The sequence below is a fragment of the Talpa europaea genome (assembly GCF_964194135.1).
Source record: "Talpa europaea genome assembly, chromosome: 9".
Classification (NCBI taxonomy): domain Eukaryota; kingdom Metazoa; phylum Chordata; class Mammalia; order Eulipotyphla; family Talpidae; genus Talpa; species Talpa europaea.
The window spans coordinates 66,674,049-66,818,227 of NC_140076.1; the positions used below are offsets into that span (position 1 = coordinate 66,674,049).

Below are 144,179 nucleotides of genomic sequence, written 5' to 3' on the forward strand. Positions count from 1 at the left end.
GACTGCAAGACTCCCATGATTGTTTCTGTGAATCCTCAGAGTATCCCAGAGAAGCAAAGAAGCAAATTTGCTGGGGGTGGGGGGAGGGATAGAAAGCAGAGGTCTTGTCCAAGGTCCCAGTGCCTCTGAGCAGATTAAAAGGAATTCAAACCTAGGTTGCATTCTCTCTGTGTGGTGTATGTCTTCCACCTCACCATGTGTCAAACACGTCAGCTCTAATCTTAAGGTCGGCTCATAAGAACCCCCATGGGAACTTTATCACCATAGTGGAAAAAAGCAGAAATTCACTGACAACATAGAAACGATATAGGGACCTGAATTGACACTCCAGTTCTGCCTCTGCTCTGGAGGTCAGTAATACCACATTTCAATGACTGTGACTCACGCTTACTTTTTGTTCACATTGTTAACATCTCAGAAATAAGAGTGATTTATAGTGGATAGCATATGATAGTTGGACAGTGGTTATTCTCTCTCAGTGGTTCATAAAATCATAGGGTGTCTTGTAATTATTGGTGCCTTGTATTTATGAACTACATTATGATCATTGCTTCTCATGGACGAGTACCTCAGCCTGCTCCCAAGTGAATCAGGGGTCTCCCACCCATTTCCCTGAACTCGCCTCCTTGACACTGTTTTTGCTACCTTTGCCTTCTCTTCCCATCTTTAACCACTAACTTGTTCCTGTTTATACTGAATGCTGCAGGTTGACTTGTTAACAGCCTTTCTCCTCTCCTCCTGGCTAATAGAATTGGATTTGATAGATGTGTCTAGTCTCCAAAGGTGGGGGGACTATCCCTCCCCATCTGAATTAGATGGCCCAGCTAATCATGGATAATGCCATTTCTCTCATTTGGGACTGGTTTGGGGCTGGGCTCGTTGGGGTTGACCAGTTCTGATATGAGGAAATCTGTGCTGGGGATGGGAAGGTGGGAATTCTAGAAGAAGCTTATTCAAGAGATATTTTTCCCTTTCCTAAATACAATGAGGTCTGGATGGGCCTGGAACTATAGGCAGCCTCCTAGGACCATGAGAGGAGCCAGCCATGGGAATGCTGGGACTGGCAGGGTAGTGACCCATGAAAGAATGATAACAGGATTGAGTAGTGTGCTGTGCTCCCCCCACTTTCCACCTTTCTACTGCAGAACCCCCCATTCAGTGAGATCAGAAATGCCCTTATCATTTAAGTCAAATTTGGTTTGGAGTTTCTGTTGATTTCAGCTGAAATCTACCTAATTTACACACAGCTCTTCCCTTGCCTGAACTTCCCCCCTGGGTTGGCTGCCTGCCATCCCTCAGGTCCAGCACCGAGGTCACTCCATGTCACCTCCCTATTTGAAATGCCTCCTTCCTGCCACTCACTCCATCCCATCCAGTTCTGTTTACTGAAGAACACTTGGGACTCATTAACTTCTCTTGTTTCGAGCCAGTACCTTTCTCCCCTCCACTGGAATATGGGACTTGTCTGACATATTTGTCTCTTGTCCAGGACCTAACTCAATGCCTGGTACTCAATAAATCATATTTACTTTGGCTTTATTAGAATGGCAGATGGGTGAATGAGAGGTAGAGATCTGGCATTCTAAACTGAAATACCTGCTTCTTGCTAGACACCACCATTCAGAACCCTCCCCTTTGGGGATCCAGGTTCCTGGTTTCCTTGGGACCCTTAGCTCAGACACAACTTCCAGGGGATAAGCCTCCCTGGCATTTCCCCCTAGCCTCAGTAGTCTCTCCTGAACTTGAACTCTTAAAAAAACAGACACCAATATACAAGTAACTTCCTGCTCTGCAGTTTTGTCTCTGCCCAAGATATGTCTCTAAGCTGAGATCCCAGGCACAGGATTGGAGTGGCTTTATCATCCCTCTTGTCCACTCCCTGCCTTTTCTCAGCAGCCCCCACCTGACCTACTGCTGGGGAGGGAGGGGGTCATATTGGTGATGGCAGTGTGGAGCCCCTGAACTCCTCAGATATTGGAAATTGCAGCTCAGGCAGAGAAAGTGATCTGTCATAGGCAGTAAGTGGAAGACAGGGGAAGAGAACTTAGTTTTCCTCTCCTGGTTCCAAGATCTTTCAATAACCTGTTATTTCTTTTAGATGGAGAGAGGGATACCTGAGATCATATATCATAGTTGCCATTGTCTCCAGGCTAACCTAGAGCATGTCATTTAAATTCTGTGACCCTTATCTGCAAATCAGGATGCTCAACAGCCTCTTCAGTGCGCACGCGCATGTGTGTGTGTGTGTGTGAGTGTGTGTGTGTGTCTTAGAAGAGCAAGCAATGGCTGACATAAGGGTTGTAAAAACATGGAAGCAACTTCTCCTCCAAGTCCAGGTTCAAGGACCCACCTAAATTGGACTTAAGAAATCGACCTCTTATAAACACACAGCTATGTCCTAAGCAAGATGCTTAACTTGAAGCATCATCGTTTGCTTGCCTTGTTGGACAGGCCATCTATCCCAGCCCCTGGACATCTGGAGCCTGCAGTTGATGCATTAGCTGCCCCGCCTGCCCCCAGAGCGGAGTGATCTGTCCTCGCCTCCATCCAGGCCACCATGAAATATTTAAACAGCCCTGACAGCAGATAACTTACTTTGACTGGCTTTGCTGCTAGGATGGCCGGTTGGGTTACAGATGAGAAGTCTGACCAGCTAAGATTGTGAAGTCAGAGACCTGGTGCAGGGCTGTCTGCAAAACAGGGAATGGACACTAAGAATAAATGGCCACTAAGGATGACACATTTTAAACAAACTTTGAAATCTCAAACATGCTGCTGACTCTTACAGAAGTTGCTGAGTCCTGAGAATCAATTCCAGACAGTGGAGAATTGCAGCTGAGAGAGTAAAGAATATCTAGGTTCAAATCCAATATATGGATTCGACCTCTGATGAGTTTCTGAATTGCACCAAGTTGCAGTTTCTCTATCTGGAAATTGGGGGAAACCAGCCTTACCTCCCATGGTTACCATGAGGCTTCAATGCAATCAATTATTTGGAGAGAACTGGTAGGTGCTTACTTATGTGAGTTCCCTCCTTCCATCCAATAGTGTCTTCCTATCTAGGTGAGCCTTAGGGGTGAGAGACAGCCAGATATCTTCTGATGGGTATAGGGTGGTTGTATTAAGGGTCACCTAACACTGAATCCAAGTTTACTCCACCCAGGCAATTCGAAGATAGCCCAGACTCCCAGAATTATTTTACCATTCACTCAATACTGTTCACTAGCCTGTGCTTTTATGTACAATAGTGTTAATAGATAGGAGTAGGAATCATAACATCAAATGATTACAAAGTGCTTACTATACACCAGGTAGTGTGTTAAATGCCTTATTGACATTAATATTGTTTTCTAAGATTTAAGAAAAATGCATCATCCTGACAAGCAGGTGGAAGCACATCTGCGAAGCAGCCAAGGCTCTTTCTGACTTTCATGGTCACATAACCTGAGTTCTGGGTCATAGTTATAAAATAATTGTTTCAGTGGGACTTAAAAGGGGGAAGGGATATTTGATTAAAGAGCTGTAGAGTTACACAAAGAAACAACCTAATCTCGAAGCTCAAAGATCTAGAAAAAGAACAACAACAAAAAAACCCAAAACCAGTAGAAGAAAAGAAATAATAAAAACCAAAGCAGAAATAAATGAAATTGAAACTAAAAAAAAAACCAAAAGATCAATGAAACCAAGAGCTGGTTCTTCAAAAAAATCAATAAAATAGACAAACCCCTAGCCAGGCTCACAAAGTTAAAAATGGAGAAAGCACCAATAAACAGGATCATAAACGAAAGAGGAGAAATCACAACGGACACAGCAGAAATCAAAAGAATAATCAGTAACTACTATGAACAGTTATATGGAAACAAGTTCAACAATCTAGAGGAGATGGACAAATTCCTACAACTCTACAATCACCCAAAGCTAGATAAAGAAGAAATAGAACACCTAAACAGACCAATTACAAGCAGCGAAATTGAAATGGTAATCAAAAACCTCCCCAAAAACAAAAGCCCAGGACCTGATGGATTTACAAATGAATTCTACCAAACATTCAGAGACGAGTTAGTGCCTATCCTTCACAAACTCTTCAAAAAAATTGAGAAGGAAGGGACAATACCAAACATGTTCTATGAAGCCAACATTACACTGATACCAAAACCGACAAGGACAACACAAAAAAGGAGAACTACAGGCCAATCTCCCTAATGAACACTGATGCAAAAATCCTCAATAAAATTTTAGCTATCAGAATCCAACAATGTATCCATAAGATAATTCACCATGAACAAGTAGGATTCATGCCAGGGACACAAGGATGGTTAAACATCTGAAAATCAGTCAATGTTATCCAACACATCAACAAAAAGAAATATAAAAACCATATAATAATATCAATCGATGCTGAGAAAGCTTTCAACAAAGTGCAACACCCATTCATGATAAAAGCCCTTGAAATTCTTGGGATACAAGGAACATACCTCAACATCATAAAGGCTATATATGACAAGCCAACAGCCAGTATCATTCTCAATGGTGAAAAGCTGAAAGCATTTCCATTAAGATCTGGAACAAGACAAGGATGTCCACTCTCACCACTGCTTTTCAATATACTACTGGAAGTCCTAGCCAGAGCAATAAGACAAGAGAAAGACATACAAGGAGTCCAAATAGGAAAAGAAGAAGTCAAACTATCACTATTTGCAGATGATATGATAATATACATAGAGAACCCCAAAAACTCCACAGAAAAACTAATTCAACTCATCAATCAGTTCAGTAAAGTGGCAGGACACAAAATCAACACACAAAAGTCAGTAGCCTTCCTCTACACAAACAATAAATCTGAAGAAGAAGAAATAAAAAAAACCATTCCTTTTATTATCAAAACAAAAAATCAAATACTTGGGAATAAATCTAACAAAAGAGGTAAAGGACCTATACAAAGAAAACTATAAAACACTGTTAAAAGAAATAGAAGAAGACACAAAGAAATGGAAAGACATCCCCTGCTCATGGATTGGAAGAATAAACATTATTAAAATGGCCATCCTACCAAAAGCAATATACAGATTCAATGCTATTCCAATAAAAATTTCAATGTCATTCTTCAAAGAAATAGAACAATTATTGATGAAATTCATATGGAATCACCAAAAACCCCGAATAGCCAAAGCTCTCCTGAAAAAAAAAGAAGGGAATGGAGGCATCACACTCCCAGAATTCAAACTATACTACAAAGCCATAATCATCAAAACTGCATGGTATTGGCACAAGAACAGACACACAGACCAATGGAATCGAATAGAAAATCCAGAAATAAACCCACAGATTTACAGTCAACTAATCTTTGACAAGGGAGCAAAGACTATGTATTGGAGGAAAGAAAGTTTGTTCAATAAATGGTGCTGGGAAAACTGGGTCGCTACATGCAAAAGAATGAAGCTTGACGACTACCTCACACCATACACAAAAATCAACTCAAAATGGATTAAAGAACTAGACATAAGACCTGAAACCACAAAATACATAGAAGGAAATATAGGCGAAACACTACGTGATATGCACATCAAAGACATCTTTACAGACGCATCACCCAAAGCAGTGATAGTGAAGGCAAAGATAAATAGCTGGGACTACATCAAATTAAAGAGCTTCTGCACAGCAAAAGAGACAATAACAAAAACAAAGAGAAACCCCACCAACTGGGAGAACATTTTTGCACACAACACTAATGATAAAGGACTGATCACAAAAATCTACAAAGAGCTGATGAGACTCAACAACAACAAAGAAAATAATCCAGTCAAAAAATGGGCAGAAGAGCTAAAAAGAAACTTCTCTGAAAAGGAAATGCAAATGGCCAATAGGCATATGAAAAAATGCTTAACATCACTTGTAATCAGGGAAATGTAAATCACAACTACCATGAGATACCATCTTAACCAGTGAGAATGGCACATATTGAAAAAACTAACAACAACAAATGTTGGCGAGGATGTGGAGAAAAAGGAACTCTCTGCACTGCTGGTGGGAGTGCAAACGGTCCAACCACTATGGAGAGCTGTGTGGAGATTTCTGGACCTACTAAACATAGAGCTTCCATATGATCCAGCAATTCCACTCCTAGGTATTTACCCAAAGGACAAAGAAACATCAATTCCAAAGAGCACCTGCACCCCTATGTTTATAGCAGCACTGTTTACAATAGCTAAGCTTTGGAAACAACCCAAATGCCCAAAAATAGATGACTGGATCAAGAAGATGTGGTACATATACACCATGGAATATTACTCAGCATTCAAAAAAGATAAACACATGCAATTTGCAGCAACATGGATGGTGCTGGAAGGGATCATGCTCAGCGAAAAAAGCCAGAAAGAAAAAGAAAAATACTGGATGGTCTTACTCATAGCAGGAATCTAGAAAACTTAAATAAGGGACCAGGAAAATGAATAACTATAAGAAAGTGAAAATCAAAATCAACAAAAATTATGAACCAGAGACTCTATGGGGGGATGGGGGGCTGGGAGGAAAGGGATTGGGGTCAAAATAAGGGGGTTGCAATTGTATGGGGAATATAAAAATAAAATTTATTATAAAAAATATGAAAAGACAAAAAAAAAGAGCTGTAGAGTTACAGGAACAAAAATAAGTTTCTTGCAGGACTTCCAGCAGTAAGTGTTTCTGTAGCTTCATTATCACAAAACCTAAATGTCAGCAGTCCCCCTGTATCATGCCACCCCTCCCCACTTTATGGCCACCAGCCTAACACAGGTGCAAAGAATTTTTTATCCTCTTTTCCAGCAAGTGTTATGATAGTCACTCAAAGCAAATGTTACAACTCCAAAGTCTTTTCACCTGTTGCCCTACGGTTCCTTCTGGGGACCCTGTGAGGCCATCATAATTACCATAAATAATTCATTGGGTTACATCCAGTTTCCATGGTGGTCTTCCAATATAGGAGAGGAGGCAATAGTTTAAAGTCCAAGGTCTCTCTGAGCTCCCTGGCAGCCCCTTCCCAAAGGCAACCCTGTGAAGTCCAGAAGAAGGGAGGAAGCATAGACCCTGAGGTTTGGTGTTTAGGCTTGGTTGCTTGAAAGTGGGGTGCCATCTAACAGGGCTTGAGCTGGATGGTTGCTTTCTACTCCCCTGGCTGTGTCTCCCATGGGTAAGTGTGGGTCTGTCTGTCCCACTCAGTGCAGAATGCTGGTAAAATGCTATTTACCCAAAAATGTGCAAGACTCTTGACGTACACAGATTCCAGCTCATTGAATCTTGACAACCTTTCTGTGAGGTAGGAGGTCGGCGGTACAATCTCTATTTGACAAATGAAGAAAAAGCAGCTGAGAAGTGTAAGGTGAGCTACCCAAGGCCACACAGCCAGCAAGTGTCAGAGCCAAGCAAGACCCCAGGTTTCCTGACTCCAACTATGACTTCAGAGAGTTACAAGCATATGCACACAGAGAGCTGGTGACAGAACAGGAAACAAAACCCAGGGTTCTGAGTCCCAGCTCTCCCCTGTTCTACCTCATTACCTCCCAGCGTCCATCCATCTATTTAATGAGTACTTCCTACCTACCTGCCAGGCACTGGGAGCTATTGGAGGTCTTGAGGATACAGTTGTGAGCAAGACAGATCGGATCTGTGTCCCCAGGAGATCATCTTCTTGTCTGGGAGACAGACTATAAATAAAGAGTGGATAGGTTGATGCAATCAGTCTGGTTGGGATGGGTCTCATGGTGGAAATATCCAGGGGTTATGGAGGGGAGAAGTGCTAAGGGTGTTGGGTCATTACTTTAGACAAGAGGGTCAGGGAAGGCTTCTGTGGGGAGATGATGTTATCTGAGAACTGCATGATAAGAAGGAGCCAGACATAGAAGAGAAGACAAGAAGGCAGAGGACTTGGAGTCGTGAGAAGGTGACAGGAATTGACCCAAGGGTGGTGTGGCCAGAGGGTCATGAATAAAGACAAGAAGGGCTCGGGGAAAGCTGGACAGAGGAGAGCTATGGGCCTGGAGGAGCCAGTTGGATGCCATTGACCAACATGGGTTTGAACTGTAGGGGTCCATTTATATGTGGAATTTCTTGTAAATAAATGGAGTGAACTTATGGCATAAGTGCATGCAGCACAGCACTGTCAGTGTGTTTGCCTTATGATTTTCTTTTTTTCTTTTTTTTTTTAAAGATTTATTTATTTATTTATTCATACAAACACTGGGTACAGTCAGAATAGCGGGAGGGTGAGAGAATTCACCAGAGCCAGAGCGGGGAGCAGAGCAGGCAGAAGGACCGAAGTACACTGCTGAGGGGAGCAGCGGGTGGCAGGAGAGGTCTGCACGCCAGGCAGGACCCTCCTCTGGTGGCCGGGGAGCAGCTGGGGATCGAACCGGCGCCGCAGAGGCTGCGGGCAGCTGCGCAAACCAGCGCTCAACCGCTGCGCCACTGGGGAGGCCCTGCCTTATGATTTTCTTAATAACATTTTATTTTCTCTGGCTCATTATAAGAATATAGTGTATGATGCAGATCACATATAAAATGTTTTCATTGACTACTGTGTTATTAGTAAGGATCCCAGTTAACAGCATGCATTTATAGTTAAGTTTTAGGGGAGTCAAATTTAGATATGGATTTAGATTGTGCCCCCAACCCCCAAGTTGCTCAAAGGTCAACTCTATTTTCCTGAGAGCAGTACAGAGGCACTAAAGGATTTAGGCACATGATCAGATTTGCATTTTAGGAACATGACTCAGCTACTGCTGCTGCTGCTAGTGTGTGTGTGTGTGTGTGTGTGGGTGGGTGGGTGGGTGGGTGGGTGCACGTGTGTGTGTGTGTGTATGCGTGTTTATGTGTGTTGGGGTTGCAGGTGGGGATCATGGAAGCCAGTGAGATGCTACCACGGAGTCCAGCACACCTGCACTAGGTGATAATAAGAATAGAAGAAGGAGGCAGATGAGGGTCGTATTTTTTTTTTTTTTTGATGAGGGTCATATATATATTTTTTTTTGATGAGGGTCATATTTAAAAACAAAATCATCAGGATATCCAGATGGTTTGAAAGTGAGCAGTGGGAGCAGGGGAGCCATTCAGAATGACTTCCAGGCTCCGGGCTCAAGCACACCAAGGAAAGAACAGGTCATATATTTGGGGACTGTCAAAACAGGACAGTAGGGATGGGACCTGGGGGCAAATGAAGAGCCCTGCGAGAGGCTTGAGTCTGGGCACGCTCCAGTAACAGCTCTTCCCCAGCAGCCAGATCCCTCTGTTCACTGAGCAGTCACAAAACAACTCTATTGTGTCTAGATGTTTCCAGGACCCCCCACCAGCCAAGCCCTGCTACAGCCAGGGCACTGTGCTCTGTAGATTGGGTTCCTGGAAAAACTGTTCAATTATTGATAAGGAACCCTCCTGACATCACTGAAAGATGACAAGGCTCTCTGCTCACTTTAATGTAATGCCTTGCTACCCTGCAGAACTGGGTTCTCCGGCTCTGTAGTTGGAACATGGAAAGGGGGAGGAGCAAGTGGGGGAGGTGACAGTGTAACAATTGAAAAGCAGCCCTTCATAATAATAACCATCCTGTACTAACTAAAATGTTTCTGAATATTTATTATGTGTCAGGCAGGGTTCCAAGGGCTCATACTTTTCCTTAAGAACTCAAAGAGGGAAGTTCTATAATTATTCCCATTTTACAGGTGAGCAAACTGAGGCTGAAGGAAGTTCAGTAAGATGTCCCTAGTTACCCAGCAAAGCTAGGTTTAATCTCTAACACTGTGACTCCAGAATCCATTGAAATCCCCCACTCCCTTCTCTTACCTGTCTCCAGGTGCTAAGCCAGGTGGAGTTACTCTGCTAGGAGCAGAAGGGGCTATTTTATCTTTCTTTATTTGAGATTAATTAATTTGGTAGAAAGACGTGGGGAACATTTAACCAAACCCTCTGTCCTGGGCTCACCACTTAATTGACTGATGCCTTGGGAAATGGAGAATTTTGGCATGCCTGCTTTACAGATGAGAAAACTAAGGTTAATAGAGAAAAGAGGTTTTTCCTAAGGCAGGGCAGCTAAGAAAGGACAGACCTGAAATTTGAACCTTAACCATTTAACCCCAAGGGGAGCAATGTCCCTAATTTCACTGCACATACGCTTATGCATGTATTATATATATATATATATATATATATATATATATATGCATGTATGTGTATGCATGTATGTGTTTTATATATATATATATATATATATATATATAAATTGATCAAGTTCATTGAAAAGAATCTTACTGTTTCAACCCAGAGTCCACACACTGTGCAATGAATCCTGATGTTGTAATGACCTGAGCATTTCCATCCCCCACAGTGAGCCCAGTGAGCCATCTGCTCTGCAGCTAACAGCCCAGCTGTGTCATGCTTCTCTTTTTCTGATGCTGAGAGGGTGCCTCTCTTTTCATGACCTTGGAAGAAGGGAAGTTAGGCCCTAAACCCATTTCTCTCCTCCCCTCTCAATGCATTGCTTTGAAATATTCTATTGTTGCTCTTTATTGTTGTCTTTGAACTTTTTCCAACACTTTTCTTCCTTTGTCATTCAACCATCCCACACATTTTCTGGAGCTCTTGGTTTAGCAGCTACAGAAAGAGCATGTAATGAGGAAACAGCCGTGCTCAGATCCCAGCTCTGCCCTCTACAAGCTCTGTGACCTTGGGAATGTTCTCACCCCTCTTCCAGCCTTAGTAATTTCATCTGTAAAGTGGGCTCATCCTACAACGTACTTCACACAGGTTGCCAAAATGAGGAAACAAAATCCCAGTTGTTGATGAGTCTGGTGTGGGATTTAGCAAACAATTGGTGCCCAGCAAATGTTGACGGACATTGAGTCTTTGGGTGTGAGTGGAGACTAGAGAATCAGATGCAGACCCTGCCCTTACAGACCTCTCTGTGTAGGAGGGGAGATAGGGCAATAATAAGCAAGGCAGACTGTGACAAGGGTCATTGGAAGGGACAGATAAAATGTCCTGACTTGTCATGAAAGTGACTTAGGTTCTAAAGAACAGCCTAGAAACACACTCTTGTCTCCCTGTCTTTCTGTCTCTCTCTGAGGGGTCAGGAAGATGTTTTTCTAGGCCAGATCTGAATCTGCCCTGAATCCTCAGGAAAATAGGGCAGAAGGTAATGAGAAGGAATCAAGGTGATACTATCTGTGATTGAGGCCAACAGGCTTGAAAGCAGTAGAAAGCTCCCTAGGGCTCGTTCCATCCTTGGACAAGAGCCAGCAGTCGAGGTCTGCCCTGAGTCCCAGCACTGCCACTTCCTAGCTGTGTGACTTTGGACTAGTGTCCCACTTCTAGTCACCTATAAAATATAGCTCACAGCAGTTCCTATCTTTAGGGTTATTACAAAGATCAAGAAAAATAAATACAAGTTTGAGGTATATGGACTATGTATAATAAGGACCGTATTTTTAATTTTGTCTTCTTTTTGATAAATGGGTTTTTTGGGGGGTTCTTTCTGAGACTGGAGGATTATATTGGCCCATTAGAATTCTGGCAGAACAATGGAAGGATAGGTATGTGACAATTTTATGTTTTTACTATTCACTGGAAGAAATTGTCAGAAATGTGTGTTTTGAACCAGAAGGAGCAAACCAAGGAGAAAAACCCAGGCTCCTGTATCCGATTGAGAGCCAAGTTCTGACCCCATCTTGTGCTCAGATTGTGGGGTGGTTTAAGGCAGGTAGAATTGATGGAGTTGGGATCCATGAGCACTTCAGTTGTTAGCAACCATAAAACTGGGAGGAGCACTGTGAGCTAGCTAGCACCATAAATGATGTTCAGAGAGCCTCATGAAGCACACACATGCGCACACACTCACACACACACACAGTCTCCACTGGATGCATTTTCACAGTCAGCTCATGCATATGCATGAAGTAATTGTTCAGTGACCAATCAAGAGACACCTTCTGGGCAGGAAAGGAAAGAGCATTATACTGGGGGAGTGGAATTTTTTTCAAAGCCAAGTTCTGCCTCTTTCATGTCCCTGAGCCTCAGTTTCCTTATTTGAAAAAGGGGAATAATAAACAGGCTGTTGTGAATATTAAATTAGAGAACCAATCTGAGACTGACCCCACACAGATTGTGGGGTGGGTTTAAGGCAGGTAAATTTGACAGGGAGGGGATCCATGAGCACTTGGAAAGTGCGAGGGCCTTAATACGTGCCAGTTAGATTGGAGTTGGCTGAGGACTATAGGGACATAAAACTCTGGGGAATATTTATTGGGGTCCTACAGTATGTTGGCCTCATATTGGGTTCTGGGCATAAGGAGATGATATATATTTTAGACAGTGGGACAAACACAAACATCAGGAAAGACATGATGACAAGACAACGTGAAACGGAAGTCAGGCTTACAGGTCAGGTGTGAGCTGGCGGTCAACGATACTGCTGAGCTTGCAAAGTCCTCTCTGGCTATTTCTGGCTTTGGAGAGTGTGGCCAGAGAGAAAAATTAGATTCAACTGGAATTGCTTACAAGACCCCACTCAAAGCATAGAAAGACAGAATGTGATGTCAGGGGCCTGCTTGGCCAGCACCAGTCTAGCCCTGCTAGCACCAGTGGACACCCTGCTCCACACTCCCAGAAACATGCCACCATCAATGGAATCCAAACTTCTCTTTTCCTTCCAATCTCCAGTCCTGGGATGAGACATGATGGGGAATGAGGGAAGATGAGGTGGGGAGTCAACAATAGCCTTCCCATGTTTCTAGCTAAAAGCCAGTGTTCCAAAACTTTCCCTTTGCCCATCACTTTCTTCCCTTTTTTACCCCACTCTGCCTTCCTGAGAAGCTGAGTATGGTTGGTTGACTGAATGGAGCCCCCTCGTCCTCTTGTTCCTGGTCAGGCTCAAGCTGGGGAGCTTGAGCTGGGCTGAGAGAGAAGGAGTAGATTAAGGCTGGGGTATTCATTTCCTTGTCTCTGCCACGCTGGACCTTGCAGGGTGACTGGGCTTCTCTACCAAGGGCCTCAGCTCCTGCCACGTGGACCAACCCACATAGACTCTCTCAGGCTTTAAGTCACCATTCTGTCCCCTGTCCCTTCAGGTCTAGAGGAGGTGACAGCACTTGGCTATTTCTAGCCCCTTGGAAATGCCCTATTTCTGTGGTTCCCCCACACCTTTGTAAATAGCTCCTTTATTAGCCTCTCCTCAAATCACCTAATTTGAGTGTGCCATCTGTTTCCTGACAGCCCCTGACTGACACCTCCAGGTTCTCAGCCTGGAGACTGCTTCACTCTGTGCATATATTTTTCCAGACCCATGGAAATTTGGCCTTGACAAGGTTGTCCTTCCACATCTTTGTGCATCCCATTTGCTGTGAGGCTTGAGCCAATTACAAAAGTCACTTCCCTCCCAGTTCTAAGGAAAATTGAGATCAGGGACCTCAGACATAAGTGTGGACAGGATTTGCATGAAGCTTATTCGTTGGCCACATGTGCTGGTCCTCAGGCTTCCTCTGCATTTATACGTGTCAAGCTCCCAGGAGGATACCTGGCCTGCAGCAAGGACTCTTAACCTCATTTGGTCATACCAGTGACTTGACCTTATTCCATAGATTCACAGGGATGTTGTCCCAAACATCTATTCTGTTCTGTAGCTTGTCGTATATATATATATATATATATATATATATATATATATATCTGCAATATGTAGAAATGTCATTCATTTTTTTTTTGGAACTCCTACTAAGTGTCTGGCACTTCCACTCATGTGGCAGAGAATGGAATAAAGACAGCAACTAGACATGCTAACTCTACCCACATCCTTCCTCATCCATTCACTAGCCTCTGTCCTTGAATCAGTTACTTAAGGCCACTGTTAAGGCCAAGTTCCCTATGTGTAAAAGTCATATGATAATTGTAACTACCTCTCAGAGTTGCTGTGAGGATTGAGTGCACTTCAGTCTTATTATCACAATTAGGCATATTATCTCATTTAATTCTCAGAACTACCCTAGAGATGTATGTGATTGTCATAATTTTGCAGGTCTGCCCGAGTGCAAAGCACAAGATGCTTCCTGTGTGCCAGAAACCTAGCCAAGCACCTTATATAAATACATTATCACCATTTCAACTTATGATGATGTCATGAAGACACCATTATCAATCTCATTTTACACAAGGAAACTGGGGCACCATGGGTTAAATTTCATGCAGAAGGTCACACATACTAAGTGATTCTGCAGGATTAAATCCTGTTCTCCCTGACTGGGACACTCATGTCCTTTAACCGCCAGGAAAATACAGTCAACCACCACGCGTCTTAACTGACACAACTCGGGCATCTGACAGAAACCGGTGTGTACGGAGGGAGAGGGATTCTGCCCTGTGAACTCCATCCCAGTGTAAACCAGGTTGGCATTCTCTAACTGCAGCAGTGAGAAGCTTAGCTCAGTGCTGAGGCTGGCAAATGCAGCATCTGATGTAATCTATTCCATTACTGAATGCGCAGTAGCTTGTGTTAAAAAAAAAATGAAAAAGAAAAGAAGGAAGAAAAAAAAGCTGTAAAAAAAAATGGTAGGAAGGCGGGAGGCCCTGAGCCCGGCCAATTGAGAAGCAGCAGCTGGCATTACCAAAGCTGATCACAGTGGCTGTCAAACAGGAAGCGGGGGAGGGGGGACCCTAACTGTCCAGGTCATCACCATCCTCGCCTGCAGGACAATGAAGGATGAGGGCACTTTGACAAGGCCCCGTTCAGCTGGGCTCCCACAGACAGGCCCAGCTGTACAAAGCAGTGTCACTGCCTCAGAGGAGACCATCTGGGGGGACAAGAGCCCCACTATAGTCCATCCACTCTGTGTGCTCTCATTGCCTCCACTTGCTGCCTGCACCAGGGTAGGGGGAGATCACCCCATTTCTCCCTGAAAGGCGTTTACTCAGGGAGGAGAGGAGGACAAAAAACAGCAGAGAAATATGATTTGACTTCATCCAACACAAAAGGGGGTGGGACAAAGGACGAAGTGTGTCAAAGCCAGCAGGTGACACTAGAGACTGGGGACAAGGCCCTCCTGGGAGAGAGCCAACAGGACCTAGCAGCTAGCAGCTGCCACTAAGAAAGCTGAAGGCTTGCTAGCCCCAGCTCAACTCTAGACTGCAATCTTCTGGCCCAGAGGGCTTCAGGAACAGGGATTGGATTCTCCCAAGCGCAGTTCCAGGGACCCCCTCAAGCCACCCTGAACACAGTTCTTGATGACCCCGCCTCCTGCACATTTGATTGGACCAGGAGAGAGGTCACTGACCCAAGAGGAACCAATCAGAATCTCACTGGAAGAGACGCCCCTCAAGGGCAGGGCTTGTTTTGCCTTTTTCTTTTCTATACTGTGCTCTGCAAGTTGTAGGTACGCAATATGTGTTTACCAGACTCGTTCTCTGCACTTTGAATCCAGATTCTGCCAACTGGTCCCAGATTCTGCCAACAAGGCTGACACTGAGTTGCCCTAGCCTCAAAACTAAGAAAGACAAGTTCTGCAAAAAGGATTGAGTCGTGGGCCTCCCCGGTGGCACGGCAGTTGAGCGCTGGGTTGAGAAGCTGCAGCGCCGGTTCGATCCCCGGCTGCTCCCCGGCCACTGGAGGAGGGTCCCACATGGCGTGCAGACCTCTCCTGCCGCCCGCTGCTCCCCTCAGCAGTGTCCTTCGGTCCTTCTGCCTGCTCTGCTCCCCGCTCTGGCTCTGGTGAATTCTCTCACCCTCCCGCGCTTCTGACTGTACCCAGTGCATGTATAAATAAATAAATAAATCTTTAAAAAAAAAAAAAAAAGGATTGAGTCGTGTGTAGAGGGGAGAGGAGGAGGCGAAGCTGGAGTAGGAGGCAGGAACGGGAGGGGTGGAAGCAGGAAGAGTTGGGACAGGCTTCCAAAAGACATCCCTGTGCCCTTAAGATAATGTTCCCCTCCTTTCTCCTTAAACTGGATTGAATGGGTCTTGGTATTTAAAACCAAGTCATTCCAACCCAAACAGCTTGTCTCCCTGAAGACCTTCGCCAAAGGGCTTGGTGAAAATTCCTGTGAACTCTTGAAGTATTTTTAGCTGTGTGCAATTGGAGGCATGAGGGACAGCTTTAGTCCTGCCCTACATTCCTTGTCTGGTCTGTGTACTCAGACAACGAGGTAAAAAGGTGGTATGAGAACTGCCTGGCTCTCAATCCTGGCTCCTTCTCACCCACCCTGCAGCCTCTGGCAGGTTATCCAAGTTTCTGAACCTCCATGACTTCCCTTGCAAAAATGGACATTATAAAGCACCTTCCTCTGTGGGTTATTTTAAAAATATAAAGTGCTTTGTCCAGTGCAGAGCTCGTGCCTGGTACTGGATAAATAATAATAATGCATCCAGATACACTGAGCAAACAGGATTCCAATAAAGCAATCCCCCCACCCCTTTCCCTTTAAACATATTCACTGCATGCAGTCTATGCTCCAGAATGAGGCTAGGGACAGACCCATGCGTTTCTTGATCATTGTTAGGAAATAAAAGGAACTGCAGTGGCTTTAAGTCAGGAACACTGCTGCCATTCATCACTTACATCTTCTCCCCTTTTCCCCATAGTGCCTACTACCAGTAGGAACCTGTGGGCTTGGCATTTCTGCTCCTTCCCTAACTTAGTAACCTATTTTCTAGTCCATCCAGGGATCACCTGGAGATAGACAAGAAGGATAGGGGAATAGGAAAGTTCTTAATTGTTTGGTACTATCCAAAGCTGGCTTTGTACTTTGTGAGCCTGACAGATGTTTAAGATGGCAGTTTCATGCCTGAGTTTTCTGGAGTTGCCCTGCAGGACCACCTTCAACTCCTTTATGCAGGCAAGATTTTTATTTGGTTAGTGACTCCCCATTTTCTCTCTTGGACTCCCCCTTTAGTGTACTTCCTTAGACAGAGGATCCCTTTCACAATGACCTCAGGCTGACATTTCTACTGCTGTTCAGAATGTGACAGCCCCCACCTTCACTTCACATAATTCTGACCTGCATTGTAGGGTACTACTTCCCCTCCTCTGCTGCCACCAGCCTCTGCAGCTTCCCTGAGCATGAATGAGACTGAGGCCCACACCCCCCAGATACAGGGCACACAAGACAAACTGTCAGAGTGCCAACAAACTAGGGCTGAGTGTGAAGGCACAAACACTTTTTTCAGAAGTTTTCAGGAAATCGTCCCTAAATTTCAACAACCCAGCCCTCCTCTACCTTACCAGTGGGGAGAAGAACTTTGAGAAGTGTGTGTGATTGGTATGGAGATTTTTCTTTTGTAGATTCTGCCCTTGGCTGGCCTTGCCCCTATGGAATGAAAGCAGAACCTGTGGCTCCTCAGTGCCTCTGCTAATACTCCCACATTAACCTCCCATTACATTAATCACCAATCCACAGACACAATTCCCCATTCTGTTCACAAAATGTGATCAGGGACCTCCCTGGTGGCACAAGGGGTTAAGCATCAGTACTATGAAGCAATCTGCAGCTACTGCAGCACGAGTTCGATCCCCAGCCAGGCAGATACCCACATGGCGCAGCAGACTTCTCCTGCCATGCCCTCTGCTCCCCTCAGCAGTGTATTTCAGTCAATCCACCTGTTCTGCTTCCCATTCTGTCTCTGGTGAATCCTCTCACCCCCTGCACCTCTGGCCTACACCCTAGCTCTTGTACGCATAAGCAAATAAATCTTTAAAAAATAATGTGATCAGGTGCATTCCCTTACCTGTTCCTCACAGCAGCTCTACCAAGGTGGCCCATTCTGCTCTCCCCATTTTTCTGATGAGGTAACTGAGGCACAGAGAAGTCAGAAAGGTAGAGCTGGAAACTTCAGAAGCAGATTTGCACCATCTGCCCATCCCCCTTCCACAGCAGCACAGTTTCCCCAGGAGGGAGGCAGGTCAGCAGGACTCTTTGCCTTTGCTCTGTGCTGTCTGGCACTTGGGCTGTGGGACTTCCATGCATGGCCCCAGGGCACGCCTGATTCAAGGGATGTCCCAGAGGCCTGCCTGGAAAGGCAGCAGCTTTCTCAATATTAAAGCATGGACATGGGACTTCCTTGAAGCGGTGGAGGCAGCCAGCCCTGTGACTAGCAGCTGGGTTCGGAGAACCAGCCAAAGAAAAACCTTGCTTCCTTTGCACATAAAGCGTCCATTCTCAGCCACACACACTAGCACAGACACTCACAGGCCTGAACCTCAAAGGGCAGGACAATGAAACAGACACAGCCAAGAGCAAGAGGTTTTTTTTCTTTCCAAATGCAAAAATCAGATAATACTCGACACATATACAATTTGCATATGAGCCGAAATTTTTTATAGGAAAGGCAGAGATTGCTTGTGCCAGAGTTTTAGGGGCAGATGGTTGGGGGAGGTGTCTATAAAGACAGCTTTATAGCCTATGACCACTTCCTCATGGCATCAGCACATGGGCCAAAAATATACCAGCCTCCCTTCCCCCTCATTTTTTATCTTTTATCCATCTTCCTCTCATCTCCCTCTCTCTTCATTATTGACACCTTATATTGACCAGCTCTGAGCTAGCTAGAAATGAGAGACATTCAGATCTACCCGCCAGGGCCTCATTGTCAGGTAGGTGAGACAGGTAAGGAAAACCCAACAATGAAAATACAGGTTAAGGGCCTCCCTGGTGGTGCAGGGGCTTAAACACAGGACTATGAAGCTATCCACAGCCTCTGCAGCATGAGTTCGATCCCGGCCAGCCAGGGAGCTACCCACATGGTGCAGCGGACCTCTCGTGACTCGCCTGCTGCTCCCCTCAGCAGTGTATTTCAGTCAGTCTGCCTGTTTTGTTCCCCACTCTGTCTCTGGTGAATCCTCTCACCCACCCACACCTCTGGCCTGTACCCCAGTTCCTGTGTGCATAAATAATCTTTAAAAAAAAGAAAATATAGGTTAAGAATGCAGAGATAGAGATAGATGCAGAGTGGGGGAAATGCCAGAGTGGTGAGGGGAACAGGACGGTCAGAGGGGATTTTTCAAGATATTTTATAACTGGTGGACCAGGGAGAATAGTTGTATAACTATTGATGCACCAGGGAGAATAGTTGTGTAAACTAGCAGAACAGACCCCGACCAATTTTCACGGAGTTTGGTGAATATGGTGGACCAAGGTATGTGGTGGACCAAGGTAACTGGAGGAAGGCACGAATGAACTGAATCATAAGGGCGTGTTCATTTGGCTGACAAGCTTTGAGAGATGGAGACTCCAGCAGAAGGAGCAGTAAAAGCATTAGAAGCCTAGAGTGATCAGTTGTTTGTTGAGTGAATGAAAGAATGTTGAGTGAAGGAATGAAGTAGAGGCACATGACAGGAAATCATGGAGGATGAGACTGGATAGCAGCACTCTGGCATTAAGAGAGCTACCATTTACTAGAGTCTACTATGTGCTAGGCCTTTCCACAGAATTAGTCCATCCTTCCTGTCACAGGCAGACAAATTGCCAAGATTAGAGGAGTGAAGATATATTTAAAACATCTAGAACAGTCCCTGGCACATAGTGTTATGTAATTGTCAGTTATTATTATCCCCAAATGGCAATAACATACGTTAAAACTCAGAGAAATAAAAGTTTGGACAGTGGGGTCTGTCTGACACAAACCTCATTCTCTTAGCCCATAGGAGGTGGGAGTTTATCTCACTTCCATGAATTCCACTAAATCCACTTGGTGGGGTGAAATTTTAGTATGGGGCCTTCCCACTCCTGGCACCTGGAGTAACTGTGGGGGTAGAAGTCTGAGTCTCCAGTTTCCCCCCAACTCATCTCTATTCCCATGGGCTGGTCATGGCCAAAGCATCTCTGTGTGTTATGAATGATTCCCACACTATAAGTTTCCTAAATGCAAGCCTGCCCTTCACTGTAGGCTCCATCACAGAGGAAAACAAACAATCTTCCAGTCCCACACACATCCCTCAGGCAAGATAAGGCGTTTTCAAGGGTGATGGTTAACTTGCCCAATACAGTACAAGGTGTCGAATGTGAAATGCAAGGCAGGGCACAGCCTCGCAGCTTAGGAATGCCCAGCCGGTCTGGTGAAGCACCCTTGACTTGGTCACCATCCTGGTGTCCCTTTGTCTGTAGCATGCTTGGACCTTCTGGTCAAAGCACCCACATCTTCTCTGAAACCCAAGATTCATTTTTCCAACCGTGGGAACACAATAAAAATTTCGTGGCTCCCACTCTTGTCTCCTGGAGACCTCTGGCTCTCCATTGCCCTGGTCTTTCTGTAATCAACCAGAAAGGAAGACTCCATTACAGAGTTGGAAGCTCCATCCAACACAAGAAGGAGCCTCAGAGCAGAGATCTTATCTCTTGACCATCTGACCATCCAGACTCAATAGACAACAATAGTCTGTACTTTGATCCATATTTCCAAAATGACCCAGCCCGAGAGGCGTGGAATAACAGCCAAATTTTATTCCATCCAGTGAGAAAAAAAAATAAAATAAAGCCAGGCGACTTCGGCTCTTCTGTCCTGAATGCCTCTGACGAATATTTTCCTTTAAAGACGAATGTGCTGAGGACTTGAGAAATTGTATTTGTGTGCATTCATTAAGTCTCCGACTCAGAAACACATTCTGGGACTAATTATTTTTTAACTCACTAATCAGCATGTTTCATTCATAATTTGGGATTTATCAGTATAGCACATGAAAGGAGAGAACATATTATTATTTTAATTTGGTTAATATGCAAAAACGCGCTGTGTTGGTAATGACCTGCTTTTACTGCAGAGAAGCAGGCTAGAAATAGTAGCAGCTTCCTCTAATGAGGGTGCTGGCTCCAGCCCCAGCTGTTCGCCACCAGACACTCTGTGTGCTCCCTGACCTATCCATGCCTGTGTTCCTCTGTGAGAAGCCAGGAGCCATTTCCTCACAAGAGGAAAAACTGAAGGCCTTGTGTTTGTTCTGCTTATAGAACCAGTTATACCCGCTTTGTAAGTGGGAAGAAAAGCCTGGGGCGTGGGGGTGGTGGGTGGTGGGAAGGAGTGTTCACTTTTGTTGATTATAAAGTACACACACACATACACACACACACACACATCCTGAACCTGTCAAAAGTAGAGTCCAAATCCATTAATAAGAGATTCCACCGTAATCTAGTGATTTCTTGTCTATTCTCCCCTATTGTGGCCACCATCCCCTATGCAGCTGCTCTGCCATGCAAATAAATCCTGTTCTGAAGTCCCCTGATAAAGGGATTTATTTATCAGCCCGACCTTGGTATCCCATTTGCTTCAGCAAATGAACGGCTCCCCCTTGCTCTCAAACATTGTGACTTGAGGTGCCCCATGTCTATCAGGATCCCTGATGATCTCCCCACCCCCTGTAAACAGCAAGTCCAGTTTTGAACCAGAAATATCTTGCCTTTCTGGCTGCCGAACTGCTTGGCTCACCTAGAAGCAGAACATGGGGAGGGGAGGGGGCAGACGTCACTGCTGGCCTCTTGGTGACACACTGGAGCCGGGTCCAGCTGCATTCTTTCTGTCCAGCCCTGGTGCCAGCCTGCCGAGGTCTCCGCCCCAGGGACATCCTGATGTGGCACATTCTGGAGCCCAGCGCTGCTTTTGTGTTTCAAAGGAGGACATTTCCTCTTTTGTTTTTTAATTTTTACTCTAGAAGCTATTTTTAAAGGATCACAGAAATACACAGGCTTATTGTAGAAAATGTAGAAAAAGCAGAAAACTACCCACTGTGACAGATCTATAACCCTTACTATCTAGAGATGACCAGCACTCACACCCCCACTTGGGATAGTTCCTCCTGCCCCTTTGTGCCAGTGAAAGAACAGGTCCTCTGGGTGTCCTCTAATGGTGAAGTAACACTAAAGCAGCATGGGGGTGGTGGGGGTGAGAAGGGAGGGATAGTGCTGTAATGTTTACATGCAACAATCAGAGTCACAAGATAAAGGGCAAAAATATATCAGTGACTCTGTATCCCTGTGTTTATTTATAACTGCATCTAGAGATCATGTCAAAACTCTACATTTGAGACCTTGACCAAGTGGTTCTCCTGGGCCCCTACCCCACCGCATGGGCCTTAAGCACATCTATTTGTGTTCATATCTATTTGAGACCGTCACACTTTTATATTCTGAATGCTTATTTTGTGAACAGTTTTATGAACCAATGAATTCTTCTGCACCAAGGCTTTGATGGCTGCTAGCATTCTACTATGATGACTTGTCTTTTAAGCTTTTTGCCCATAGTGAACATTGCAGCTGATTTCTTCTTTTTTCACTATGATAAACAACACTGCATTGAACATCTTTATATGAAAATCTTTGTGACTCTCCAGGGTTATTTTTTTTTTGGATGGATTCCTAAAAGGAAAATTACTGGGTCACAGGATAGGAAAATTTTAGTTTCTTGTTTCATGTTGCCCAATTTGCTTTTAAATAGGTGGTACTGATTTACCCTGAAAGTTAGAACATGATCACTGTTTTAATTAATTTTTAGTTGCAGAAGTATTTCACAGAATATACTTTCCCTGTAAGAGGTTTTAAAAGGCAAAACACTATTAACCATCTCTTTTCACTGAAGCCTGCAGAGATACCCATGGTTTTCCATTCAGCAAAACTTCTCTAACAATGCATTTAATTAGTTGTGTTTGTACTGTATAAAATTGCCTATTTTTGCACTAATAAAAACTTGCATATATCTGTAGCTATAGAAAATGTGATTTTTATATGTGAAAATTTACTTTACAAAAATGAGATCACACATATTATATATGTACTGTTTGATTTGTTTTTCTCCTTCAATTGTTGTGGAATTTTTTCTGTGAATATATAAATCTACCTCTTTATAACTTTCCATGCATTTCTATGGGACCGATGTAGCCTAATTTTGATAGCCAGTTTTTATGCATATTTAGATTGATCTCAATTTTTTCATTTTTACAAATAGTACTGCAATGTCTATCCTTTTCCATAAGCAAATGATTTGAACAAGCTTCTTCTCTACTGTAGAAATCAAGAAGTGGAATTTCTGGGTCATGAGATTTGCACATTTTTAAAATTGTAATAGATACTGCCAAATTGCGATGGCCTTTTTAAGTTACTTTTACTAGGGATATTCTAGAATGCCTAGGACTTAGGCTTACTTATCAGGATGTAGTTCTGAAGTATTGTACTAGGTAGGATGGGACCCAAAGATCTGTTATGTATTCATTCACTAGCCCATCCGCCTCTAGCTTCTGAGAACCCAGCATGACCGCTGACATAGTCCACAGTCAATGAATGTGAGTTCGGTGCCCTCTTCTTCACAAGCCACACCCTCCAGGGGCCCCAAGCTGACACCTGATCTGGTTCCACACCTGCCAAACCCCAGCTCAGCTTTCCAGAAGGCGCTCAAATATCCCCTCTCCTTGGAAGCCCTCCCTGGAGCCCTGGCTGAGTAAGGCAACCTCTCTGACCCGTCCCCATGGCACCCATATTTATTAGCTTGTCTTGCTTATTACAATTTGGAAATCAGTCATCCCTCCCCAGTTACAATGATGCAAGGAATTTGGGCCTCTCCTGACCCATATTTGTGAACTGTTGGCCGAATGACAGCTTGCAGACAAGGCAATCTGCCTTCTAAAAGGCAGGGGCCAAGTGTGTGCAGCCTTCTTCATGCAGAGCTTAACAGGAAAAGGTTACAAACAGCTAGATAACTGACAATTGACCCTTGATGATGATCATGATGTTGATAGAAATGATGAACAATTGGTAAGTAAACTATACACTTTCTCACACACAAATTTAGAACCACATCATTCACCTCTCCTGGAAAGTGATTCTAACACTCCTTACTTCAATATTTCTCCATGAAATTTAGATGCTTCTCATGCAATTTATCTTTTAAAATGCATCATGGGGAATGACAAATAGCAGCGAGAAAGCTGCTGAAAGAGCTGAAAGCTGGCAGCTTATTGTTATAAATCCCTGGGTAAGATCTCAACTATGAAGGAAACATATAAAAAAAAAAAAGACCCAAAATAAATATATCAAAATGTTAATAGTGGTTGTGCCAGTGGAATTAGAGTAATGTGTGATATTCTTTTCTCTTATTTTTACTTTTTCTCTTATTTTCACCTTTCATAGTCCTTTACTACCAATATAAATTCATCTTAAATTAGAAAAATAGAAATAACCCCCTACCCAAAATCTTCAGGTTGTTAATAAAATTGTTAAGGACAAAACTTTTTAAAATCTGTGATGTATATGCATACATGACAAGAAAGTCACTAATTCAATAATAATTTTGGAGCCTGTGAGGTATCAAGGACTATCTAAAGGTTATTCAGGACCAGCAGGACATTTCATTTAGTGTCTTTTTGTTATAACCTTGATGAGAATAAGAAATCCCAACTGATGTTGAACGAAAGGATGTTATTCAAGGAGCAGGCTGTGTGTCCTTTGCTTAAAGTTGCAGTTTCTAAGAACCTGTCAATGACATCCAGCGAAGACTCACTACAGTGATAAACAAGCCAGGTAGTTTCCACCCTCACAAAGCTCACTGTGGGACTCATGTACTAATGGGGGTACAGGCAGCAAGGAGATGGGGATGAAACCCATCAGCAGGCCACTCCTAGTATTTGCTAACATTTGAAGGCCCAGGGAAAGAGTTTACATGGAAATCCATCTACCATATGTCTAAATATTGACAAGTTATAAATCGAGTTAACAAATTAAGTAACTTCTAGTCTCCTACCTGACATATACCTTTATAATGACCTGGAAGGCCAAGTTCAAAGCTAGAAATCTCAGACGTCTCAGATTTCCTTACCTGAAATTGATTCGAGGGGGAGAACTGGTTCCCAGCTAACCGCTCCCCACCCCCACACTATCCCTTGACACACCATCTGTTCCCATGCCTGACTCTATCTCACCCAGGACAATCAGAGCCTGCACAGCCAAACTTTATTCCCTTCCCTCCCCTCGAAACTATCCACCTTTCTCTTGGCCTCCCCTAGGACACAGGCTATGTCCCCTAGCTGTGCTATTCCCCCATAAGAGAACTAAGGAGAAAAGGACCTCTGCAGGCTAGCAGAGCAGCTCAGACATGTGGTCCCTTGGCACAAGCAATGCAGGCACCCCAAGGCTCCACAGATTCCTGGCTGCATGGGGAAGGGCATACGTGGAAGGGGGTGAGAGTGGGGCCTCTAACACAAGCCAAGGGCAGTGGTCCCAAGTGCCTGGTCTTGAGCAATTCTTTCAGCTGGGTTGCTAGGGACTATGGTGAACCAGACATCAAAAACTCCATTTAAGAGCAGCAGTGGCCACTTAGCTCCAGGCCGGTGCCCTGTGTGAGGACATGGATCTAGATATGGATCCATGGATATTTGACTTTTTAAAGAGAAGACCCAAATCTGGGGTTTTTTTTTTTTTGAAATTGCATATTTTTTCATGTTAGAAAGTCAAAATAAACAAACAAATGTAACATCACTCTATAAGTCAAACTAAAAATACCTGCTTGTGGGCCTCCCCGGTGGCGCAGCGGTTGAGCGCTGGGTTGCGAAGCTGCGCGCGGCCTCTGCGGCGCCGGTTCGATCCCCGGCTGCTCCCCGGCCACCAGAGGAGGGTCCCACATGGCGCGCAGACCTCTCCTGCCGCCCGCTGCTCCCCTCAGCAGTGTACTTCGGTCCTTCTGCCTGCTCTGCTCCCCGCTCTGGCTCTGGTGAATTCTCTCACCCTCCCGCGCTTCTGACTGTACCCAGTGCATGTATAAACAAAACAAACAAACAAACCAGCAAACAAATAAATAAAGCATGCCTCTATAAAAAAAAAAAAAAAAAAAAAAAAAAAAAAAATACCTGCTTGTTATCTCTATGGATGCGATACAAATACAAATTCCTTTGACATGTTGCTTGACTACTATTTGGTTTGAAAATTATATTTGCCAATTCGTTCATATCACTTAAGTCCATAAACAAATGACGATGTGGATCCATTGCAGTATAGTTGTTTGAATTTCACACATCTTATGTTCCTCAGCAGAAATCCAATTTACTTGGTACCTTCCAATACTGATGTAGGTCTCCATAAACCAGCAGCAAAAGCCTGGTGTGTGATCTGCACATTTTTCTTCCCTGATGCTGACTTTCATTGTGTCTTCTCTGGTCTGTCGTAACAACCTGGGCAGACATATCTCCCTGCACTTCGCATATACTCTTCACATCTGTCACTCCAAGAATTATCCCCATGTCCCCCATACTTACCACAGGTCTTATCATATGGTAAATGCCAAGTACATTTTATTTATTCTGAGCTGAATTTTTGGGTGGTTGGTTCTCTGTGATGACTTATATCTTCCTAGTCATGAATGAATAATCATAGCTGACATTTCTTGGGGAATGGCTACCAGCTAGGTGCTGTGCTAAGAGCTTTATAGGAAATAGCTCAGATAATCCTCTCAACTAAGCATGCAACAACAATTTTTATTCCCATTTTCCAGATGCAGAAACTGTGGCTCAGGAGTCATTCATCCAGTAAGTAGCAGAGGTAGGACTTGAAACAATCTTGCTTGATTTGAAAAGTCAGGGTTCTGAACCAGTTAACCAGTGCTTCTCTAAAAGTGCCCCATAGGAGTCCTTGAGATGTTTTTAGGTGACACACAGAGGAAGGCACTCTTGTTTCAGTTATTAGGTAATTATTTGACTTAATATGTCTCTATTTCAGAGTGCATTAGGAAAAAAATTAGCGACAATATCTTTTTAAGGCATTACATATTGATTTTTCTATTTATATTAGTGATACAAAATTTTCCTTTGAAACTTTGAAACTTGACTTTGGTGAAGGTCTACAAAAGTTGAACCCATTAACAAATATGTTGGGGGAATTATAAATAAAATAGGTAGTACAACCCATCAAAAGGAAATATGAAAAGGAATAGAATTGGAAAAACACTGCACCAGAAGCCACCATGTATGGATTAAAAAGAAACACACACACAATAAAACCAATTTTTAAATTCTCACCATGCAATTACACATTCTAGAATGTTGTTTAAAACACACATCCGGGACCCTGCCTAACAAGGACTCTAACCAGCCTCTAAACTTCTAAATTTGAAGCGTGTTTATTTCTTTTTCCTCTTTCTATTTTTGGAACTTAAATGGCCAAATGGATTTAAAAAAATGCCTCTAAATAAAAAATGAGCTAGGGGCCTGGAGCTCTCCTCTGCCTCATTTCAACTCTGAGCAAATGGTGAATTACAACACCCCTGGACATAGTGGTTTCTAACTACCAAGCTGCCAGGCTTTTAAATAACAGTGGCACAGAAGTATGGCCATAATGCTACCTATTTCCCTTGCTAAATTATTTAGGCACTTATTATATTTTACATGGGCTGTTGAATCGGAAGATACTTTGGTGGGGACCAGGTCATTTCAAGAAGCCCATTACTGCGAATCAACTCAGCTACATTAGAAACTGGCATATTCAAATTCTATGTGATATTGCTCACTAATATTACATAATTACGGCTTCTGCAGTTGTTTTTGGGTGATGATAACTTTATATGTATGTGTGTGTGTTCGTGTGTGCACCATCCAATGGCTTCGAGGCAATCCACTTCATTAAGAAACTGTTTAACATTAAGGATATATCAATAAAGACTAGCTTAATGCAATCGTGGGACTATACCTAAGATGATGGGACCAGATGAAGCTAATACCCTGTGTAATGTGTTTTACACATGACAGAAATGGTTTACTAAGTTCATAAAACCACTCTCCAGGATTCACAGTGACGGATTTGCTGTAAGATCAGCAATGTGATAGAAGTTTTATGTCAGAAGTAACTTGATGTATGCTATTAGGAGATTGCTCTATTTTCCCCCAATAGCACAAAATGACAATAAAATCTAGAGTTCAGTTTGTAAAATTTTCCAAAGTATGTTTGTTGCTAAATTCAACCTAACATTGATTGGTTTGCACTTGTGACATATAAAAGAACAAATAATCATGAATTCAACCTTAATTCAGCCAACACTTATTAAAGACCTACTATGTGCTTGGCATAATGCCCAGGGGGGTACAAGAGATGAGTCTCTGATCCAGAGAAGCAACTCTTTTGGGTGGGACCAAAATAGTCTATTATGTAGGAGTAAGTTATAGGCCAAAAGCTGTGCCATCCTAGGAGAAGACACCCACATGTGCCAGGGGGTCAGGGAAGACTGGGGAGCGTGCCTCAGTGGAGCTCCCCTGGCAATCAAAGTAGATGTTCTGGACAAACAGACACACCTAGAAAAGCCTAAAGAAACTGTGTGGTGAGCATAGGAAACACTTGTTGACTCCTTCAAAGATGTTCCTTTCTCCTTTGCTAGCAGAATCCTGATTTTATTTATGCTTTACGTTGGGGTCCTTTGGTTTCAGGGAAGATGGACTCTATCAAGGCATGTGGCCCAAAGGATATAGCAGGAAACAGGCCAGAGGCCCTTTGGGAAAGACTTTTCCTCCTTGATCAGAGGCAAACTCAGAAACTTTTCACTCTTTGAAGTCCTCTGTTCTTAGCTTCTGTCTGGTAGATACCTTAAGATGCTGAAAGGAAGTTCAAGAGCATCCAGACATCCCAATCCAGACCCCTGACGTGGTGGACCAGGCAGTATCAGCAACCACTCAGCTCTAGATGTTTTGATGTGTAAGGAAATCACCTCATATTGTTTAAGTCACTCTTACTCATCATTCTGTTGCTTGCAACAAATGGCATTCACGATGAGTGGAGAGCTGGTGGAAACTCAAGTTTTTCAGGATGCTTGAAACAATGCTATTGTAGAGTTGCAAGAGATGGTGCTGCAATGTCTTGCAGGTGCCAGGACATCAAATGCAAGGGATGCCACATTAAGGAGGCTGGCAGTGCCTTTCAGACAATGAATCCTTCCCCAGTGGGGGGACATGAGATGCACAGACAGGACATTAGTACATACTCTGGAATCATACAATGAGAAAATTTGTGCCTTTTCCATTATTTTTCAGTCTTTCTAATTATGTAAAGAAAATATTTTCAGAAGGGCCAAGTCTTCAGTACTTTTCTCAATTTAGGACTCTTTTTTAAAAAAAAGATTTTTAATTTATTTATACAAGAACTGGGGTACAGATCAGAGAAGTGGGAAGGTGAAAGAATTCACCAGAGACAGAGCGGGGAGCAGAACAGGTAGACGGACAAAAGACACTACTGAGGGGAGCAGTGGGTGAGACAGGAGAGATCTGCTGCACCATGTGGGTTTCTCCCTGGCCGGATGGGAATCAAACCCGCACTGCAGAGGCTATGGGCAGCTTCACAGCGTGGTGCTCAACCCGCTGCACCACTGGGGAGGCCCTTTTTTTTTTTTTTTAACAAGAAAAAAGGAAGACCTGAGGATTGGGACCTTTGATATACATAAAAGATCTTGGAGGAATTCAATACCATTCTTTTTTCATTCTTCTTATTGTAACAATTGCCTTTTGGTTATAGCCAGTGGTGATAGCTTTTCATTTGGGGTGGTAAATCAGGTTGCCCTAAACAAGTTTTCAAGTGTTTTTAAAAGGTAAGCTAACTTATAGAAAAATATGAAGAAGGAATAGCTCTTTTAAAAAAGAAAGTTGAATACATCAGGATGTCACTGAAAGTACATAATCATATTGTAATGTAATTAGATTTCCTATGTAGGAAGGTTCAGGGAAGCCAGGTTAAGTCTGAAGACTGGCATTTATATACAAAAACAACCTTGGTGAGAAATGATCAGGCATGAACCAAAACAGAAGATGGAAACAAAGAGAAGATGCTGAGGAGAGAATATGAAGAAAGCCTGGTATCCAACTGGAAGAGCATAGGGGAGCAGAGGGAGGAGTTTTCAGCACTCCTAAGTTCCCCCAGAGAATGCATCAGGGCACCACTCAGTGACACAGCAAGAGGCAGACTAAGGGTGGCCACACCAAAATGAGGCCCTTGTCAAAACCAGGTGGGGATGGACTGTGGCCCACTGGTTCTAGAAGTGTGTTCATTAGCAACATCATTATCACCTGAAAATGTGTTAGAAATGAAAATTCTTGACTCGACCCCATACTTGTTCAATTAGAAGTTCTGGTTTGTTTTATCTAGTTCTCCAGGTGATTCTAGTGCATGCTAAATATGAAGATCGTTGAGTAGAAGAAAGTGTTCTGAGTCAAGATACCTGGGGAAAATAACTGAGCTGTTTTAGACAAGACCCTTCTCTTGAACTCAGTTCCCACAGCTGCAAAATGAGGGCATTGACTTGGTGTAGAGCCAGCAAGGCACAGGGCAGGTTTTCTATTGATTCAGGCAGATAGGTAAAGGAGAGTCCTAGAGCCCTCAATGGCTTTTTCATGCTTTTAATGATCCTTCTAAACCATTTGCAGGGCTGTGAGGCAACTAGGCACAGGGCAGGCAGGGCAGCCTAGGGGCAGGGAGGCTGGCAGGCTTCCTAGACTAAGGCGAATCATCACTCTATTTGGGCTCTCTGGCGTTGTCTTGTGGTCTCTGCTGGTCTCTACTCCTCTCTGGCGCATGGTTCTCCGATGCCCAGTCCTCTGCTGTCCCTCAGTCTCTTGCCTCAAGTGTGCCCACTCATGTACGCCCACAACACACTCCAGGTGCCACCATAAGGCACGTGTATAAGACCAAAAGTGTCAATCATAGATGCTAATGGTGGGATGGTGGAAAAAACCTGACAACTTCCATTTAACTCTACACTTGGCTATGTAAGACTTCAGGTAGGTAACAAAATCTCTAGTCTCAGCACCCCACCCCCAAGTATCTGCCTTCTTTATCTTCTTTGGAAACAGAATGTTAATTTTTAACTAAGTACATGAGTGTGAAAATAAAGACCCATACTTCCCAATCTCTTTTGCCAGTAAATATGGCCATCTGGCCAAGTTCTAGAGCAATGGCAGGAGAACGGAAGTGACGTGTATGTCTTCTACAAAGTTTGTTCATAGAAAAGGGCTATTCCCTTTTTCATCTTTTCCTCCTCCTTTGAAATATGATCTGAAATACAGACATCATGGCTGGAACTTGATCAGCTAACTTGGGTCCTAAGACACGGTTACATTTTCAGGCGGAACAACAATGAGACAGAAGGAATCTGGTTTCTGATAACTTCTTGCAACCAACGCGCCAGCCCTTTCTTGACTCTCCCAAACGCCTTTCATATGAGAAAGTAACTTTGTTTTTGCCATTCTTATTTGGGTTTTTCTGTGCTCTTACATTATTATTAGAAAAACCCTAATGCCTAATAACTTAGTGAAAAAATACTATAGAAAAACTTATTCAGCATATCTTGGGGGCAGGGGCTGAGAATGTGCATTTGATAGGCTCCCAGGGAAATTGATGTAAACTAAAGTTGGAGGTTGGATGCTTATGAATCAACCCCTATTATTGTTGTTCTTTAGTAACACGCATTCTCCAAAAATAGGGGAGCAAGAGATGTGGACATAAAAGGGAAGGACCATCTTTAGTGTGCTTTTATATAGGTGACCTTCTTTGATCCTTTATTGCTTAAGGGTTCCAATGTGAAACTAATTTGGTAGTAAAAATTCCTGCTGAAAGGAAATCATCAGATGAACTGGACCAGTGCCTGTGAGTTTATGGCTATGTGGGGACTAGAATTTTGGTTTCTGACTCCCATCTCTCTGACCTCCGGTTTCTGCTGCTTCCCTGCAATCTTCTGAAAAGCTATTTTCCCCCCACAGGATCACAGGTGAAAATCCCCCAGCCTAGCCACAGGGTGTGAGATGGCAGCTGTTAGGCAGTATGACCATGGTTTTGATACAGGGAAGTAAAATGTGTCCAATCAAAACAGCAAGGGGTAATCTAGGTCAGCAGCCTGTCCACATAGGTGGTTGGAGCCACAAAGGAGTCCAAGTCATCCCACGTGATGTATGTCACAGTTTGGAAGGTCAACTCCCTCTTCCACCTCACCTAAATCATTGCCAGGATATGGTGATTTCAAGTGGAGCATGTCTGTGTCCTAGACCTTTCCAAGCTATTTATTCAGCAACAATGCATTGGAGGAACTGGCTTCACCACTCTCCACCAAAATGGTTTGTTAACTATGGACGCTATGTTAATGATAATACTGTAAATGGGGAGGCAGAAGGTAAACAGTGTTTAAAATGTTGCACAGATTATAAACAACAAACAAAAGGAGAAAATACAACCCAACAATTAACTGTAAAAAAAAAACCACAATGGCACTTGGTAAGTAAACATGTACACTTTCGAATATTGGAACAGGGTGAAGACCAGAGGTGGGGGTTAATAAAACCTACTTTGGGGGGCTTGGTTTTCTTTCTACCATCTTGCTTTCTGGCAGTGAGCTTCCAGTTACTCTTGGAAAAGAATCTATTCCAAAAGTAACTTCCTTATTCTCTCTTCCCCTAGCATCACAGGACCTGCCTTTCAATATTGTCATTATTAATTTCAGTAAAATATATATGCCACGACTGCTTTAGAATACTTATCAATACTGCCAGTCAAAGCTACTGCTAGGGGGCCTGGACCATATACCTGTCCAGACTTGTCTTTTTCCCAGAGCTCACTATCCAAAACATCCCCAAGGACACTGTGTCCTTCAATTCCATTACAGAAAGTTCTGGGGCCACTAACTCTACAAGGATCGATTGCTTTACATATTTCTGCTTGCAAAATAAGCTTAGGTGCATTTAATTTATGGTGGAATTTGGTGGCCTTTTTTTTTGTATGGGTGTTGTATGTCCATCATGTGCCTCTGACTGATGGAAAGACGTGGAAGCAGGGTTGCTGCATTGTACAATTTCAGAGGGTGACATTCACATAATGGTCTGTGTTGTTTTAATGAGTTGTGCAGTGCACAACCTGGGCAGCCTTGGGTAGTGGCCCTGATTGCTGAAGTCATCAGACCAGCCCCAGGGGGAGCTTGGGTGTGTGCTGTTGGAAGAAGGCTGACAATATAGACTTCAAGAGCAGTGGTAGAGGACATCAGGCTGGAGTGGGGCAGAGTTCACTCTGATTATAGGGCAAGATTTCTATCACTTGCCAAGCTTTAAAAGAGGCTGGTGAAGGAGATATTAGGGCCCTGCTTCCTGGGAGGTTCCATGTTTGGGGTGTGGTTGACTTCAAACCCCAGAGTGGGATGGGCAGTAACCAGCAAAGGTACATACATTTACCAACCTACAACTTCTTGGAAGGTGTGTCAGCCCTCACTAGACAGGGAGGGAGGGAGTAGATGTCGTAGTTTTAATCTAGTAGCCTCTTAATATTTGGGCAGAACTGGCTTTTTCTGCAACCCAAAAGCTTTACAGTATACATGCTTCGTGGGAGGAGTTCTTTTCTGCCAGCAGAGTGTTCAAGATAGCACTCACCTGCAACCAACTGGAAATCCCTTTGAAGATCCTAAGCAGGGCTACTGAGTTAATATCATGGTTATCTGGGCCAGTTTCTTGGTCCAGAATGTTTCCCAGGAGTGAAGCCCTGAGCTGGGTGCCCTGGGTTTCTGAGTAGTCAACTGATCCAAGAGAATTGTTTTTCCCCTTTTTTTCCCATGCTCCTAGTTCTAACTGCCTGACTGAGGTCTACAGTAATCATCCTACCTTCAGCCCAGCCCAAACCTATCACCCACGCTTGATTTAGCTTTAAAAGATAAGTCTGACCTAGCAGCACCCTGACGGGGGCTCAGGCATACCTCCTCCCTCTCGAAATCAGCACAGGTTCCTCGAGTCTTTCATGCACACACCTACTTCAAGGCTAAAGACACTTGTAAAGAAGTGCTTTGCCTGGAATTTGTTAATAAGGAACTGACATTTTTGAAAATCTCATAGGAGCCCGCACTTTACATGTATCTTAGATCATTTAACAACCTAGAAAAGGAGGAGTTGGAGGCTTTAGGGGTGATACCCACAGTTACACAACTAGGAAGTAGTAGAGCTGTGATTCAAATTCCAACTGTTTGATTGTAAAGATGGTCCTCTTTTTTCCAAGTCATGGATGCTCTTTTAGTCACTAAGAATTGGTAGTTCCAAAAGACTCTCAGCCATCTTCTGGGCACTCAACATTTATTTGTTAATTCAATAAATATGTCCTGAGTCTGGTCTATGCTAGGCCTTTGGCTGGCTACCGGGGACACAAAGATAAATCAGACACAACCTCTGCCCTCAAGAAACAAAGCCACTGACAACCAGCAGTAATTAAAAAAGAGGAATTTACAAGAGAGAGGGGCAGTCAGGGAAAACCATCTTGGAGGAAATGATATCTAAGTGAACCAGCTAAGTCTCAAGGTATGTTCAGTTGTGGGGCATGAACAATAAAGTAAGACTCACACCCTACACTCAAAGAACTTGCAGTATAAGAGCAGAGACAACACTCATCCTCATGCACAATAAAAGACAATAAAATCATGGAGTAAGACCCCAAACAGGTGTTCTACACCTAAGTGTTGGAGAATTGAGAATCTGAGATAGCAGAAATTAGGGCCATTGAGGGAAGACTGTAGGAATGAAGTGGAAGCTTCCTCTGCTCATAAGATTAGCCTTAAAAATCTTTAATTTCTCTTTTTTCCTTAATCTTGCTATGTCAGTTCTGGCTCTATTCCCCCCCACTCCGCCCCCACCCCACCCCCATTTTTCATTCCCTACTAAAGGAACATTCACTATACCACATCTTTAGAGCTTGTGCTGAGACCAAGGCATTACCCTAGTCCTTGGTAGTGATCATAGTAGTAGGGGATGTACAAAGATCAACAAGACCTGGGACCCTTGAACAGACAGTGAGTAACCTAAATGACACAAATCTGAGAGATGTGAGCGTCAAACACAAACCAGATAGAATGAAATAATTCAAATAAAGGGGACTATGATTCAGGAAAGATTTCATTGTAGCTGGTTTGTTCATTTATTTCTTCAGCATTAAATCACTAATGTTTCCTATCCCCAAAATTCCTCTAAGGGCCCACAGATGAGCACAGGTCTGGGAGATATACCACCATTACAATATAATATGACATCCAACAAAGAGCTGCACATCGGGTCTTGGATGCTCATAAAAAAGAATTCAGAAGACAGTTGGTAGCTTTCCAACTAATTCCTAAAACGAATTAGGAATTCACCAAATGGAGAAGAGAGGGAAAAGGGCATGTAAAAAGGCACAGAATATTTGGAACTGCCTGACGTGGGGCGGAGGAAGATGGGGTGTTAAGAAATATTGCCTACACAGTGGAATGAATTTGGCTTTTTTCATCGAGGCAGTGGGGAGCCATTGACAAGATATAAGTAGGACAGGGCCATACAATTTTCGTTGTACATGTCTCCCAGGTACACCGGGCAGGGTGCACTGGAACAGGATGGAGATGGGTGCTCAGCCACAGACGCCTGACGCAGCTGGATCTTTGTGCCTGAGAAACTGCACCAGACCAGACGCCAAGACGAGCTAAAGAAGTAGGGGGTGGAGATGGGAGCGGGGGCGGGGGGGGGGGAGCGCTGGATAAAAGGTGAAGAGAGAGTTCCGCGTGAGGTCTGCATTCAGGACAAGGACGTACGCAGTTCTAAGCACCGGCACAGCTGCTGGGAAGACCCGCCTCTCCTTCCAGATCCCTCTGGGGCGGAGCTGGGGCTCCAGCACGTGACGCCTGGGGAACCACTTTTACTGCGGGCAGTCCTCCCGTTCACAGGCGGTTTCACGGGTCGCCACTCTAATCCCCAAGATGTTGCTTTTCTATAGTGTTCGGACAATCCATCCTCTTGCGCGCTTCCCTCTCTGCTCCTCCTAGAAAGCGTAGTTATGGAAGATAAACGGCGAAGGAGTCCTTTGCCCACACTAAAGATGGCGACCCGCTGCGCTCCTCCTGCTCGGGAGGAGCGGGTTCCAAACGCCAGGCCTCACTGGGCGAGGCGCAGACGGAAGGGGCGTCTGTCGAGGTAACTTTTCGACCTTCCTGGGTGGGGACCTGCCTCTGGGGGCGTGGCCTGGTCTAGATTCTAACAACCGATTGGTCCAGAGGCAGGTAGGAGGGGTGTCCACCGCACCCCACCCCTCCCTCTTCGAACCGGAAGTGTCTCTCGGTCTTTCCAGCTGGTTGTCATTTCACTCGGCTCGGTCCTGAGGAGAAGGACTCAGCCGCGGCTGCGGGACCCGGGCACCGGGAGGCGGTGGCGGCGGCGGCGGCGGCAGCGGCGACAGCAGAGGAGGAAGAGGAGGACGACGGGGAGAAGAAGTCGAGCCGGGCGGAGTCCGCGACAGCGACGGCGGGGGCTGCGGGACCGGGGCACAGCGACGGAGCGGCGGCGACGGCGGCCCAGCAACCGTGAGGAGAAACAAAAGCCTTCTAAATTAGAGTTTCGTTAAAAATCGGGGGGAACGAGCGAGCGCAAAGGGGAGAGGCCCTTCTCGTTCAGAGTCACTAGCCTAGGGGGTTTTTCCTTTTTATTTTTTCCTCTTTTTTTTGCCCCCCCTGCGGAGAATCGAACTGAGGGAACTGAACAAACCGCCCCCGGGTCCCATGAGGGAGAAAAACCCCGGAGCCGCAGAGAGGGGACGAGGCCGAAGCCGCAGGACCGTCCAGCGCGCCCCCCTGGCCCCCGCACCCCGGGGCCGCCAGCTCGCCCCGAACGGGTCTCGCTAACCCCTCCTGGCCGTCCCCCCCGCCAGAGGGAGAAACGGGTGTTTCCAACCCATTTCATGGGGGAGAGGAGGCCAGGGGCAGCCCAGGAGCAGCGACCGCGGCGAGATCTGCACCCGGAGCCTCGGGAAGCAACTGAGAGGCCAGAGCTGCACCCCGTGAGAGAGCAGAAACAGGACCCGGCGCAGCAGCAGCCTCCCTGCAGTCACCCTTCCATTAGGCAGAGCTGATCTCCTCTCCCGCAACCAGGAACTCACCTCCACCCCAGATAACCTAATATAATCTATCTATATATAAATATATATAATATATAATGTTCTTAAATTATTCCTGATTTTTTTTTACCCAAGCTGCCAAGAAAAGAACGTATTCTCTCCCTTTAGCCCTATTCTAATTTTTATGTGAGTGAATCTAAACTGCTGAGGAAGACCATATGTGATTGTTAAATTATATATATATATATATATATTTTTACTCCGCGCAATGCTTATTCTTCTACATCCATAGATGCTTGAGAAGCTGTGTTTTTGTCATTCATGTACATTTTCCTTTGGAAAAAGAAAGCGCCTATTTTACTAACCAAAGACTTGATTTTTACCCTCTTCGTTTTTATTCCCGCCTAGAAATAAGCCCAGTTGGATTCATGTCAATGTTTTAAGAGATTTTTTTTTTTTAGTGTATTTTTTTGCCTTTCTGAGACCAGAATTCCAAATCAGAACTATTTAGGGTGATAAGCTGCAATCTTTGAGCTAGCTATAAATAAGACATTTCAAACCAACAAACATTTTGAGTAGAGGATAAGAAGGCGTGAGACATCAGGTTGTCATTTTTTATTGTGAGATTCTGATCCTAAAAATAATAAATGGGGGATTACGGGTTTGGAGTGCTAGTGCAAAGCAATACTGGGAATAAATCTGCTTTTCCAGTCAGATTCCATCCACATCTGCAGCCTCCACACCATCACCAAAATGCCACCCCCAGCCCTGCTGCTTTTATAAATAATAACACAGCTGCCAATGGCAGCAGTGCTGGGTCAGCTTGGCTCTTTCCTGCTCCAGCGACCCATAATATTCAGGATGAGATCTTGGGGTCAGAAAAGGCAAAAAGTCAGCAACAGGAACAGCAAGACCCTCTAGAAAAGCAACAGCTCTCGCCCAGCCCAGGTCAGGAAGCTGGAATACTGCCTGAAACTGAGAAGACGAAATCGGAAGAAAATCAAGGGGACAATTCTTCCGAAAATGGCAATGGGAAGGAGAAAATAAGAATCGAATCCCCTGTGTTGACAGGGTTTGATTATCAAGAAGCCACGGGGCTAGGTACTTCGACCCAACCCTTGACATCTAGTGCATCCTCTCTTACTGGTTTCAGTAACTGGTCAGCCGCGATAGCTCCTTCTTCCTCTACAATCATCAATGAAGATGCAAGTTTCTTTCACCAGGGAGGGGTCCCTGCTGCTTCGGCTAATAACGGTGCTCTGTTGTTTCAAAATTTTCCCCATCATGTCAGCCCTGGCTTCGGAGGCAGCTTCTCCCCTCAGATCGGGCCTCTGTCACAGCACCACCCTCATCACCCTCATTTCCAGCATCATCACAGCCAGCATCAGCAGCAAAGGAGGTCTCCTGCCAGTCCCCATCCCCCACCTTTCACACATAGAAATGCTGCTTTTAACCAGCTGCCTCACTTGGCGAATAATCTTAACAAACCGCCCTCTCCATGGAGCAGCTACCAGAGTCCCTCTCCAACACCATCTTCTTCCTGGAGCCCGGGAGGTGGCGGATACGGTGGCTGGGGAGGTTCCCAAGGCCGAGATCACCGCAGAGGGCTGAATGGAGGAATAACGCCCCTGAACTCCATCTCGCCTTTGAAGAAAAATTTTGCAAGCAATCATATTCAGCTCCAGAAGTACGCTCGCCCCAGCTCTGCCTTTGCGCCTAAATCCTGGATGGAAGATAGCTTGAACAGGGCTGACAACATTTTTCCTTTTCCGGTAAGATTATGTTCCATTAATAGATTAAGATGAATAAGGAAATGGCATAGTGTAATAGCTATTTAACTAAGAGATTTTGAATTGTCCACATTCCTATTGAAGCTCCTCTTAGAAAAATGTGTTAATTGCCAGATATTGTTTTGTCAGGGAAGGAGTGTAATTTGGAGCAAAATACTGAGCTGTTCCTTTGGTGAATTTCTCATTGCAATCTTTCCATAAATCGTATGAATTGGTATAATTATGAATACCAGGTAGCTAGTGATGTCATAATTACTAACCATAATACTCTTTTAGCCTGACAAGCGAATCAGGGTTGGTTTTTCTCTACTCATTTAGGTGAGAGTAAATAAAAACATAGATAAAAATTGTGGACACTGATGAGCATTTTCTGCCCATATACAGTAACTCCATAAGCTGAAACACTTCTGTCTCCACTATAAAGTAGTGACTTATTGAAAACCAACTACTGAATTATAATTTTCTCACTGGTTACATCTGGAATCTTTCTGAACCTTACAATCTGAACAAGTGTGAATTTTTCAATTCTGCAACTCCTCTTAAACCTTTTCTAAAATTCTGGCCTGCCTTGTGTCAGCAAAGACTGCTAGAGCAATGATGGAAATGTTTTCCTCATCCCCATTTATTTTTGAGTACAGTAGAACTGTTGATCTCAGAGTAACTGTTTTATGATGCCTTTCACCCATTTGTTTATTTTCCAGTGTTAACACTAGGGGTGTAGATAATTAAACTGTTTCTAAAAATAGATCTAGGCAAAGATCACTTGTCTTTCTTGCTGGCCACTATGATACCCTTGTTCTAGAAGTGTCACACTGTTCGATTTTTCTGTATAACGAACAGCCAGTTCAGTTGATAGATAGGAGATAAATGGAATTTCATAATTAATTAACTTTAGATGCCCAACTAAAATTGTTTACTTTGGGGGTATGTCCTTGTATGTGTTAGGAAATTCATATAGGATAAATAAGCTAACATTGAATCAGTCTTTACAATAACCCCACGAGGTAAATTCTGTTATTATCCCCATTTTACAGATGAGAAAATTGAATATCAGAAAGATACAATAACCTGAGAACACAGCCGATAGTAGTACAAACTCTAGGTTAAAAAAAAAAAAAAGGATTAAAAATATCCGTGTCATCGTGTATGCATGTGCTACTAATATAGGGTTATTTTAGAGCTCTTTCAGCAAGGGCTAAAACAGATTACAAAATAGTTGCGTGTCCCCAAATATGATGTCAGCACAAGCAAAATTATCTGTTGTAATTAATTATTTGCTTAACAGGAGGGGATGTTCGCTAAGAGAGTCCTGTGTCATTCCATGGAATTAAATATCCCTTCCCTAAGGATTCAGACTTAATGTTCAGGGTGTATCTTAAAATATTTGATTTATTAGTTTTAGAATTTTAAAAATAATTTTTAACTTAAGTGTCAGAAAGCTGTTGGCTTTTGCATTTAGAAATGGTTATTACTGAGACTGATGAGCAATTACCTTGCTTTAGTGGTCAGGAAAAAGGCCATTTGAGATAATCTTATGAAGTCTGTTTTTTTAAAGTTGCTTTGGATATTCCTTTGAACATAAATTTAAAGGAAATTGAAAGCAAAGGTAATTGTTATGAATAATTAATATGCTGGCAGTTTAAAAAAAGCTTAGATGGTATTCTGTACATTTTAACTGGATTAAGTTTTGGCTCAGAATTGAAGAGAGTTTTCTTTCTTATTTTGCTGCTAGGCACTGACACAATGAACTTACATGACTTCATGGTTTGTTGTCCATTCTCAGTTTACCCACTTTTGGTATAGGTTTGCTTCAGGAAAAATTGCAGTTTCAGAAAATGAATAGACTGTCCATATTCAAATTACTCATATTTTTATGGGTTGCTGGAATGTGTTCAACCTGTGAAATATTTTCAGTCAGACAGTTTCTTTAAAGGTCAATCTGGTTTATGAAATAGTAATAAAATAGACTAAGATCCATAGTTAAAGGTATTGTTAGAAAGTAACTCGTCCTTAGAATTATTTTTTGTGCTGGTTATGAAAAAAAGATGAGTCAATGTACCTGACTCAAATATGGTAGGATTAGAAAATTGTTGATTTCTGCTCAAAAACATGTGTGTGTGTGAGAGAGAGAGAGAGAGAGAGAGAGAGATTGAGAGAGAGGAGAGAGAGAAGAAGAGAGAGAGAAAGGGGTTATGCTGAGAGCAAGCAGCATTGGGGTGATTTGAAAGTTACAATAGAAGTAAGTGATTTGCGAAAACCTTTATGACAAGAAATTCCTAATTGGGTTTTGAAAAAAATCATAAGAAATTAATCAACTGACTACATGGTACTTATTTAAATGAATGCGGTTTTATGTTTTTTTAAACAATTATTCTTTTGAGTTGGTTTTTTGGCAAGAAAACATTTTGAGTTCATATGAATGGCTTGGTTAAATTTGATATGAAAAACTTGAAGGAACATACATTAGAGTATATTTGACAGAGAGCGAGGAGAACTAGTTTGTGGTCTTGACTTTATCCAGTATCAAAGAATTTGGGGGCCTCAATTTCAATTGTTGTTAGAAAAACTTAAGTGTTATGGGAAGATCTTGAGATAGAAATTATCAAGAAATTATTCACACACAAGACATAACTCTTGATCATTATACTGGGTCCTCTTCACAAAGACATAATACAGGTGAGAGTGTGGGAGAACCTCCCAAAAGCATGCAAGATGAGAAGAAACTGTGAATAATTGATACATGATGATCAGAAGCTGATTTAAAGTTTTGAAAGTGGAAAAGAAGTGAATATATTTATCACTTCTAAGTAGTCAAGTCAATACTTTTCTTGGTTGTTGCCTTTAGTATTTTATACACACACACACACACACACACACTACTGAGCTAGTGCTTTCACATGTTATCTCACTGCCTATATAGTATTTCTCAACCCTCTGCATAAAGCTTGGTTTTATTGTGCCAGTTTCAAAATGAAGAAAGAAGGTCTACATTCATGTGACTAAAGGTTTGATTTGACCCTTACATTAAGGGAAGAAAAACCCTGCGCATCTTGCCAGATATATCCTGGAATACTGATTCCAAACCAAATAATATATTGGGGCACCTGCCAATAATTATATTTGATTATAGCAAGTCCTTGGAGCAATGCCGTTGTCTTTACAGGAAATTAAGAATTTGTGTAGTGTATATTCTGATACCCTCTTATCTGCAGCTCCCAACTCTGGCTCCCATCCTGGCTAAGAACCAGGAAGTAGGAAAAATAAAAGGGACAAAATCTGTGTGTCATAAAACCAATCCTAAAATTTGATTGAGAGGGGAAAATTTTAGAACTTTGAGCCTACTTGTTCCTACTTTAGACACAGTCATTGTGGATATGTAAAATTGTCTTAACCAGGCAAATCCTTCATGCCTCTTCAATAACTCTACTTGTGTTGTTAGTTTTGATCTTTAAAATTATATATGGCATCTTATATTTGTAAACAAAGTTACTGTATTGCTTAAATTCTGAAAGTCATGGTGAATTATTAAAAACTGTCTAAAGTGCAACCTCATTACATTCTTTGTTTCTTAATATAGTCCCAAGAGGGATCTTTGCATAGCAAACATTTTCTTTGACTTTTTTCTTGACAAAACTCACTGCGTTTTTTATTTAATTGTTCAAACAAAATTGTTCTTGTAGAAAAAGAAGGCATATTTTTATCATGATTTATAGCAATGTGTCATTTTTAACTCAAATTGAGTGTATATTCTCATCACATTTTGAATTATTGAAATGGAAGTTCCACTTTCAAGTTTTCAGAAAATACTTAGTAGATAGGAAGATAAAGATGTAGATTCTATTTTTAGTCAGTTTTTGAAGGTGAAACTTGAAAGGCTATTTTCAAGGCCAAAAATGTAGTGGAGTGAACCATAGGCTCTGGATCCAAACAGACTTAATTTGGACTCTGCATTTTAATTAGCTGTGTGACCTTGAGCAAATTCCTCATCAAGATAATAATACCTAACAGTTGAAGGGCTATTGGGAGGTACCATAAGTATATGGCCATATCTGGTAGCTTACTTTTTTTTAAAAAAAATGATTTATTTATTATACAAGAAGTGGGGTACAGGTCAGAGGCGCGGGAGGGTGAGAGAATTCACCAGAGACAGAGCGGGGAGCAGAACAGGCAGATGGACCAAAGACACTGCTGACGGGAGCAGTGGGCGAGGCAGGAGATGTCTGCTGCACCATGTGCGTTTCTCCCTGTCCATCCGGGAATCGAACCCACACTGCTGCGGACAGCTTCACAGCACGGCGCTCAACCCGCTGCGCCACCAAGGAGGCCCTTTTTTTTTTTTTTTAAAATTTAAAATATAACTCTAATATTGAATAAAATCATGAAATTAATTACAAATATAGTATGAGCGTCTATCAAAGATTTGAACAGTCCTTTCTTTTGCTGATCTTCTTATACATACTTTGTTTCTCTGGAATACTCCTTTGAATAAGGTAGATACAACCCAAACGCAGATACAACAATTAGCAGAGTTATCAATTTTCTTGAAGTTTTATAATTGTATGTATAACTAAATATTCATTAGTATTAGCGGCCTGTATCTTTCAGCATTTTTGAAAAATGTTGCTTCTAGTTGTTATTTTAAGAAATTTAGAACTTTTAATTACTTTTGTATACTTTAAAGGAGACTATATTTTATTGGTGATTTCTTTGGTAAGAAATAAAAAAGGTACCATAGATTTGAATTGGACATATTTTAGCTTTTATCCTGGAAATAAGTTTTCTTTTTTATATTTTCATTAACTTAGCATATATTTATTGAGTACCTACTACGTTCTAGTATAGGTACAGAGCTAAAGATCTTATAAAAATTGTTTTGATTTGATTTACAGTGTGTTTATGATCTAGTCTTTGACTGATACAGCTTTGCATTTTTTTCTTATTATAAGCAAATTGGCAACAGACCCAATAATTTCATTTCATTGTAACCCATGAGATGTTTAAATTTCCAGCAAACTAACAGATCCAACTCTAGGTATAACAAAAACAATATGCAAATGGCATTTCCAAATATTTTATTAATAATCTTGTTTATAAATATTCACTTGTACACACAGACTTTTTTAAGTTTGTTGTACCATAAAAGGCAAACTAAAACCTATGTGTAGCAGGATTCAGTTGCCATTACATGTCAGAGAAAGTCTCCATTAGCTACTTATAGGTCCTCTCTCATGTTTACAAACTGAATTACTATTAAAGTTGAAAGACTTAAGCTGTACAAGTATTGTATTTAGATTGCACAATTTCTATTTGCTGAATATTTACCAGTTAGAGCCAGTCATTATTTTTATAAGTAAATTATAGTTAATCTTCCAGTATTACACATTTTAAACCCACATTTATATTTAAATATTATGTAACATACTTTTAATGATAGTTCTTCCAGGTGTTTTTGAAGAATATATCTGGATTTAGTCAGTAAAATAGCTGCTGTCATTTTACTGTCTGTAAGAACTTTCCAAAAAAAAAAAAAAAGCCCTCAATATAAGAATATTGCTACTCTGAAAAATCTCCTAACTATAGTACGGAAGTTAGGGCCAGAGTCTAAATATGGTTCTGCCACCTACTAGCTGTGTGAGCTAGGACAGGCTACCCAATGTTCCTCTTGCTTCATTTTCACGTTTCTTTGGTTTGTTTGAGGATGGAATCAAATGTTTAAAATTGACTTCCAGAAGATTCTCTTGTTATAAGAAAGCAAGTCATTCACTAGAAATATTAATTAAAAATCTTGTGAATAACACAGTTTCTTAAAATGTATAACCAGTGTGTGTGGTAATTTGAGTTTCATTTTAAAGAAAACTTTAACAAACTGGAGTATGAATTTTAAAATACAGTCCCTGTACTTAAATGATATTGGGAATCAGGCTAGATGATACTCTCATTTTCTTGAGTCCTGCTGGCAATTTTAGTGGTCAACTGGTTTCTCTTTTTTCTTTTGGTAAAGATTTTTTTCCTGCACTATATCTTTTAAAGTGCTCATAATGGAAAACTATAAACATATTCAATAGTAGTCAAAATAGTACAGCAAATCCCCATGTACATGTCACCGGGCTTCAACAGTGATCAGTTCCTGAACATTCCTTATCTAGCTTACCAGCTCCCTTTCCCGCTTTATGTTCTTTTGAAGCGCTTCACAGATATTGTATCATTTCATCTGTAAATGGTATAATATGTGTCTCTAAAAGATAAAGAGACCTTTTTTCCCCTTAAACACACACACACACACACACACAAAAATATTTTCAAGTTGATTTTTGAAGAAAGATAGTGAGAAACTGAAGCAAGGCCCACACTTCTGTTGCACCTGCTCAGCCTGTTTCACCACTCAACCTAGTGCTATAATCTCTAAGGAAGCCACCATTGGCCTCATCTCCTCCCTCTGGGAGAGCAGGGTACGTGTGGTCACACAGCCATTTAAAAAAAAAAATGAAAGAGAGAGACCTAAGTAAGCACCCAAATACAGCTGGTGACCCAACCTAGGAAGAAGATTGTCTAGTTTCCCTCATTATCAGCCTTACCTTAGGTTAGGCTTTTGTGGACTGGAGAGAGGGAGCTAAGAAAGGAGAGAGAACAGAAGTGAGTGCTTTTTTGGTTGTGTTTTTGTATCTTTTTCTGGTTTTATTTTTAAGAGGAATTTATAGATTTGGACTCTTTGGCAGGCCTTTGCATAAAACTTTTTCATCTCTTACTCTTTACACAAATGTTTGATGCTTTCACTGTCCCATGCACTGGCAGTTTGTGACAAAGGCACCGGTGCCCCATCTCCTCATGAAGTGTACAGATCAGATGATTTCTTGCTTTGTGCCCTAGTGTTGGGAAGTGACTTCTGCTAGGAAACTGGAGAGCTGAGGATGTGGGCATGGTGACCATGAGGGCCCAGAAAGGCTGGGTATGGGCTGCTTTTTGACATTGCTGTCATGGTTCACCAAAGAGAAGAGATTTCCTGCGCAGCAAGTCATGGGCCTCAGTTTAGGAATAAACTGCATTTGGGGGACCATTCTCTCTATTGACTATAGACTCTCATCAGACCCAGCCAAACAGAGAAAGGTAACTGACAGCCAGAGATAGAGGGCCAGCCAGAAGGGCCTTTATAATTTCATTCTGTAGAGCTGAGTGTTAGGAGTTTTTACCTAAATTTCCTTAAATGAATGACCTCTTGTTCTGAATAGCTTATGAAGTAGGAGAAATCTTATACAGATATTTTGGGGCTTAAGGGGCTTAAGCTCATTTGGATTATGACAAGGGGCTACAGAAAGCAGCACTGAACAGCTGAATTATTCAGATACAAATATTCCCTAATTTTAAATGTTAGTTTCACTTCAGGCTCTTTTGCCATTGCACTGGAGAACTTTGTGCATAAACCATTATTATCAGCTCCTTTCTCCTCACCACAGCTTTATAAGGGAAGTGTTATCCTCATTTTTGCTGATGGAATCAAGGTTCAGAGATACTGCAGAGTCAAAAGTAAGTGGTGATTTAAACATAGGTCTTGGAATAGATTTTAATTACTTTTCTCTCCATGCAAGGTGAGAATAGACAAATCGCCAACAATAAGACGTCTATTGATCCAGGAATGAGCTACTCAAGTCTAGAATGACAGTTTGTATTTTTTAAATACAGTTAAATTGTGATAAGAAATGTTTACCACTTCAAGGATTTCTAGTGCTCAAAATGAGTGTTTTATTTAGTGAAGGTGGGAAAAAAGGAACATTTTCTCTAAGATTTTCTGAAATAATCTGATTCATCAGTTTACATGGAAGCAAATGGAGTTATTGATCCAATCAAGGTAATACACTGAAGACATTCATTCATTTAGTTATAGTTTATAACCCTAAGATCTATCACATTCTTTGCTTTCATTAAAGAGGTCATCATGAGAAAGTACTGACTGAAAGAGGGAACCTGGGCAAAAGTATGCAATGCTGCTAAATGTGGTTTCTCCTACTTCAGATAACTACCCCTTTGACTAACCTCTGACACTCATTCTCCAAATCCAGCCCCTGTATACAAGAAAGGATTTCATCCTTGGCAGGTGTCAAGAGATTGAAATTTCTAGGTCTTCACAAGGCTCATTTAAATGGACCATTCTAAGCTGCTGCTCTGAAGTCAGCTACCACTTATTGTGTGACTTTGAGGGCAGTTAACTTTTTTTTTAAGATTTATTTATGCATACAAAAACTGGGGTACAGGCCAGGCCAGAGGTGCAGTGAAATACACTGCCAAGGGATGCAGCGGGTGAGACAGGAGAGGTCTGCTGTGCCATATGGATTAGCTCCCTGGCTGGGAATTGAACTCGGGCTGCAGTAGCTGTGGATAGCTTCATAGTGCTGTGACGTAACTGCTTGCGCCACCAGGGACACCCCAGTTCGTTAACTTTTCATAGCTTTACTTACCTAAAATTGTACCCATTTTACATAATGGTTGTGAGAAGCCAATGTATGTACGTGATGCACACCTCCCATAATTCCTGGGAGGTGTGCAACACTGAACCAGAAGAAGCCCTAGTCACTTTAATAATGGTGGTGGTGATGATGGACTTATTGTGTTCTAGTCATATGCTACAATAAGTGGCCATAGAGGTGAATGGAGTGCCCAGTTCAGTGGGGGCATAGCCATAACAGAGCTGGTCAGTATCCTTCAGGATGTCAGAGTGTTGAGGGACACAGGGTGAAAGGACTTGTCCTGCACCTGAATGTAAAAATCACTCAGAAATGGGATTTTGAGAATTGATTGCACCGTCAACTTTTGATATGTGTGGGGTTAAGTAATATTTAATCTAGAAGAATATTTACATTTTGGCAAATTTTGGATCAAAACTCCCACACTTACCTTTGATTAATTATGGGTTGTATTCGCTTCTCAAACTTCCTATTTATTTTGGCTACACACTAGCATAGACTTCCCTTTCAAGCCAAAATATTTTCCTTTCTGTCTTAACCAGGGAAAGTTTAAGGTGGAAGGAAATTTCCATAGGCTAGTACAGATACATAACAGTCTGAGCAGTGATAATCACAGTGACGTCTGTCGGTGGGAAGAGAATGAATAAATTACATTCAATTAATTACATTTTGTGTTTCAGACCCAGGCTGATGATGCTAAAACATGAATTCAATTAAAGAAGAACAATAATCAATAATAGAGTGTTGTTGATGGTTGATGTGTTGAAATTCAACTTGATTGTAATATATTTCTAAGTTATGTACCTGAGAGCTTGGAAGAGAGGGCGTTGTTTTGGCTTTCTCTTCGTTCAGAAACCTAAAATGGCTCATGTAGACCATGCGTAGTCTGTACTTCATCATAGCTGGTCAACCAATATATAAGCTACAAATCACATCCTCAAGTATCTAAGGAAATTAACTTGTTAAATGGCATTGTTTATTAACTCCATGGTTCTCAAAGTGTGGTTCTGGGCTTTACTTGAAAACTTGTTAGAAATGTGAAATCTTGGACCCTAATAACAAGACCTGCTGAATATGAGACATCAGAGGTAGACACAGTAATCTATGTTTTCACAAGACCTCTAGATGATTCTGATATATCCTAAAATATGAGAAACACCAGCTTAGATTAATCATCTGGATAAAAAAAAAAGCCACAAATGATTTTGGTTTGTGGCAATCTAGCTGTTCTTACTGATAGTTCACATGCTTTTTGTGGCTACTTGTGGAATGTTATGAAAAGCTATGTCATCAGTTATATATGCTGATGTAGCTCTTTCTATTTTGCCATCACAGAATTGTCCAGGTGTGTAATAAAAGGACAGGACCTGCTCTTTGAAATAGTAATTTGTTTGTTCAGCAGGTTATTTTTTCAACTTTAATTTTCATAGTGACTTGTGTGGTTTTTTTCCTTTAGAAATTGTCCTGTGAAGTTGAGATGACAGAAACTGAAACCAGCTAGTTACTGACATGCAACTCAATATATTAAGTAAAAAAAGATTGCAAAACAAAACGAGGTCTGACCATCTTAAATTTGCTTTGCTGAACCTTGAAAATAATTGGTGGCCTTTTGTTTTCATTCTTAAGCTTCATGGTCACAGCTTTCATCTTTAGCTCAGTCTAGAACCAGAGGCCAGGGTTCAAATCCTGCTTCCTGGATTAGACGTTATCTGACATTGATCAAGTTATTTAGTCTCTCTAAGCTTCACTTTCTTTTTTTTTCTTTTCTTTCTTTTTTTTTTTTTTAAGATTTATTTATTTATTTTATACAAGCACTGGGTACAGTCAGGAGCACGGGAGGGTGAGAGAATTCACCAGAGCCAGGGCGGGTAGTGGAACCGGCAGAATGATGAAGTACACTGCTGAGGGGAGCAGCGGGAGGCAGGAGAGGTCTGCGTGCCATGTGGTACCCTCGCTGGTGGACCGAGATAGAACCAGCGCTGCAGAGGCTATGGGCAGCTTTGCAGCCCAGTGCTCAACCGCTGCACCACCCGGGAGGCCCTAAGCTTCACTTTCTTGATCTGTGAAATGAAATAATAACTGAACATACCTAATTGTATAGGTTTATACACATGTGAAGCAACAGAGTGTGGTAAATATTAACTGTTGATATTATTATTCCTACTATTACTACCACTATTATTATATATTATTATTATATATTATTATATATATTCCACTATTACTACCACTATTATTCCTACTATTACTACTACTTCTCCTGTGGTTGGCAGTAGAGAACTTAGAATTGCATTGGTGACAGGTCCTTTGCACATGTGTCTGTTATCTCAACAGGGAAAAGGAAGATAAGGCTTTTCTATGTCTTCCTTTGTTTTTAGTATCTCTGATATCTTTCTATATTACCCTTATACACACATTTTGTTCTTTCTTTTGTTTATTGAGTAATTGATTGCCTACTGCTTGCCAGGCACCAACCAGCATGTTCCTGCCCTCAGGGCCCTGACAGAATAGTGCTTTGTTTATTCAAATGTTTGTCTTAATTAGTCTGGTCCTTTGAGTACTGTGACCATTACCTTTACCCAGGGAAGCATCCCTTGATTTGGAGTTATACCTGAGCTTGCATCCTAACAGAGCACTAACCTGCTGGTATAGTAAACTGAATTTCTTTAGACTCCATTTCTACCATTAAAATGGGAATAATACAGTCTAATTTATGAGGAGGTTTGAGAATTAAGACAGTTCAATAAAGTACCTAGAGCAATGTCTGGTACTTAGTAGCTGCTCAGTTAAGGTAGTTCTGTAACAGGGTGGTCCCCAGGAAAGGGGGAGGTTCCCTGCCCCACCCAAGGGAGGGTGGAGCTGAGCAGGAAGAGGAGAAGCTGAAGAAGAGACTGAGGAAGGAAGCAGGATGGAGCCAGGAGACCTGGAGGAGGCGCATGGACTCTAGAGACACGTAAAGAAACTGTGCTTGTCTTTTGGTCGTGGACTGGGTAACACAGATGTGGGTGAGACCCGTGGGGAGGTGACAATGGCAGCTTTTATCTTGATGTTGATTTTGCTCTTTTCCTTCCGGGCTTGTCTGGTTGTTTCTGACTCTTTTCTATGGGTCCCCACTGGAAGATGCTTTAGACTTGTGGCAGGCTTTGGGGCCTTGCTCTGGGCCGATCCCATATGGATGGAGTTTTACCCACGAGGGGACGGGTAACTTTGGGTGCTTCACTTAGAAACTAGACTCTTTGCCTTACCTGTATTGTTTCCTAGTTTTATTAAAGTTCCTTCCCATTAAAGTCTCCTATGTTTTGTGTTGATGTGGCGGATGGCAGAACCCACTTAGAATAGACAGGTTTGCGGGGTTTGGGCTGCCCCTCTCCTTGTCCTATAACAGTTCTGCTTGGCTACCATTACTCCATAGGCTGCCCAGTGAAAACTGGCAATGGTGAGTCAAAATTAATATAATTTAATATTAGATTTATAAAATATATTTATATTGTGTTTATTATATATTTATATTATAGCATTATTATTTAATAGTTCCTCTCACTTTTAATTTGAAATTAGGACCTCTCCCTTTAATGAATTAAGTTGTGGGGGTTTTTTGGAAAACGCTTGTTATATTTTATCATATATAGCCTAATGAAAAAGGTTTGTGACTGTCCTTTGAAGGGTTCTTTTTCTTATTAATCTGTCATTGTCCTACATTTTGTGGAGAAAAAAAAGTGATGAACTTTTTACTGCTCATTTTCATTCATATTTTTGCATCATCCAAGATTTTGAACTGTAAATCTTAGAAGAACAGATTATTTTCAGCTATCAAAAAGATAGAATACAATGTATTTTGAGCTAGTTCATTAGAGAACTAATCAAACTCTTACCTTTTTGGATCAGGAAAGGAGGTCTAGAGGGCGAAAGTGTTTTCTATTTTATGGTTAGTTTACTTTGTGGAAAATAGATCAGAGGTTATGGCATTTGGCCTAATTAGTAATCAAAAAAAGCAACATGGAAGATTGAAATATGGAAGTCAAAGTCCCCTGGATTTGACACTTTGGTTATTGGATAGGAAAACCAGCATTGTTTGTGCTGTCCTTCCTCCTTGGATTTATGTATTTGTGTCTCTATCTTTCCACATGCTTCCTACATTTTACTTTTTTTTTTTTAATTGACTATTGAAATGAATAGAAAAGATCAGTGAGGGAGTAAATCAAGAGTGATAAACTTTAGACACCCTTTGAGAACAGAATGTTTACTAGACAAAATATGTGACTTTTGAACTCTGAATTACCAAAGCATCATAAGAAAGAAAATGTTACACAATTATAAGATAGTTTATAACAATTATAATTGCTAATAAAGGTTGGATTGTAGTGAAGTATACATGTTAGACCACAATTGGCAAGAATGAGGTACTTGTGCCTTTGGGTCTCACATACTTTGCTTTTATGAACCCTCAGCAATTTGAGACTCCATTTCCTTCTGAATTTATACAAAACCTGAAAACCCTCTCAACACATTGTATCTAAGAGGCAGTACCAGTTGATCAGAGTACACTGGTATTTACTGGTCACCTCTATTAAATCATGACAAATTAAAGTATCACTGTAAAAAAGATAGGAGGTTTGTGCATTTATTTAATCCCACAAAAATGAGAAATTATTATTACTTTGAAGTAACTTTTAATGTACTTCAGCAATTATAAGTCAGTGTTTGTTAAATTAGCCAAAAATTTTATGTTCCAGGCAATAGGGGAGGCAGGAGATATAAAATAGTTTTTCTAAATTCCAGTACCACATTTAGGAATTTAAAGGTTAAAGAGGAGGCTTCTTCAGTTACTGGAAATAACCCTTATAAAACAAACCAAATGAAAATACTGCAATGTTCTTTATCAACTGCTTCTCTTTAGGGCTCTTATTTAGTGATTGGCAAAAATGGAAGTTCTGGAAATTCACAAGATTGCTCACTATTTTAGTTGCGTAAAAAAGCATAATGAACTGAGACACTCTCTGCCCCATAAGAGTTATTTTAGCAACAGAAAATCTACAACTTTATATATAGCCAGGAAGGGGAAATATAAAAACAAACAGTAAGGTAAGATAGTAGGAGACAGACATTTTAAACATTAAAAAATTACTTGAAGGAATTCACTGATTGATTGATTTAGCAAACATTTGCATGCTTTCTAACTACCAGGTCTGGTGTGAGGCACAACAATACAGAAATGTAGGACAAGACCTTACAACCTTTTTCACACCATGGCACATGTAGAAAATAATAATATTAAAACAAATTATCTACTAAGGAGCTGCTGCCACACCAGGCCCTCTGGGCAGTTCTGTGGGATGAGTGTCTTGGCACACTGTCACCCTTTGCAGTTAGACACATGGGGAATGTTTGGTGTGAGACATACATACCTCCTGCCCTTGGGAAGCTGGCAGAGGACAGAGGCAAGTGAACGAGCACCGAGTATTACTGCCTCCAGACTGTTTTGTATTGGAGATCGAGGTAGTAGATGGCCCAGGTAGGCTGAAGAGAGGGCAGATCCAGCCACTGTAGAATGTGATGTTTTATTATTCTGTCAAATAATGTGAAGGAGGTACAAAGGGAAGACTGTGTACCTTGAATTTTTTTTTCAACCTCACTTTTTATTCATTTTTTTCCCCTCCAAAAATCACCCTTGCCAATACTCTATCTGCCTCCCCCTCCACCATATCCCTTCTACCTCTGGTAGCCATTATCTTCTTTTCGCTGAGTTCAAGTGTTATTCCTACTACTCTTTGCATACCAATATTTTTTCATTATTTTATATTCCACAGATGAGTGATATTGGCCTTTCACTTTCTGACTTATTTCACTTAACATAACCACCTCGAGGTGTACCCATTTTGTCCCAAATGCCATCAGTTCATCTTTCTTCACAGCTGTGTAATATTCCATTGACTATATGTTCCATAATTTCTCTATCCAGAAATATTATATTAACTTATTTTTTTAAAGATTTATTTATTTATACAAGCACTGGAGTACAGGCCAGAGGCGTGGGAGGGTGAGAGAACTCACCAGAGATAGATCAGGGAGCAGAACAGGCAGAAGGACCGAAGAACACTGCTGAGAGGAGCAGCTGGTGCGACTTGAGAGGTCTGCCATGCCATGTGGGAATCTCCCTGGCCGGCCAGGAATTGAACCGGCACTGCAGAGGCTGCAGACAGCTTCACAGTGCTGTGCTCAGCCCGCTGTACCACCGGGGAGGCTCTGTATTAACTTCTTTCTCAAATTATACCTCAAAGCCACTTTGCTACCAAGAGAATATAAGCTCATTAAGGGTTTTGACGTAATTCAGTGTTTGAGATGAGGAAAAATTAAAAACAGAAAGTTTCTCTCTTTTGGGAGCTCTATCCTTCAGAAATTCTGATTCTGGTCACATGTCCTCCTGTTGAGTAGATGAAGATGACAAGGGAAAGAATCAGGAGGAAAAGTAGGAAAGATGTGCTGGAGAGTGAGTCATACCACTTTAGAGCAGAATAACATATTAAGGCACCTGCTTTCCATCACCATCTTCATCTACACCCCCTACATCCCAGGGAAAAAAACAGTACTTCTCTCTACCACTTAGAATATTGAATTATATTAAAATATAACTGCCCTTGGACTCTTTGAGTAACAGAGGTAAAAAAGTTGGCATCATGAAATAATTTAATTCCATAAACATTACTGAATATCTTTGTTGATGGGGTGGGGTCAGGAAGAGAGTGGTTCCTCCTTTAGGGAAATAAAATAATAGTACCGGGTGAGTATGTTGTGGAAGGATAGAGAGAAAATGTCACATTGATAAAAAAAAAAATGCTCTCAAGTAGAAGAGGTGCCCTAGCAGTCTTAATGTTCTAGAAGTTAGCTAGGAGAGTGGAAAAGGTTTTTTGGTTATTTTGTTGTTGTTGGTTTTTTTTTTTTTTTTTTTTTTTGTGGGACCCTCACTGGTGGCCGGGGAACGAACCGGTGCTGCAGAGGCTGCGGGCAGCCCCTCAGCCCAGCACGCAACCGCTGCGCCAGCAGGGGAGGCCCAGAAAAGTATTTTTTTAAGGGATAAAATCAAGAGGGCTATTTTTAAAAGTCAAAAATTTGAGTTAAAAGGTAGCATAAGAGAAGTATAACTGAAAAGAAATTTCTGGAATCCTGCTGGTCAGATTCCTCTGGATACCTCTCTTCCCTTAATACTCTTACTGTGGCCTTGCTATATATATGCATTTGTTCTTAAGGTGGAAAAGAACCATGTATGGCTGCTTCTTTAAGAGTTTAATTTTGAAATGTTTTTATCTTCTGCTGTTCGCTTATCAAGCTAAACTTTAATTCAGTTATCTCTAGTACTTTTTATCCAGAAGAATGCCAGAGCAGTTGGGTCACTGTATCTTTTAAGATTGCACACCCACTCTTGAAATGCATTTTGTTAAACTGAGGTTTAGACCACAGTGTCCTTTCCACCCTTTTTTCCCCTTGAAATTTAATGGCAGAAAATCAAGCCTACCTTTGCAAATTAAGTAGTAAATAAAAATCTAAATTTTTTTCTTTCTGTTTTCTCAGCCAGGTTCTAACTTTGATTAGTATCTTTTTATCTGTTATTTACCAAATAATGCCTGGATTGTTTAGGGACCTAATAACTTACCCTATTAGGGTCAGGGGAAGACAACATGCTTCAGCAGTTCTTGCTTGACATTCTTGTTCTTTTTCTTAGAGAAGGCTTAATAACAGCAATAAGAGCAGTACTGTATGCCATTATTCCAAATTTATTTTTCTATAAATAAGAAGGAGATTCTACCAAGAGTGTTTTGTGTGTGTATTGGGGGGCAGGGGAAGGAAGAAGGGTGTCTTGTTGATTTTTCTATATGAGTTCTTATTTTAAAAATAAATCCTCAGAGATGGTGGATTAGTATTCAAGGACAGCCTTGGTAATCAGGAGATAGCTGAATCAATCATGTTTTAATAATATTTTTATTTAAAAATAAGAGTAAAATTCATCTTGTCATGATTTCTTAGTGGTGTTTATTTTAGAATAGTTTTCCACTTACTGGCCTTACAAACATTAGATGACTATTTTAAGACATTAGCTTATAAGAAAGTATAATTGAATTACACATATAGATGCCAGTTTAGTGGGTAACTGCTGGAACAGGTTTGGGAAGCTCTGCTACATTACTGCAATCTTAAATGACAGAGAAAGGATCTAAATTTTATTTTTATATTTAATGTTCTTCACTGTGGAAATTAGTTTTGTTTTTGCTTAATTAGTAAAAGTAATGCTATTTTTTTAAAAAAGAAATTATTAAAAATCTAATCACTACTGAACCCTACACAGAGAAGGAGTAAAACTGTCACTTTTGATCTGTTCCCATGGAATGCAGCTTATTGTCATCCTCTACATTTAAATGCTATTTTAAAATTGATTTGTGGCTCTTTGTTTACAGGATCGCCCCAGGACATTTGACATGCACTCGCTGGAGAGTTCACTCATTGATATAATGAGAGCTGAGAATGATTCAATTAAAGGTAATTTTTAAATAGAAATGTATTTTGATTTTAGTAAGTAAAATTTTGTATTACTCATGCAATCTGGTGAGCAGTATGGAAAATATTATGGATTCATATTTGTATCTAGTCAGCTTCATGCATTTTACACATGTACCCTTTTTGTTAAAAATCAGGCATATCTAATGGACATCCTCTGTAGGCTTTCATAATGCCAAAGAGAACTATAGAGCACTACTTGCCAAGTGTGGGCAGTTTAACTGGAAAGATATAAGCCACATACCTCATCTTATATATCTGAGGCAAAAACTGCAAAGTCCTGAAACTTCAAATGTCTATTCCCCCTATGACAGTGACTATACATACTCTAGGAAGAGGTTAAATGTTCATCAATTTTTTTTGTACTAATTTCACATTTAAAAAAAAATGGCCAGTGGTTTTGAAGTTAAAATGAAGTTTTGTATTCTTGAAAGATTTCCTATGTATTATGTTAAAAAATGGCTATTCCTACTTGGATTCTAATCTTAATTCTATTACTAAGTAGCTGTGTTATCTTGAATAAGACATCTCAGTTTGACTATGATTCATTTCTTCATCTTTATCTAAGAAAATCAGAGTCATCCTTATAATGAGGGACTTCTAATAGGGAGCTTTAAAAATAAAATACAAATGCCTGCTCCCTATTCCAGGTGAGGATGAGGCTTGGCGTGTTATGTTTTAATATCTCATGTAATGTTAATATGTCTCTAGAATTGAGAATTACCAGAATAGATGTTTTCTAAGGGATTTTTTTAGTTCTGATTTTTTGAAAACTATCCCCCATTCATTTTTCTATACAAAAATCTGTTTGTTAGTAGTTTTTTAAAAAGAAATTTAGAATGTTTGGTGTTTTTGGTCATTCCACTTAAATTGTTCATTCATATGTTCATTCATTTAGTGTTTATGAGCCTGCAGGAATGGCTTTGCACTGGGTCAAAGGTCTCAAGGTAGCCTGCTGCTTCAAGTGGTAACCAGCCTGGCCTAGTTTTCTTTGAGTTTTATTTGCATTATTATTGATGCAGTAAATCTGTATTTTTCTAAAGACCAATAATGATACATTTTTTTCAGTGAGGAAAGCTTTTGGAAGTCTGAGAAATGAAAAATTATATGTGAAAAAGAAAAAAAGTGTGCATCTATCTGTTGAGGTAACTTTGAAATAAGACTAGTGTGAGGGTCTCCAATGAATTCCTGATAGATTTCTGAGATTTGACTCTGATGTAGATGCACACTGTTTCTGAGCAAAGATGATCTCTTGCCCAGAAGTTTCTTTATTTTTGCCACTTCTTAGCATACTCAGTTGGGTAGACCTTTAGCCTCCTGGTCAGAAAAATGAGGAGACTCAAAGGCCTTTCTAGCATTAGAAAAAACTGCACACTCTGGGCTTTCCTGGTGGTTCAAGTGGTTAAGCGTCAGTTCTGTGAAGCTATCTGCAGCCACTGCAGCATGAGTTTGATGCCCAGCCAGGGAGGTGACCCTGTCTGCTGCTCCCTTGTCTGCTGCTCCCCTCAGCAACGTATTTCTGTCAATCTGCCCATTCTGCTTCCCTCTCTGTTCCTTGGTGAACCCTCTCACCCCCCCCCCATACCTCTGGTCTACACCCCAGTTCTTATATGCATAGATAAATAAAAAATAAATCTTTTTTTAAAAAATGTAAAAAAAAAAAAGCTGCTAAAGGAGAAATCTGAATCACATCTGTGGCTTGTACCAGTGTCACTTTCCCGCTTTGCAACGAGTTAGATGTTACCATTTGGGGACACTGGATAAAGGGTACATGGAATCTCTCTCAACTACTTTTTGCAACTTTCTGTGAAACTGTGATTATTTCAAATTAAAAGCTAAGTATACAGAAAAAGAAGCTAAAGGACATTTCTTCATTCTTAACCTATTTGCTTCCTTTTTTAATCTTTCCCCTAACCCTCTTAATGTACTTAGATATTAGGGCTAGTAAATAATTAGAACTCATTTTCATCATCAGTGCCTATGTCTTTTATAAGAGAAAACACCGATTACAAAGAACAGCAAATCTAAACACCTTATTACATAATGCTTCTAAGAGCTCTTATGAGAGTTTGCACCTATTATTCTAATAAAATTAACTAGTGTTTCCTTGGTTTATCAAATATAGCCAGGACTTCTTTCTCAGGTTTATTTCTTCTTTTCTAACTTTCTAAATAGGTTGCTAAGTAAAGTTCTGCCTTTATTCTATATTCCCTTTTTAATTTCTTCTTGCCAATTTTAATCTAAATTTTCTATAAATTTATCTGTAGGGATAATCAAAGTTAAATTTGATGACAAAACTGATTGACCTCGCCTGAGAACACAGGTTTTGTAAAAATGTGATTTTACCAAAAAAAGTGTGGCAGAATGGAAAGACCATAGGTTTTGGAGTCAAATAGATCTGAATTTAAATTGCTGTTGTGCACTAGTGTGTGGCACTTGTAAAGATTGAATGATATGATGCATCTGTAAAATCCAGCATATTGCCTAGTTTATGGAAACATGAAGCGAATAGTAGCAATTATTATTCAACCTCTTTTAAGTCTGTTTTCATGCTTATATAATGAGAAAGCCAGCTTCAGTTTTAGTGCCAAAGTAACTTAAGTATATTAAATAAACTTTGTGTATTTTTTTCCATCAAAAAGCAGTAAAGATAAGTGGATAGTCCTAAAATGCCAGAGGATAGATAGGTGTGATTTTCTTTTAACCAATATGATGAACTTTATATCACTGTAGTCTGTCACTATCAAATGTAGTTTTGCTTAGAGGAATACTTTATTTCTTGTCAAACTTTCAAACTCTCTTTTCAAAACAGATAGCTATTTTAGATCAACTCTGTTGAAGTTTAACAGTGAGACTATTGTGAGATTTTGTTTAAAGATCAAAATAAAAGTTGAATATCTTTCAAAACTAATACATTGTCCTTTTAAAATAAGTGTTTAGGGCCTCCCCGGTGGCGCAGCGGTTGAGCTCTGGGTTGCGAAGCTGCCCGCAGCCTCTGCAGCACCGGTTTGATCCCCGGCTGCTCCCCGGCCACCGGAGGAGGGTCCCACATGGTGTGCAGACCTCTCCTTCTGCCCGCTGCTCCCCTCAGCAGTGTACTTCGGTCCTTCTGCCTGCTCTGCTCCCCGCTCTGGCTCTGGTGAATTCTCTCGCCCTCCCGCACTTCTGACTGTACCCAGTGCTTGTATAAATAAATAAAAATAAATCTTAAAATAAAATAAGTGTTTAAAAGCTACCTATTCATTTGAAAAGTCTATGAGCTCTGGTTTCTTAGAACAGAAAATGGACAATTCTATGACACTGGAAAAGAATAACATACCTCTCAGAAAAAAGTGTGTAAAAATTCAGTTAAAGGAATTTGTTTTAAATAAATTCCACCATAAGGTAGGCACATTTTATATTTGCATTCATTTTATCTGAAAAATAATTTCATAAAACATATTACAATGACCTCATTTATTTTTATATTTCATTTCCTCATAGATATAAATTTTTTTGTGTATTTAAATAATAAAAACATTTAAATGTAGACATTTTAAAGATAAATAAATAATAAAGCCTAAACTTGTTACAAGATCTACAAATTGAATTGTATGACTATATTGTTTATTTAAGTTTAAAAAAACAAAAATGAATTTGTCTTTTCCTTTTGGAAAAAAGAACTCTTAGTATAATGGGATTTAAAAGTTTTATTTTTGCCATCTACAGACAAGATGCTTAATGTGCCTAAGAATCTTCAAATATAGTTTTGAATTTCTTTATGAATTGTTTCTGGTTCCAACCGGCTTGCTAGAAACTTTTTTATCCTTTCTTGTTTTCAACAAACATGCAAAAGGAGTTCCAACCTTCATTCCATACCTTGTGTTAGTTTTTGGTTTTTTTTTTTTCAATAGTTTATCTAAGAATTTTAAGGTTACATATTCAAAGGACGTGGAGGCTCTTGGGGAGGAAAAGCAAACTCCCTCTGTCTTATCTGTGCATCCCTTCTCTGATCAGCTGGCATGTCTGTACGTTATTTTTATCCACAAAATTGTGTATTGCGTACTCCGTTCCCAGTGCCAGAGACAATCCACAGAAGCTCTTCCCCAGAGACTGATTATTTCATTTTCTTTACTGCACTCCAGTCTCATAAGCTAAGAGCCTGAGCTACAGACTGATTTTGAATTTTGATCTTCCAGGTGTCAGCTTGTGCATTGCTACAATATTATTAGGCTTAACAAGTATTTTCTTTACCTAGACAGAAAAACCTTTTACTATTGTAGATGCTCAGATGATTATTTGGGGACTGTGGTATCTTACCGTTATTTGTGTTTTTTCTTGATTGTGAAATTGGTATTTACTGTTTAGAAATGGAGCAGCATGCAATAGATTAAAACCATGTGTGAGTGCATCTGTTTTCAGCCTTTGAAGCCTAGGTTACACACAGTGAAATAAAGATTCGTGAAGCAGTCTTATATTTAGTGTATAATAGGAGAGACCACTGAAAATGAAGGAGCCTTTTTTCTTCTTGTGAATGGAGGGAATAAAAGAATATCGACATAACTCAACGGAAAGTAGTTTATGGAATGGAAGCTGAGGGAGACAGTACTGAAATAAAGAGACAAAAAATAGTACTTCAAAATTATCAGATATCAGACAGAGTAGAACAATCCACAGTTTCATAATAATGGTTGAGTATTTTAAATCCTATATATGAAAACAATTTAATACCTAATTTGCTTCATTTCACTAGAAGCCAAATGAGACAGCAAAATTATTGAGAGAACAAAGGCAATCTGTTAATTGTCATAACGTTATAGTTGTTCTTCAGATATTAATTAACTAAATTATGAGTCAGAATATCATCATATTTTTCCTCAGAAGATTGTGAAATTGGAGTCATTTTCTCTTCATAATGTGTTAGAATATATGTTACTTTCAATTTTTTGGAAAGGGGAGTATAATATATCTACCCCTATCCCTCCAGGTTTTGGGCCTTTTAAATACTTGATTTGAATGTAAGCAATAATGATTATGAGAAGCCCAGGCTGCTTAAAACACCAACATTTTGGTGCCCAGAAAACCCATTGCTTATGGAGAGGAAATAGTCGGGGTATGTTTCAGTTAGACATTCCTGCCTCACTTGCCTCATGCCTTCATTTACTAAGAATTTAGAGCTGGATCCATTCCAGAAGTGCTATGCATTTAATTCCTAACTACTGAAGGTGTGACCTTGCGTTTTAAAACACTTTTGATAATTTTTTCTTTTATCTGCATATTAAATTTGAGGACCCTTCCCCTACTATTTTTCAGAGCTATGAATTTGTTTGAAATGAATGCTTAAATGAGTGGGCAACTGATGATTCCATCTGTGCCTCCTTTCTTTGTTGCTAAGCAAAAGAATTCATAATCTCTCTAGGAGAAAATCATGGAACACAGGTGAAAATTTAATACACAAGCCTGTTTCATTAATTTTAGATTTTTTTATGTCTATAGGAGTATTGGGATAAGTATTTAAATTCTATATCTTTACAATGGGGGTGGATAAAGTTCATATTACTTTTAAAATGCTACAATAAATAATAAAAAAATTTAAAATTTTCCATTCATACACATTTCTCTTAATATTCCCATATTCCAAATTGCAGTCATGTAACTCTCTTTTAAAGAACAGATGTTAGATACTGATACAGATGTTTTAGAACAGATATTATATATTGACTTTATATAGACTGAGATATCTCTGGAAGTCTTCTATGAGTTGCTGAAAATAAGACTAAATAAATATCATTCCATTATAAATTTGAATTTTGGAGTAAAGAAAAAATTAAAAAACAAGAAACGCTTACAAAAATATCTGTTGCTATAGTATTAAAATAATTTGTTTTCATAAGTGGTGGGGGTTATCAGTTTTTACAGTATTTTCTCTTTTAGTCGAATCAGTTTAGGGGCAATTTGAAGACTACTATGCACTAGGATGCATTTTGCTCCTTGTCACTTTTCTAAAGGATTAGGTAGACATTTTCCTTTAAAGGATATCTAATGGGGCCTGTGCTATAAAGAAGAAATGGGTAATGCAAACTAGCTAATGTTACGTTGGTTCATAGTCAGATTTCTCCTTCCAAGTACATTGCTATTACATAGCATTGGATGTCTTCTGGTGAATCAGGAGATCTTTGAATATTGCAAGTCCTTAAGATTCAGAGTAGGCCTGGCAGCTGCCCCATATGCAGGCTGGAGCCTCCCTGAAGTCTGCTGGTTCTTTCTAGCTCTGTTTGGATGATACCAAGTAATTCAAATCAGCAGAGCAGGGGAGCGGCTAAAGTCTCTGGAGCGGAGAAAATCGCCTTACTTCTAGAAGCCTCATGAGTAAGGGAGTAAGGCCCATAGCAAAGAATATAATTTCAATCCAGTGACAATATGCTTTGTGTATGGCTGTTTAGCAGTGAAGTGGTTTCTTCTCCTCCTGCGCTCTCCCTTTCCTGACTGCTGAAATGGAACATCCTAAACAGTCTTTCTCTTTTGCTTGGCTTGCTGGGGCGGCAGGATGGGACCTGGGCTTCTGTGTTGAGGTAACTTCCTTTGTGAGGAAGAGGGCACAGTAGTGGGGCATGGTTTTCTTTGTATTAACTGCTATGGGGTAGGTTCTTAATTTTGAACTTCTCTCTCCTTTTTGGTTTATTTTTGGTCTAGATTTGTTAAATTCCTCGTAGTCCTTTCTAGACAAAGTTTCCAAAGGTGTGGATTTTGAACAGTGTGACTGTACTTTTTCAGTTTGGGGATAGCTGCTGTTTTGGTTGGTGTTTTGGGGTTTTTTTTTTTTTTTTTTTTTTTCTATTCCCTGATTCTTTTAAGGAGAGGAGGGGAAAGGGAAAAGCCTGGGAGAACAAAATGTGATGTTTGTCAACAGTGATATGCTCATAGCCTTGAATCCAAGTCTTCCTTACTTTAACCTCTGAACTGAAACCAATTTGGTTCATGCTAAAGGCTCCTTGTGCCTTGGCCAGATCTTCATCGGTCCAATTTATTTACATAATATATACTGGTAAGTAGAAAGGAGTGATCCTCTTGCCCTCTCCCTGCCACACACTTGTGGTGGACTATTTGAACCTTGCTTTTATTTGTTCCCAAAATTACATAAGCAGTTGTCACACATGGGGAATCTGTCTTCAGTCACCCCTGATGTGGGTCCATAATTACTTAACTAGTCCCCTTATCTTAGTTGTGAACATTGAAAACAAAGCAATCTGATTTTGAGTCCATGAAATCAAGTAATCGTCTTAAAACACTATTGCAACTCTGATTTTCCCAGATGAGAAGGGCGGGCAAAGGGGATGGGGGGAAAGTGACAGTACCTTTTTGTTATTGGAGGTTAAAGGTGAATGCTGAATGCTGAAAAAGTTATTTTAATTCATGAAATTTTTTTTCTTCACAATTGTATGATGGCTATTGTCACTTATTTTTGTTTTACACACGTTCAGGCAGAGATAAACTATATTTAACAGTTAGGCACTTAGAGATAAACAAGCAGTAATCAGGTAGCAAATTGACATGCTTTTCTGCAATGTTTTACATTTTTATGTTAAGTGTAAGTAAAGGTTTATCAACTGGTCAGACAATATTATTTCGCATGCAGGAACAAAATATGAATGACCTTCAAGGAGTAAGGTTTTCAAACTTTTCAACTATTTATCAGTTATAAATATTAGGGAACTCCCTACAGAATGAAAAAGTAGAAGGAGGTCCAGAACATTCATAGCGATCATTTTGCTCATTTCTTATATCCAAATTAACAGTATATTCTGTACCTTTTAATAGTATCACTTATTTTTCTGTTTTTTTTTTTTCCTCATCTGTTATAAAATTCTACAGAAAGGGACCGTGTTGTCTCATTTCCTGACAGCTACCAGAACCGCCCTCTGTCCCAATTCCTACGTCCTGAAAGTACCTTTGATTATAGAGTAATACAATAGGGAGTTGTCTATAAAAGTCTTAAGACTTTCCTTGATCGTGTTATATAATTTTGGAATATGTTGTTTGCCGACTTTGAGGGAGGGGAAGCAACGCTACCTGATTCATAGCTGTCACAAAAATATCCAAGACTTTTTGCATTCAATTTAGCAACAGGAAGGATGGAAGAGTTGCATGATTGTGCCACAAAATTATTTCTTCCTGATATGCATGGAATTTCTGCTTGAATATTGTGTGCAGTTGATTCATTTGTCAGCTGTTTGTCTGATTTATAAATTTCTCTAAGGACTGCTCCTTATCCGTGCCCCCTCCTTCATTTTGTCATTTTTCTCTCTGCCAAGTTCAAAGAGAGACAACCCAGTGAATTTGTTGCCATTCAGCAGTAAAAATTTGCAAAAGGAATACTTTTTAAGTAGTTTTAAACTGGCTACTACTTTTTTAATCAGATATTGAGATGCCCAGGCTGCCTCTGGGCTTCATTATTTTGTCTAATTGACTGATTCTGAATTCAGCCCTACACCAGTACACTCAGTTCTAAAAGCAAGGCTTTGTTTTATTCTGGGTATTACCTGGTAACCAGTCAATTAAGAACATTAGTGGAACTCTGAAGGGAAAGCAGTTCTATAATCTCTTTGGAATCCAGTTGGGCTGGTGCCACTTGCTATATCTTGGGAAAGAAAAGGAGGAATCAACCAATTAGAGAGCAATTTATAATTTTTGAGAAATCAAAAGTAAAGTACAACTCTTAATTCTGAAGAGCTGCTATGATTAATTGAAGTATAAAGAACGTAAAACAAAAATCTAACTTCTACTGGCTCTCATATATCTAAATAATAAATGTCTGGCATCATTAATTAGAGATATTGAAAGCAGGTATTTGATCTCTATATTATAAATGATCAAAAGTTGTTAGCTTATAACAGACTTTCTCAAACTGTAAATAAGAAAAAAAAGCATTTAAAATTGTGTTCAAACCTGGCTCTGCCATTGGGAATTATACAGCTTTACAGCACACATTTCTCTTAAAATTTTTTTCCCTCACATGTGATTGGGGGCACTTAATGATCTCTAAATTGCCATTCCATATAGTCGCTCTGGTGTGCTATTCCTAAATAAATAATAACTCCTAAATAAAGTTGAAAGTTTTTACTGTGTAATGATAGAGTAGCATGAATTTCATGTGATTTTGGGTGTGGCAGTATTTAATACTGAGTTACTATAGAAGAGATATAACCAGAAATCAATGAAATTTAGTCAATTGAGTGAATGCTTGGTTTCTAGACTACACCTTTTCTTTTTGAGAGGTCTAAAATGTTATGATTATGAAGTAGTTGTTTAAATCTGGTCTTATGAAATGTTTCTGTTATGAATATGTGGACCATAGTGTCTTCAGCCAGGAGAATTATTTGATGGGACCTGTAAGTCCATTAGGACTGAACATTCTACCTGAATATGTTATTTACATATACATGATTATCTTCCAAAAGCATGTAGATGCTAATGCAATTAAAATACATTCAAAGGTGTTGTGGCATTCATAACAGCTTTCTATCAAGGTTTTTTATTGTTTCTTCACTTATTGTAGTCACCAGAGAAGAGGTGAAGGACTTTGGTGCAGAGCCTTTATGAATTTTTTGATCAAACAAGGTCTTAATAATTAACAAAGGTTATGAAACATAGCAGGAGAGAACTTCTCTAATTGTTCTGCTTTAAACTCCTGCCGTTAGTATGTTTCTCATTACCAAAAGAACATAACCAAAAAAGTGAATTTAACAGGGTAAATGGAAAGGAGGACAGAGAGAAGTGAGACGGTCAGTGAGAAGATCCTTTACTGAATCCCAGGTTATCCTCTCCACCAGAAAGCGTTTTCTTTTTCCGTTGACTCCATTCACACATAAGTCCTACCTCCACTCCCTTCCTCTGGCAAGCACCAATCCATTCTCTGTATCCGTGAGCTTGTTTTTTGTTGTTGCTGTGATTTGTTCTTTAAGGTCCCAAATATAACAGAGACAGATCATAGAGTATTTGTCTTTTTCTGTCTGGTTTATTTCACTTAGCGTAATGCTCCCAAAGTCTCTACGTTTTGTTACAAATGGCAGGATTTCCTTGTTTATGGTCAAATAATATTCCATCATACGCATGTTTATACAAGAAATTATTTATGTAATATATATATAGTTACAAATACACAATTTCTTTATCCATTTATCCATCAATAGAAACTCAGGTTGTTTCTGTTGTTTCTGTAAACTCATGTTGGCTGGTATAAATAATGCTGTAACGAGCATGTGATATCTATGTCTCCAAGTTAGTATTTTCATTTTCTTTAAATAGATACTCAGAAGTGGAGTTATTGGACATATGGTAGATCTATTTTTAATTTTTTTGCAGAGCCTTCATACTGTTTTCCACAGTGGCTGCACCAAATTACATTTCCACCAACAGTGCACAAAGGTTCCTTTTCCTCCTCATCCTCCCCTTGTTATTTCTTTTTTTTTTTTTAATAGAGGCATGTTTTTTATTTATTTATTTGTTTTGTTTGTTTGTTTGTTTTTGCTTACACATGCACTGGGTACAGTCAGAAGCGCGGGAGGGTGAGAGAATTCACCAGAGCCAGAGCGGGGAGCAGAGCAGGCAGAAGGACCGAAGTACACTGCTGAGGGGAGCAGTGGGCGGCAGGAGAGGTCTGCGCGCCATGTGGGACCCTCCTCTGGTGGCCGGGGAGCAGCCGGGGGTCGAACCGGCGCGGCAGAGGCCGCGGGCAGCTTCGCAACCCAGCGCTGAACCGCTGTGCCACCGGGGAGGCCCCCTTGTTGTTATTTCTTATCTTTTTAATGATGGCCATTCTAATAGATATGAGATAGTGTTTCATTGTCGTTTTGACTTGCATTTCCCTGATAATTAGTGATGCTAAGCATCTTTCCCTGTATCCACCAGCCATCTGTATGTCTTTGGAAAAATGTCTATTCATAGCTTCTCTTCATTTTTCATTTTTATCTATTTTGCTGCTGAGTCATATGAGTTCCTCATATATTAACCCCTCATTAGAAAAATGATTTACAAATATTTTCTTTCAGTAGGTTGCCTTTTCATTTTGTTGATGATTTCCTTTGCTGTGTAGCCAAAATATGACTGTGGAATTTTGTCTCTAACATTTGAAGCCATTGGACACAGGGCTAGGAAGGGGGACTGCTAGGCAACATTGCACAGTGCCAGGGTCCAGCGGCAGCCATATGACAAGAGGGGTGCACCCTGAAGTTGGGAGACATGGCAGCCCTTCTTTCAGCCACGTGGTTGGACAATCTTACATTTTAATTTCTGCTTATATTTCAGCTCCACAAACATTTGAGTATATTCCACATACCACGCAGTAGCAGATAAAAGGATACATTTGATTCTGGTCTATATTCTTCCTTTTTGAGGTAGACCTGGACATTAGGTGTAGACATCAGTATTAACACCAGTTCCAGTGAAAGGGCACTTACTTATGATACCATTTCTCTGACTTTTATTCTGCTTTCCTCCTGGGAGTTATTTCTAACCTAAGTCCTTTCATGTGGGTTTTGTGACCTTCCTTTTACAATTCAGAAAGTGATGTTAAGAGATATGCAATAGCTTTAAGTCCCTCAACTAACTGTTACCTAGAAGACCAGGATAGCTGTGGCTATGGCTGCTGGCTTAATAGCTTAGGTATTCATTATGTTGCATTTAAGAGGATGACAAAAAAAAAAAAAAAAAAACCCAAAAAACTAACTTACACATTTTTGTCTTAGTGGGTTTAGGCAGCGAATAGGCATTAACATTTCTTAATTTCTGTTTAGGAGACTAAGAGTACAATTTAAGGTCTGTATTTTATCATAATATTCTGTAGAAGATTGAGATCTCACACTTGCTGGTTTCTTATGGAAAGGTGTCTTCTTGGGAGCTGTGATCCAAATGGAATCTCTGAGGGAACTTTTCCAAACTGGCTTGTTCTTTTCCCTGACTCTGATTCATCAGGTCTGTCATGGGACTTAAGCATGTGTAGTCCCAGAGTGATTCAGATGAACTGCTCTCCCTCCCTACCCCCAATTTCAGTCCACTGTGAGCCCCACTTTGGAGAGAAAACATTTACATTCTAAGCTCTCGGAAGCCAGTCATATAGCAAGTTCCTATCAAGCATCTACTGTGGCACTATTTTAAGCTGTTGGGAAACACCTGGGAATAAATCAAAGACAATTGACCTCATGCAGCTTATTCTCAAATAATTACCAGGCATCTTTTAATGCCTGTTTATCATTTCATTTGAAGGTTGATAAGTCAGAAGAAGACTCGGTGCCCTAAATATTAAAAGGAGAAAATAGGATCTGGGCCTTTTGAGAAATATCCAAGGTGACATTAAATCAGATATGAAATTCAAGTACATTCTTTATTAGAGCTCAATAAAGTCATCAGAATTTATATTAAATGTGTGATTACAGTTGATGATAGGTATGAATCATCATACTAATGACTTGCTGATGGCTTTTGGGTATTTGGATTTTGTAACCAGTTTTTAAGGGTGATTCCTCTCTCGAATTCTCAGTCATTTGCTAGCAACTTAGCTTATGATACCTAGGGATTTCATAAGTTTGTCTTGATCTTTTATGTTCATGATAGCAGAGAGCAACTCCTCAAAATCATTTTCACTTTGGGGCCAGATCTCTGATTCTTTTTGTTTATTCACTGTTTTTAAAAAATGTGCCTCTTGCAGCATTTCTTTTAATCAAAACTTTTTTGCAGGGTAGGAGAATTTTAATTTACTACTGTGGCTTTTTTCTAGATTGCTTAGAACCTTTCTTCTACCAGTCAGTCTATTTTTCCACTTTTCTTTCCATCATGTTATTCTTTTTCTTAACCGACTTTGGACAGTTTCATTTGGACAAAAACTATGACTACTTTTTTAAAGCTTTAAAAACAGCCATTCATCAGTGGTATCATAACATCCTCTTAAGGCAAGTTATCTTGTTGCTCTGTCCTCTAAATGCAGCATCCAGAGTCAGAAGGCCTCTGGCAGGATAAAAATAGCCTTCCTGCTTGCCGGTTTCTTGTTAGGTTTACTGGCAGTAGGAAATCTTTTGAATTCCTTAATTGGGTCAGCTCTTTGCTGGTTTCTCTCTAGACATTTCCCTCTCTGCCTGATTGCTGCAAGATCTAATTTTTTTAGATCTTGCAAATGTATGCCTGCCCAGAGTTAAAATCAGACCAGTCCTTCTGTTATAGAGCAACCCCGATATTAAACGGGTTCCTGGCTGTGGGTCCTCACCCGCGCGCTTTAAAGGGACTTATGAATACTCTACTACAGACACACACAAAAGGGTTAATAAAAGGTTTATTTACAAGAGAAAAAGAAATAAGGAAAATGTACAACTCAGGGAGAAAATAGGGAAATAAAGTCTTTAATGCGTCCTACCCGATCCGACGACCTGGAAACCCAAAGTCACTCTCAGAGCTGGCCGGACGCTGCGAGCTGGCTGAGAGCCCAAAAATGGAGAGCCCCCAAAGCCCACGTGTCTGCCTTTTGTATCCACCTGGCTGCTTAACCCCACCCTCAGGTCCCAGCCACCTTCCCTTTGGTAGTGATGGGATTTGGAGTTCCCAGTGTCTTTGGCTTTGACCTGGGGTGGGGGTGGAGTCCACAAAGCCTATATGGAATTTGCTTTGGGACATCCTTTTCCCCCTAACACTTCTTTTTATGAAACCTTATACAATCTGTAGAAACATAATACCTGTGACTTGACTTATCTGACAGATAACTTTTTTTTTTTGCTAGGGTTACAATTTGTTTTTTAACTACCATCACAGTTGAAAAATTAAATTTGAACTTTTGGTTACAAAAGGAAGATCCTTTCTGACTTTATTAAAAGGAAGAAATTTTAAAGTTGAATTTTATTTTCAGTTTTTATTTCCTAAAATACTTCTGCTACTTTGCCAGTTTATTTTTTTTCTTTTCTCTCCCTCATAAAAAAATTAATCTCCCTGTTTCTAACCAAGAATATTAGCAAACTCATTTCTCTGAAGTTGAAAAACCCCCAGATGGCCACTCCCTTCTCCAATATTCTAGTCTAGGTCTGATATGGCTAAAAGGAATCCTTCCTCTTTTTTGTTTTTTCCCTTCTGACAAGAGAATAATTGTCGGTTATCTCTGGCTTAGAGTTGAGGAGGGACAAGGAATTAATATGAATTGAATACCTATTATATACTGGGGAACTTTTCTAGGCATTCTGCAAAGAATATCTCATGATTTTCTCACAAAAGCTTTGTGAATGACCTCTGTTTTACTGAGGTTCAGAGAAGCTAAAAAACTTGACCTAGGTCACAAGATGGAAATGGTCCCACTCTACCCTTTCCATTGCATATTCTATGGCAGAGAGGTCACCAATTGCTGGTTCTATGTCAACCGTTCATTCAGCTTTTATTTGTTAATTGAGCGTATTTCTCTGCTTTGAATTCTGGGATGCAGGATCTCAAATCTGTCTTCAAAGATCTTGTCCTCGAGGAAACATAGTTTAGAAATAGGTAATTAAAATATACTAATAAATAGAAATGGTATGGTAGGTGGCACATAGGGTTATTTGAACCAGAGAGCACTGGTTTATGACAGGAAAACTTCCCTGAAGATGTAAGGCCTAAGAGAGAAGCTACCTAGGCAACAGGGTGGAGGCTTGAGTGGTGAGGCATTGGGGACAGAGAGGTGGGCATTCCAAAGGAAGGAACCCAAAAGTAAAAGTTAATGGACTAGCGGCTGTGAATGTCCAGCGTACCTAATGTGGAAAAGGGAAGGGCAGCACAGAGCGACGAACCTGGAGGAAAAAGCAAGGGGATGAATTCGAGTATGTTTATTATAAGTCCTGGCTTTTAAACTGAAAACCACATCTGCCTCAGAGAAGGTTTCTCTTTCTAGCCTAAACTCTGTGTGTATAGTTTTAATCAAAATGGCTTTTTGGGAGGGGAACAAGACTCTCCAGTTGATATCAGTTGATCAGTTTTTTCTTCATGATTTTGAATGGCAATATCGCTCCAGAAATTTGTTGTATCACAGATCGGTCAGGAAGTAGAGTAAGTCTATTAATTTTGATTTGGTGAGTTACTTTTTGGTGAATAGAATCAATTATTTAATATTATTATCTTTTAATTACTACATGGTAGAGCACATGGAACACTGTTTACTACTTTATTGATATGTTTTCAGCCTTTGTATGAGCATGAAGTTGGTATTACAAAACAGAATCGATGGTCACATTTCTTGAGCTTTGCCATGCGTTGTCGAGATCCCCACAGCGCCATCTTGCTGCAAGTCTCAGGCAGTGTTGATAAAAACTGCAGATGAGGAAAGGCAGATGGAGGAGCATCTCCTCTGTCACAGGAGAGCTTTGACTACTTAGATGTGAACTAAATAAAATCAGCAGGAGCAGAGGGAGGAGGAGCACCTCTATTTAAACAGCAACAAGTACATGTGTATGTTTATGTGTATATATCCAAGTGTTGTATGTTTGAACTAACTTGAAATAGACCTAAGCACATACTTACATTTCCCTATTAGAAATTTTTAATGATATTTATTAGATACTTAGATACTCCTCCCTTTTCTTTGGAGGATCTTAGTTTTTATAGTGTGAGTTAGTCAAAAAATTTAACACAGAATTTCATGCTGAATGTCACTTTTTGTATGGGACTGCATGGTTATATTTTGGACAACCTTGCAGGTTTATCCCCTTATTAGTCCTTGGCCTACATCATGTGACCAACAATGCTGGCATAACTCTGAAAAGGAGACGGTCATAACATGAAATCTAATATCACTGTAAAACATTTGATATTTTTCAGTGTTTGTATTTTAAGTGGCATCATTAATTTTATCATTTCCTGCTAAATCATCAGTACCAATATCTGAGTTACTTTTTAGAAAATAGCTGTTATTTTATATAATTTTGAAAGTTATACATACATGTCCTGCTAACATAGTGCTTTGTTTCCTTCTATTCTTTTCTCTTGCCATATTGACTAGATTGCTTTAGTTAGAATCTTAAAAAAAAAAATAATTACATACTGTTCTTTTGAGTACCTCCTCCACCAACAACTCTTAGTCATTCTGGTTGGTAAATATTGGTTCTCTCCACCTCACAAATGCTTAGCATAGAATTGCCTCGTTGGAATACGAGTTTTTCTAGGCTATAAAATTTGGTGGTGTAGTTCTGCAGAGTCACACTGTATCAGTTGCCTATATTTGGCTAGGTTGAGTCATGTCACCAAATATAGTCTATGCCTTCTGCAAGATGTATGCCAGACTTCTGGCTCAAATGCCACAGCTGGCCTCCAGAGACTACTACCTTTCTTGTCATAATGTCCCTTAAGATTAGGACTTATGATCAGGCAGTATTTCCTTATAACATAATCAATTCCAAGAACCTTGAAAGATTTAATTTTTTCCACCAAATAGGTTCTATTGCCTGAAATCCTAACATGTCCTCCTCCTTTGAGGAATTCAGTTTTCAATGTGCCAAATCCTGGCTTGTGTTTATAGATAGATGAGTTATCAAAAAAACAAACCAAAAATCTCCTATAAATACCACCTATATCACATTAGATACCTCAACTTTTTTCATTTGGCTTCATTTTATTCATTTGTGAAATGCTCTTCTTTTAAATTCAGTGGAATGAGCATGTTGAATACTTAACTGGTGCCCACTAGGAAACTCAAGGTAACTGTAAAAAAAACAGCAATTCTGGTTTCTAAAGGGGGAATTATGTGAAAGTGACAAGAAAGTTAGCTAGTAGCTGAAATGATTTCCTTTTCTAGGAAAAGGTGAATTTGAAACAAACAAACAAAAATTTGAAAACTGTCTTCCACTGGGAACAAAGAGGGACACTGTCTCAGACAAGAGGGTTGGGGGTGTTGTCAGTAATTCTAACCATGGAATAGAAAATTCAGAAATGCCAGTGTAAATAGGCATCCATATAGTAGAGAGGATAGTAGTGCAGAAATGGAGTATGCAGAGACTGTGAAAGGCTTGTGACTTTATTTTTTTTAATTATTTTTTAAAATTTATAATATTTTACATCATTGTTCTTTTTTTTTTTAATAAAGATTTATTTATTTATTTATACAAACACTGGGTACAGTCAGAAGTGTGGGAGGATGAGAGAATTCACCAGAGCCATAGGGGAGAGCAGAGCAGGCAGACTTGACGAAGTACACTGCTGAGGGGAGCAGCGGGCGGCAGGAGAGGTCTGCATGCCATGTGGGACCCTCGCCCAGTGGCCGGGGATCGAACCGGCACTGCAGAGGCTACGGGCAGCTTCGCAACCCAGCGTTCAACCACTGCGCCTTGGGGAGGCCCTCATTGTTCATTTTTAAACAATGTTTGTTCCCTATCCCCCCACCCAGGTGTAGTCCCCATAGAATTTCCTTCACCAATTCACCTGTGCACCATCACTACAGTTACCTGTGCTGCTCCCTCCCTCCAATCCCCCTCCCTTCTCCTCCCCTGCAGGATGTCTCTGGTTTATAATTGTCTGTTTGTTTTTGTTTTGTTGTGTTGTGTTGTGTTTTGTATTCTTATTTTTTTCCCCTGATGTCTTATTTGGTTCCCCTATATTCCTCCTATAAGTGAAACCATCTGATATTTTTCTTTATCCTTCTGACTTATTTTACTGAGCATAATGCCCTTCTAGCACCATCCAGGTTACTGCAAATGGCATGAGTTTATCTTTTTGATTGCTGAATAGTATTCCATTGTGTACAGATACCACATCTTCTTGATTCAGTCATCTATTTTTGCACATTTGGGTTGTTTCTAGGTTTTACCTATTATAAATAGTGCTGCAATAAACATAGGGGTACAGGTATTCTTTTGAATCAATGTTTTTGTATCTTTAGGGTAGATCCCTGGGAATGGAATTGCTGGGTCATATCATAGCTCCATTTTTAGTAGACTGAGGAAGCTCCATACAGCTTTCCATAGTGGTTGGACCAGTTTGCAAATAGAAAGCCCAGAAATAAAGCCACACATATATGGACAACTAATCTTTGACAAAGGAACAAAGAATATGCAATGGAACAAGGACAGTTTGTTCAATAAATGGTGCTGGGAAAACTGGACCACCACCACAAGCAAAAGAATGAACTTAGACTACTACCTCTCACCATGTAAGTGATTTTAACATCCCGTGACAGGGCCTCCCTGGTGGTGCAAGGGGTTGGGCATAGCACTGTGGGGCTGTCCGCAGCCTCTGCAGCGTGAGTTTGTTCCCCGACCGGCCAAGGAGCTACCAACATGGCATAGCGGACCTCTCTGTCTCGCCCGCAGCTCCCCTCAGCAATATATTTCAGTCAGTCTGCCTGTTGTGTTCCCCACTCTGTCTCTGGTGGATCTTCTCACCCACTGTACCTCTGGCCTGTATCCCAGTTCTTATATGCATAAATGAATAAATCTTAAAAAAAAAGAAGTCCCATGACATTTGTAATAGGAACTTTCCAAAGATTTCCAGAAAGGAAATGATATGTGTGATCCATAATAGATGTCATGAATGGATGACTCTAGGTATTTGAATAATAGAAAGAATTACAGAAGGATAGGGAAGACAGGTTAGAGAAGTATTACGAAAGTTTTTTCAAAGGTTACTTTTAATGTCATTGCTTACTTTTGAAAAATTGAAGTAAAAAGTATTACTGATTGCTTAACAAAATGTCACAGATATATTTGCTAACCAGAGGCCAAATTGATTACAGCCTGGCGGGAATTATATACAAGAGCAGGTCAAAAATTAAAAACAAGTATCACTTTCAGAGTTAAATGATGAATCTTGCCAGTGATTCTTCAGTGTCCTATCATGTTAGCTAAAGGATAGAATTTCTCTGTTTAGAAGTCTAAGGAGCAGAGAAAGTGTCAAAGCTTACATGCTTTGGGAATGGAAAGTAGGCTCTCCTTAGATATGCTTTGAGGCAAACTCTGAGAACAGAGATAAGGGACGTTTTGTTCCTATCAAGTTGAAATATTCTTCTTATCTCTCTTTCCTTTAAAGGTACCCAAAAGTTGGGTTTTTGATAAGGTGAACTTGACTTATTAAAACTGGGCCAGCCAATTTGGCAATTTGTCATTCTCATTGTTAATTATCCTTCTTTGATATCAAGTAAGAAGCATAATTCATGGTTGGAACAGCCATGGTTTTGATTTAACATTAAAAAATTAGAATATCTTCTTAGAAATAACAAAGCATTTCCTCCTTGCTTCAGTTAATACAATTAAATATTTTTGTTTCTGTGTTGCCTTGCATCATCTTTAAAAAAAAAATTTATGATATATAAACATGGCACATGGATAGTTAGTCTTTACGGAGGGTTTTAAGCTACGAATGTATACGTGTGTTCTGTTGGAGATTATTGGCTCCTACTTTGAGTTTACTGATAGGAAACAGTACTTACTCCCTCCTAAATTTTTAACAGTTAAGGTCATGTTCTTAGTCTAGCATCCCAAGTCTGTGCTTTTTAAAAAATGTACTTGTGACAGGTCATGTGTTCTGTGCTTATAATGAAAACAGTCCAAGGGGAATTCACTGAATTTGGAAACTTGTTTTGCGTACATTAGCATCAAATATTGAAGCTAATTTTTAGAAAGAAGTTGTTATAATATTAAATTTTAGTTCTTCCATCTCCCTATCTACTTCTACTCCATAAATAGGAATAAGCTGAACTTTTAAGTGGAATAATTAACAAGTTAATAATTTAAAAAAACCTTGCATTTGATTTTAAATTGTAGGTCTCGGTTCATTTATGGGATGCAGAATGTTTCATATTTAACTCTAGTTTTAGATATGGATTAATTGAAGCTGTTGCAATAGAGAACAATTTTTCTTTTCATGGCATGAGTTCTTTTCTGTGTAGACTATTTCAAAGAAGGATTTTAAGAGAGTGAAAGACTAAAGTTCCTCTTGTAACTATGTGGCCATCGGTTTGATAGGACTGCATATTGGCTAGCTCTGGTTTCTGCATTGTTCAGTGGAATTAGGAGCTAGTCTTCCTGGTATCTTGGGAAGCTTGCCCCAGTTTTGCGGCTAGAAGAATCTTTACTTACTCACTTTTGCATAGTCTTAGAGGATCTGTTGTGGTTGTGTGGGGTCAGATTTTAGATTGCTATTTTCTAATGCAGTGTTTGTAAATCATGAGTCATTTTTAAATTTTTATATTACTCCTGACTTACATAGTGCTGCACTGTGTAGGTATTAATGATCATGTTCCCCTGTCCCCCATCCCTTACATGAATAATAACTTGTTGAGAATCTCTGCCATTCTTACCTAGGTGGTTGTAGATGAGCATGTGCAATAGGGGAGGCTTAAAATATGTTGCCATCATGACTTTTATAATTTATAGCACAAAATTAGGTGCATAGTAAGCAGAATTAGGTACATAGTAAGGAAGGATCTGTGGTTAAGATACCTCCACATGTACAAAACAAAAATGTAGTCTCTTATAATGGAGAAATCCCATTGCCATTTCTCCCATTTATTTGTGGTTTCCACTTTGGAAGATGGCACATCCACCAAAAATTTTAATGTCTTCATAGATTCTTTTTTGATTGACATTTTGAGTGCCAAGTTTAGGTTCATAACGAAGTGAACCCCTTCAAAATGCAAAGACAATTGACCCAGCATATATTGAGTGCTTCTTAAATGCTCTGGACATTGTGCTGCTTATGTACTTTGATATTTTCTGTCATGTGTAAGTAATACATGCTTTTCTTTACCATCTGTACTGATTTGCCACAATGTGCATTTAAACCCATGAGCGTGTCTGAACGTGTAGGCCTAAGGCTAGCACTGTTTTTTGAGTCACAGAGAAAAATAATTACCGTTAATTACATAGCTCTAAAAAGCAACAAAAAACTATGCATATGAAAAAAATTCCATTTATGGGACACAGAATATGAATTTGGTTATTCTGAGTTGGTATTAGAACAAAGTGGTATAAAGAAAATAACTTTGGATGGGAATTGGAAATTACAATGACCAAATAATTAAATATGAGGGTTATGTTATTTTCCCACTTTCAAACTTGTCTTTTTTGAATGTGAACATGCTGATTGTTGTGTCCTCTGACTCATTCTGTCATTAGCACAGCAAAATTTTTCCCGTAGTCTAGCTTTTTAAATACCTTACCTATTAAAGTTATTAATTCAACTCTATTATTGAATACATTTAAACCACCTATGAAAAAAAATAAACTTAGTAACGGCCTTCTTTTACCTTCAGGTCGTCTAAACTATTCATACCCAGGATCCGATAGCTCTCTGCTTATTAATGGTAAGTGATGATTGATTTACCCCAGTGAAGTTCACAGACTAGCAAGTTAGTACTAGGTGAAAGAACATTGTAGTTATGCTTCAATAAGTGGAGAAATGGCACTAGTTTGTTCTGTAATGATAATTGCAAATCACTATTGAGCTATTTTATGAATAATTATTTTTTTTCCTCCAATTGTGGTAGGAACTTTTTTTTAACTTTGAGAGCCAACCGATTCCCTGTCTTATAATTGGCGACACTGAGAATAAATGAGTATCCCATTATGGTGCAAAACGATGGCTTTATCTAACATTAGCTTTTGTAGAGTGACCTTTGAAATGTCAACATAAAAGCCATTACCATGTAGTCAGAAAAATGTTCCAGGGGAGAGGAAAGGGTAATCAGAGATCTAAAACCAGAAAAAGCAGCCCCAAACCACTGTGCTTAACATTGCAAAGGACAAGGTCATTCACTGTTTGCTGTCTAATGACAACAAGAAAAAGAAGTTTTGCTGGCCTTTATAGTGTCTTCGGTACATTTTTCTTGCCTGTTCTAAATATTATTAATGTGATGTTGAGTTCTCTTTTTAAAGTCCATGATGCTGAAGCAAACTAAATTTTCCAGGGAAAGAGGAGACATCTACTCAGAGAGCAATTAAAGAATTAAAACCTATCTGTTTTGTAGTACTATAATTTAAAATAATTGGATGGGATATAGAGGTCTTGTTTCCTTCTTTTCTTCTCATTTACTATTAAATATGAATTTCAAGTTTGCGTCTTTATAACGCATAAATGCCTTCTATTGTTAAAATTGATTTAGAATCCCAGCACCTCTAGGAAATGTTCTTGACTAAATAGCTACATTCACATCTTTCCAAAAGCAAAACAAAACCAAAAAAGAAACAAAAAATCCTTCTGGTATTTTTTGGTATACCCCAAGATATACCATACCTTGTCTATGGTATATTGTGAATGGAGATTTTAAAATTATTTTTGTGACTTGATCTTTATGGTAGTGTTTGACATCAGCAGTCTTGTAGAACACCTGCTTGTTGAGCTAGGAAAAGTTAGAAGGATGTTTGATTTGTGTGAGTTACTGGGTGCATCAGAACCTCTGGAGACTGCACAGTTTGTAAAAACCTCACTTGTTCATTAGACTTTAGTCTTTTCATGCTACAACTGCCAAAAATAATGCTAAAATATAATATTTCAGCATAAATGTGTGTAGACTGAAAACCAAAGCCTGTGGTGACAATAGCATCAGGATAAGGTGGAGTAATATAAGGGTTGCTGTTGTTGCAGGATTTTAGCCTTTCCTGTGGAACAGGTTCTAGAATCAGGTCCCTGTGCTGGACATGACAATGAACCAATATTTGAGATACTGCTGTGTGGTCTTGAGCAAAGTGATCAACTCTTCTTTGTCACAATTTCCTCATTCAGTTGCTAAATTAGATCAGTTGCTCCTGGAGTCCATCTTTGTTGAGGTGAGAAAAATAAACACTCTACAGTAGGTTTTCCTTAAAGATAAAGTTCACTTAATTTTGAAAGTCTATTATTATCAGATTGCTTCCTTCCTCCACTCCCCCTGTTAATATCCTTTGCTTTAAGAATACTTTTTAATGACCCACAGTTGGTTAAAAAAAAAAAAGGTAACTTTTTGCCCCCACTGATTTATATTTTGAAACTTTACTGGTTTGTAGACACTAGCTAGGGACTAAATGGTTTTTACTTAGCATACATGGAACTTTAGTTTGTTAGCAAAGTATATGGTCTGAGGTTAATGTTATCTCAGACTGAAAGATAGGACGATGAAGAAATGTAGAAATGTCAAAGAGGGGAAACTGGGGCTCCTGCAGCAAGACCCTGGAGCTTAAGGTTTTGACTGCCATGATCTCACATCTGGTATTAAGCTTTGACAGGCACCAGAACTTGATATTGCCAGATTTGATCAAGTGTTCTTAATAACTAGCCAGCAATGGAAAGATGCCAATGCATGCATTTATAATGAGGACTAAAACTTCTGGATAGACAAGATTTTGGAGTTGACTAATAATCGTTCTCTCTCCAAATCAAAATCCAGAATACAGGTTGCTTAAAAGTCAGAAATTAAAGCAAGATGTGGAGATCACTCATTCATATTGATCTAGGTGTAGTGATTGTCCATTTTCTTAAGTCATGTTTATGAAACATCTTCTTTGGAGGATTGTTTAAATTTGATTAAGTTTCTCTTTGCCATATATAGCTTCTTAGTAATTTTATTTGCACTTTAGCTCAGGTTTTAGGGATAGCTCTGTTTCAAATAAAATATAATGAGTTCACTGTGCTTAGTGAAGATAAATTAGAAGTCACAAATACTATCTATGTGAGAGGATTATGGTAAAGATTAAATGCATGTAAACCACTTAGCATAGCACCTGACTTAAATTAGAAATATTAGTACTAAAGATCTATAAGGGAAAAAAACAGAAAAAGAATTAAGATGGTTTGTAAAAGTTGTCTGTTTGAACATGCTGTTTTAGTCTATTATTAAAATAGATAACCTAAAATTTTAACTGTATTCACTTTTCACTGCAGCCTCCTTGCATGTTGTATCCATGCAGCCTTTTCTTAAAGCAGGAAATAAAATACTACATTGTATTGCTTTATATTCATTATTCAATTTTAAGACTTTAAGGAACTATGAGAAGCTGTTCCCTGTCCATCATAGTCTATTTAGGCTTTTAAAAAGCTTTAAAGGGACTCCCCGGTGGTGCAGCAGTTGAGCCCTGGGTTGCAAAGCTGCCCGCAGCCTCTGCAGTGCGGGTTCGATCCCCAGCTGCTCCCCGGCCACCGGAGGAGGGTCCCACATGGCGCGCAGACCTCTCCTGCCGCCCGCTGCTCCCCTCAGCAGTGTACTTCGGTCCTTCTGCCTGTTCTGCTCCCTGCTCTGGCTCTGGTGAATTCTCTCACCCTCCCGCACTTCTGATTATGTATAGTGCTTGTATAAAAGCACTTCTGACCCAGTGCTTGTATAAAAAAATAAATAAATCTTTAAAAAAAAAAAAGCTTTAAAAAGTGATTATGTAGCTATTCTACTTTGTTTCAGCTCTAACTTAAGAGCTTTTTATTTCAAGTCTCCTTTGCGTTGAAAGCCATTTCTCATTCCATAAAAATATGGAAGAACTGTTTACTCTCTTCTTACATGAATGTTTGAATTTTGACTGATTTTTATTATATAACTTGTTTTGAAATTTCGAGCAATCACAAAACTTTTTGGAAAGAAGCAGAGTTTAAACCCTAAGTAAATAAAAAGAAAGAAGATTCAGCATAGTCTACCACTTAAGCAGTTTTTATTGGAATACTGTTGGAATTGTATGTATAAAAAGATAAAAGGGGCTTACTCATCCAGCAGATCAAATTACCTTTTTTTTTTTTTTTTGTGGCTATGTTCAATCAGCAGTTCTCCTTCTAGGAAATAACCTTTCAATACCACTCATAACTTTTAGAAGATATTGCCAGTATAACTCAACAAATAATAAAATAATAATTGATAACTATGCTAACAACCTTATAGTGTATGTTAGGGAATTTTTCAATTTATTGCTGTATTATTAGTTGTAGAGATTTTGTTAAGAGGTATTTTGGTGGGGAATCCATGGATTTAAATGTATAAAAACCCCTAAATTTTCTAGCTACCTTTGGGATGCTGTCTGATTTTGCTAGAGTTGCCATACCAGCTACCACAGACTGGGTGGGTGACTTAAACAGAAACTTATTTCCAGTCTTGGGGACTGGAAATCTGAGATCAAGATGTCAGCACAATTGATTTTTCCTGAGATCTCTGTCCTTGGCTTATAGATGACTGTCCTTTTTCTGTGCCTTCATATGATTTTCCCTTGATGCGCATGTGTGTGTCCTAATCTCTTCTTGAAGGGACACCAGTCATATTGGATTAAAGTCTCCCCAGTGACCTCATTTAACCTTTATTATCTCTTTAAACACCCTGTTTCCCAGTGCAGTCACTTTCTGAGGTTCTGAGGGTTAAGACTTCAGCATATGAAATTTGAGGAAAGGACACAGTTTATCTCATAGCAGAAACCTTTTGCTAAAAAATCTGATGTAATAGATACAGAGTTAGGGCCTCCCCGGTGGTGCAGCGGTTGTGCGCTGGGTTCGAAGCTGCCCGCAGCCTCTGCAGCACCAGTTCAATCCCCAGCCGCCAGCGAGGGTCCCACAACATGGCGTGCAGACCTCTCCTGCCGCCGGCTGCTCCCTTCAGCAGTGTACTTTGTCAGTCTGCCTGCTCTGCTCTTCCCTTTGGCTCTGGTGAATTCTCTCACCCTCCTGTACTTCTGACTGTACCCAGTGCTTGTATAAATAAATAAATAAATAAATCTTACCAAAAAATAGATGCAGAGTTAAAGAATATCCATTTTGTGCGTATAAAAAGCAAAGCATGAAATGTACTCAGTTTTACCTCAAATTCCTCCGGTGTGTCTTGGTTTCACTCTGAGATAGACATCATATTAAAACATTACTTTCCCTTTCCCCATATCGAAACTCTACCTAGAAAAATTAATATGCAGCCACCATCCCATGTATAAAAATACTTGTGCTTTGTCCTTTTTTCCCAAACCTCTCATTCCCCTGCTTTAGCCCTTAGGATTTATGCTTCAAAAATGAGCATTGTGGCAAGGAAAACTACAGAACCTCTAAGCATATTAGGTCTTAACAAACTTATGTATGTATTTTCTCTTTCTTTCTCTTAGAAGCATCAGCTACAATATTTGTTTGTGCCAGAGGAGAAGATTAGTAAGAAATCTTCTAAAGATTAGCATAGAACAACATCTCTTAATCATAGTTCTTTGAAATGAAAGGAGTAAGATTGCTTAAAGCTGGGGTTTGGGGGCAGACATCTATGAAAAGGGAGGGTATAATTTACCCAGGAGAAATGTAGGTTGTAGCCGTTTACTGTAAATGTATAGAACATGTCACTAGTTGCTGCAATAGGGAGCATGTTGAAAGATCCCTTTGTGAAAAAGATAATATGAAAACATTCTGTAAATTCTAGAGTGCTGTACAATTGTTAGCTTTAGTAGTCATGGCAAACTGAGAGTAGTTGTTGCAGATTAACCTAAGACTGTATAGACGAGTTAACTTTTGAGGAAGGAGTATTTATTGAGCATCTGACTGAGAATTATATCTACATAAAGATATGTATATCTTTAAATGTCTTATTATTCTCTCCTTGGCTCTGTTTTTATAATTAAGAAACTGAGGGCTTGGGATATACAGAAGCTCGAGTTACATTCTCTGCCCTTCTCTGAGTTTACTCTTTATCCATAACAGTCTCATATCTTTATTATATCTTGCCAGTGTTCTTTGTTGTACCAACAAGCTAAGCAAACACAAGCCAATGTGTTTGGAAATGCTGACTATTAAGCATATATCTAAAATAATTTCATGATAATGAGCCCATTAAGTTAGGGGTTGATTTATTTAAAAAAATTCAAAATGGTTTTTGCATCTGTTGAATTGTATGCCTTGGTCTTTGTGATGACGATCTACTTTTTGGTTCCACCATCTTTATTTTTTTAGCTTCCAGCCTTTGATTTATATCTTTTTAACTGATTTATTGATTTGACTGATTCTCCCACATACAAGTTTTTAGCCCTACTGAAAAAATCAGTTATTTGATAACATCATCTTATCTCAGCCCTCTCCCTTTTTCCCTTTTCAATAAGGGGGCCATAAGAGATAGATGGAGAGCTTGAGGTGGCTCAAGTAGCCATAATAGGATCTGTTCTTTCGTTGCCTGCTAAAACCTAGTAATATTTTCTCTCTCATAGCCTAAAGTTCTATTCTTTACAGAACTGATTTGATGCTCTCATGTAGTGATGATGCTTTTCTTTAATAGATCAGTTGTTTGCTTTAATGGAAGTGTCTAGAGGAAAGCCAGAAAGGATCCATTAATAAGTGTAGTAGTATAGTGTATGTAATAACAATAAACAAATAATACTGAAAAGAATAAAATTTAAGAAGCAGAAACCTTCTTTCCCCCATCCCAATTCCTCTCCCTAGAGAGTCTTTGCTTCTAGAAAAAATGTTGATGTATATTCCCATAAATCAATTTATGTCTTCTTAAAATTTACACAGTAAGGATCATATGGTACACATCTAGGCACCTCATGCCAACTACCTCTTAGAGAACTTGAGCTGTAAGCATTTGAATAGGTGCCACTTTTTAAAATGACTGTTTCTTCTTATAAAAGAAGTGCATTTATGGATACCGTGTTTGTTTTACAACTATAAATGTTACAACAAATGAGAAAAAAGATAAATATTTTTGTTGTTATGAAATTATGCACACACATGCATACAATGTACGTTGAAAGAAAGTCCTCTCAAGTCTTTCTGTAGTTTCTTTGCAGTCTAGCATCCTAAACTAGTGGATTATTTTCCTGGAGGGAATTTAATGATCATAGTAGGGTATTTGTAAGCTATCTATCCTAGAAAGACATTTTGTAAATGAAATATCAATAGCTGTAATAACAGTATGCATCCAGAAGTTATAAAAATTATAACCATACAATGTTTTCAGGCTATAACACATTCTTGATCACATTAGTATGGACATTAAATTATTGAGTACTTCATAAATCAAAACTAAGAAATAAAAACAAAAGTAGATAAACATAAATAATATTCATTTTAACTCTCATAGGGACTAGAAGACTTTTATTCACTGATAGTAGCATTGAAATATTTTGTATCTTTTAACACTGTGTTCTTTGGTAATTAAAGGAATATGCTGAGCAGACTATATTTCAGTTGACTTAGAAATTTTTCAAAATGGAGATTTTCTTAAACACAAAATGATTTTTTTTTTTAGTTGCCACTTCCTCAATTTTGGGAAACATCAGATAATATATAGCACTTGATCACTGTGAGACTTGAAATCTGCCTGACATTTTCCTCAAAAAAGTGGTGAAGATCTGTGTTACAAGTATTCATCATAATGATGGTGCCAAGTATAATTTGAAATCTGTAAAAAAGTGTATTTAGGTCTCACATACATAGGATGAAGTGGCACCACTCACCATTCTGCTAACATCTAGGTTCTGGTTACATAGGTGTGTTCATGTTGTATATTTTCCTGTGTGTGTATGTGTGCATGTATATATATATATGCATACATACATCATGTGAAAATCTCATTAAAAATAATGCATACAATTAACCATTTTATAATAGATGGAAATAAAAAATTTGAACGTTCGCATTTTCTGAAATCTAGAATGTTATTGTTTTTATTATTATGGTACAAATTTATACTAATTTGCCCCATTTGATTGGACAGTTTTTATAATTATAAGCACACCTATAACTGTTTTCCCTTAATGTGGGAAAATATCCAAATAGTTTTCAGAATTTAACCATGAATTCTTTTATATTAAGCAGCTTAATTTTGTAGCTATAGTTTTTATGTTAATTGAAAGCCCACTCTTTCATTTTTTTCCCTCAGAACTTCAATCAACATCAATCAACTTTTTAAAGTAGATCAATCCAAGATTTTCAAATCTTTGTTTCTGCAACTCCCTTACCTTTGAAACCAGTTGTATGAATGTTCTTTAAACAAGCATCTGCTTTTGTAATATCATTTGTCTTCGTAACATCTGTCAGTCTGACTAAGTGAACAAATTACCCCTCCCCACAAATTTAGGATGTATGAAAGTGAAAATTTAATTGGTGGGGGAGATTTTGTGGTTTTAATCCATTTGCTTGAGTACTTTTATTGAAATCCAATGTTATCTAGTTATAGTAAAAATGTATTTTGGTATGAGACATAATTTCATTTTGGAAAATGTGCACATGACACTTCTAAGTTAAAATTATACTTGGCATTTATCTAAAGGACTAAGAATTAAACCCTGACCAGGTGTTTCTTAAAGGTGCTATACCTTTTAACTTTGAAAACCCATCCCAGCTTCCTGTTTAAACCTCATATCCAGGCAGGTCCCCATTTGCCCCTGGGCTTTTTTCCCTGGACATTATAGCACCCCTACTTGTAGCACTACAGGCATGCAACGCCCTTTCTCTTTTTCCCTAAAGGTCCATCTTAAATGCCACACCGCAGTTTCTCTGATCTTTAATCAGAACAGTTGCTTTTCCTCCTTTGTTCCTGTTACACCTAACACATTATTATTATAGTAGAAGGCATGTTACATTCTCATTATTTGCTGGTGTGGCTGTCTGGCATTCATGGTTGCTAGTTTACTGTAGTCAGGGCCCTGTGCTATTTATCCATACTGCTTCGCAGATCAGGCATTCAAGAAATGTTTGTTGAATAGAATTGAGGTATTTGGACAACCTGGACTTGTAAGTGCTAATTGTTTTCAGGAAAGACATTTTCTCAACAACTTCCCAATCTAAAGTTTATACCATCATTTCCTGAGTATTCAGTTGTATGCATATAGGTATATTATATACTTTCCTTCTTATCTTAGCTGTTTAAAAGTAAACCTATTTGTTTATAAAATTTTATAACTATTACTTTTCAGCATTTGGAACATGATGTAGAAGATCTGATTAACAATAAGAAACCTTTGGCTAAAAGAAAATTTATAAATTGCCTAAAGATTTCATTTCTTATGACTTTATTAAGGATTAATCATAAAATTGCTATTTATCCCAAAGTGATGAAAAAGTCACAAATTAAAAATTAAAATATTTAACTGCATTGCTAGTTATCCAGAATTCTGAGAGAAAATAAGATAAACATGGTGGCAGTCAGCTTAGGTCATATTACATACTCCTTTAGTTTCATATTACGTTGGACATGGGGTGATGATTATAACAAAAGTAGCCTTTACTTAATACACATAAAGTTCAATACAGCTTAATAGTATACATGAAGAACATAAAAAAAATACATTAAATTGACCTTGCACCATCCAAAATCCTTGTTTTTGAGACAAAATCATACATAGTCAATTTTTTTTTTTTTTCAGTTTCAGAAGCTGGTAGATGAAATCACAGTTGATACTTTTGACAATGTTTGAAAGGTTGTTTTTTTTTTTTCTCATTTGACATGCAGCAAGGACATATGGGCGAAGGAGAGGTAACATTACTGTTTCTAACTTTTGACTGTCTCAGTTGTAATTTGGAGAGGACCCAAGTTGGCTCAATTTTTTACCCTTGTGGGGGGGAAGGGGAAGGGGAATAAAAGATAGTTTTGATCAATCCATATTTTATGTGTTATAGTTAACATTATAGATAATTCTAATTTGAAGGTATCAATGAGCTCTAGAGAAATTATCAGAAAAGTAGGATTTGGATTTGAATAAAAATAATTTGCCTATGTTATATTATAAACTCAACTAATTTATAGCTGAAGATTTTCTTCCCTTTTTTTTTCTGAAAGAAATTTCTTAGAAAAAATTAAGAATTTTGGAAAAGGAAAATATAGTCTGATTAGTCTCAATGTGATTATATTGGAGGCTTGAGTATACCTGAATCACATCTACTTTTTGAACAAAGCATAATAAAGGAGATTTGGTTTAAAATGAGATTAGCTAAATAAATGAATATAAATTACAAAAATTGGGGCAGGGGAACTCTCAAAATTTTACTGTCTAATGTCCTTGATGTGCCTGAATAAATCTTATTTTTGCTGACTGTAATGCTTTTGCCTTTTCATAAGAAGTAAATTTGTTAAATAGCTCAGTTTAAAATTGTAAGTGATTTTTTAATATCATTCAGGAAATAAACAATTTTATAGCTATTTTTATCTTCAGTATATAAATCTTTTGAGCTATGGTATTATAGTATACATTTCTAAGTGTGTACTGTTATTATTTGTGTTTAGTAATGAAAGTTGAAAGGAAAGCAAGTGTGGTAACAAAAGGACACTAGAATGTTTCTATAAAAGGGGAACACTGAAGGTGCATTTCTGTAGGATCCATGAACAAATTCTTTATGTAGCATCTAAAAGTAAATGGACAGCCTGAAAAGTAACAAAACAGTGCTTGAGAGATCCTGGGGATATGTGTGGCTTTGTTTTCCTTATGACTTAAAAGTTCATATTTTGCTGTTAAGTAAATGTGGGGACAATATTAACCACATTCACATCTCTGGTCTTCCTGCTTATATATTCAGTATGACAGGATTTTTCAAACACTTAGTTTAATGGCTAGTTTTTCTAATTAATAGCATGTATAGCAACCGGTAATTACTCAACTAAAAGGGAATATATCCTTATTATGTCTAAAAATCTCAAATTGTGTAATGAATTGACATTATAGAACTCATTCTGTAATGTCAGTGTCTTCATTATACACAATGAAGTTGCCTAATAGCTTAAGTAGTTTTGGACTATATCCCATTAGTTAAGTAAAACTAAGATGAGTGCTCACTTTAAAAATCGACTTGTTCGTTTTAAATACCTCCTTAGAGGAAATTGTACAGGCTATATTAATGCTTTTTTAAAAAGTGTAAGTGATATAGCATCTGATAGTCAAGTTTACTGCTCAGTGGACTTGTCTAGGCTGCCAGTAGCCGTAGGCCTGCCAAGGCCGTGCATTGTGCTGCCCATTGCTTTCAAAAGACCTGCTCTCTCCTGCCATACTTCCATTTCACCTCACTGAAGCTTCTGGATCCCAATGGGATAGTGGAGCATCCCTCTATTTAACCATGAACTTTTTCTCTCACCCAATGGTGACTTTAAGGTGATGGGAAATCAAGAGCTTATCTGTGGATCCTATGTGTTAGTAAGAAAATAAAGCAGCAGCTTTGAGCTTTGTATTCCTTGAGTTTTGTGCAAGATAATCACCAGCAAGGAACATTTTCTGTTAGCTTTGTTTTCCTGCTTTCTATTGCAGGTCAGTCTTCACTGTTTCCAATGGAAGATGGATTTTTGGATGATGGCCGTGGGGATCAACCTCTTCATAGTGGCCTGGGTTCACCTCACTGCTTCACTCACCAGAATGGAGAAAGAGTGGAAAGATACTCTCGCAAGGTGTTTGTGGGTGGGTTACCTCCTGACATCGATGAAGGTATGCCCAGACTGGCATGTAGTAGGTAACTCATAGACAATGGTTGCTGTTATTGTTATAATCATCTTGTCTGGCTTCAGGTTTTTTGTTGTGATTGTGCTGCTCTTTTGCCATGTATTCCTGTCATAACATATAAGTTCACAGGAGGACGGGGAGTAGGACTTTAGAAACCAGCTGAAACAAATGATTGAAAGAAATGAAAATAAGTAAAGGTCATTGGAAAATTTCTCAAGAATTCTGTTGTGGACAAACAACAATGCTAATTGTGTTTTTGTCCATGTTTGTGCTGTGCTGGTTGAATTTAATGATGTATTTTTCTGTTTCTTCCTTACCTTTTGTGAATACACCATAAATGTATATAGTTAATTGCTTAAAGTTTAAAATATTAGATGAAGGAAGAACTTTTGAAAAATGCAGCTAATAGTTGTAACAAGAAAAGGGATCTTAAGGGAGTCATATTCTGTGAATATATTTTCACTCATCAAATATTTACATGCTTTCTAAATACCATGGGCTCTTCTTAGGCTTGTTTGTAGCAGTAACCAAGATAGAAAATCGCTGCTTGCAGAGAGTTTACATTCTAATGGGGAACAGCAGATAACAAATGTATAAACGTGTAAGAAAATATCACAGAATAAGTGTTAAAAATAAAGCAATGTAATATGATATGTAGGACATGTGATGCAGGGAATCTTCGTTGATTAGGTGGTTAAGAAAGTCCTCTTTCAGGAAGTGATATTTGAGCTGAGACTTGAATAAGAAGCCAGTCATGCAAAGATTTAGAGAACTAGTTGGCCAGCTGTATTTAATTCATCTGTGGGTCTAAGTGATGCAAATAAAAATCAAAGTAACCATAAGCATCTGTATATCTGTGGTTGCTTTTTTCCTTATTTATCTTATCTTGGTTTCCTGATGGGAAATAAAAATAATTAGTTTTATAGAAAATAGAAGAGTTTGCTCTAAAAATCTATAAGGTATAACAGTAAAGTTTAATAATTTCCCATGTAGACAGAGATCAAATGGATTGTGTCACTTCATTTTCCTTCAGATGATCAATCTTTTTGAAGGTTGAGACAAAAATAGTTTCAAAAAGTCAGAGATTGAAATAAATACAGAGTTTTGTGGTCTACAGTGAAATGCCTTGCTCCTGGAAGCAAGCTAAAATTTCAGGTAGACTGAATCAGCGCTAAAGGGTGGGGTATGTTCACATTGTTTGTCCTGGGCTCCATCTGGTCACAATAGTGGTTGCTCTTATTGAGTTCCTGGGTGTGTCCTTCTCTCTTTCTCTCTCTACCCCCCTCCTTTTTTTTTTTTTTTTTTTTTGGCCAGAGTTCTTATTTTCTTTATTATTGTGGATGTTAGATTTTTTTGCTCTCTCGGGTAAAAGCTTTAGCTCTCCTGAGCCCCAGATGGCCTATAATGAGTAAATCCTATGCTTACACCCAAAAGAGGAAAGAAGACTGAATTTTAACTGACTTTGCTTGGGACTACTCCTCCTCTGGCCTCGGTAGTCTTTATCTTTTTAGAAAATTATTGAGCAATCTGAATTGTACAGTTTCAAAGTAAATTTGACCAATTTGGTAAAGAGGTGGTTTAAATTGAACAAAATTAATGGGAATCACAATATTCATCTTGCTTTATATGTAAAGCCAGGCATGTTAATAAGTTAGTAGCAATTTAGGTAGACAGGCCTTTCTACTGTAATATCACATGTATTCCTGGAGAATACTGTGTGCTGTAGGATTGTGCACTGAAAATTACAGGGTTTATGGGCAAAATAGGGTTAGAGGCAGATCATTTAAAACCTAATGAACTTTGTACTGGAAGTGTTAGCAGAACAAGAATTAGTATCTCAGAGATAACTTGGACAATTCAGTCAGGTAGCTCAGCTTGCTTAGAAGCTGCCTCAAGCACTAAACCAATACAGCAGAAATGCTGCTTGCAAGCTTAGAGGCAGTGCATGTAGAAACGAACCTCTGAGCATGCTAGGAAGTACAAACTGAGGAGAGAAGAACCCTTCAGGGTTGGGGATACATCTCTCTGAAGGGAGAACCCTAGTTGCCTTGCTCATTTTCAGTTTTCTTGTAAAGGCACTGAAAGCGCTGCTGCCTACACATCAACCGAGCTGGGGCCTTTTCTTCTACTGGTGAAAGTTATATAATTCTGCTTTCATTCTGCTAGCTCACCTTGCCTAGGAAAATTCATTTGTGAAGCAGTACAACTTTCCAAGTTATACTGACACCATTCCCCTATTTACCAATCTCACCTGAGCTAAATGTTACCATAGAAACAGGTGTTGTAGCAGAATAGAATGTACTGTTTTTGGAGATGAAAGTCGTTCTACCAGACTGGAATTTGAACATATTTCCAACTCTTTTATGTTACTCTGTTCTGTCCTACTTGCAGGTCTTAGTTATGTATATGTGCTTACCTATTCTTTTTAGAACGTCCTTGGAAATTTATTTTCCTATAGTCTGTTTGTTAGTTGTCCTGCTATATTGTACAGCCTAACTTGCATCACTTAAAGTAGTAGTAAACTGTGATCAGGTCTTTGCTACCCATCATTTCCCTTCCCTTCCTCACAAGGTTCAGCAACTTTGGTGTCCAAGAAAGTGGATTGGCAAGGAAGGCAAGGGTGCCAGGTGGAGGGGGTGTGTGTTTGGTATGTGTATGAAGGGGGTCTGCTCAGAGGCCTGAGCAGCAGTGTACATGGTAGCCAAATCTTAGTTTCTAAATACCTTTTATTGATGAAAGGAACCAGGACTTCTTGGGGGAAAAAAAGAGATTGATTTTAGGGCTCAGGCTTAGAAAGAAGAAGGTGGGAGTCTGGGGTATCATCTTAGGTCAGAAAGTATGGAAGTACTTAAAGAATGATGGGACTATGTCAAAAATGATAGGACCAGGGACTCCCACTGGCCAAATCAGTGATGACATTGGGGGTAAATTAGGTTATCAGGGTAAATGAGAATCAGATTATGACTATTGAATACAATAGGCCCATATGGATATAAATAAGGGAAGAGCCTTCCTTAGTGTATAATACTAACTAGTAAATGTGAAAGGAATTATGGAAATAGATAAGCATTTGGCAACTACCATTATGGTAGTTGATATAGACAGAAGTTTTCAATGCATGCCAAAGCTGATAAGGGAGCAGGATATTGATGCATAGCATAGTACCTCTGCACCCACCAAATACTAATAAATACAAAGAGGGGAATGGTATACTTTAGTGAGATGCCCACCTGACCAGGTGGTCACGATTAGCATGCCCGATTAGCATGTCCCACACGATTAGTGTGGGACAGGGCGACTCAGTCACAGTGACTTTCCTGTTTCATGAGTCTGTCCCTGAGGACACAGAGTACAGAACCAGATTGAGAGTCATACTGCAGAATGAATGGCCTGTGTATTTTAAGCCTGCAAAAGACAGGCAAGAATGGGGAGCTGTTCCAAACTGAACTTTCCAAACTGAAAAGGACTGATGCTCTAGGGACGTGACAACTAAATGCAGCATGTTTTGGATAGGGTTGTGGATCAGGAAAAAAAAAAAAAAAAGGAGATATATTCGAATAGTTTGACATTTGGATGGATTCTGTGAACTCAGTAGAATGGTATCAGTGTTGATTTCCTGGTTGAAAGAGTTTTATGAGGGTATATAAGGTAGTGACCTTTTGAGCAGTTGCGTTTTGGGGTTATAGAGTCTCATATCAGAGAAAGATTTATTCATGCACACACACAGACAGAAGGAGGAGGAAGGAAATAGAAAAGGAAGGTGGAGACAGCACATATGTAAAATATTAATAGCTGCAAAATCTAGATGAAGGGTGTGCAGCTCTTTGTACTGTTCTTATAAATAGTAGATTTGAAACTGTTTTTTTCTAAACTACTGTCCCAAATGATCACAGAAATATTTAAATCCACTTTTTTTTTTTTTGCTTTGTCATTCATTAGATGAGATCACAGCAAGTTTCCGTCGCTTTGGCCCTTTGATTGTGGATTGGCCTCATAAAGCAGAGAGCAAATCCTATTTTCCTCCGAAAGGTAATTGCCAAGATTCTATATATATGTGCTGTTTATCTTATATTGTTTAATGAATACTAAAATTTTTCATTGTTAAACCTGTATTTCCCAAATACGCCTTGAAATTTCCACCTAATACCTATTTTCAATTCAAATATAGTTTTACCCCAAAAGATGTTTTAAGATAATACCAAACTGATCTTAATGTTGATATTATCTAACTGTGGGTGGGAATATTTAGTTTTAATTTTCTCATCTTTTCCATTCTTTTTTTTCCTTCCTTAGTTTTATTCTTCCTTTATCTTGAAGACATAAGAAAACATACAAGCCTTTTTTTTTCCCTTTTTTGACAGGCTATGCATTCCTGCTGTTTCAAGATGAAAGTTCTGTGCAGGCTCTCATTGATGCATGTATTGAAGAAGATGGAAAACTCTACCTGTGTGTATCAAGTCCCACCATCAAAGATAAGCCAGTAAGTGCAGTCTAGCATGAAAATAGCTTCTTGATTTTGCTTCCATTCATCAGCTCTGACACCCACAGGCATCTTGATGTGTCTATTAATTGACACATTTAGAAGAAGAGTCAAAATGAACAAGTTTTATTACTGTTGTCAAGCTCCTAACAATAGCACTCTATTTGTGCTGCTTTTTTTTTTTTCATTGAATTTTTGCTTAATTAATATATTGGTAAATCTTTACTATTAAAAGGCTTTACTTGATAATGCATTTGATGAAGTGGCTGAATTTCTTCTGAATAGTAAGAACTCAAGTTACATGTATATGTATGTCTTTCTTTCTCCTTCCTCTCTTTGATCAAGGTATCATCCAGTACTGTCCTTACCTTTTTGCCTATGGTACTCTTCCAAAATAAAATGAATTGCGTGTGTACATATATGTACATTACATATGTGTATGGTTTTTTTTTTTCTTTTTGGAGAAATTTTTCTTTATCATAAAATTTAGTCTTTAGGAATAGTGCATCTGACCTGTTTTGACTAATCTGGTAAATCAGGAATTTATTATCCCTCAGCCTAGGGATGAAAGGAATTGTCAGCAACCTCAGATAAAGCAAAAATTTGTAGAGCTCCTCTTAGTGTCTTGGCCTATCCCAGAGTTCCTGTGGCCTAGACTCTTTCTACTTATGTTCCCAGTCAATCCTTAGGGCTTTGTTGATGTGCATATTGGGAATACCCCATATCAACCCATAGCCTTTGGTGTGGGCATTTATTACAATGAACAAATGCAAACAATTAAAGTGGGGTGAATGGTTCTTGGTTGACTGAACTAATAGACACATGAAGTGTTTTATCATTAATATTTTTACTTGGAACTGCTTTTGAAATAATGCAGCATATTTGCTAGTGTACTCATCAGCATCAAATATGATATTAAATTTGAATTTTGTGTATATTGAAGGATTGGGTAGGATAGAGGCTCAGGTAAACTTGCAAACAGCTAATTAACTTATAGATAATTAAAGACTTATGAAGCTATTTGGTGTATAATAAGCAATTAAATTGAACTTTGCACCTTGGCTCAGTTTGCTCTTAAATGTGAAATGAAGGGTGAGATACACTATTTTTAAGTCTTTTCTAGCTTTACAGCTTTGTTGATTTGTAGTGATGTGAATTATTGCCTTTAAAAAAAAATTCTACAATAATTTTAAATGTCTTTCCCCCCCATAATTTTCTAAATTGAAAATGAGACATTTTGTTTGCACATACCCTAGGTACAAATTCGACCTTGGAATCTCAGTGACAGTGACTTCGTGATGGATGGTTCACAGCCTCTTGACCCACGAAAAACCATATTCGTTGGTGGTGTTCCTCGACCATTACGAGCTGGTATGATTTAAGCAAACTAACAACCCTCTTTATCCTTTACTATGCTTGCATTAATGCCTAAGAATGAGAGTTGTAGAATCAAAATGTCTGGGTTTGAATTTCTGTGCTCTGCTCCCAGTCAGTAGTCAAGTGATCTTAGATAAGTGGCTGAATTTCTTTAATTCTCAATTTTCTCATCCATCAAGTGGAGTAATAAGTGTATCTACTTTATTTATTTTTTTAAGATTTATTTATTTATTTATTTATTTATACAAGCACTGGGTATAGTCAGAAGCGCAGGAGGGTGAGAGAATTCACCAGAGCCAGAGAGGGGAGCAGAACAGGCAGAAGGACTGAAGTACACTGCTGAGGGGAGCAGCGGGCGGCAGCAGGAGAGGTCTGCGCGCCATGTGGGACCCTCCTCCGGTAGCCAGGGAGCAGCTGGGGATTGAACCGGCGCTGCAGAGGCTGCGGGCAGCTTTGCAACCCAGCGCTCAACTGCTGCGCCACCGGGGAGGCCCAAGTGTATCTACTTTAAATAGAATTGTTTTGAGTGTTGAATGAGACAACAAACACAGAATGCTTAGTGTAGTGCTCACTAACCTAACGATCACCACTTTACACTCATCATCCCTTCAGGAGTAGATTAATGTGTTGCATTGTTGCATGTTTGTTTCTCACATCCTCATGTGTTCATCAGCTATTTACTATGCTCTGAAATACAGTAGGATTCTCACAGTATAGTGTATTTCAGAGTAGTATACCAAAGAAGTTACATCCCCCACCTTAAGTAATTTTAGGTTTAAAAGTGTAAGAGAGATAAAAGCATAAGATAAAGAGAAATGTAGTTTTCACAACTGTAATATTTTACATGGAAGAAAATACATTCATTACGTAAGCTTTTATTAAGAACAATTAGCAAATAACCTGACTGTGGGGGTTTTGGTGGAGGTAAACTAGAATGACCCCCAAACAAAGAATCTACTAATCAGTTTTCAGTGTTCAGATGATTATTTCATATAGCAATACATTGCTAATTAGTAAATACATGGCAGTAGCATGCTACAGAGGAGACAGGTCAGTGTGCCACCCAGCACTGTCATCACTTAACCATCCATGACCTCAGGTAAATTGATCATTCTTTCCATCTATGCCTCAGTTTCCCAGGGAAATTAGCACTTACTTAATTAGGAGGGTTGTTATAAAGAGAACACATGTAGAATGCCCAGCAGAGCACCTGCTCTCAGTTAAAAAGCAAAAGACAATGGGTTGTAATAACAACTTTGATTTTAGGAATGACACACACTCAATACAGATGAACTGCTTTTGATGAAACCTTTGGTGAGCCAGATAAATTTTCCTGATTTCACATACCCTCTTTGCTTCTTTCTCATTTAGTGGAGCTTGCCATGATAATGGATCGGCTGTATGGAGGTGTGTGCTACGCTGGGATTGATACTGACCCTGAGCTGAAATATCCAAAAGGAGCTGGGCGAGTTGCATTCTCTAATCAGCAGAGTTACATAGCTGCTATCAGTGCCCGCTTTGTTCAGCTGCAGCATGGAGAGATAGATAAACGGGTAAGTCCTAGATCACATTCTGGAAATTTCTAGATGTAACCCTCAAAAATGTATCATCACCAAGATTAGAATGAGGAAATTCTATATGACAATAAATTGACACTTACAGTTATGCCTTATAGGACCAAAGCAATGTATGCTCTGTAATACAGCTAAGAAATTCCTATGAATGTCCTCTATCTCTTAGTTTTTTGAGTAGCCTAACCAGAACACTCACTGTCTCACTGTAACCAATTTACTTGGTCAATTTAATTTCCTAAACTGTCACCTCCATTTACTCATATATTCAGTTAGTCCATCATTTGTGTTATATCAAGTATACAAACATGAATGCCCTGGAGAGCTCCTATTTTCCACTCTGCTAGGTAACAAATAATTGAATAAATTCACTTCCAGAATTGAATGTCTTAGAAATATTTCTTTGTAAGAAATGAAGTAGAAGAAATCATAATCTTTTCATTTGAAGTCTATTCCACCACCTAAAATTAGGTACTAATTAGCCTTATTTCCAACACATCTTAAAATTCTTCTTTGTTGGGTTTATCCTCTGAATCAAAAGGCTGGAGAAAACCTCAGAGAGCGCTTTCCTCTGTTGTATTTGAAACTCTATATTCCATTATGTGTCTTATTTCTTTGCATTCACAGATTTCTCATCATTCTGTTTCATGCGCTTAACAGATGTTTTAATGCCTAGGACAAGAAGTTCCTGTGCTCATGAGTTTATGTTCTGGTAGATTGAATGCTATCTGATATCAGTACTACTCCAAGTGTGGCCTATGAACTGGCTACCTCTCGGCAAATTGTTACTTGCTTGTGGTAAAATAGGAATTTACACCAGAATGTGAATCAGCTCCATTAGCAAGCATGATGAGCACGATGGTTAGTTCAGCTGACTTTTTTTTTTTTATAGAAAGACCTTGGTAAAGGATGGCAGCCATGTATTGATTTACATGCTGGTGTAAGCCCCTTTCATGGCAGACTGGCACTTTCATCAGGACTGACTTAGATGTCCAACACTCTAGGCATTGTGCTCAAAGAAGCCTTGCTTGATGGATTGGATTGTGCTGGTCAGGATGTAGAGGCTATCCAGTCACTAGAGGTTTACACCCATTGCTCATATTCCCTATCATGTGCATTCTACTCCAGCAGCAGTGGCCATCTTACCATACTGTGAATATATTAAAGAAAAAGGTATAGCTTCAATTATAAGTGGAGGAAGCAGGGAGGGGTAATTGCAGCATTTGTTAACACAGCTACTTCATTTTTATTCCCTCTAAAAAGTGTCCATATCTTAGTCAACTGTCCCTCTTGCCTCACTGCTTCATTCCCACATAGACTTCAGAGTCGTATAGTTAGTCATTAGAAATTCTGACTTAATTTGTCTTCCGCTGTGATCAAAGTCTTTGACGGGTATTCTTGTCATTCTGAATGTCATGGAATGGCCTTCAGGGCCAGAAGTCTAATGCTCTAGTTCTGTCTTCTCTCCCTGCCTTCCATGTCACTCTTCTTTTGTTCATAGCTAACCTTTGTCAGGGTTACTTGTCAGAACTGGATGGCACCAGTGGTGGTGATAGCCTGACATCAGGGAGTTTCAACCATGCATCTCTCCAAGACTAAAAATAAACAACTCTTCTAGCTGGTGAATTAATAGCCAGGTTATTTTTAATGCTTGAGAGGCTCAAATGACAGGTCGGTGTATTGAACACTGGAACAGGCCCAGTTTAATAAATTCACCTCTGACTGTTGGGCTCAAACATACCATTGTTAGTTAGCAAGAACAAAGCACAGTTTTAGATTGTGAGTAATATGCTGCAGAGCTAGTTTTCCCAGAGTTCCAGGTTTGTGATTATCATCCAAACTGTGTGCACTGGAAATAGAAACCATGAACCAGGCTTGATTACAACTCAGAAGCTTGTGACTCAGACGTCAGGCATCTTCCCTCTCATTTGAATATTGAAGTGCTATTTTGTGGAACTTGGAAGCTCTTTGTTGGTTTTGTTTAAATTATAATTCCACATATGACAAAAATTCAGATCCACTAATTAAAATGGCGATTTTTGTCTCTGAAAAATCCTGCAGGCTTGTCTCATAATGTCCTAGTCTAAACAGTTGGCTTTACTTTATTGTTTCTGGTGCAATCCTGTTTTCCTGTGAGAAGTGTTTATTTATATAAAATGATAGGCATGAAAACCTTACCAGGTTCTTGGACTGTCTTTACTTTGGGAAAGGGATTATTGACCCTTCCCTTTGGGCACCATGGCACAGTGGGTGGAAGTATCCACAGGGTAAGAGTCACCTGGTCCATTCACTGAAAAATGTAAACTCCTTTCTTTTATGTTTGATTGCAGGTGGAAGTTAAGCCATATGTCTTGGATGATCAGCTGTGTGATGAATGTCAGGGGGCCCGTTGTGGGGGAAAATTTGCTCCATTTTTCTGTGCTAATGTTACCTGTCTGCAGTATTACTGTGAATATTGCTGGGCTGCTATTCATTCTCGGGCTGGCAGGGAGTTCCACAAGCCCCTGGTGAAGGAAGGCGGTGACCGTCCTCGACATATTTCATTCCGCTGGAACTAAAGGATAACTACAGTGCTCATTTTCAGGCCTCAGAATAAGTGCACTCTTCTGTTAATTCTGACCCCTTCCTCAACCTCTTCACTCTGGCATGTCCTTTTGTAGCCGTCTGTAACTTAACAGTAGTATAATGAAAAGAATGACCTATAATATAGGTGTTTTGTAGATTCTCGTGTCACTGAAAACAATAGGTATGAACTCCTTTTTCATATTGTCATCATGTTGTGTGGAAGTTTTCTTCTCTTGTTCTGCTGGAGACCAAGAGGATCCAGACTTCCTGCAACATTTTCTTAGAGGAGAGAGAGAAATATTAAAAGAGAAATGAAACAATAGAATATTTTGGGTTTTTAATTAAATTATTGTTAATAATATAACATATAAGAATACTTTTATTAAAATAACCATGCAACAAGAACACTATCAGTCTAACCTGACACAAATTTCCCCAAGGAAGTGCTTTTGCCTTTTCCTTTCTTTTCTTTCATCTTTTTGGCCTCTCTCTTTTCTCCATCCCCTTTTTATTCTTTTAACAGCAATGGAGGAAGTTAACCATTATTAACAGGAAAGAGCATGTTAAAGCAAACACAAATGCATGAGTGAGATTGAAGCAGCATTATAACAAATTTTAAGGGTTTCGAGGCAGAATATAATTTCATTATGCCTCAAAGTTACTACCACATCAGAAAAAAATAGTAAAGTAGGCAGAGCTAGGTTTATTTTCTTTTAAATGATTTTTAAAATTCAGAATGTAAAAATTGGGTAAATTTACTACTGAGGGGAGTGCACTTATTTATTTTTGAACGTACTTATCTGGTCACAGCCCCAGGAAACCTACCAAAGCTAGAATTAATGACAACTGGTGGGAAAACTAGCATTTCCTCTCCGAAAGAACAAATGTATAAATTTTATTTTTGATGTTATATATAACTCTATATCCTAATTTCCTAACACTCATCAGGTGTCAGCCTTTGCTCTCCATTTTGACATTAAAAAGAAGAAACAAACCAGATATCTAGAGATACCTCAAGGAAATCATTTTTGATTTTGTGTTATAGTACATTTGTAGCCCAAACCGGAAGACAAAACCAACATACAAATTGGCCTCTGATTACTTACTTTTAGATTGGCTTACTTTTAGATTTAAAGTTACTTTGGGTATCCTGTAATTTAGTTGTAACATAGAAAATGAAAAAAAAAAAAGTTAAAAAAAAGTTAAGTAGTTGCAAAGTGTTTTGCACTGTTGAACTAAGTAACTGTGTAAATCTGTGCAAAGGTACGTATGTTTATCTTACTCTTCCTATAAAATAACATTACAGTTTCAGAACTTAGCATGGGACATAGTCAGTGTTTGAAGTGCCAACTTCATCAAGTAATGCATGCTTTATTATAAATAAAATTCTAGCTTTGAAAGGCGTTATTATGTGTTGAACAGTATGCTTCAGGGGTAAATTTAAAATAGTCTCTTGAAGCCCTAGTCATGGAAGTAACTTTTGTTTTAATTGACATTCTCTTATTAAATGCCCTATCCACCATTGAAAGAATTATTCTCAGTGTGCAAAACATTGAAAAAAAAAAAAAAAACCCAATGGCAATCTTGCTAGTTGTGCTACCTAACAGTACCATCTTGGATCCTTCAAAACCAAAGACTTGCCCCAGCACTACGGTGGAACCACCTGGCTGATGACCCCTACTGGTTCTCTTTAGGAAAAGCAGTCCTTTATTTTTAACACAGGCTTTAATGAACTATATACCTGTTAAGTTCCAAAGGTCAAAATGGAGGCATTTGCTGTCTAATAGTCAAACAGAGAAAGGGAGCTGCTTTTAAAGAATTCCCTGCAAATATTGAAAGCAGTCATGCGGATGGAGGGTGCTCTTGTGTAGCTGGTCAGGGACTTTTTTTCTTTTCTCCTGAACTACATAATTCTAATCGGAATGTTCATTTGCCTCTTTTTATTCTTTTCATTGCTTGTAGGTGGCTTGGGGTGTGCTATTGTGCTGTTCCTACTCAGTAAACAGGTGTGATGAGTTAACAAGAAATAACACTGTTTGAGAACTAGCTTTGAATAATAATTTTTCCCTTTGTACATGACCTGCTGAATTTCGGTACAGTGTTTTTGTAGCTAACTTATTTTGTCATGCACATAATGTATATTTGTTATGCACTACTTTTGTATATCTTGTTTTTCCAACAGTGAACATTTTTAGGCACACTTTTCACTGACGGGATATCTCTTTATGCAATACCTCAATTTTTCATATTGCAAAGAGTAGCTTTTTGTACTTTTATTACTGAGAGATCTTCATATACTTCATTTTTTAATATAAATAATTTTAATAAATTTTATTTTCTTATATTCTGCTTTTTATACATTTCAGTGCTCTGCATACATTTTAAATTATGAATGTTGTGCACTGGCAATGCTATTTTAGAGTCTGCAGAGAAGAGAAAGCATGTTGCTTAAACATCCTTCCCCAGCACCAGCTGTTGGTGTACCTATAATTTAAGAAATAGTCTATGTAAAGTCACAAATTAATGAAAAAAATTCGCATGAAAATGACAGATAACACTGTAGTTCCTAAAAAAAAATTAAATGCATAAGCCTAGGGTAGAAATTTAAAAAAACAAAATTGTCTACAGCTTCTTACTAAGTTTTTAAAATTATTCATAGCGCAGACATTTTTGGTGAATGTTTAGCCATTTTTAATATTAATAAATTGATGTTAAGTGTTTGATTCAGAGATGTCTGCTCTTTTAAATTATATATAAAGAAAAAAAAATAGCCTGCCGTGAGACAGGTGTGTAATGTTAGTATGCATGACTAATGTAAGAAATTGTTATTCTACTAATATTTACTTGTGATTGTGTGACAAGCGTGTTTACAGATTATTTGGTTACACTTCAATTTACAGGGCATAAACAATTATTATCTATTACTCTGAACTTTATTGATTACATGTCCTTCAGATTACATGGGATTGTAGTTGGGAGTTACCATGTAACTCAAAACATAATTAACATGTAATTAGTTTACAGATTTTAGGGTATCACTTCAATTTACCAAGCATGTAGTTCTAGCGCACTAGCATGGCACCAGCCATGTACTTACAATGTAGTTACAGAGTAATTACATGGTTATTTTTGCAATGTAAAATAAAGTGTTTCTGATTATTTTCTATGTAAAGGAATCCTCTCCCTGCCCCCTTCTGGTCCCCACGCTTTGGTATAATATATCTACTTCTCCATACACAGACCTCTGCAGAATGCAAAATAAAACTTGCAGTGAATGAATTTAGCATTTTATGAGAGTGCTGTTGGAAAGACTTGATAATTCACCCCTTTTGTTTTGAAGAGTTGAATCTTCTGTTCAAAGGTGATTTAAAACTTGAATGTGATGAATTGTGGCAAGTTAACTTCAAGTTATGTGCAATACTTATTTCAAACTTTTGAAAGATCTTTGCAGTGTAATTCTTTGTTTTTAATCGCAGACATTTAAAAATGTCATTTTCTACTGTTAAGAGTAATCCTCTTTCTTGCTGGTGTTTCTAAAGAAAAGAATCAGAAATCAATCTTTCTACTAATGTAAATTTGAAATTATTTTTAAAAATGGAATAAAAGAGGTTTTGGTCATTTGCTTTATTTTATTATCTTATTTTAAAGCTACTGTGATTGATAGCATTGTAAGAATTGGGACAATATTGTATTCAACTGTTTTATTTTTTATATTTTTAAAATTTAAAGTATAATTAGTTTTTATAATTTTCATCAGATTTTTGTTCTATTTTTTGGAAGTGAAACTTTTAGCAAGTGGGTGTCTAGTTTTTACTAATCCCTAATGTTTTTTTCCCCAGTGTATTGCTCATATTATTAGAAGGAAAAGTTATTTAAGTATGTCAGTTCATTGTACTACTTGGCTGAATTTCCATATAGTTTTTACTGTGTATGGGGAGGTTGTAGTATTTATTATAGCATTTTAAATAAGGGTAATTCATTTTTTATTAAAGTCATTTTCACGTTAAGTTCCTATTTTTGTATGTTCTACTCTTAAGTTATATAACACAGTTCCTTTTTTAAAAGAGTTCATTTGTTGAAGTGCTAGTGGAAAATTAATGTTATTAAATAGTTTGCAAATGACTATTTATACCAGTATGCATATAATTTTTAAATATTTGTAATGTGAGATGTTGAATGAATAAAACTTTTAACTCAGCTTTCTTTTAATATACTGATTTATTTTCAATGTAAGTGGACTATGCTCTCCATGGTTGGGAACATAACATTTAAAAAGCATTTCGAATATAGCCCAGGGTCAAGGCAGAACAAAAAACAATATGAAAAGGTAGCCAGTCACCTAAGTACTAGGGACAAGTGTGCATTGCTGGCGTGGGCCCCTGCGCTGGTAGTTCACATGCTGCCCTGCAGAGGTCTTTTTATTTGTAGCCTTCAGTGTGCTTGCAGGGCCTGTACTCAGGATCTGAGCCTTCAGTCACCTGCTTAAAGCCAACTGTGCGATGAAAGTAAGGAAACATGTTTATTTAATAAGAAAAGTCAGTATCTTTGTGAGTCTTTGTCAGTGAAGAACCTTGATTTCTGGCAACTCTACAGGAGGATCTTGGTTACTCAGTCTCTTTTGACTTTCATCCCCCAATTCCTCCTTAATGTCTTGTGAATTACAATCCTCTGTGGCCTCTGGGGTTATAATCTCTAGAGTGTGAATTGAGAATCTTGCCTTTGATTTGGTCTACCAATCATGAGGAGTACACTGGGGTACTGTAACGTGTTAGTATTTATACTTTCACTGAGACTATCCCATTTTGTCAAATTTAATTTCTGCTCTTATCTTTAGTATGGTATTCTTAAGACTAGAAGCAGCAGTTCTAGTCCTGAGACAAATGGACTATGGAGTCCTCAGTTGTCTAAATCGCTTCTAGATCATCTTTCCCAAAAGTCAACTCTTCTTACTGTAGGGGTTCTGAACCCCCAGGAGTACCAGATCACAGAAACTCTGGCTCGCCACAGTCAAATCTTATCTGACAATACCCAAAACTCCAGTGCTCAGTGAAGGACCACTGAGGACCCCTGGGGACATGGGAGATGTGGGTGGCAAATACTATGTTGCCATCCTTATTCTGAAGAATGCTGGGGTGGCATTGATACTGTAAGAGAGGGAGACGCAAGACAGTAGATTTAGTTTATTTCAGGAGGTATTTCCTTTAAGCAAGTGACAGGTCAACTCTGAGTGATATAACAAGTCTATCTTGAAGTACTAGGGTGGTGATTCTGGACAGGGTGTGAGAGGCTGTCAGAGCTGCATTTCCTTTTTTACTGGTAGTTCCCCTAAACCCACTCGTTCTTAACCATAACAGTCGAGCTATTTTAATAACCTCATTTGGGTTATTGGGTTTGTATCCATACCCAGTTCAAAAGGCAAATAAGCATTTTAGGAATTTGAGAAGTCAAGTCTGATCCAAAGTCATGGGGAAAGTAAATTCCTGATTTAAAAAGGGGACATGGCAAATGTCAATGAAGTGAATTGAAGGCTATTTTTTTTTTCATGAAGTACATAGTGACAGAATATTATAATAAGCCACCTGTGCTTTTATTCTCCAAGAAGTGATCTTCAGAGCACTCATAGGCCACACCACAGAAAAGGACAAATAATAAAAAGTTATGTCATCAAATAAGCTTAGGAAATGCGGCACCCTGTTTCTTGGGGAGGTCACAACACACAATTAGCTTATTAAACCTTTGAGAAGTTCTATAGTGAAGAAATTGATTTCCTTTATTTAAAGTAGCCCCCTCCCCAATTCCTTAGACCGCAGACTATTAACAGATAACACAGGATCCCATGAAACATACTTGGGATACATGCTCTACATGTTAGTATGGTTTCTGGTGTTCTTGGTGCTGTCCCTCCTTTGTCATATCTAGAGTTGTCACCTTCGTCCACATTTAACTTTATTGGGGTTCTACCCACGTGCCCAGCTTCTAACCTCTATTCCATTTCCAAGTCCTTCACTCCCTCCTCCCCCTCCTCCCACGCCAGATTTTAAAAAAAGAAGTGGTTCTGCAGAATGAGCCATCACCTAGCAAAGCTATTTTGCTTCTACTGCTTACTGGCTCAGACCAGCCCCTGCTTCTCACGAGTGTTACAAACACCTCTTCGCTTTAGGAACTAAGCTCCCAGTCAGCTATTCTGTCATATGCAGTCTACCTTTCTCATAATTCACATTTCCCTCTTCAAAAATGTCTCTTGATAAAGATCCCCCCCGCACTGCCACCCCCACCCCACATTCTGAATATAAAGATCCCAAGCCTTGAATAAACCCTTAAGAATTCAGAAAACGAACATGTGTCCCTACTACCAACTCTTTATCTAGCAAAACCAATTCAGCCTCTTGGGAGAGAACATTTTGTTTTGGCACGCCTGAGTCTTGTGGAGATATTTTAAGTTCACATCATCTTCGAATCAAATTGGGTGCCGTTGGCTAGTTTGGATAAGTGTCTTATTGTAATTCAGTGTGGTGACCAGTTCGCCTCCAAGAAGTTAAAAATGAACAGCTGCTTCCAAATCCAGGGTGCTCGCAAACCACCCATGTTTTTAGTTGCACAGAATCTGATGGTGTGTGAGCAAAGAACGACTTGTGCGTAGGTGGGAGGGTGGGGTGGAGGGGGTGAATCAGGGTACACAAATGCCAAACGCTAAGCCTGAGCTTGCTTTCTCCTTTCATGGGTGTGCTATTTCAGCGAGCAGGGCTTTGGTACCATAAAAATGTCAATGTGATTGAGCAAATGTCATGATTTCCAACTCGTCTCCCAGCCCCCTCCAACACCAACAGAGAGAAGAAAAGAAGCACCCAGACCCAGGAACAACTCCACCCTCTCCCCCAGAACCCACTAGCGGCCATAAGGCATTTTAAACTTGTTCTGAAATAAGTTACCCAGGAAGAGAACTGGTGGTAATACAGATATTTGGAGCTGCCTGCAAGGTTAGAGGCACAAACTAAAGACTTGAGCCTCCTTGATTGAACAACTTGAGGCAACAAATGAGGGAAAAGTGAAATCCCCTTAAGTGTGCGGAGGTGGAGGGCGCATGATGTGGACCGGCCTCGGGCTTTCTGATCTCCTGATTCTGCAGTAAAAATGGTTTGGTTCCGGAGTCTCCCCCGGTGGCACAGCAGTTGAGCGCTGGGCTGCGAAGCTGCCCGCAGCCTCTGCAGCGCCAGTTCAATCCCTGGCTGCCTGGCGAGGGTCCCACATGGCACAGCAGACCTCTCCTGCCATGCCCGCTGCTCCCCTCAGCAGTGTATTTCATCAGTCTCTCTGTTCTGTTCCCCGCTCTGGCTCTGGTGAATTCTCTCACCCTCCCGCGCTTCTGACTGTACCTAGTGCTTGAATAAATAAATAAATAATTAAAAAAAAAATGGTTTGGTTCTGGAAGAGGAAACTAGTAATACTGATCACTTGTGGTGTGTCAACACCCCACACGTGAACCTGGTTAACTTAACACCCCCACGGGACCCTGAACAACGTGAAACCATCTCACGGTGAAGCTGGCTGACTTGCAAAGCGGCACAGCTAGTATGTGGTGAGAACTGGATTCCTACCCTAGCTACCAAATTCCCAGTACTCCTCCTTTAAACTTCTCTGCTGCTGGAGTGCCCGGGATAGGATTGTTTTTATTAGGTTGGGTTTTGTTCTTAAAATCCAAGTTTCATTTCTAAACCTAATCTGGATGCAAGCACCTGAAAGTATATACAAATGGTGAAACAAGAGTTGCAAGAGAATATGAGTTTCGGTTGTGAGTCTTGAAATGTGGTCACTTGTTCCCTAAGAACCAACGCTTGGTTCAAGTTATAGAGCTGGGTAGTAGAGGTCAGGTGGAAGCTTTCCAGCCTGGCGAGCCTGCGAGACTCAGGTTGACCTCTACAGTTCCTGTTGGCCTTATCTGACCTCCCTTAAACATGTATCTGTGGTTCAGTGGCCAGACTTGGGTGTACATTCCAGGAGTGGGCAGGCAGTTGAAATGTCATTGCTATTGGCTTTGAGGAACTGCAGACTGCACTGACTTAGGAAATTGTCAAGAAGTTATATTGAAATGATACTATTATCAAACCCACCGAACAATCATTTGCCTTTGTTTTTGTTTCACAAAAATGTCTTTAACAGTAGCTGACAAACTATTCTTCATGATAGTTATGTTGTCTCCCAAATTGCCAGGGGATTGAGAAGTGGCCCAGTCAACCATAATCACCGGGGTGTCAGGAAAGGATGGGTGGATGGAGGGATGGAAGGAAGGGTGCATGGGTGGGTGGACTGATAGACACAAACATCGAAGCAAATACATTATACATCAGATCTTTTTTCAGATTAAAGGAAAATCTCATCAAAGAGAAAGGTTTAACTGCTTTCTGTAGAACTATAATTAAACAACACATTCTCTACAGAAATTGAGCCTCTTCTCATGCATCTCGTCCTTTGAGACGCTGCATGGTTTCTGTACTCTCACAAAAATAGCTCTGAAATCCAAAGAACCAGGGACAGGCTTCTTTCCTGGTGTGTCCTGTGAATTTTAAAACAGCACTGGAATATTTTGCTTCTGGACTGAGATGTCAGAATCATTAAAATAGATTAAAATTCTCTTCTGCAGAGAATTTTATATTCCTGATTTTGCATGCGTATTTAAAGAAAAAAAAAAGAGAGCTAGAGAAGAAGCATTTGCCATTTTTAGAGCACGGGAGCCCTGGAATGCTCAGCTTTGATCTTTGCGGCAGCCTGAACAGCTGTTCCTGAACAGATGTGACGTGACGCTGTACAGCCGGGAAGAACCAACTTGCAATTGTTTGAACATAGATTTGCAGCAAAACGTCCTTCTGTGGAAGACATTAAGGCCATCATCAAATACAGTTATCAGCAACTTCCTTTTACTTTGCTACCCAAGAATTCAAATATGAACAAAGACCAAACACAAATTCTAAAATTGGAAGGGATGCAAATGGAGATGCAGATACAGTCCCCTAAGGTGTCCTACTCAAAGTCAGAATCAGGGTCTCCCTGGTGGCGCAAGGGGTTAATTAAGCACAGCACTATGAAGCTATCCACAGCTTCTGCAGCACTAGTTTGAACCCCGCTGGGCCAGGGAGCTACCCACAAGCAGCAGACCTCTTCTGCCTTGCCCACTGCTCCCTTCACCAGTGTATTTCAGTCAGTCTGCCTGTTCTGTTCCTCAATCTGTCTCTGGTAAATCCTCTCCCCTTCCCAACCCCCACACCTCTGGCCTGTACCCCAGTTCTTGTATGCATAAATAAATACATCTAAAAAAAAAAAGGTCAGGATCAGCTTCCTCCCCAGGAGGTGTAGGGCAGGGAAGAAGGTGGATTATAGGAGAGTAGAGGAATGGGAGGGGCAGGAAGAGAGGATTCAATTATGAAACACAATTGTGTATCCAGAGGTTAATAGTACCTCCCTCCACACACAGTACAGCCCAAACTGAGGACACCCTCATGCTCACAGTTTCAACTCTGTTCCAGGGCCAGGCAATTTTGCAATTTTGCAGTGACATCCTACTCACCATAAGAGGGGAAATTGGAACATTTCCTAGATTTCCTTATTCTCATATTTACCTTTTTGAACTACATGCAGACAGTGGGGATCTATAATCTTCAGATGTTGGAGTCCATACAGTTCATAAATGTCTTCTTTTTCACCAATTTTCTTTTTTGATAAATTTGACGTGTGACCATTACTTGTAAATTTAAGCATATTATTTTCATACATTTATCAATATATGTTGTCATGATTGCCACTGAAGCAATATTTCTCACATTACATCATGATAGTACAATATGATCGTCTCTTTCATTATTGTACTGTGCTTCCTCCGTTACTGAGAGCAGCTAGTGCATCTCTACCACAAAGTACTCAATACACCTTAACCATGATTAGTAGCATCACAATTATCCTTGTTGTTGCCATCATTATGTATGCACTTACAAAGTGCCAGCCCCTGCGCTGCCTTAGGGGCAGGTGTGGGCGACCGGATCACTGTGCTGTTAGAACTTCTAATGCAGCTTTTCCACATCACTTTCCTCCCCAGCATTCTCATGGCTCTGCCCCGTCCAGGCCCCGCCCCGTCCAGGCCCCGCCCCATCGGACCTGCTGGGAAAGCATGGAGACTCCAGACCGGTGCCCACTGCTGCAGCGCCCTGTCCTAGTTATCTTTCTTTCCATCTTAGAAGCAGCATTCCTCTCACAGTGGGGGATCATGCACTCCAGTAGCGTCTGCATTACCAATTTGAACATAAACTCCAAGGGACTAGGGCCTGGGCCCCTGATTTTCAGGAGGCTTTGAGGAAAAGAAGTAGGGGGAGGGGGTTGGGAGCTGGAAATTAGCCTTGTGTCTCTCTGCTAACAGTTCAATTACTCTGCCTTTGAGAAAATGTAGTTTTCAGCTCCTCAATCATTTCTCCTCTGCCCTTAAAAACTGGAAATATAGACAAAGGTGATCTTAGGCACTGTGGAAACTAAGTCTACTTGCGTTTTGAAGGGAAGTAAAGTCAAACTCAAAAGGGAGCATTGGGGTTAGGGTCATGGCTCTGGGGTGAGACCACCCAGGTTTCTGTCTCTTTTGCCACCACCGAGTGACTGTGGCTACACTAGGTAACCTTGAGGATCAGGTTTTCTCATTATATCTGCACCATTGGGCTCAGGGAATATTAAATGAGGCAATCACAGAAAAAGCACTTAAATAGTAAACATTAGATGCTCTCCTCATCATTACCAGTATTGTCCCAGATCTGGCAATTGCAAGCTGCAGCCACCTTGGGGAAGTCCCTTTACTTCTTTAATATTTTGCATACGCCCTCCAACAGCACCCCACTATTTCTGTACAGAGGGGACGATGACACTCACCGCCCAGGGCTGTGGTGACTATGAGATTGGGTGAAAGCCTAGTACCCTGCTGGGCTGCAGAGGAGCCTCCTTGCACACTCACCTTGTACCAATTCCATCCCCTCTCCCGCACTAACATGGAACAGATATCTGGTGTTGCTATTGCCTTGCTAAAATCCTCCAACAGTATCCCATGTCCCTGGAGATGAAATCCACATGTCCCTAGCCACGCATCATCTGGCCCTGGTCCCCACCCTGACCTCCTCTAGTACTCCTGTCTCATTTACTTGCTCTAGACACTGAATCCTCGCTCTGTTCCTCTAATGCAAGTTCCCTTTCCTGGGGTGGGTCTTCTTACCGCTGATATCCTTGGGAGAAATTATCTGCCAGTCCTATTCCACACTCCACTCCCCCCTACCTCAACTCGGAGCAGAGCTGCCTCCTCATTTACTCTTCAGATCATTAGCTTAGAAGACAGTGAAGGATAGACTTCCCTAAGATGCTCTGTTAGGCTTCTCCGAGTTGTGGCAACTTGAATGTGGATTATTTCAAACTTAAGCCCCGTGTGACCAAGGGGCACCCAGACTTGTCTGCTCTAAAGTGATCCAGCTATCCATGCACACAAAGGCAAAGGAGATTCTTAGTGTGAAATGTCTTTAATAGAATTAGTGTTCATAGAGAAGAGAAGAAAGGATGTTTTCCCAGTAAATACCCATCCTCTTGGGCAAATGCCTGGTCAAACATCCTTGGCCCAAAGTGGCGCTGCTGAGGCCTAAAAGCTTGCTACAATTCTTCTGGGAGGGAACTATAGGACAGGGCTCTGCAGCAGGTCCCAGAAAGCTGGGACAAGGATATACCATCCTCCCCACGTGTCTCTTCCAAATGTCTCCACATCTCTCTCCTCCGCACGGCTCCTTCCATGTCTTCTTTCCAGCAACACCAGAAAGCGAGTTGGGCTGCAGAAGCAGGAGCACTGCTCTTTTTTCCTTCCCCAGGTCCAAGCTGCCGTCCACGGTATAGCTTCACCTGGCTGCTCAGCCCTGACCCTTAAGCTAGTCCAATGCAGCTGCTTATAAGGGAGGATAGGAAACTTAGTACCTCCCCCTTTCATGGAGCTGATCTATAACACGAGGAGAGGTCCTGAAGTCTCATGAGAAGCTTTTACCCTTCCTCTAACTGCCTAAAAGGATTAGAATTAGGGGCCTTACCGGAATTAGAATTTTTTTTTATCAGAAATGGCCTTCCTGTCAGAGAAATTTATCTGGCAAGACAAACATTGAATTACAGAGCATCTGGTCTCCTTCAGGTGTCCCCTCCTCTCACCATACTAGCCCCTTCCTCTCTCCTGGAAGCCCCAGACCTCTCTCCCATTCCTTCGCTCAGGACATATACCCAGATTTTGCCTCACTGTCTTTGGACTCCACGTGTCTATGTAGATTTCCATACATAAGTAAATAAATTTATTCTTTTACTAATCTGTCTGATGTTAATTTGATTACTCAACCAATCTAAGAAGAAACCAAAGGGGTAAGTGGAAATTTCCTCTTTTCCTCACCAACACCTTTGAGAGAAATTTCTGGATTATTCTAGCCCCCTCCCCTTCTAATTAGCACTTGTTACAACATGTAATTATCACTATGTATATAAATTGTTTACCTATTTTGTTCAAGGGGCTTGACAAATGTTGTCTTATTCAGATTTGTGTCCCTAGGGCCATCATGTGCCTCACACAGCTTGAGAGTTTATTAAATATTTGCTGAATGAGTGACTCACAGTATCCAACATGAGTTCTCTTTCCCAGACCAGCTCTCAAAATTGCCAGTAAGAGGATCGCTATGCTCGAAAAGGGCCCGACAGCTGAAGGGGCCCCAAGGCTGAAGTATTTCACAAGTCAAATGGAGATTGGAATGCCTGATAAGGGCAGCTCAGAGCACTAGAAAGCCTACACCTTGGGATATTGTTCAGTGCACCCCTGTGGCCTGAGAATCTGCATTTCTAGCAAGCTTTCCAGTGAACTTGAGGTCGCTGCTTCCTACAACACACCAGAGTAGCAAGAAACAGCCCTGGAAAAGCCTCACCTTTTCCAACCCTGAAGTCAAGGAGAAGGGGAGGAGACTGGCTGGGCTGTAGTTATGCCCCTAGAGCTGAAAACTGTTCTGGACCCAGACCTGGGTGTAGGAAGGAGAGGAACAAAGGAAGAGCTGGCTCCTCCCTTTGCCCCAGCGCAGCTGCTAGACCCAGCAAGAGGCTGGAGCTTGCTATTTTTAGAGTCTGCCTTAGTCCCAGAGAGAAAATTCTACCCAGGAGTTTGCTCATTCATTTCTTCATTCATTTCTTCAATAAATATTTGCACATTGCTAGGCTCTGAGGATAATTTGGGGACAAAGTAGGCAAAATCCAACCTCTTGGCACTTATCTTGGAGACAAAGACTTAGGAAGTGTTTGTGTGTCTGTGTCTCTGGGATTTGGGTGAGTCACTCCAGCTCTCTGATCCCTAGTGAAATGAGGTACCCATACCCAACACTGGGAGCTGTTGGCTTGCTGGGAGAGTGTCAGGAGAGAATGTCTTCTGAAGATAAGGCGCTAGTATTATTTACAGAGTCACTCATAGGAATTTTGAACTTGCTGCCTATTAGCCAAAGGTGGTCATCTGCAAAGGGAGATTACATCACAGAGTTTCTTTTTTCTTTAAGATTTATTTATTTATGCATACAAGACCTGGGGTGTAAGCCAGAGATGGGAGAGGGTGGTGGTGAGAGGATTCACCAGAGAGAATGGGGAGCAGAACAGGCAGATCTACTGAAATACACTGCTGAGGGGAGTAGCAGGCGAGGCAGGAGAGGTCTGCTGCACCATGTGAGTTTCTCCCTGGCAGGGGATTGAAGTTGTGCTGCAGTGGCTGGCAGTAGCTTGACAGCACTGTCTTTAACCCCTGTGCCACCAGGAAGGCCCCACTGAGTTTCTTTTTTCATTCAATCATTCATCCAAAAAAGTGTCAACAATTTCTTAGGCTCTGGGAGATTGTGGGGGCATAGCCAGCAAGGCCCTGTCTTTTGGGCATTGACATTCTGGAAGAGGAAGTCAGATAACTGACAAACATACAGATGAACAAGAAAACAGTAGTGATGAGAAAAATAAAGCCATAAAAGGGTGGAGATGGTGGGCTGCTACTTTAATTGGGACATGTGAAAAGGCCTATTTGACAAGGGGGATTTAAGTGGAGACCTGAATTACAAGAAAAAAACAAGGCATGCCAAAATGGAGGGAAACATATTGCAGGCAGGGGAGCAGAACTTGGGGAAGTCTTGAGGCCAGGCTGCTCATGGAAGAGCAGTGTGGCTGGGCACGGCAAGGAGGGGGTCATGAGAGGAACTCAGACAGGTGGAGGGACAAGACAAGGCAGGACCTTGCTCGCCAAGGTGGAGACTTAGCATTTTATTGTATTTATTTGGAGATGGAGAGTAGTGGCAGGGGGAGGAACAGGAACTGGTCACATCCGAAGGTCATAATGGCAAATGTGTGGAAAGTGGATGGCAAGGGGAGCAAAACAGGGGGAAGAGGAACCATGCAGGAGGGGACAGCAGTGATGTGGGTGAGCTGTGGAGGTGGATGTCGGCGGCTCGGACCAGGAAGATGGCTGCAGAATGGAGAAAGCTGAACACATTAGGCTGCAAGGTACGGGGGACAAGCAGAGTGAGGAAGGTGCATGCAGATGACCTCAGTTTTGGCAAAATCCCACTTGCTCTACTGCTTTTGGAGGCAACACCATTCATCATGCAGTCAGCTGTGCAGTGCTCATTCCACGCCCTTGGAAATTCTCAGCAAAGGCAAAACCTTCATGATACCAGACAGAAACCAGTTCTGTTCTAATCCTACCTGGACACACAAACTTCAAAAGGAGGGTATTGGTTACACAGGGAGATTTTTATTTTTTGGTGAATATTATAAATACTAGTTTTTAAAAAATGGTTTATGGAAGTAACTTTAGTTTACCACCCCTCGTATGTTTGGAGGCTATAGGTTTACACTTCTACAAATGGATATTACTGCACCATACCCCTGACCAAAACCCCAATAATCCTCTATCACTGTCCATTGGGCCCTTTCTCCCAACACAGGGAGATTTTAACCCAGAACACTCCCTGTCTTTGTTGTTGCATTGCAATTCTTTGCTTGTTTGAAACGGCAGAAGAGATCCTACTTTAACAAGTAGTGGGTGGCTCTGACATGTTGAGCAGGCTCTAATTTTGATTAACTGTTATTCTCATTTGGAAGGGCTGATGGATGGAAGTTGAGCTAGAAGGATAATGCAAACAGCCCAATGAATCTGAGAGATCTGGCTCAAAAACCTGGAACATGTGTGTGTGTGTGTGTGTGTGTGTGTGTGTGCCCACACGTTGGTTTGGAGGCAGGGTATACTCAATTTACCTGCTGCCAGGTCTAGAGATTTCTTTCTTACATTCCCATAGGGCGCAGTCCTCCCATCCATTCAATCCCAGTAAACTGGGCTTTGGGCTTGGTCCCCTGGGGCCCAAGTTCCTCTCATTCACAAAAGCAGAAAATGGGGACATTGGCACTATCTGGAGGTTAAACAATGGCCATTGAGATCCATTGATTGGTGTAATGAGACTTCATGCACCCTTAAACTTGGGGATCATTATCATACCCTCTGCCTGTAACATAGGGAGACTCCCATCTTTAAAAAGAAATCATGTAATTTCTTGAGAAAAGCTAATTCCGTCATGTTGTGTTTTGGAGGTTAATAGCCTTTTTTTGTTTAATATAAGCATTTTCAATATATCAGTGTTTTCATTTAAAAAATGCCTCTTTCCTCCTTATCCGCCTACCCCAGCCTCCCAGTCCCCCATGAATTGGCCTGAACCAATTCCTGGGGCTAGCTTTTTAAAAGCTGGGGTCCGCTTAGCAGTCATGACCATTCTAATCCCCCTGCACCAGTCCCTTGGACTTAGTCCCCTTTCCACTGTCAGGAACACAGTGGAAGCTGCCAGAAGCATGTGGCAGAAGCAGTGGAGGGTGAAGGCACAGCATTTCAGGCGCAGATGAGGTGGGAAGGCCCTTTTCTGACAGTCATCTGTGGCTGCCTCCTCAGGGGGCCATATGTCCCCATGCCTGCTGCTGGCTAAATGGAATTCATGACCAGGAATCTGAATCCCTTGGTTTTCCTCTCAGCCCTGGCAGTTGTCTGATGAGGGGTGGGGGAGGGAGGAGCAAATCCTCTCTTTTGTGGGCTGAAAGGGCATCTTACACAATTGCTTCGGTATTCCCAGTCAGGGCACCACACAAGCATGCCCTGCCAGGGCCACTAACCCATCATGCAGAGGAACTGAAAACACACTTTTCTCTAAGTGCCATTTTCATAAAGCTTAACTGAAAGCATCATGGTTTGAATGCAGGCTTTTCACTCCTTGATAAAAATAAAAATTGAGTTGTTTCTTAAGGGAGATGGGGGGTGCAGGCAGAGACAATTTTATCTGGGAGCTGTGACTGCCACCTGGTGGATGATGTCAGCAAAGCAACTAAAAAAGCTTTCTTGAAGAGTGATTCATTCATTCGTTCATTTCTTCACTCTTCTCTTTAATTGTTTTATCCTGGAGCAGCTTGGGCAAGGGGAGGGGTGTGTGTGAGCAGTTGTGATAGAGTCAGTCAGTTAAGGGCATGGATGCCTGAGCCACACTTCCTGCATTTCCCCTATAGGACTCCTGGCTCTGATTCTGGCTGAGCTACCAAACCTCTCCTGTACCTTCACTGCCTTATCTGTAAAATGGGGCTGAGAATAGTCCCTGTCTCAAAAGGTGATTGTGAAATGAACCTACACACTCTACGTAGGAGCTTAGCACAGACTGGGCTCATATAAAGGGTTCAATAAAAGTTGATTGGTGGCAGGGAGGCAAACATGGGGTTAGGGGCACCTTTGAGCATACTAAGTACTGGTCCTGCTGTTGGGGCATTAGGGACATGATGGTGATCAGAACTGTTACCCTTAATTTCTTCAAGTTCACTGCCCGGTGACAGAACTGGATGTGAAAAGTGACATTAATGAAAATCTAACTGGGGGCTGAAGGGCAAGGCTGGAGCCAAAAGCTATTATAGATGGCACCCCCTATGGGGGCACAGGTGAGGATTAATATGGCCAGGTGGAATATGCCCTGGTAAGGAAGAATCAGTGAGGGTGGGGACTCTGATCGAAGCAGCCCCTGGGGTCAGCCATTCTAGCCCCACCACGCCAATCTGCTGTTGTGGGCCTCTAGAGGTTGTGGAGAGGATTCCAGCAGCCATCCTTGGAGGAGGAAAATCAAGAAGTTTTGCAGGTAGCCAGGCAGCTGAAACTGTTCCCAGCTTTGCTGCCATTAGAGCCCAGAGGGGAAGGTGAGGGCCCAGAGCTGAGCAACTTGCTGAGCTGTGTGACATGGGCCATTTGTCTGGTTGTTCTGCTGCTGCTGTTGGTTCCAGTGGTGCTTGCCTGCTACTGTCTGCTGTTGCCTTGGGTGCATCTCGGTGGCTCTGATGTCTCCTGCTGCCTTTACAAGTTGGACCCCGGCCTGTTGTCTCTGGCTACCACATGCTCCAGGCCCTCAGTGGTGGGAAGATGTCATCTTGACCCTTTTTGCTCAGATTATGTGTTCGAGGTCTTCGGTGGCAGGAAGATGCCTTCTTGGACACCATTTTGTTTAGGACTTCTAAACACTGGACACAATTTGAGGTGAGATAACTGGCCACTTGTTACCTCAGTAACTCTTTGTTTCGCTGTTTGTTAAATAAATCCCATTATTGTTCCCTGAACCAGAGTGGTTTTGCAATTGTGTGCTTGGGTGAAGAACTCAGAGAGTGACCAGTAAATTATTTGGGCACTGTCCTTAGCCAGCTTTAGTGCCCCTTATTGCCTGGTAACACTTCTACCCACCAGTCTCTCCTGTCATCCTGACTGTCATCCCATCAGCAGCCATCCATGCTGACTTCCAGTAAAGCACAGGGAAGGATCCAGGTGACAGGGACAGGAAGATGGAGATCTGTGATTATTCTATGTGGGTAGGCCAAACCAGGCTTATGAAGCACAGTGGCTTCCTGCTTCTGGGTTCCTTGCATTTGTACCATCCCTGCTCTAGCCAGAGGAAACCAATTTGTGTCAGATATGTTGTCTCTCCTGTTAAGGAAAAAAAAAAAAACAACAAACCAACAACAAACACTGAAAAAGGAAAAGAGTCTGCTCAAAACAAACAAACTGGAGAACTATTATGGTCATAACATATTGAGGGACCAAGATTCCAGGAATGATTGAGATGACTCAAGATTTGATATAGCTTTCCCTCCTCCAGAGACGGATGGTTTGTGGGTGGCAGCCTAGAGGCTGTTGAGTAGAACTTTAGGCTATCTCACGGAGTATAAGGAACAAAATCCAAAAGCTCAGAGTCAGCCAGGGAGAAATTTGGTAAACATGTTAGATTTTAAGTTGGGACACCTGAAGAATACACCCTGAGGAGTAAGACCAAACAAGATACACACCAATCTTTATCAAGACTGAAGCCAAGGCATAAACCAACTCAATCCCTTGATAGGATTAAGATGAACTCACCCTACCTTAACTGCCTACAATAAACAAAAGTAAATTCCCTGTGGAAAAAGAGAACATCATCTGGGTCCTGGAACAATCTTTGCAATTTTAATTATATAATATCTGGCATCTGGTTAAAAACAAAAAAAGAATACCCCAGTATATTAGGATTCAAAAATCAAATAACAAGACAGAAAAATACCTAGAGAGAAAAAAGTTGCTACAATTATTATAATGGGATTAAAAATAACTGAAAAAAGTTACAACTTTTTTCAACTCAATAAGGAGTTTAATGACAGATTAAATGCCACTGAAGAAAGCATTAGTGAATTGGTACACAGCTCAGTCGAAAATAACTAAACAGAATCACTAAGAGAAACAAGAATGAACATTGCAGGAAGCAGCAAAAATGATGAATGGAGTAAAATGATTTAACATGAGCAGTGGAGTCACCAGAGAGAAGGGAAAGAATAGAACCAGAAGAAATAGCTAAAGAAATAATGGCCCAGGATTTACCAAAACTGATAAATGATGACAAATCACACATTTAAGAGGAATGAAATCTAAGCATGATAAATGCAAAGAAAATCATACTTATAAAACTACTGAAAAACAAAGACAATAAGAACGTGTGAAAACCAGGCAGAGGAAAATAAGATATATTATTTTCAAAGGAGCAATAATAGGACTACAAGTGCTTCCTAAAAAAAACTAGAAGTTGGAAGACAATGGGATTTCTTCAAAGTACTGAAAGAAAATAGTTGACAATCTTGAATTAATTACTCAGCACAACGTTCTTTAAAAACACAAATAGTTACAAAGAACATATTAGATTAATAAAAACTAAGTTAATTCATTGCCAGAAGAATCACACTATATAAAATTTAAACATTGTTCTTCAGCTAGAAGAAAAACAATCCCATTTTGAAAACTGATATGTGGGAATGAATAAAAAACAATGAATAAAATAAGTACATCAGAAAACCAAAATGAATATCAACTGTATAAGACAACAAGAATATTAATGTCCCACAGTGATTAAAACTAACTATAGAATTACTAAAAAATCAACACGCTTCTTACAATAGACATTATAAACAAACTGATGATGAATTAAAACCATGAAACACTAACCATAAGAACATAGAACAAAACATCATCATTAGAGATAAAGAGACACACTTTTTAAAGATAAAAGGTTAAAAATAACAGAATATATAATAATTCTACCTATGTAGGCAGCTAGTAACAGACACATAAAGCAAATACTGATAGAACTAAAAGGAAAAATAGTCAAACGCAGAGTCATAGTGGTAAACTTTTAGCACACCTCTCTTAGCAACTGACAGATCAATCTAACCTAATTTAACTGATAGTACAAACAGACCAAAAGTTTTCAATAAGGATAAAATGACTAAGAAACCTCCATAAGACACTTAACAAATCTGATCTAATTTACATATATAGAACAGCATACATACTTTCAAATGTACACTGATAGTTCCCAAAAGCAGATGATGTGCTGGATCCCAAAGAAAGTTCCAGGGCCTTCCTGGTGGCCTACGGGTTAAATCTCAGGCTACCACCACCACAACCTGAGTTCCATCCCCTGCCATGGAGCTAATCCACGTAAGGCACAGCAGACTTCTCCAGTCTCGTCCACTGCTCCTCTCAGCAGTGTATTTCAGTAGATCTGCCTGTTCTGCTTCCGACTCTGTTTCTGATGAATTCTCTCACCCCTGCACCTCTGGCCTACACCCCAATTCTTATACCCAAAAATAAATAAATAAAATCTCAAAAAAAAAAAAGTTCCAGAAAAGCTCAAACTGATAGGGAGCTAGGGAGAAAGGGTTGGGCATCATACCTACAGGAACCTACACATACACACCCAGCATAGGTTGCACATACGCACTATATGACTAATGATTTGTTTTCTGTAAATTAAAACTCTTGTTTTAACTGAGATTCTTGCTCCAGTGATGCCCAAAGTAGTGCTGGACATTGATGCCATTGTGTGTACCAGGATCAAGATAACTGGGAAGCTGTAAGTTCTGGGGGCTGATTGTGATGACCACTAAGAACATCAACTGTTCTGATGGGCTGTTCGCTTATGACTGTCTTTGTGTAACTCATTATAAAATGGCCAGCTCGAAATGAAATAGTAGAATAGTCTCCTCAGGATGCAATGCCCACCGTTCTGTCAGATCAGTGGCCACAAGCTGAAAAATAAAAATGCTCAATTCCTGCCTCTGCTTACTGGCTTTTTGATAGTGACAGAAACCAGACTTATTCTACTAACAAAAAAGCCCGAGTAATTCAAAATATGATCAGTGACCACTATGAAATTAAGCAAAAAAAGAAAGAAAACCAGAAAACTCACAAATGTTTTGAATCTGCACGGTTTAACTTATATATAACCCATAGGTCTAACAAAATTATAATTAAAATAATTTGTGGAATGAAATTATGACACAAACAATAATGTGGGTTGCATCTAAAGCCATCCTCAGAGGAAAACAGCTTTATATATCTATATCAGAAAAGCAGGAATTAGAGTAAGGATGTTATAAAAAGAATTATAAAACAACAGAGGGAACAAAGTCAAAAATCGATTAATTGAAAGATTAATAGAATTGATTACCTACTATTGAAAAAAATCGGGAAAAAAGTGCACAAATTATCACTATCAGGTGTGAAAAGGGGAATGGTTATGGAACATTAAGAAAATAATGAAGCCATATTTGAGCAACTTATGCCATTGGGGTTTAAAAGACAGAGAAATGGACAGATTTCTAGAGGAACACCACTGAAACTGATTCCCAAGGAAATAGAAAATCTGAATACTCCTATAACTATTGAAGTCCTCACAAAGAAAATGCCATGCCTAGATGTTTTCATCAGTGAGTTCTACCAAATCAATAAAAAAGAAGCTCTAAGTAATTCTCTTTCAGGGTCATAGAATTAAAAAAAATATATTAGCAAATAAATTCAGAGGTATACAAAAATTCTAAAGAAAAATATTGATATGCTGGACTACATTAAAATTTAAAACTTCCATTTATCAAGAGTTCATGGAGCAAATAAAATGGGGAGCCATAGACAGAAAAAAATATTTGTAACACAACTGCCAAATAGCTAATACACAGGAAATACAAAGAACTTCTCTTTATGAATGACACGATAACCACATGTATAATCAGACATGAGATTTAAACACACACAAAAAAATGATATTCAAATGGCCAATGAGCTCAACCTCATTAGTTATTAAGTCAGTAAGTCATTTGTCATTAAATCAAATTATAAGAAAATGAGTCCATACTGTGACGGCTAATTTTTTGTATCATCTTGGCTAGGCCCATCCCCTTATCTCAGATTCCCCGCCTCCCTCCTCACAACTGGTCCATCTTCTCACCTGCCTGCCCTCACCACTTTCCCACAGTTGTCATCCCTGTGCCCCACTATGACAGTGGTTCAGCCCATCCTCTCAGCTTCTCCCCCACCCCTACAATGATCCATTCTCCCATGGGTCAAATATTCTACATGTTGGTGAAAGCTTTCATAGAGACAAGATTAAAAATTCAAGCCAGTATATTTTGGGTAAAGGAGATTACCTTCTATAATGTGGGTGGGCTTCATTCAGTTAGTGGAAGCCCTTAGTTCTGCAGCAGATGACCTTCAGCTTCAAAAGGCAGCATCAACTCATCCTTGGACCTCCATCTTGCTGGCTTAGCCTAAAGATTTTAAACCTGCCAGCCTCTACAATTGCATGGGCAAATTCCTTAAAATATGCTTCCCTTCTAAGTAGTACGTACGTTTGCAGGTAGGCAGATTGGCAGACAGCAGATACACACACATCTATTGGTTCTCTTCTTTGGAGAACGCCAATACACATATCCATCAGAATGGCTAAAATGAAAAAGCTGACAATGCCAAGTGGCAGTGGAGCAATTGTAATTTTTATACTTTGCTGATGGTTGTGCACATTGGCACAACCACTTCTAAGCCTGTTTGTCAAGAGCTACTAAAGCTATGAATACCCTAAGTAATTCTGCACTAAGATGTATCTTCTATAACATATGCTCAACACAGTATATATATTAGAATGTTCCTAGCAGCACTATTAATAATGGCCCTAAAGTGGAAGCAATCAAATGCCCATCAACAGTGGAGTGGATGAATGCATGATGGTTTATACAGATGAGGTACAAACTCCTGCAATAATATGTATCTCGCAAACAATTTGAATGAAAGAAGCCAAACACAGTGGGAAAACCTAATTAATGTTCTTTGAAATCAAGGAAGAGGAAAGGGATTGGCACTGGGTAAGGACATGAGGGGCTTCTGCAGTATACCATTTCTGAAGTGAGTGGCTATGTTATGACTATAACCACTGTGTGATAATTCATCCATCTGTATACTGATGTTTGGTGTATCTGGGGGCACATATTTAAACAACTTTTTTTTTTTTTTAAAGATTTATTTATACAAGCACTGGGTACAGTCAGAAGCGCAGGAGGGTGAGAGAATTCACCAGAGTCAGAGCGGAGAGCAGAGCAGGCAGACTGACGAAATACACCGCTGAGGGGAGCAGCGGGCGGCACTACTCCCCTCACCAGCGGGGATTCGAACCAGCACTGCAGAGGCTGCGGACAGCTTCGCAGCCCGGCGCTAAATCGCTGCGCCACCAAGGGAGACCCTTCTTCTTCTTCTTCTTCTTTTTTTTTTTTTTTTTTAAAGAAAACGTCTTTGTTGATGCCTAACTCTTTGGAGAGCCCACGCCACATTTTGGAGACCCAGTTCCTCTGCTTAAAAAAACGCAGGATAGATTTAAAGAGATGGTCTATAGGAAAGCTATTTGTAAAATATGCAGGTAAGGGTATTAAAATATTATGCACTTCATAGGGTGTGTACTCAATAAATGTGAGCTGAAAATTAGCTTCTTTTACTATGTGTCAGATATGTTCTTTTACTAACGTGCCTTATTTTGATCTCTCTTAACACAACAATCCTGAGTTTACATCTGAGAAAACTGGAGGCTCAAAGAGGGAAAGTGATTTCCCCAAATAACCCAGCAGTTCATGTTCTCAGAGGATTCTGCTTCCTCTGGCCTGCTTCTGCTTCAAGTGCTCTGGTTCCCAAACTTACCACTTTCCACAATGGTCCACCATCTTCCCAACCAAGAACCTTCAGCTTCCCTGGGGCCTCCCCTTTCCCGCAGGTGCTTCAACCTTGACTTCCTTCTCCCCTTTCCCCCCAGGTCACCTGGGTCCCTAGCCTCTCAGACCTCCATCCCTTATTCCTTCCCTCTCGCTGTTCCCTCTTCCCACTCCCCTACAAGGTCCTGCCTTGGAGCTGGCACCGCCAGAGCGGGCCTCCCTTTAGCGCCTGCCTCCCCCAGGGTCCGCTCCTCCCTGCCCAGCAGAGCGCTCTTCCCCGCTCACCCCAGCTCCACACAATGGTCCATCCCACGGGCTCCTCCTCCTCTTCCCGCCCCTTCTAGCCCCCCCCCCCCCCCCCCCCGCACCACACAGAGGTTCAGCCCGTCCTCTCGTCTCAGCTTCCCCCGCCTCCCTCCTCCCGACTGGTCCATCATCTCACCTGCCGTCTCCCACCCTTTCCCCCGAGTTGCCACCCCCGGCCCCCACTAGGACAGTGGTTCAGCCCGTCCTCTCAGCTTCCCCCCGCCCCCACAATGGTCCATTCCCCCAGCTACCCCCGCTCCTCACGCCGCGTCCCGGCCCCGCCCCCTCCCCGCGGCCCCGGCCCGGCGCGCTCTCCACCTCGCCCCTGCCACGTTCCGCCCCTCCCCCGCGGGGCGTGGGCTGAGGGTCCTCGGGCGCTGCCGGGGCCGCGGCGGCGGCGATGGCTGAGGCAGGCGGGGAGCAGGGGCGCGGCCCGCCGCGCTTTGTCTACGTGACGCGCTTCGGCTCGCACCGGTGTGGCGGCGTCTTGCAGCTGCGCGGCCGCGGGGCCCGGGGCCGTGGGAGCCCTGCCGGGCGGCGGGGTGCGACGGCTGGGACCCCGGGCGGCGGCCAGTCGCCCCCCGGCGCCGGACCCTGGGCTCCCGCGGCCCCCTCGGCGGCGCGTGCAGGTGGGGGCGGGGACCCGGGTGGAGGGGTGTCGCCGACTGTCGGGGTGCCGGCTGGAGTCCCACCTTCCCTTCCTCCTGGGCCGCCAGTCCTCGGCCTCCGCTCCGGGCCCCCCCCCCGCCGCCCTTCCCCCCCCCCCCGCCCTTCCCCCCCCCCCGCCCTTCCCCCCCCCGCCCTTCCCCCCCCCCGCCCTTCCCCCCCCCCGCCGCCCTTCCCCCCCCCCGCCGCCCTTCCCCCCCCCGCCGCCCTTCCCCCCCCCGCCGCCCTTCCCCCCCCCCGCCGCCCTTCCCCCCCCGCCGCCCTTCCCCCCCCCGCCGCCCTTCCCCCCCCCGCCGCCCTCCCCCCCCCGCCGCCCTCCCCCCCCCGCCGCCCTCCCCCCCCCGCCGCCCTCCCCCCCCGCCGCCCTCCCCCCCCGCCGCCCTCCCCCCCCCGCCGCCCTTCCCCCCCCCGCCGCCCTTCCCCCCCCCGCCGCCCTTCCCCCCCCGCCGCCCTTCCCCCCCCGCCGCCCTTCCCCCCCCCGCCGCCCTTCCCCCCCCCGCCGCCCTTCCCCCCCCGCCGCCCTTCCCCCCCCGCCGCCCTTCCCCCCCCCGCCGCCCTCCCCCCCGCCGCCCTTCCCCCCCCCGCCGCCCTTCCCCCCCCCGCCGCCCTTCCCCCCCCCGCCGCCCTTCCCCCCCCCGCCGCCCTTCCCCCCCCGCCGCCCTTCCCCCCCCCGCCGCCCTTCCCCCCCCCGCCGCCCTCCCCCCCCGCCGCCCTCCCCCCCGCCGCCCTTCCCCCCCCGCCGCCCTTCCCCCCCCGCCGCCCTTCCCCCCCCCGCCGCCCTCCCCCCCCGCCGCCCTTCCCCCCCCGCCGCCCTTCCCCCCCCGCCGCCCTTCCCCCCCCCGCCGCCCTTCCCCCCCCCGCCGCCCTTCCCCCCCCGCCGCCCTTCCCCCCCCGCCGCCCTTCCCCCCCCGCCGCCCTTCCCCCCCCGCCGCCCTTCCCCCCCGCCGCCCTCCCCCCCCGCCGCCCTCCCCCCCCGCCGCCCTCCCCCCCCCGCCGCCCTCCCCCCCCCGCCGCCCTTCCCCCCCCGCCGCCCTTCCCCCCCCGCCGCCCTTCCCCCCCCGCCGCCCTTCCCCCCCCCGCCGCCCTTCCCCCCCGCCGCCCTTTCCCCCCCCCGCCGCCCTTCCCCCCCCGCCGCCCTTCCCCCCCCCGCCGCCCTCCCCCCCCGCCGCCCTCCCCCCCCCGCCGCCCTTCCCCCCCCGCCGCCCTTCCCCCCGCCCCCCCGCCGCCCTTCCCCCCGCCCCCCCCGCCGCCCTTCCCCCCCACTGCCCTTCCCCCCCACCTCCCCCCCACCTCCCCGCCCCCCCCCACGACCTCCACCCACCCCGCGCCGGCCCCCTCCCCCTTTCTTGGGCCTCTGGGGTCGGAGCAGCCCCGCGCCCCCGCAGGTCAGCCTACTTGCTGGTGCTGGGGCGCCAGGAAAAATCCTGTCACTCACTTCAGGGGGGCCTAGGAATGGGCCCTGAGGTGTACGTGGGCGTCCTTGGAGAGGAGGGAAGAGCTGTGAATACCTGGAGAGGCTGAAGCCCTGAAGTCCTTCCCCTCTTACACCGCCACCTCCAAGTTGGGGACCTTGGCAGGCTGGTGGTATCCCCACTGGGATTCATTGAGTTTATAAATTAGTTTGAGAAATTAACATTTAAAAAAGTTTGGGTCAGTGCCACTCCCCAGAATAACTTTCCATTTCTTTGGTATAATGTGTCTTTCTGGAATGTTTTATATCTTTTTTTCCCCTTCTGTAGGTTGTGCGTGTATCTCTTAAATCTGTTCCTAGGTATTTAATCTCTGCTGTTGGAAATAGGATTTCCTCTTCCATAATGTCTTATTAATGTTTGTGTATATGAATCCGGTTGATTTTTTTGAAATCAATTTTAATTACGATGAATTTATATTTTGAGATTTGTCAAAGTTATGTACTTGACCAACATACCACCAAAGGCGTGATAGGAGATTATTTCCATCTCCTGCCGCTTTTTTTGAGGATTCATCCATCTGTGCTTGTAAAAATAGCCTTATTGAGATATAATTCAGTCCATTTAATTCACCCATTTTTAAGGTGTACAATTCAAAGTATATTACAGTTGTGTGACCATCCCAATCAATTTTGGAACATTTTATTGCCCTCAGAAGAAACCCTGTATCCTTTAAGTCTCACTCACCATTCCTGCTTATTGCCCCTTCCAACCCCCCACCTCAGCACTAAGCAAGAACTAAACTTTCTATCTCTATAAATTTGTCTATTTTGGACTATTCATATAAATGGAATCATATAATATGTGGACTTTTGTGATTGACTTCTGATTTTTTATGTTAATTTCAGATTATAGTACTTCACTGAATTATTATTAGTTTTGTCATTGATGGTGGTGAATTTCCAGGTACATAATTATATTATTTGTAAATAGAGATCATTTTATTTCTTTTTAACCATTCTTAGGCACACTAGATTTGTTTTATTGCATTGGCTGATTGCTCCAGTACCTCGTTGAATAATACTGGCAATAGTGGGCATCCTTGTCTTGTTCCTGATCTTAGTGGAAACACCTCTTGTGTTCCCCATTAAATAAAGTATGAGCTTTAGGACAAAGGCCAGTATATATTTAACTGATTGAAAAAATCCCTTAACTTTTATTTTTATTATGAATGGGTGTTGAATTTTATTAATGGTTTTCTTAGATCTATGGTGATAATCATTTTTTCCTTTAAGATATATTAATATGACATGATATAAATGGACTGCCTAATATCAAACCAACCTTGCATTCCTGAAATAAATCTCACTTGGTTATGCTGTATTCTTAAAGTAGTGTTGGAATCAGCTAGTAATTTGTTTAGTATTTTTGCATTGGTATTTGTGAGAGAGAGTGATCTGTATTTTTTGGTATTTTTTTTCTGGTTAAATATCAGCGTTGATATTTCTTTTTTTATATAATTTCTTTTTTTATTTTTTTTTTAATAATCTTTTTTTTTTATAGAGGCATGTTTTATTTATTTGTTTGTTTGTTTGTTTTGTTTATACATGCACTGGGTACAGTCAGAAGCGCGGGAGGGTGAGAGAATTCACCAGAGCCAGAGCGGGGAGCAGAGCAGGCAGAAGGACCGAAGTACACTGCTGAGGGGAGCAGCGGGCGGCAGCAGGAGAGGTCTCCGTGCCATGTGGGACCCTCCTCCGGTGGCCAGGGATGGAACCAGGGATGGAACCGGCGCTGCCGAGGCTGTGGGCAGCTTCGCAGCCCAGAGCTCAACTGCTGCATCACCAGGGGAGGCCCTGAGTTGATATTTCATCAATTAAAAACCTTCCCTTTCTTCTCAGTACTATAAAATGCACCTAATGTTCACGAAACATTAGGTCTATGTGGTGTTAGAATGTTTGGTAAAATTCTTTGAACCATCTGGGTCTAATACATTTTGTGGACTAAGTCCCTAATTATGTGGACATTAGTCTCTTTAAGCTTCCTAAATCTGAAGTTCAGTTTTGGTAATTTGTATTTCCTTAGGAAAGTATCTATTTCTCTAAGTTTCCAAAATTATTTGCATAGAGGTCTGCAAAGTAGTGCTTTGTTTTGAAAATTTCTTGTGTTTTGATAATTATTTCCTCTTTGTTACTTTTTTTCTTTTTTGGGGGGGTTATATATGTGCTTTCCCCCTTTTTTCTTGATCAAGTAATGTTATTTTTAAATAGGATTTTGATTTATTACTTTTTAAAATCTGGTCTCTTCCTCACTAATACATAAAAATAATAAAATAAATAATAGGGCCTCACCGGTGGTGCAGCGGTTGAGCGCTGGGTTGCGAAGCTGCCCGCAGCCACTGCAGAGCCAGTTCGATCCTCGGCTGCTCCCTGGCCACCGGAGGAGGGTCCCACATGGCGCGCAGACCTCTCCTGCCGCCCGCTGCTCCCCTCAGCAGTGTACTTCGGTCCTTCTGCCTGCTCTGCTCCCCGCTCTGGCTCTGGTGAATTCTCTCACCCTCCGGCGCTTCTGACTGTACCCAGTGCTTGTATAAATAAATAAATAAATATTTTAAAAAAATAAATTAAAAAATAAATAATAAAGCTTTATTGTTTTCTTAGTGTGCTTTCCTTTGGTTTCCTTTATTCTTTTTAGTCATTTAATTAATTTGTTTTTATTCTTCCTTTTTATTGATAAAAGTGCTTAGTGCCAGGAATTTTCTTCTAACCACTACTTTAAATCTCACAGATTTTAATGTTTTTATTGTCACTATATTTTTAATTCTATAATTTTAGTTTCTATTACCCCTGATGCCCTAGAGTTGCTTAATGATTTAAAACGTTTTACATTTCTAGGACTTTTTTGTTAGTTTTATTGCATTATGAGAGTGTGGTTTGTATTGTCTCCATTGTTAGTGATATTTTCTTTGTGACTTAATTTATGATACTTCCTTTGTTCTTTTTCTCCCCCAGAAACCATGAGATTGGAAGACTTTCCTTTTAAGTCATGACGGTCCCTTTAAATCATGTTTGTCCTTTAAACTGAATCAGTCCCATTAATTTGCCTACTTAGTAAATTATGTGGTGTCTGGCCTTTTGAACATACATTGAAATCCCTCCCCTATAGTAGGTGCTCTGATCTGCCACATTAGTATTTTCAGATTTAGGGTAGATTGAATCTTTCTGTTGGTCACTCAGCTGTCCTACAAACACCTTTCCAAGGGTCCTTCCTTTCTTTCTCTTGCTGATCACAAAGCCTTGGGCACACAGGGGATCATGACATTACAATTTAATGATTTTCTCATTTTATATACATTTATTTTGCAGTGACAACATTCTCTTTTTTCAGGTAATACCGAGGGTAGGGTTTTGTGTAGAATTTTTGTAATGTAACATTATTTGGGGCAAAATTTTGGGAAGTTTGGTACTACACACTTCCCATTGTCTTTAGCTGCTGTAAGTTCTGCATTAAAAGCTTTTGAACAAAGAAGTGTTCTTTTTTTTTGGGGGGGGGGTAGGTGATGGTAACATTTTATTTTATTGTGTTTTTAAGATTTATTTGTATTCATTTATGCATACAAGAACTGGGTGTAGGCCAGAGCTATGGGTGGGTGAGAGGATTCACCAGAGAGAGCGGGGAGCAGAACAGGGATTGAACTAATGCCACAGTGGATGGCCACAGCTTGACAGTGCTGAGACTTTAACCTCTGCACCACCCGGGAGGTCACATTTTCTAGATTATATATAATTTTTATTTTCATTTTTATGTAGAACTAGGGTCTAGGCCAGAGTGTGGGGGTGGGTGGAGATGGAGGATAACAATCGAAAAGTTGGAAAGGAGGTGCCATAAGACCAGAAACCTGGCTCTCACATGCTGGGAGCTGGAGTCTGGGGAGAAGCTTTATTATTATTTTTTTTTTTTCCTAAGAAGTGTTTGTTCTTGATGTATAGGGAAGACCAAAGCCAAATTTGAAAAATACAAATATTTTATTTGGTATCCTTTCAGAATTAAATTGATAATTTAGATGTATCTAATGGTGCTTTGTGTACTTGATTGACTCCAGGAAGTGAGCTGTGAGGGGAAGCCTTTAGAGATAATCCAGTGGGGCCATCATTTTAGACTCTGGATCACTCTAAAGGCGCTGTTAAAAGACACTCAATTTTTTTCCCTCATAACTGTATTGTGATTTAAAAAACCCCAGGAATAATATAAGACACTTTAGCCATGAATTTCCAGCTCTTTTGAGTACTAAAACAGATGAAAGACTTAATCTTGGGAGAGGAGAGAAGGTTGTAGTGGTGATGCTGTTGGTGCTGGTGCTGGTGCTGGTTGTGGTGCTGTGATGGTGGTAGTGGTGGTGAACTCTAAAAAGAAGTTAAGAGGAAGTGTGGAAAGAATTTAATGTATCTGGTAGAGAGTTTGTACTCTTTAGCACTGAGAGATCAAAGAGACAAGTAATAATCTTGAACTAAGAGAGTAGATTGGAATTGAAAACAAAAACAGATGAAGAAACTCATAGGGGAAGGGAAGGGAATGCAAATTAGTGCTGGCGATCCCCACATATACCAGTTAGAAAAAACTGGGTAGCAAAGAGCGAAGACTATGAAGATGGCTTTCTGCTTTGTTAACTAATTCTAGGCGGTGCTGTGCTCGCTTCGGCAGCACATATACTAATTCTAGGCGGTGCTGACCTGCATGGCTTTAGTTGGCTGCTCTGCTGGGGTGGAAAGTGATAGTAATACAGTTTGTCCTCAAGTTTCATCCTGAAGTTTTGGAATTTTTTACTGTTCATTTATGTCAGGGGTGACAGCCTCAGTTCTGGAGGAAGGAGAACTGGGAGGGAGAAGGGGTGGAAGAGATTAGAGGCAGTGCAGTAATCCAGTGTAAGACAAAAAGCTCAACTATGGCAGTGGCCATGGAGGCAGAATGGATGGGTCAGATGATTGAGTGAAAGAGGGAGGAGGGTTTCAGGCCAGTCTGAAGTTCCTGTGTAGGCAATGGGCTTGATGACTGAGCCATTCCCTTCAGTGACCACCCTGCTGTGCTTGCAAAACCAGGAACTGAGTTAAAGGAAAGAAGATCAGGTGTAGACTTAGGTTTAAACTAAGTCACAAAGCGCTTGCATGCTTTGATTTTAGTCAGTCTTTAGTGTATCTAATCTTACATTTAAATGTATATTCACTAAATACTTGTATCTGACTCCCTGGGAAGAAAAAAGGTGAATGATTTATCCATTCAACATATATTTACCATCTCCCATACTGTAGACATCAGGTCAGGTGCTCATGACACAGGTGGATCATACAAATTGGTCTCAAGGCACTTAACCATGAATAATGGGACTATAAACTAGTAGACACGAGTGCTGTTGAGTGACACACCCTGGAAAAACTTTGATAGTACAGGGAAAGGACAGGCCCAGAGGCAAGAAATGAAGGGCCATGTGTGAAGCAGTTGCTAGTCAGACAGTAGAAATTGTCAGGAATATTGGCTTTGAAGAAAAGGATAATGATTCCAACCTTGATGAGTTACTGTTGAATATTGAATGAAGTAATGCATGCAAACTGCCTTGCGCAATGTTGGCTTTAGTGTAAGTCCCCAGTAAATGGAAGTACCCTAAGCAGTGGCAACTTGAAGGGAAGGGAGCAATTAGCCCAGAGTCTTGGCACATAGTGGGCATTATAAATGTTTATTGAATGAATGAAAAATAAATTTTAAAACAGATTGTACAATGCCTTGGAGACTGTCATTTGATAGTGACTGAAACTTTTGGAATAGTAGGGTGAAGTTATCAGAGAGGGACACACTTCTGTAAGATAAACTTGTAAGTTGTTCATAAGGTGTGCTAGACAGAGGAACATACACAAAGACTTTGAGAGAACATGTGCTCATTGTTTTTATGATTTTGTCTTTGGATACACAAGCCCTTAGGTTTCCCACAATATTAGGGAAGTGATGTGGTTTAACAAGTGGAGTGCTAGGAAGTGCTAGATGCTTCTGGACCCACTGCTGTGTGGGGGCTATTAGTGTTTGAGGGGCAGTTGTGGAGAAGAGGTGATGTGCGAGCAGGCAGGAATTTGCCTGGCAGGGATGTGTGTGTGTGCCTATGCATGTGCACAGTGTCCTAGCCAGCTAGAACAGCATGTGCAAAGACTGTGAGAGGAAGAACAAGACATATTTGAAGAACCACCAGGAGTTTTATGTGGTTGGAAGCAGAATGTGTATGTGAAGTTGAATAGAGAAGAAAGGGACTGTAGAGATACCCTGGGGCAGCAATGAGTTTCTGGTATTTGCTTATTCTATTGCTGACCTTTCTAGGATTTATCCAATCAGAAAAGAAAAATCTAGACAATTCTAAAGTCATTTATTTCTAGTTTTGGGTGCCCCATAGTATTAGCTAATTGGTAAACTGGTATTATTTAGTGGTCAGAAAAAGACCAACAAGTGTACAAGTCCCCAGAGAGAGCTCAAGAGTCATAAATAATTGTCTCCATCTCAGGATAGTGACTCCTTTGAGATATGTGTTGACCATGATATTTTTACTTTCTCAATATCTTTAGGTTTAACCCAGAAGAATTTAGCTAAAACGTTTGATTTTCCGATACCTTTGAATGAAGCCTCCAAAATAATGAAGAAAAAGAAAAAGGTATATTATTGTAAAGGGGACTGAGCCACATTTGCATTTAAGATTAACTTCTCAATACAAATGTTGAAGCTAATTTTATTTAACAGAGTAAAAATTGTTCCATCTTTTGAAAAGTTTACTTTATTGAAATGAGAAAATAATTTAGCAGCAGTGGAACTGGGTTTGGAAAAATTTATTAACCATAAAGAATAATCTTTCCAGTGTTTGCAGGTATAAAACACATTTTAATCAAAATGTAAACTACTGGGAGATTTTTCAAAGCATGAACATATATGTTCTATAGAATGTAACAAACCGGTAGACATTGAAATATAAGAAGAAAATCATGGATTTCATATAAAATAATGCATCTACATTGGTTTCATATTGTTCTTTCAAAGGCAATGGGTATTCATAAAGTTTCTAGCAGGAAAGCTGACAAAGAGGAACCTTTACTGATGAGCAATTTTTATCTTTGGTTTTCCAAAGGTCACAATAACTTGAGTGTTTTAAACATATTTAAGAGCAGTTGTTTTGCTAATATTTGATTTTCACTCTTTGTCCTATAATTCAGTTTAAATAAATTGTCAGTTGAGAATAACACATGAAATTATATTGTTTCTGAACGTTGAGTTTGATTCATAATATGTAGTATAAAATAGCATCCAAGGTGATTAATCCTTGCAGCAAATGAATTTAAGAGTAAGCACCTAATCTCACTGTACTAAGAATTCTTTTTTTCCAAGAACTAATTCCTCTTGAATATGGAGAAAAGCACAATAGCCAATATTTACTTGTAACTACTGTGGTAAACACTGGGGCAAATGCTTTACATGTGTTTTTCATTAACTCTGCTAATCTGAGGTATGAAATTATTTCTAGATGAGATTAAAGCCCTTGCTCAAGGTGAAGCTCATGGTAAGTGGCAATGCCAGACGTTAAGCCTGGATCTAGCTGTGTGATTCCATGTCCTCTTTGTATTAGTCTAGACAAAGCCTTTCTACTCAACATAGTCCTCTTTCTAAAGTCTTCCTGTTCTAATGTATTCAAGCGCCCTAGTAATTTTGCTTTGGTATGTTTTCAGAGAAATGTTTTATTCTCAACTGGAATAAAATACATTAAAAATTAAAATCATTGCCCAGTTGTTTAGACATAGGGATACAAATTCACTATTTTTATTACCTTTTATAAGAAAAGTGAATGTATTGGAACCATTTTAGTAGGACTTTATAGACATTGCCTTTGAAAGAAAACTTCACCCAGGCAAGTTTAATTGTTGCAGAGAAGAAATACTAGGAAGCTGGAAAAAGCTATCAGGGAATTTAGTGATCACAGGTAAACAACTGCATTTTAGGTGTTAGGTCTCTAAGAACTAATGTTGCTTTTCAATGACAATATCAATTGATAGGCAACACAGCTGAATCACTCCCACTTGCCTCGATCAAAATGTATTCCTGCTTCTCTGCTCAGTGTTCCTTAACTGTGCTTGTCTTTTTAGGCTTCAGTGTGGAATAGTGTATACAAAGTAATTTCTAGAATGCTGGAAGAAAATGAAAAGTATAGACTCAGGCTGAAATGCCAACAATTATCTAGTGAAAGTAAGTTAACAATTTTTGTTGTGTTAAAAGAGACAGGCTTCTATTATAGTTTAGTTAATCTTGGATCACAGTAGACTAGTAGTTTCCTGAATTGTCCATCCAGTGTGCAAACTACAGAAATGAAGCTACCATATTACTGCTATTCTCCATAATTAAAAGTACAAAACATTTTAAAGCCATGAGTGTAGAGTAGCCCAGAGCTGCAGGACCGCAGAGGGTGAATGGAATTTACAGAGTAAAGGGAAAACACTTTACTCTGTAAAGTGTTTTCCCTTTACTCTGTAAAGTAAAGAGTAAAGGGAACACACTTTTCTTTTCAATTTAAATTTTAATGCCAAATTTTTAACACAAATTATAGAATTTATCCATATTGATGAAGAGAAACATTTTACCTCTAATATATAATTATAATTCTGTGTCACTTCTTTTAGTCACTTCCTTTCCATGGATGCTACAGTACAATTTAATGCATTAAACAAAATCTGCTTTTGAGTTATGGCCTTGATGTCATAATTTCATTCCTAGAAAACAGCTCATAAATTAAACCATGTTCTAAAGCTGCATGAATATTGAGTTGATACTATGGCCTGAGCAAAATTAGATGTAATCTGGTATGCTAATGAAAGTAATTGGAAGTTCTGCATTCTCAAATAATTAAATTGGATAAAATTTATGCAATAATGCCACATGAATTGATAAATCATAAGTTATTTCTTTCCACCACATGCTTGTCCTCATACACATACAACCGTTACAAATGCTTCTGTAGTTTCTTAGTACAGTCACTTGATGATAACCTCTATTTTGACAGTACATCTGCAGCATGAAATTTTGTGAAGAATACCTTCATAAGTTAATAATTAAAAAAGAATGCCATTCCATAAGCAATGTAACATTGGAAACTCACTACTGTTCATGCATTATTGTATCAACAATAGCATGAATTGTTTGCAATGATGGCATATAACCAAAAATCAAATTAGTGATACTCTCATTTTCTTATCCAATTAATAGAATAAAACAGGAGAGCGGATTAGGAGGAAAAAAGAACTCTGGTTTTTAGGTGAAGAGTGTGTTTGAATAGGCAAAGCAGTATGGGATAGAACAGTAGACATTGTCTAGGTGATAATCCAGATCCAATTACTTTAATAAACACCCTAGCTTTATCCAATTTTCCTTGGCCACAGTCTTTACTTTGTCAGGTTCTTTGTGCATCTGTAAGAAGTCTTCTACTAAACAAAGTAATCGTGTGAGGGTTATTTAACAACCTAATATGCTGTATTTTCCAAAATAGTCTCCAAATTACAAAGGTATCCTTGTAATTCATTGTTTTATGTTATAATTTTAAATTAGATCACGAAAGGTAATAATTATGTTATTTAAAATATAAAGAGGAAACCAGTGATAAAGACCAACTTGAATTTTCCTTATATTTTATGTTGTTTCTAGACTCAAATTGCACAAGATGAATTTTCTTATCATCTTCCGGTAAGAATGCATTTAGATAACAATTATGAAGTATAGACTTTCTCCCCTTCCCTTTCACATCCTACCTTAACTAATGGTGTATACCTATGAATAATTCCTGCCTGTTTTTCTTCCATAAAACCCAGTATTTTACATATTACAGTCACTTGTTAAATGTTACTGACATTTAAGACTTCATTTAGGCCCCTCTTCATAGTGCTACTAACACTGCTTTCTCCATGGTCCATATTTTTTCTTCTTCTTTTTGTTCATCTCTCTGCTTAGTTCTTTCTCTTTGAACATGCTGTTGTGGTATTTTCTTACTAGTACTTCTTCAAGTTTTCCTTCTTAGTTTCTGTGGAGGCTTATGTCATGGTTCTCTTTCTGCCCTTCTCACCATATTTTCTGTGTATATTTTACTTGTCATTTTTGCTGCTATCTAATAACAAATGCTGCCCCAAGAGTAATTGCTGGTCCTACTTTCTATTTACATATTAACTCTGAGGTTATGCTCTCACTTATAGCTTTCAATACTCTTTCAGGGTGCATGACTCTAACATTGCTGCTTTACCCCTGACCTCTGGTTCTGTACATTTTCTTTAAATTATTCTAGTTAGTTTTAAATTCCACATGATTTTCTGAGCACATCATTTTTTCCTTCTTTCCAGTTGTGCCCTGCTAATAACCTGGGTTCATTCAGTTCTTAGGGGGAGATTACATCTAGTTTGGTGGGATTTGGACAATAATAGTAGAAAAAGTTAGATGGAAAAGAGAAATTGAACTTTAACAAGTGGTAATGTGTGTGTGGTGGGGGTGAATATATTTTAGATGTGGATGTGAACAAAATCATGAGTCTCAGAAAATGTTTAGGAATGTATAGTTTGATTAAACCTTGGTTAGAGTAGTCATAGTGAAGGAAGCTGTAAAATTACAGTGAGACTGTATCTTAAAGGGTCTCACATGACTACTGGGTCACTTATTCATACTCAGTTCAGTAGGAAATGAAAAATATGGAACATTTTTTAAAGCTTTTATTCTAAATGATTTTAGAAAAGCAAGAAAATACCCTTTACCTAGTTTCTCTGATTTTTAATATCTTGCAAATCTTTGCTTTATCATTCTCATACTCGTGTGTACGTGTATTTCCAGCAGTCCGTGTAGATGAGAGAACCTCAGTGTAAGGATTCAGGGCAAAGGAGAGGACTGAGAACAGAATGTCAGGCAATATCTAGGATAAAGAGCAATTCTCAGTTTCAAAGGGGGCATCCTAGAGGTTTAATCAGTAGCGATGAGAGATGATTGACGAGGTAGGTGAGTACACATGAAACTTATGGTGACCAAAGGATTTCCAGCCCATGGGAAGTCAGTGACCTTGTTCACTGAGAGTGTAGGGATGCAAAAAGTACAACTATAGAAATATGTCAGCTGGGAACATTTTCAGAGCTCCAGCACTTAGAAATAAAGCAGAAGTTCCGAGTGAAGACAGTATTTGAACAATGACCTTGTTTGTGATTGGCTGAAATGGCCTGGAAAGGCTTGTGCTATGGTGTTTCTCTGACATAGTTCCTATAAATGGTGGTTGAAGTCACCACGGTTGGCAGGAGTTGGAGTGGCGAAGAAAAATAATGAGTTACACATTAACTCCACCAGAAACTTTTTATGATCAAGCAGAGAAAATAGAAATTAACAAAACATAAATAGGAAGATGCAAACTGTTGCTTTTCAGTCTTAGAAATGTTAAAAATTTTCACTGACTACTGGTTATGAGTTTTTTTATTAATGAGATTCAATTTTGTCATCTTTTATTTAGGATTAACTTACCTTTGGATCTGTTTACTAAAGAAGAGTATGAAGAGTTTAAAAGTAGAACTTTAAATAGACTCATAAATATTTGTTAATTTTGCTGTGTTTTGTTTAAAGTGGACTTTAGTAATTGAATAGAAATCTACATTCCTTATAAATTAATAGTATTTCTTTGCAAATTACTAAGATTTTAATTAAATATTATTATATACAAGTGTTATTTGGAAAATTAACACTTATTTCACATTCCTTTAAATGTATACTTAAAATTTAAATTAGCTTATACTACAATTGCATGCATTTAAAATTTCCAACTTTTCTATTTTACTAATGAGTCTGCAGTCACTGCTTTATTCATCCCTTCATTTAGATTAACTATTTTGAATTAAACTCAGATTAATTTAAATTATTTTTGGCTTCCTCACTTTTTCTAAGTGTCTCAATTATTTTATGATGAAAACCTACAGTTTACATAATATTTTGGGGTATGAAAAAATTTATATAAGCCATATTTTCATTATAAGGAATATTAGTAAATTTTGGCAAATTCTGTTTTTTAATATAGAATATTTTAGGAAAACTTTTGGGCAAAGATCAGAGGAGACAATCTTCTCCTTTCTGGGCCCCTAATTAATAGATATGTTATTTTTAAGTCAATAAAGGAAAGGTTTACAACTCTGAAAATAATTTAGAAGTATTTTTTATTGAATCCCTGTTATTTTCCACTCAGTGTTAAGTAGCAATAAATTTTAAACTGCACTAGTTTTTCTGCTTTTTTTGCTGATTACAGCTCTCCCCCTAAATTATATTAGCAGTCTGGGTGGAACTAGAAACTTTGGAGGCAAAGAAAGCGGTTAGTCCATGATCAAGTTCTACTCTTTCCCCTTGAAGTGGCAAGTCCTTCTTTTCTCTAGCCGATATAATATCAGCGTAGATATTTATCCTTCGCAGGGGTGGGGGGAGGAGGGAAGTGGGGGGAAGGCAATTGAAAGGGTGGGCTTCCTCTGTTCTCTTACAGTGACATTACAAATAGCAGTAATACAAAATTATCATTGGAAAATATATAATGACTAAAATAATGCATAGGTTTATTTCTCTAGCTATAACTAAATTACTTCAGGAGACTAGAACAAGCGAGGATTTCTGGTAATTTGTTCTAGTGACTATTTGCAAAATCCACCCATTTCCACTCCCTGGGCTCACTCTTTGGGCAGATGGCTTAGCCTTGTTTGCCTTGTGGTGTCCAAAGTTTCCCTGGCATGGGGGATTATGCATTTTCTTTGGAGTTTGCTGGGTAAAAGTTTTAGGCTGCTAAATTCTTGGTTTGTAAAGCTCTAAGTTTTAACTTATTCAACTTAAATCTTTGCAAAAATGAGACATTTACTTGTTTATGCCATAATTTACACTGCATAAAGGTCACCCCTCACCTGGTCATGCATATATTTCTTTTCCACTAGAGACTTCATCATTTTAACGAAAAGTTATTTTACATTTCCTGTCTATTAATTCCAACATCAGTATCACATGAGTCTGTTTCTGCTGATTGCTTTCTGGGTTGAACTTTTTTCTTGCTTGTCTCTTAATTTTTAAACCTCTAATGCTTAACTTTTGTTTGTAGAGAAAGAAGGATTTTGAGAGAACTTTATAACTTTCCTGTAGTGATGCTATTTTCCCATCCAAGTTCTGCACCACAAGGGAGACTTTCTCTGGTCTTTTGCTTTGTCTGCAGTCTTTCTTGTGAGCACCTGGAGAGATATATGGAGAAGAGCCTCTGAATAGGTGAAAATTCTCCTTCTGTCTGTGGCTCCAGGGAATTCAAAATGGCTCACTTTCAACTTTAAGCATTCATTAAAATTGTATCTGAATTATTCTTACCAACTTATGTGGTGTTTAACACCCCACATGGGCAGGTGCTGGTATTCTGTGTCTCCTTGGAGGTACTTGCCTTCCTTAAATTTCAAGGAGGTTGGCTGCACTGTGACCTCAGTAATAGTTTAAGGAAAAATTATGATTTTTATATATATCCAGCTTTCTTTTTGTTAGGGTGGGAATGATGCGCTCCCTAGTTTGGTACTTACTAAATTGAATCCAGAAATTTGACTCATTGAATCTTAATTGAGTATAATTAATGTCATATGATCATGAAACTATGACTACCATGTCTCCCCCACTGTCAAATTTATGAACCTCAAGTATATAGATTAGAGTAATTGGATTCATCACTAATCCTTTGTTCATGACATCACTGACTACTACATGATCTGCTTTTATGTAGTTATTTTTTATAAGCAGCTATAAACCTACACTACAAAAAGTATCTTGAAAATTGCTTATATATTATCATATCGCCTAACATTTCCCAACCCATCTCCCCAACTTTTCCTTTTCACCATACCATAAATGGAATTCCATAATCTTTGATTTCTTTGCTTAAATAAAATTTTTTAAAAAATATAAAGAAATCATAGATGTGGAATTCTGAAATTTGTCTTAAAATCTAGGTATTTAAATTTCTTTTTTTAAAAAAAGATTTATTTATTTATTTATTTATACAAGCACTGGATACAGTCAGAAGCACGGGAGGGTGAGAGAATTCACCAGAGCCAGAGCGGGGAGCAGAGCAGGCAGAAGGACAGAAGTACACTGCTGAGGGGAACAGCGGGAGGCAGCAGAGGTCTGCGCACCACGTGGGACCCTCCTCCGGTGGCCGGGGGAGCAGCCGGGGATCGAACCGGCGCCGCAGAGGCCGAGGGCAGCTTCGCAACCCAGCGCTCAACCGCTGTGCCACCGGGAAGGCCCCACTGAGTTTTTTTTAAAGATTTATTTTATTTATACAAGAGCTGGGGTACAGGCCAGAGGTACAGGAGGGTGAGAGGATTCACCAGAGACAGAGTGGGGAGCAGAACAGGCAGACTGACTGAAGACACTGCTGAGGGGAGCAGCAGCTGGCGAGACCAGAGAGGACTCCCACACCTTGTGGGTATCTCCCTGCCCGGCTGGGAATCAAACCCACACTACAGAGGCTATAGACAGCTTCACAGTGCTGCGCTCAACGTGCTGCGCCACCGGGGAGGCCCTAAAAAGGATTTTTTATAGGGAGTTTGCAATACTTCATTTTATCCTCGGTGGAGATATAAAGTCCATCTTCTAGGAGGGGATGTTCAAAATCCTTGTTGCACTTTGTTTAAGAACAGGTGTATATATTAAACAAGCTAGACAAAACTGATTATCAGGAAAATGCAAACCAAAACTACAGTAAGTTCTCACCTGTCACCCATTTGAATGTCTATAACCAAAAATCAAAAGAAAACAAATGTATGTGAGAATCTAGAGAAAAGAGGCCCCTTGAACACTGTTGATAGGAATTTAAATTGGTATAGCTATGCAAATTAAAAATAGAATCATCAGCAATCTCATATCTAGGTATCTTTCCAAAAGAAATGAAATCGGTGTCATGAAGAGAGATCTGTATTCCCAATGCTCACACTCCACTTCTTCAAAGTAGCCAGGATATGGAAGCAAACTACATGTCCACCAATGAATGAATAATTAAAGAAATATGTGTGTGTGCCTGTGTTGATATGCTATATTTAGATATCTATCTATCTAGCCTGTCTTCAAAAGGAGAAAATTGTGTCATCTGTGGTGACATGGATGAACCTGGAGAACATTATGTCAAGTGAAATGAGCCAGGCACAGAAAGATGAATACTGCATGATCTCACTTATATGTGAAATCTAGATTGTTGAACTCAACAAGGCACAGAGTAGAATGGTGGTTTCCAAGAGCTGGGAAACAAGATGTTAGTCAAAGTGTGTGAATTTCCAGTTACACAGGATGAATAGTTACAGAGATTTTCTGTAAAATATCATGACTTTAATTAGTAATACTGTATTGGATATTTGAGATTTGCTGAGAGTACACATACACAGTTCTCACTGCACACACACAAGTGATAATTATGTGACATGATGGATATATATATTATGCTTGATTGTAATGATCATTTCACAATGTATAATTACTGTAAAACATTACATTGCATACCTTAAATATACACAATACTTGCTAATTATACCTCAATAAAGCTGGAAGAAAAAAATAATAATAGATGTCTACAGTCTATTAATGCCCTCTGTTGTAATCAGATGGTCTCAAGTCCATAAAGGGAATTTCCCATAAGATCTTCCAAAACAATGAACTAAATAGGTATCTTCAGGTATACTCAACTCTGATTTTACCATGGTGATTTACTAATCTCTTCTAAGTCAACTTTTTAAAAAAAGTTTGTTTTCTAGAACTCAGTAGATTTTTTTCTTTCACAGGAAATTATTCATATTGTTTCTATTGATTAAAAAATAACATGTTTTGGGGAGATGAGCTAACGATATGCAAAACACTCATAAAGCCATCCAGCAATTTTTTTATATCTTTATGTTTTTACATATTTGAGATCATAATATTTATACAATTTTTATTCCTCTTTCTACTCCACATTATAGACTTTTCCCATATTCACTATTCTATGGTGTTAATGGGATAAACCAAAATTTACCCATCCACCCTTCGGTTGTTACTTTCACTGCAAGAACTCAATCCCTCTTTGCATTAGACCACAATTACTAGTCATGTTAGGAGAGGTATTTCAACAAAGAACAGAATTCTGGGAAGCCTACATAAAACAGTGTGGGGTCTCAGGGATGACTTCTTTCAGGAATGGTATTGAAATGGTTAAAGAGTCATAGGAAATTAATTAAAGGAGTGGGAAAGTGCACTCCCCAAAGATAGAACCACAAAAGAAGCACTGTGTGTGTGGGGGAAGTTTCTAGATTAGGGAGAACCTCAGTGTTAGAGAGGTTGAGGAAGCTGGACAGTTGTAAGGGGAAGAGAGGCAGGAGATGAACTTTGTGAAGCAGGTTTGGGGCAAATTATAAAATAAGCCCAGCTTCATATTTTGGTCTCAATCTTTAAAAGGAAAAAAAAGGCCTCTGGAGAGTTCTAAGCAAGTAGACAACTATCAGAATCTCACTGTACAGAGATTGCTTGGACTATCATAAAGAAAAGATTGGTAGGGAGGAAAGCATGGTTGTCAACACTAGTTAGGTAGGTAGGGAGATAGAGTAGACTAAGGGGTAGTCACGAAGTGGACAGGGATGCACTGATTGGAGAGACATTTAGGAGGGAGAATGATTAGGGCTTGGTGATTTGAGGTAGGGGTGAGGGAAAAGATGTCAAGAATTTCTCTTCTGGCTGGAGCAAACAGACAACACAGAATCAGAAGCAGATGCCAGGGGAGAAAACACAAGTTCAGTTCTGAGAATTCTGAGATTCAGGTGCCTGTGAACCACCCAAACGAAAACGCAAGGAAAGTTTATATATGGGTTTAGGGTCCAGAAGAAATCTCTCTCCTGGAGATACCTATTTCGGAATTATTGGTATGTGAATGGGATGGTATAATTGCCAAGTGAAAGAGTATGATGTGAGGACATCCCAGAACATAGCCTGTGGTGGATATTGTGCAGACCAGACAGATCGCGCTTCAGGACTAGAAGGCTTTTGTTTCTTGGCTACTGACTGATGGCGCTAAAACTAGTCACCTTCTTTGAGAATTACCTTTGGCTGAAGAGAATCACCTCACCCAAGGTCTAGTCATCTTGGAGAATGGTCCCTACCTACATCAAACTCCGGACAATCAAGAAGGGCCATTCTAGCTTCATAGGTACTTGCGAAATTGGCTTTGGGCTTTGTTGAGACTGCATCGTGGTCTAAGTTCTCCCTCTGATCTATTCTGCTTTCATCCCTTTCCTCCCTCACCCAGAAAGAATTCCTTAATAAACTCTCAGAATTAAAAAATGTGTGTTCAAAGTCCTCAGAATTGGCTTTTGGGGAACTCCTCTTGCAACGGAGACTTTCCATTCTATTGTGACTTATTTTACAGCATCGACTGGGAAGCCTTTTGTTAGAAAAGACACGAGTGGGTCATTTAACAGGTAAATAGTCCCACGGAATGCCCTTTAAAGACATAAATTTATAAGCAAAACTCAAAAACTTTCTTAAAAAACTTTTATTATCAATTTGCTTCCTTCCAAGTGTATCTCCAGATCTTAATTGGAAGGGTGCTTTTTTTTATATAATTTTTTTTATTTTTATATTCCCCAAACAATTGCAACCCCCCTTATTTTGACCCCAATTCCTCCTTTCCCCGCCCCCCACCCCCCATAGAGTGTCTCTGGTTCATAGTTGTTTGTTGATTTTGATTTTTTCTTTCTTATACTTATTCTTTTTCCTGGTCCCTTATTTAAGTTTTCTAGATTCCTGCTATGAGTGAGACCATCCGGTATTTTTCTTTTTCTTTCTGGCTTATTTGGAAGGGTTCTTTTTAAGGCACCCTGCTTGTATTAAGCTGGTGTCAGTTTCTCACCCCCACGGCCTACCTCCTTTATTTAGAGAGTCTCTTTCATCATCTACTTCAAGCCAATCAGGAAAAATTTTTGACTGGTCTTTCTGCCATTTGCCTTTCTGTCTCTCTCTTTCCCCCTTTAAATGGAAAGTAGGCAATGTCCCCTTCCTTTTTTGAGAAAAAAAGAGTCTCATGCTTTTCATAGCTTTCTGACTACTGTTATTTGAAATTTAAATATAGACCTCCTAGCAATAGTATGAGCATAGCTTCCTTTTATGTTTGCCTCTGGGAGATTCTTAGAACAGATTTCTAAAAAGCTTATATTCCTGTCACACCATTAAATTTTGAATAACAGTCTTAAACTGACAACTTAACAAGAGTTATAATGAGACATTTAGAGTGCTTTTTTCATCTCTTTCATTGGAGATATATCTATACATGGGAAAGAAAACAAAACACCAAATGCTAAGATGTAATAAAAATGGATCACAGAAGTATCACCAATCCTTTGAAAGTTATGTATGTAAAATAATTACTTTCAGATAAAGCATCATTTGAGCCCTTTGAAAAAGATTCACATTGTATTCATTTTCTCCCACTTCCAGTTCTGACAAGAGTGTCTCAGGAAATGGGAATAAAATGTGCATCAATGAAAATGAGGATTTGGTTCAACATCTGAAAAATATGGGGGAAATGAGAGGCAGGAAAAGGAGGAGAAAAAAATTTGTGCTACTTCTCTCATTATATGTGAGGGGAGTTCAAAAGAATTTGTTCTGTTCTTGAAGCTGGGAGATGAATGTCAATTCAAATACGACATATTGGGCCTCCCCGGTGGCGCAGTGGTTGAGCGTTGGGTTGCGAAGCTGCCCGTGGCCTCTGCGGCGCCGGTTCGATCCCCGGCTGCTCCCCGGCCACCGGAGGAGGGTCCCACATGGCGCGCAGACCTCTCCTGCCACCCGCTGCTCCCCTCAGCAGTGTCCTTCGGTCCTTCTGCCTGCTCTGCTCCCCGCTCTGGCTCTGGTGAATTCTCTCACCCTCCCGCGCTTCTGACTGTACCCAGTGCATTTATAAACAAAAACAAACAAACAAACAAACAAATAAATAAATAAAACATGCCTCTATAAAAAAAATATTTAAAAAAAACCCTCAAATACGACATATTAAAAACTGCAGACATAATTTTAAAGCATTTTGTGTGCCTTCCAAATAACTGGGAGAAAAAAAAATTTGTATAGAAAACAATGAAGGAAATAGCAAGGAACTATAAAAATGATGACAAGTATAAGACAATACATGTGATCCTAAGAGCTCATGTTAAGGAGTTAAAAGCCCCATATTTAAAAAGCTACTTAAAATGACCTCGTCAAGAAATAAAGTCCCACTGGGGAAAGCAAATACAAGCCATAGAAAGATGGGCCTGCATTTGTTTTTTAGAAAGAACTCAAATCACAAAACAGTAAGTAGGTCTAGTAGGTCATTTTAAAGTTAAATTCACAAGAAGATGTGACATCATGAAACTGCCAAAATAACTAGCTTTTTATGCAACAGTGATGGAAAACAGCAGCACCTCTCTCATTTCCTCATAGAGACAGCCAATAAAAATCAGAGAAGGTATAGGAGACTGAAAAAAGGTTTAAGTAGAAGGACTACATGAAATAAAGCTAGAAACTAGTCTCTAAAGGTACAAATTAGCAACAATGAAATTAAAATGAAATGAGTGGTTCTCCAGTCAGAGAAGCAAATCTTCAGTTATAAAACATTTTAAAAATGATAATAAAAACTAGCAATAATCAGGAGCAAATTAAGGTAATAGCATTAATTTCCTTTATTATAAAACAGGAAGAACACAAATCAGTAAGCTAGATATTTGGCCCAAGAAGTTCAAAAGAGAAAATTGAAAAATACATAAGAAGAAAATTTTTTAAAAATATAAATTACTAGAAAACTAAAACAGAACTGACTGATGTAAGAACCGGTTCTAAAAAGCTTATCTAATAATTGAATAATAAGGATAAATAGTTGTTTTGCATTTACAGGTATTGTTCTAGTATTTTGCAAGGTATTGTTCTAGTACTTTGCATATTTCAACTAATCTAATCCTTAGATTAACTTGATATATGTAAGTATTAGTCATACCCACAATTTATAATGAGAAGATTGAGGCACAGAAAGGTTTAGTAGCTTACCCAAGATCATAAATCTAGCAAGGGGCAGTCTGGCTCCAAAGACTGTGTCATTAGTTACCACACTATAATTGTGAAATTATTAAGAAAAGAGTTACAAACTCACTGAAACAATGCATAGCAATTAAAAATTATGAGTCTTAAGGGTAATATGATATGCTAAAACACAAATAATCTAAAAAT

General features: G+C 40.1%; 2 protein-coding genes across 5 annotated transcripts; both read left to right on the top strand.

The window, feature by feature from the left end:
* Positions 1-37,271: 37,271 nt before the first annotated feature.
* CPEB4 (cytoplasmic polyadenylation element binding protein 4) lies at positions 37,272-97,886 on the top strand (the record flags this gene model as incomplete). Of its 4 annotated transcripts, XM_084242215.1 has the most annotated exons (10): positions 37,272-38,585; positions 55,507-55,588; positions 76,824-76,874; positions 85,929-85,952; positions 87,712-87,885; positions 91,840-91,929; positions 92,262-92,380; positions 93,637-93,751; positions 95,129-95,310; positions 97,659-97,886. In XM_084242215.1, the coding sequence occupies exons 1-10, from the start codon at positions 37,461-37,463 to the stop codon at positions 97,884-97,886; spliced, it is 2,190 nt and encodes a 729-aa protein (XP_084098341.1). In that variant the 5' UTR covers positions 37,272-37,460. The 4 variants fall into 4 exon arrangements, with proteins under 4 accessions (XP_084098341.1, XP_084098342.1, XP_084098343.1 ...); XM_084242216.1 differs by lacking the exon at positions 85,929-85,952; XM_084242217.1 differs by lacking the exon at positions 76,824-76,874.
* Positions 97,887-122,206: 24,320 nt separating this feature from the next.
* On the top strand, positions 122,207-135,485 carry LOC311176720 (uncharacterized protein C5orf47; the record flags this gene model as incomplete). The annotated part of the gene is made up of 4 exons (XM_084242368.1): positions 122,207-122,534; positions 130,481-130,566; positions 132,044-132,143; positions 135,421-135,485. 4 exons carry the CDS (start codon positions 122,207-122,209, stop codon positions 135,483-135,485), a joined length of 579 nt encoding a protein of 192 aa, XP_084098494.1.
* Positions 135,486-144,179: the final 8,694 nt, after the last annotated feature.